The following is a 144179-nucleotide window of genomic DNA, read 5'->3' as shown; positions in this document are numbered from 1 at the left end:
ATGAATCATCACATGTCTCTACATAACCTAGACTTTGTAAAACCTGCATCTCTCTAAAGTATTCAGCATGGCTAGTCATATGATTAGATAAACTATAATCAACATACCATACATCATCACATGCCCCATTTCCTATAACACCATTCATCATATGCTACATGGCAAACAAATGCTCATTTTTATTATCATTTTGTCTTGAAGACTATGCGTAATTCCGTCGTTGCAACTTGCCATTATGAATGTCATCCTTCTTATCAAAATAATGGGTTGTGATATGGCTTGTTCTTTCACAATAACAACTTACATTACTAGAATTGTTAAAACCTCTATTCTACCATCCACCTCTTCCTCTAGAGCTCTCCCTATCTCTAGAATTACCACAACCTCTCGAAATTTATATAACACCAAACTAAGAAAGTTCATCACATGAAACTTCCATGATGTCTCCCTGCATCATGTGCCTCTCCTCAAGCAATATCTAAGAGAAAGAGAGAAAGAACGGAAGAGCTTCTTATTGATTGCTTGATTCCTTGCTCCTTCTCCTTCACTTCAACCTTCAAAAACATCCTCTCTTGATCACACAACTTTGATACCATGCCATGAATTACACGATGGCAGGACTTGCTTGAGCCACTACATCAAACACATATCATACATACACAAGGAAGCTCACTCAAGAACATAAGAAGAGATGGAGGCTAAAACTTCTTCTTGCTAGTTTTTCTTTTTTCTTCCTCACACAATACAATTTACACAAAGTATAGATACGATCCAATATAAAGGAAAGTGGCCTACTAAGTTAAACGATATATAATTGACTAATGCTATAACTATGCTAGCCATAGGTAAGTTTAACAAACCAAATATAATAAGTAATAAGTCAGTGGCCATATGAGAATCATAATGACCACCAACGTGCTAAGTGTAGATGGATGAACCCATTTAACTAAGTGGTCCATCATCAATGTCCGCATGTGTTGGCCTTGCCATCTCAACAAGTGTTGTATTCCACAGTTTTTTTAATGTCATAGCCAGTGGATTGGCTTGAAAACACATTTGGCCCCTATCTAGTAATCTTATACCACTATACGCATTAAGCAAAGTTGTGAATGTGACCGAATTTGGTTTTACTCCTCTCTTATCCTTGTTTAGAACAAGTGAACCACCTATTCAACCTTTCAAAGCAAGCTATACACTTCTTATGCTTTGGCAACAAAGCCACATGTTGCACACATAACTACCTATACTTCTTGGTCCCTATTTGTAGCACATTTGCAATAGCTCCCATGTTGGCATAAGTTTTCAAGGCATAAGATAAAGTGGCCACACTTGGACAAAGGACTTCAATGTACATAAGTTTGAAATCATAGTGATTTATTGTGCCCTTATTGAGCATTAGCTACAATTAGCACATTCCATGTATGCATTTTTGTGATGAAATTTTAATAAACTCCTATTGAGCTTTTGCAAGAAAGTTGCATTTGGCATACATATGTATTAATGAATGACCAATCACTGTATCTTTTGCCAACATTGTCTTCTTCACAATCTCAACATGTATTTGCGTAGCTCTGATCCTACTACGTACTTTCAAGATATAAGCAAATGTGACTTTATTTAGAATGAACCCCCCCAAATCATTAAGTGCTTACTCATTGTGCCTTTTTTGGAAAAATCATGCAATCAATGCATTCCATGAAACTATCCCAAATAGAAAGCTTGTAAAACACTTCATGTGCTTTGAAACAAGCTAGATTTGCAATATATATCGACCAAAATTTTACCAACTATTATATCTCTTTCAGTAATCCTTTTTGAGTGATATCTACATGCATAAGTAGGCCCTAGTCTACCATTCCTAGACTACCACAATCTTTAATATACAGGCAGAGGTGACAATATCTAGAGACAAACCCTCTCATTGTACTCATTCATCACATTTCAATGTTTGCTCACCATACCCATTTTGAGTATAGCTTTTCATTATATCATTCCATGAAACTAGATCCAAAATTATCAAATTTTCAAATACTTTTTTGTTTCTTTGACCAATCCACACTTAAAATACATATCGATTCAATGCATTCCTTACATGAATATCTTTCTCCAGGAGGGTCTCTCAGTCATAGCATGTATTTCCTCACCTTTTTCTACCACTCCTATGCTTCCACATGCTCTCAAGATGCAAGCATAGGTGACCGCATATTTAGAGAAACCATGTTGTTGCATTTGCTAAAAAGAAAGAATTAAAAAAAGTAAAATAGTGATAAAGTTGGCAAGAAAGATAAGAAATAGAAGGCCTAAGATAGAGAAGGTTAGCACCATAAGTAGTGATAATGGTGATGTACAATATACCTCTATAGTGAGGATGCATTCTTGGTTGCTATAGATGTCAACATCATGTGTCAGCTTAATGCTAGAGCATCATTTCATTGGTAGAGTGGGCGATGTTACTTGGATAATGGTTTCAATTTTGTGCTTAAGAATATATGTCGAGTACCAAACTTAGTTTGACAGCTAGATGATTGTGGTTACTATGTGATCTTTGGTGATAATGTTTGGAAGATATGCAAAGGGTCCCTTTGTAGTTTCTAGAGGGCTAAGACATTGAGAATTATAACATAGGCTAAGTCCATATTCTATGTATGAACTAAATAAAAGAGAGGCTATGTGTAAATAGACTTTACAATCAAAAGGTATCTATCACTGTACATAGATTTGAAGAGCCATTGGAGCTTGGATTTTAGATATTGGTGCTCATTTTTAATGCTTTTTAGAAGCCATGGAACGTTGCAAATCTATGTATGGCAACAAGGTCTTGATTAGTTTTGGTTTTAGATCGATCCATGTATTGGATGCCAAAAGCACTAGGGCTACTTAAGCTCAGGGCCTACTTAACCCCAGGGGGCTTGCTTGAGCCCAATAGCATAGGGGCTGCTCGTTGAAGAAGCACAGGGTCTACTTGTTAAGAAGGAGGGGGCTTAATTCTATGACAAAGAAGAGAAGACGAATCATTTTTATTTTATTGGATAGAGCTCTGAGCTTTGAGCTCTAAGCAAAATTTTTAAGGAGATGACTATATTGATGATGGAGTCAAATGCTATGAGTGCATGCCACAAGCCTGCAAACATCAAAATGGAGTGTAAATTAATGTGCTTTGAGCTTTTTTGGGGCTTCATTCTTTGCACAAAGCACATCAAAAAAACAACAAGGAAAATGGTTAATTTGGGACCCATATTTTGATGATTTTTGGGTCGTACAAGCACTATGTGAGCTTTGTTTTCACTATTTTTTGTTTGAAAGCTGATGTATGACATGTGCTCATGATGTATGGATGTATTTGATAGAAACTTGGCACATGTATGATAGCCATATCCTTGGAACTCCATTTATGTGTATTTTCTTGGGTATTTTTAATGTTTTTTAGTCTCCATTATGAGCAATTGATGCTTCGACTTGTTCGCATGCTTGAATAGCAGTTTGGCACACTACACATTGCCAATTTTTCTAAAATTACAATTTTCATAATATAAAAAATGGCATAGATTGCTTCAATTGTTGATGACAAGTTGACTAAGGACAACTATAATGTGCGGTCCTATTGTATGGAAAATTTTCTGAGGGGGAGAGGCCTATGGGACCTCAATACAAGTGAAGATGCATGCCCTAAAATTTTTGAAAAGCCCATAGAGAAACAAAAGGTCTACAAGCTATCTCCATGACCATATGAAGATCCTCTAGCTCTAGATGAGCTGCCATGGTCTCTCTGATGATATAATACAATGTCCTAAACTAGCATTTTTCCTACTACTAGATGCATTAAGGCCCAACTTAATTTCTTCCATAAGCAACAAAGCAACCAACTCCTCTAAGTCAAAAACATAGAGCCGCCTCTTTTACAAAAATGGAGGTGTCAAAGGGACTTGTATGCAAATCCAAGTCCATTTAAAGTAATAGAAACCAAATTATCATCATCCATAGGTGCATTTATCAAATCAAGGTCTTTTGCAATCTATTTTATCTCTGTAGCATAATCACTAATGATTTGATTTCCATGCCATACACCATGAAATCTTTGCTTGAGTTGTATTTTTCCTGCCTCTATGCAACTGACATATATTTTCTCAATGATCTCCCAAGCATCTTTACATGTACTAGCCTTCTTGATGTGCGAGATTGATGTCTCTGAAATGCATATAGATACCTAATGCAAAACCTTTTTGTTTTTACATGTCTAGTCTTTTTTGCACATGGTTGTAGCTCTTTTGGGCATGGTGGCTTTGTGCCTAGAGATAGGGGGGGATCCTACTATGGAGGTCGAGGATGTTCTAGTCCACAAAGAGATGGTGCATGTCATTACTATGGGTAGTTTGGTCGCTTTGAGAGGGAGTGCTATTATAAGTAGAATGATATGTCTAGAGGTCAAGGAAGGATCCAATTTGGCCACTATGTAGGTGGATATAGTGGTTTTGACTATGGTTTTAGAGGTGGTTCATCAACTAGAGGTTATCTCTTTGCTATGGAGCATATACTTGGTAGTGTGATGCATTCCTCTAGAGAGGATAAGTAGTTTTTGGGTTCAGGAGCTACAAACCATATGACACATCGTGCAAAATGGTTTGATAAAAAGTAAAAAATGCAAAGTGAAGAGTATGTGGCTATAAGAGATTATACATTCCATAAGATAAGTCACATTGTTAGTGCTTCTTTGGTGACTAGAGATGGGATAGAAAACAAGCTTGGGGATGTTTTGTATGTGCCTACTATCACTAAAAATTTGGCTTTATTTGGTCAAATGGCCAATCAAGGGCTACAACTAAGGTTCAATAAATATGGTTTCTTCATTGAAGAGTTTAGGAATGGAAAACCTAGCAGGTTGCTTGCTCGTGGTCAAAAGAAAGGCATGTTGTTTGCTTTGGATGCAAGAACTCTTGTCATACAAAGTTCTATGTATATTGAGATTAGACATGAACAAGATAAGAATGTTGAGTTATGACATAGAAGAATTTGGCATTTTTAACTTGCATACATGAGGCATGTCAATTTGGCAAGTAGTCTAGACTCCCATTTTCAAAGAGGGAGGTAGTTAGCACATATCCTTTGGAACCGGTACATTCGGATATTTAGGATCCATGTTAGAATGTTTCTTTGAGTGGGAGATGCATATTTTATATCACTTTTATTGATGATTTTATCAAGATGATATGGGTTTATTTCTTGCAACATAAAATGAGGCTTTTGAAAAGTTTCTGAAGTTAAAAGCCATGGTAGAAAAGTAATTTGGGAGTTACATAAAGTGCTTGAGATCAGATAATGGAGGTGAATATATATTAAATGAATTCTCTAGCTATTTGAGAGATCATGGAATTAAGAGATAGGTTACATACAGATATATACCACATCAAAATGATGTTGTAGAAAGAAAGAACATGATCATTGTGAAAGTTGCAAGAGCTATGATGAACCAAATACATATGCCTTTGACTTTTTAGGCTGAGGTAGTACATAGTGCAATTCATATTATAAACAAGACACCTACAACACTGACTCATCACATGTCTCCATATGAGAAGACACATAGAATAACACCTATAGCTACATACTTTAAGGTGTTTGGTTGCGTATACTATGTTCATGTCCTTGAGGATTTCAATTGAAAAATGGAACCAAAGGTTGTCAAATGTATTTTCCTTAGCTATCGAGATGACAAGAAGGATTACGCATGCTATGATTCTATCATTAGAGAGATCTACATAAGTAGAGATGTAAGGCTCAATGAATATGAGTCTTCGTATAGACCTAAAGTTGTAGTTAAGATGGATGCTTATGAGAGCAGTGATAATGATGGTTATGTGAAGAAAATTGTAGCAAACAATGGCCAAAGAAATCAACATATTGAGGACATATCTGGACCTTGTAAAAAGTGATTGGCTACAAATGGGTGTATAAGGTCAAGTGCAAGTCGAACGGCTCATTAGAAATATACAAAGCAAGATTGATTACAAAGGGTTATGCACAGACATATGGATTGGACTATAAGGAGACATTTAGTTGAATTGCAAAGATAACTACAATGAGATCAATGATTACATTAGCTTCCATTTATGGTTGGAAGCTATATCAAATGGATGTCAAGAATGCTTTCTTGAACAATACATTGAAAGAGGAAGTATATATGGAATAGGTAAAAGGGTATGTACACCCTAAGTATCAACATTATGTATGCAAGCTAAGAAAGGCATTGCGTGGGTTGAAGCAAGCACCTACAGCTTAGTGTGAGAGGATCAACATAAGATTTCAACAATACATGGCTTATTATTCACTCTATGTCAGACACATAGAGGATGGAATGGTGGTTATGATCATCTATGTTGATGATATTGTCATTATAGGTACTCTTGAAAGAGAGATTGTTGAAGTAAAGCATGGGCTAAACAAGGAATTTGACATAAAAAACCATGGATTGTTGAGGTACTTTCTCAACATTGCAGTGATTGACACTCTCCATGGAATTTGGTTGGTACAAAGGCAATATTCATTGGAAATGTTAGAGAAGTATGGGATGAAAACATCTAAGCCAATGGATACACCATTGGACCAAAACATACAAATGGTTGATGATGGATAATATGTTGAGGATATCACTATGTTTAGGAAGATGTTGGTAGCTTGATCTATCTACCATAACAAGACTAGACTTGAGCAATTTAGTGGGAGTGATAAGTCAATTCATACAAAAGCCATGCAAGTCATATTTGAATGCAATGAGGAGAGTGTTGAGATGTTAAAGAAGATAGTTAGCTACGGTTTGTTCTATTAGAAAGGGATCAAGCCAACATTGTTTGGATACATAGATACAGACTGGGCGGAAAGTATTATAGATAGGATATCCACCTGTGGTTATGTTTTTTCATTTGGTTTAACCATGGTGAGTTGGAGCATCAAGAAGCAATCCATAGTTGCTTTGTCAAGTATGAAAGCAGAGTATAGAGTCATAGCATTGGCAGCATGTGAGCAATCATGGCTAAAACTACTTTTATGTGTTATGGGGATGAGATAGATGGTGGAGTTATGATGTGTTGTTATAACATTAGCAACATCATGTTAGCAAAGAACCCAGTCTATCATGCAAGGATGAATCATATTGAAGTGCACTATTATTTTATCAAAGAGAAAGTTATGGATGGAGAGATAGACTTTGTACACGTCAAAACCAATGACCAAGTTGTAGATATCTTTACCAAAGCATTGGGTAAATATAAGTTTGAGCACTTTAGAAGTGCACTTGGGGTATTGTATCTATAAGCTCATTTTGAGCTTGAGGGGGAGTATTAAGAAATATAACATAGGCTAAGTCTATATCCTATGTATACACTAAATAAAAGAGAGGCTGTGTGTAAAGAGACTTTAGAGTCAAAAAGGTATCTATCAAAATAGTGAGATACTTTTGTGTATAGACTGTTGAATGGAAGAAAGAGAGAACAAAGATAAAGAAAAAGAAGATTGGTTGAGCCTCCATGTCATGTGCCATCTCCCTTATGTTACGCACACTACAAGGATTTGAGCTAGTAGCGATGTTTAAAGCGACGAAAATACAAACAACAAAATTTGCCCCCGTCGTCGCAAAAAGCATCGTTATTGGCGATGCTATAGAAACGTCGCTATTGGCGTCACTATATGCGACGCAAGCAAAATTTGCGACGCACATAGCGACGCCAATAGCGCCGCGAGCAGTAAATTTGCAACGCAAATAGCGACGGTAACAGGGAAAAAAAAATTGTGGCAAGGCAGCAAGCTGCCCTGCTGCATATAGCACTATGTGCTGTATGAGAGCCATACAAAATAGTTTCTGCACTACTGCATACAAAGCGCTATCTGCCATCGCTAATCGGCATCGCTACTAGCTCAAATCCTTGTAGTGGCATCTACATCAATTATTTTCATAGAATCTAACATCTTGTACTCTTTGTGTATATGTAGCATAAAATATCACATTGTAACTATCACTAAACAATTATTTATATCACTTTGATATTGCCATTTAGACAATGTGCCTATCATTGGAATGAAAGCACTTTCAAGTTTATAGTATCTTTCATCTTTTAATTTTTTGAATATTAGAATGTGTGTGAATATTTGTATTGTATGTATATGAAACAAGCTCAAGTGTCATATAAAAAGAATATTGGCACTAAAAGATCCAAACATTTGAATTTGGTATATAGTGATGTATTTGGACACGTGCCTATGATTTCTTTGGATGGAGCATAATATTTTATTACTCTCATTCATAATGCCGCTAGGAAACTATAGGAATTTTGAAAGCGTAAGAAGAGTGATATTTGATGCATTCCAAAAGTTTTTAATCTATACAAGAAATTACATAGGAAAGAACCTAAAATGCTTGAGGACTAATAATGGTGGAGAGTATACCTCTCATCCATTTCAGAACTTTGGTGATGTCCATGGCATCAAAAGGGAGTTGATCACTCCAAAAAGACTAGCTCAAAATGGGATGGAAAAAAAGATGAATAGAACCATCTAAGAAAGGTCCTAGAGTACGCTATCAAATGCTAGTCTCACTTATGGTTTTTGGGCTGAAGCTAATAAGACACCTATTCATTTTATTAAATGGTCACCTAGTAAGCCATTAGATGGCAAGACTCTAGAAGAGGGGTGGTCTAGTAAAATAAACCCTCTTATGATCACTTGTTGCAAGCATATGGTTGTAAGGCTTACATGCATATCTCTAAGGACAAGCAAAACAACCTTGATCCTAAATCCAATAAGTGCATTTTTCTTGAAGATGGATTACCAACTTTTGGGATCCTAAAGCTAAGAAGATAGTGTGCAACTATGATGCTATCTTCAATGAGGATAAGATACATAAATAGCCCATCAAGAAGGTTGAGATATGTAGGGTACTATTCTAGGAGGGATAGACAAACACCATATGGGCAACATATGTAACCTATCCCACCTGATGCAAGGCTAGGACATGTGGGTATCCTCACATTGGGCAATATAGCTAGGACATTGGGGTGGTTAGATGCTCCAATTGAGTAAGTATTGAGACAATATACGAGGGTTTCTACACCACCAAAGAGATATACATTGTCTTTTGACTATGCCATAGTTATATATTGCAGAGAATCTTCATCTTATGTTTATTCTATGCCTAGGGATGAATTCATAAGTGAAAGAAGATTTATGCAATTGTGTAAAATATACTCAATGCCTCACCCTCATAAGGTTCTACTAATGATCCATGGTGCTGTAAGTTGTAAGGTCCCCATTATGAGGAGAAGCCATGTGTTAGGCTAGTGGATATTGGTTGGGTCCTGACTTGTATGTCAAGTGAGGTCTATGTGACATTAGATAGCAAAAAAGTGACCTTTATGGATCTAGCCTTCGGGTTAGATAGAGTAATTATGCTGGCTAGCAATTTGAGGCACACTTCATCAATTTGAGGATAACACCCCTGGCTCAATGATAAAGGGAGTATTCCCTGGAATATTTATTGGCCAACTAGGGAGGGTTCATAATATGGCTAGATAGGCCAACCAAACTACCTTTGTAAGCTATAAAAGGAAGACCCCTCCAAAGCCATTATCAATCTATCTTTCACCTAGCCAAAGTTCTTCCAACAACTAGCCTTAAGCTAAAGATTTACCTATCATATGTCAGGATCTCGATTTAAGTTTCATAATGAAAGCACACAGGTGGAGAGAGCCATTTTTATATCGATTTCTTTGAAATTTTAAAACTTTTTTTTCTCATATTTGTTGTGTATTCTCTACTTCTTGTTAGATTCTATCCGTTGTGCCATGTAATTTTTACAAGTTAGCGATATACCATTTGGTCAAAGATGCTACTTGGGAGTTGGTTCATTTGCCTAATGGAGCAAGTATGCCTTACCATACAAATGGATTTAGATTATGAAAATGTCTCTATTTAATGCATTGCCTAAGTACAATGCAAGATTACTAGTTAAGGGCTTTAAGAGAAGGATAAATACTTTTACTAAGATCTTCCTATTAGTATATTTAAAAATGCTACTCTTCATACAATACTTGCATTGATATCTAAGGAAGACATGGGGTGAAGTATCTTAGTACAAGAGTGATTTTTAATATTGTCATGCAACTTGTCTAGGTAATAAGAGTTTATATTTAGAGTTTTGAGTTCTGAGTTTTTTGAGTTCCCTCAATTTCCTTCCTTCAATGCACACACAATCAATCACCCATAGCAAGCAAGATGCATCTATGATATTGATACATAGATTGTTCATGTTGAGTTTGAATTTTAGAGTTTTACATTTGAATTGAATCATTCATGAGATCTCAAGGATACACTAAGAGTCAAATTGATTATAGTTTATACATACAAAAGGCTATAAATAGTAGCTTTATGATATTAATAGTTTATGTGGATGACATGCTCATTTGTTGGGAAGTTGCACATGGATATGGATACATAGCAAAGTTGCATGAAATCATTGGTATGAAGGACTTGGCAAATGCAATTTATATTCTTAGCATGTCGATTAGATAGGATAGAGACAAGAAGAGACTCTATCTATCTCAAAAGAAGTGCATTGGAAATGTAGAGGGGAAAGACTATCAACATTTCATTGCCTCCATATTGAAACCTAGCCAAAAGGACAACCCTAATTTGGATGAGTAGAATGCTAAAATGGCCAATGTTCCTTGTGTATCTATACCCACTAGCTTAATATATACTATAGTTACTATGTGTCCAAACATTGCATATATAGTGGGAGTGGTTAGTAGGTTTATAAACAACCCCCATAAGAAGCTTTGGAAAGCAATGAAGTGAAAGGGAGCGACGGATCGAAGGTTGGACTCGAGAGCTATGGCGGGAGAGCAAGAGCAAGAAAAGAGAGAGACTAGAAATGGGAACTCCAACAGTCACAATGTGTGAGCGGGCCTTCCTTTATTCAAACTGTCACTAAAAGAATAAAGAATAAAGTGACAGTGACGGATGCCCGCCACCTACGGTGTGCAATGGTGGTGACTGTCAGTGTAGTAATACACGAGCGACTAGGCAAAGGCGCCTTTAACCCCAACAACCTCCCACTTAAAGGCGAATCTGCCCTTGTGAGGAGTGAAAAGAAAATGAAAAAAGACAGTACAACATGTACACATGTACAACAGGATGAGGAAAGATGTCATCTCATCCCATGCCCATCAACCTCCTGAGGAAGGCAAAGCGCTCTGTAGAGAGGCTTTTTGTGACAAATCTGCAAGATTCTGGTCAGTCGAGATCTTGACAAGATCAACAAACTTGTCCTCAATGACCCCACGTATGAAGTGATATCTCACCTCAATGTGTTTCGTCTTCGCATGGAAGACCGGATTCTTGGCTGGATTCTTGGCTAACTGAATAGTACTCATAAAATCCGAATGCAGTGTAGGGATAGCATCAATACCAAGGTCAGCAACTAAATGACCCAACCAAATGGCCTCCTTGCAAGCCTCAATGGCTGCAACATACTCGGCCTCTGTAGTAGAAAGGGCCGTGCATTTCTACACCCTGGACATCCAAGAAACAACACCTCCAGCATAGGTGAATACATAACTGGAAGTGGACTTCCTACTATCTGCATGTCCTGCATAATCAGAGTCAGTGTACCCCACGACTCCTGTATCCTGGCTACCATAGCATATGCACATATCTGCAGTGCCCTTCAGGTACCTCATGATACCCTTCACGACATCCCAATGCTTCTTGCGAGGTGTAGCCATATAGCGTGCCACAACACCAACTACAAAGGCAATATCTGGACGAGTGGCTATCATGGCATACATAAGACTGTCCACTGCGGATGCATAGGGAATCTTGGCCATCTCGGCCCTCTGCTCATTTGTATGTGGACAATCAGCCTATGATACCTTCACATAAAAAGGCAATGGACAGCCAATAGGCTTTACATCTTGCATGCGGAAGCGCTCAAGGACTTTATGAATGTACTCCCTCTGTGACAAGTAGAGGAGTCCCTAATGCCGGTCGCATCTAATCCGCATACCAAGTATGTGAGCAGCCTGTCCCAGATCTTTCATCTCAACGCTCTTCTTGAGTTGAGCCTTAAGAGCATCTAGCTCATCATGAGCATTCCCTGCTATCAGCATATCATCCACATAAAGTACCAAAAACAATAAAGAACCATCACGGGCTTTCTTCGTGTAAAGACACGGATCCATAGCACTCCTGCTGTAGCCATGTGACTGCATAGAGGCATCAAACTTATGATACCACTCCCTAGGTGCCTATTTCAAGCCATAAAGACTTTTCTTCAATTTCCACACTACGTGCTCCCTGCCAGGTTTTGCAAAGCCCTTAGGCTGCTCCATATAAATCTCATCATGCAAGTCCCCATGTAAGAAAGCCGTCTTGACATCCACTGGTATAAATCCAAGTCAAGTTGAGCAACCAAAGCCAAGACTAAGCGCAGGGTGGTGATCTTAACCACAGGAGAAAAGACTTCATCAAAGTCCACACCATGCTCCTGCTTAAAACCCTTTGTTACCAATCTAGCCTTGTATGCTGGCTTGGGGTGTCCAGGGGTACTTTTTAGCTTGTACACCCACTTGCATGGCAAAGCCTTCTTGCCCATAGGCAAGGAAACCAAATCCCAAGTGTCATTCTTATGCAGGGAGTCTATCTCAGACTACATAGACCTCTCCCAGGAGTGACTGTCACCCCTGCGCATAGCCTCATCATAGGTGAAAGGCTCTCCTACATCTGTAACCAAGACATAATGCATCGAGGGATGAAATCTATCAAGTGGACGTCTATCTCTAGTAGACCGTCTCATGGCAGGCTCTGCTGCCTGCCCAACTGCCTGTCCAACACCCTGACCATGAGCATTTGCTGCAGCTGTAGGTTGTCCAACTGGCTGTGCGGGAGCTCTCGACTCCTCCTGAAATATGACCCTGTGGATCTCAACAACTCTCTCAAGCTGCCTATGCATCTTGTCTTCATGGAAGACTACATCATGACTGCGGATGACTTTCCGCGCTTGCGAATCCAGAGACGGTAACCCATCTCACCTGCATCCCCATAACCAAGGAAAATGCATTCGACACTCTTGGGATCCAGCTTACTTCTCTTGTCCCTGGGCACATGGCAAAATACCTCACATCCAAAGATACGGAGATGCACAGAAGAGGGAGGTTTTCCAGTCCATACCTCCTCTGCAACTTGGAAATCCAAACCACTAGAGGGTGATCTGTTTATAACATGCACAGCTATACTAACTGCCTCAATCCAAAAGCTCTATGGTAGGCCTAATGACTAAGCATACTGCATACACACTCCTGGATGGTTCTATTCATCTTCTCAGCCAAACCATTCTGGGGGGGGTGTAGGGGGCGGTCAATTGATGCTTAATACCCCTCTCATCACATAACTGCTCAAAAGCACGTGAGACATACTCATCCCCATTTTCTGTCCTTAGGCATTTTAGCATATACCCAGACTGGTTCTCAACCAATGCATGCCATCTCTGAAACACAGCCAAGACATCGGATTTTAGCTTAATGGGATAAGCCCAAACTTTCCGTGAAAAATCATCTATGAACGTAACAAAATACTTTGCACCACCCATAGACTGACAAGGCATGGGCCCACAGACATCCGAATGTACCAATGCCAAGGGCTCACTCATGCGTGGCCTACCAGACTTCTTATGCGTAGATCTAGTCTGTCTGCCATAAAGACAATGCTCACATGAATCAAAACATGCATAATCAAGGGGCAATAAGTACTGCAAAAACCAGAAAGCATTTTCATTCTCTTCAAAGACATATGGCCCAAATGGGCATGCCAAAGAGATACATGTGGGATAGAACCCACAGACAAAATATGATCAAGGGAAGAAGCTGATACAATCAAGGGGTAGAGACTGTCAGCCTTGGCACCTCTCGCAATCACAAGTCTACCACAAGTGATCTTCCATGCAGAGTCTCCAAAACATCATGATATCCTGCATCATCAAGCTATCCAACTGACATGAGACTACGTGTCAAAGCAGGTACATGACGTACATCCTACATAACAAAACTGTTGCCAGAAGGAAACTGCAGCCTAACATCACCAATGCCCACAATATCAAGAGAGCTGTCATCACCCAAGCGCACAGAACCCGAAACAGTACGGTATGAATGAAACCACTCTCGACAAGGTGTCACATGAAAGGACGCACCCGAGTCCAAGAGCCAACACTGTTCATACATAGAGTGTATCTCTATCATCTGTGAAGCACTAAAAGAAACTGCTAGGATATAATCATCATCATCAACATTCTGAGGCTGCATAACATTGATCTCTTCAATTTTAACACTGGACTTTGCACATACTATGCTACGATCAGAAGACTTATCCTGCACTTTGTCTTTCCCCTTATTATTGCACCTTTCATTGCACAATTCATGTCATTGTGGCCTAATATGGCCCTTTTTTCCACAATGGTGACAAGTAACATCTGCATTCCTGCCACGGGATTTGCTACGTGACTTCCCACAAGACTTGGATCGAGATTTTTGAGAATCCCGTCCACGGCCACTACCACTGCCATGCTTTCTATATCCATCATTCTTGCCTCTAACTGTCATAGCATGAGACACATGAGAAGCATCCAAATTTTTACGGTTAACCTCTTCCTGCAGAAGAGCACTCTCAACATCAGATAATTTCAAGGTAGCAGTAGAGGCACATAATGCAGTGCGGAATACATCCCATGACTCATTAAGAGTACCAAACAAGAAAAGAGGAGTGACATCCTCTACAAAAGTGATGTCCTGCGAAGTCAAGTTCTTGAGTATAGCATGGAACTGGCTCAAATGAGCAGACATAGTCACATTCTCCTTCATGTGCAGATCCATAAGCTGCTTCAGCCAATACATTTGACTCGTTGGACTTTTCTTGTCATAGAGATTCTTGATTTTATGCGACAACTGCCATGCACTCTGTTCTTCCTCAAATACATTGTAGTGAACATGTTCTGTGAGAGACAATACAATGGTGGACTTGCATAACTCATCAAGCTCAAGCCATTCCTCATCTGGCGTAGTTGCAGGCAGATGCCCGCTTAACCTCAAAGGTTTGATCTACGATTTTTGCACCAACACCTATCAAATTTGGCTCTTCCAATAAAAGTAATTCGTACCATCAAGCTTAGTGATGTTGAAAATAGCATGATTAGTGGACGAACTTGCAAATAATATAGGCTGGAAGAATGTAGACAGTTCAAAACTGCTTGTTGTTTACTGTAGAAAATGACCAAAAAAATCACCAAAATCGAGGGAAAATGGCAAAGAAAGTGGAACCAAAGCTACTACCCACCACCAAGTAGTAGTGAAAGTACATCATTTCAGATTGTTTCAGCATGAAAAATCCATGTCAGTCAATACATATATGCTTGCTGTAATAAGTTTCAGATTTCAGTAAAAGAGAGCTAACAATGCCAAAATCGGATCCCAAGGCAATTAGATATTGCCAAGACCAAAGCTGGCATATGCCCGCATGTGGGCATAGCATAAGCATATGATGGTCGATAAGCATGAATCCAACACCCAAGTATGTCATACAAACATCTACCAGTGAGTAGGCACATCCCCCAGTCAACGAGGCAAAGTGTTCTTGCCACTACCAAAACTTGACACAACTAGATGTCAATTCACAAAGATACAGATACCCAAAACTGAGACTTAGCTCATAAGCATACAGTGAACCAAGACATATGATGTATCATCCCAAAAGGTAAGAAGTCCCAAAGTCTCAAGTGTCTGTAACTGCTCAATGGCATGTAACGGCTCAATGCATAAAAGTACCACCTGCTCAATGTCTAAGAAGCATTCAAGAATGCTCCCCCACTAGCACAAAAGCCATATGTATGAGCTCAAGATCTCAAGCCAAGGCAAGACCCAGTGCCAATGACATAAGTCCAAGACAATACATCAATAGTACATCCCGAACATGTAGGCGGTAGAGCATCCGTATGTAGCATCCATAAGCATGTAAGACATCAAGTACATCCCAATCCAAACTCTGACAAGTCAAGTAACATCCAAAGACTACTCTAGATAATCCAAAATGCATCCAAGGTGGAGCTTCAATGAGCACTCAAGCTCAACGTATGCATAGGATAATCAACCGTGACATGAGCATCAAGCCGTAGGCAACGGGTATGCATAAATCCAAGAAGCATCACTGTCAAAGCATATACCAATGTCAATAAGTGCGGGATGAAATAAGCTCAAGCTTCCAAAAGCATCCGGATTCAATGACAAGCTCAAAGTCATCCCTCGATGATCAATACATCATAGCATAACCCAAGACATACATCCGAAACCAATAGGCATATGTCAAAGCATGAAAGATAGCTTCAACCCAAGAGTATTCAGTATGCATTTACTATTATAAACTGTGTATTTCTAGCCCCAAAATCAGGCCAAAATCATAGCATTACATGTAGCTTCAATCCCCCAATCAATCAGGATGCAATAGGCATCAAACCGGTTATGTAGTCATGCCCAAACAAGCATAGGCATACAAATACATGTTGTCTCAGACCTGAAATCTATTGCAAAAGATTCAGTCATCAGAATTTGGCAAATCCGACATCACCATCACGTTTGGCGCATGCCAAAACCCCAACTTAGACTCTTACCTTGCCTGAATTGAGTTCCGAATGCCCGAGATATGATAAAAAGAGTGATTTTTGGGCCAAATTTTGAAACAGGCGCAAAAAAAACGTGAGCTGGCTGGGGGGTTTGTTGTCCCACGTATCAAAAATGGGGCCCAAACGGGGCACAAGTGAGGGCCAAAGAAGGCCTACACCAAGCCTCAACAAGTCTTGATAGGTTGGAAGCAAGATCTAGGTGAAGGAAGCTCCAAGAGGTGTGAGCTATGGCTGCCCACAACTTGTTTACAGCCTATGAGACTTGAGAACTGAAGTAAACCCTGAAGAAAATGATCAAGTACCTATGATGTAATGCCCTGAAGGTGCCTAACAATGTCGGGAAGGTGCTCGGGAAGCCGAGGAGTAACCGAAGCTCAAAGGAGTCGGATATGGCTGCCGAGAAGGAGACCCAATGCAAGTAGGGAGTCGATGGGATGCTGAGAATGCCATGAACCAAGCTCAAGAGTCGGAAAGCAAAGCTCTGATACTAGTTGAAAGGGAGCGACGGATCAAAGGTTGGACTCGAGAGCTATGGCGGGAGAGCAAGAGCAAGAAAAGGGAGAGACTAGAAATGGGAACTCCAACAGTCACAATGTATGACCGAGCCTTCCTTTATTCAAACTGTCACTAAAAGAATAAAGAATAAAGTGACGATGATGGGCGCCCGCCACCTACAATGTGCAGTGGCGATGATTGTCAGTGTAGTAATACACGGGCGGCTAGGCAGAGGCCCCTTTACCCCTAACATGAAGGTGGTAGCAGGAGAACTTAAATGGCACCAGAGTTATGTGCATATGCTTTGGAAGGAGGGTTACATTTGCCCTTAGATATAAAAATGTTGATAATGATTGCATGGAATATGGACTCTAAGAAGTCTTAGTTTTGTCTTCATGTTTACAAGAGGTTTACTCTTATGGTGTTGAACCCGTTCCCCATACAACCACAAATTATTAACTCAAAATTCATAAAACACAAATTACAAGAATAGAATAGAAATTGAAAAACATCCATGACATAGGATTGGGTACAATCGTCCCCATGCATGGGTAAGTACCTCACCCATGTATATATTTATAATATTCAATTAGGCTTTTGTACTCAAAATACATTAAACTCATATTTTTTGAGTTCTTGCTTTTCCTTTCCTTGCATGACTTACTTCTGTGTAAATAATTCAAACACACCTTATTGTAAATAGTTTTACAACCAAAAATAATATTTTATATTTTTAAATAAATACATCTAGAATAAATCAATTGTGCATGTAAATTCCTTTTGCTTTTGAGAGGCTATAAAATATAATATTTTTACATTAGGAGATGTATAACCTTTACACATTAAAATGTGCATCCCAAAATAATAATTTCATATAACTCTATTTAATAATCTACTCACCACAACACAAGACATATTAATATCCTTTCATCTATCTACCAAGCATAATGTGACCAATGTAACAAGTGCGCCTTATGTGATAAGTCATGGATTATGTGGCAAATAAACAAAGTCCATAATAAATAAAATCAATTTGTTTCCATAGTGAATTTTGAAAAAAAACAGTAGCACACCATGATAAATATAATTTCATAACATATGGGTCTCTTGATTGCATCCCTATACAATTTTATCACACATTAAGGCCAAGCATGTTACATCCACTACTACAGGCAAGTAAGCTATATGGCTCACTATCTAGTGAGAGATTTGAATATTGCAAGAGAGGTAACCCATTTTGCATTGTGATACTTTATCATATTGGTGCATAATCTCATCTTTTATGCAATGATAATGCACATTGAGGTAAAGTATTACTTCATTAGGGAGGTGCTCGAGGGCAAGTGGATTGAGCTTATTAAGGTTTATATAGATAATAACCATGTAAACACTACAAGGAAACTAGGCCATAGCGACGCCGATTAGCGACAATAAATAGCGGCGTCACTATTTGTGAGAGGGAGAGGGAGAGGGAGGGGGAGGAAATGAGAGAGAGAGAGAGAGAGAGAGAGAGAGGAGAGAGAGAGAGAGGGAGGGGGAGGGAGGGAGAGGGAGAGGGAGAGGGAGGAAATGGAAGAGGGAGGGGGATGAAATGAGAGAACGAGAGGGAGGGAGAGTGCATTCTCTCTCTCTTTTACTTTTTTTGTATAATTTGTGTATATTGAGAGAGGGAGAGGAAATGAGAGAGAAAGAGAGGGAGAGGGAGAGGGAGGGGGAGGAAATGAGAGAGGGAGAGGGAGGGAGAGAGAGAGAGAAAGAGAGGGGGAGGGAGAGGGAGAGGGGGAGAAAATGGGAAAGGAAGAGGGAGAGAAAGAGAGGGAGAGGGAGAGGGAGACATTAAACATAATAGGAAAATGAGAGAGGGAGAGGAAATGAGAGAGGGAGAGGGAGAGGGAGGGAGACATTAAACATAATAGGAAAATGAGAGAGAGAGAGGGAGGGAGAGAGAGAGAAAGAGAGGGGGAGGAAATGAGAGAGGGAGAGGGAGGGAGAGAGAGAGAAAGAGAGGGAGACGGAGAGAAGGAGGAAATGGGAAAGGAAGAGGGAGGGAGAGGGAGAGGGAGGGAGAGAGAAAGAGAGGGGGAGGGAGAAGAAATGAGAGAAGAAGAGAAAGAGAGCAAAAGGAAATGAGAGAGGGAGAGGAGAGAGAAAAAAAATGAGAGAATGAGAGGAGAGAGAAAAACAGAGAAAATATATTAAACATAATAAGAAAAGAGAGAAAGAGTGTGTGGGTGAGGGAGGGAGAGGAAATGAGAGAGGGAGAGGAAGAGGAAAAGGAAATGAGAGAGGAAGAGGAGAGAGAAAAAGAAATGTGAGAGAGGAGAGGAGAGAGAAAAAGAGATAAAAATCATTAAACCTAATAGGGAAAGAGAGAAAGAGAGGATCAGGGTGAGGGAGGGAGAGGAAATGAGAGAGGGAGAGAAAGAGAGAAAAGGAAATGAGAGAGGGAGTGGAGAGGAGAGAGAAAAAAATGAGAGAGGGAGAGAAAGAGAGAAAGAGAGAAAAGGAAATGAGAGAGGGAGAGGAGAAAGAAAAAAATGAGAGAGGGAGAGGAGAGAGAAAAAGAGAAAAAACTCATTAAACCTAATAGAGAAAGAGAGTAAGAGAGGGTGAGGGTGAGAGAGGGAGAGGAAATGAGAGAGGGAGAGAAAGAGAAAAAAGGAAATGAGAAAGGGAGAGGAGAGAAAAAATGAGAGAGGGAGAGGAGAGAGAAAAAGAGAGAAAAATCATTAAACCTAATAGGGAAAGAGAGAAAGAGAGGGTGAGGGTGAGGGAAGGAGAGGAAATGAGAGAGGGAGAGAAAGAGAGAAAAGTAAATAGGACCTTACAATAAGCTCATCCTAGGCTCATAAGGGTTAGGCCAATCCTCAACAAACCTAAGGGATGTATGGCTAGAGAGCCCTAGCATACTTGTACCTCCTAGCATAATGTTCTTCTTGCAAAGAGACCTCTCATACATGGGGCTTGTCCTAGCCTCTACCACGCAAGTATACAACGAAGGCAATCAACCTATCAGTATAAAAAATATTTATTTTTCATAACGTAAATCCAAAAATAACTTTGGATATTCCATAAAAATCAATCTCTTCTTAAAAAGACAAATACAAAAAACTAAAACTACATCATTCATATGCTTCACAAAACTAAAACAGCATCACCACAAGATCTCTTAGGAAACTCATCTTCAACTACCAATTTTAATTAATAAATATAATATAAAATCACTTGCAAGGAAGGACACTCTTTTATCATTAACCCTCTTTCTTCCTTAGAATAGTCTTAGGAACAAATTTCTGCTCTAACAAGCATATATTTGAGCATAATAACTATTTTAAGGTTTATTCCACGAGTAGTAGTAGTATATATGCAACCATCAAGCTAGAGATCATGCTTTGGTATCTGTGGAGATCCCAATCTCATACCCTCATAGAGATTATAGTGTGCAATAGTGTGGAGAGAAGGTGGGTGAGTTGTAAATGGTAAAGGAGAATTCTATTGATGATGGAGAGAAGATGAGGTGAATCGCCAATCCTATTCTTAGTGAGTGCAACCTACCCATAGTATTGCATCCATGACAGATTGAAATCAATAAGACTTTGAAATCCTACCTCAAGTATTATAACTATTGTTTTGTGGTGGATTTTCTTGCCATAATTCAATGTCAATTTGTGCTTGTGTTTTCCACAGTGTGTTGAGTATGGGTGTCAAATGCTCTAGTCGGATCTCTCTCTCTTTCTCCTCTCTCTGCTCTCAACTCTTGTCTCTCTCTTCATCTCTATAGTCGTAGTCGTAGTCATACTCGTAGTCGTAGTCGTAGTCGTGGTCATGGTCGTGGTCATAGTCGTGGTCGTGGTCATGGTTGTGGTTGTAGTCATAGTCGTGGTCGTAGCTGTGGTCATCATGGTCGTGGTCGTGGTTGTGGTCGTAGTCATGGTCGTCGTAGTCATAGCCGTAGTTGTGGTCATAGTCATAGTCATATTTGTAGTCGTAGTTGTGGTCATGGTCATGGTCGTGGTCGTGGTCGTGGTCGTGGTCGTGGTCGTGGTCGTGGTCGTGGTCGTGGTCGTGGTCGTGGTCGTGGTCGTGGTCGTGGTCGTGGTCGTGGTCGTGGTCGTGGTCGTGGTCGTGGTCATGGTCATGGTCGTGGTCATCGTAGTCGTAGTCGTAGTCGTAGTCGTAGTCATAGTCATAGTCGTAGTTGTGGCCGTGGTCGTAGTCGTATTCGTAATCGTGGTCATAGTCGTGGTCGTCGTGGTCGTAGTCATGGTCGTGGTCGTAGTCGTAGTTCGTGGTCATGGTCGTGGTCGTGGTCGTGGTCGTGGTCGTGGTCGTGGTTGTGGTCATGGTCGTAGTCATGGTCGTGGTCATGGTCGTAGTCGTCGTGGTCGTGATCGTGATCGTGATCGTGGTCGTGGTCATAGTCGTAGTCGTAGTCGTAGTCGTGTCGTGGTTGTAGTCGTCATGGTCGTGGTCGTAGTCGTGGTCGTGTTCGTGTTCATGTTCGTGTTCGTATTCGTGGTCGTAGTCATAATGTAGAAAAAGAGAGAGAGATGGAAGGAGAGGATAACAATTTAAGAAATGAAAAAAAAAAAGAGAGATGGAAGGAGAGGATAACAATTTAAGAAAAAAAAAAGAATGATAACAAAAACAAATTGTTTGTCGTAACGTAGACAAAATGGAAAACGATGAAGGTCCTGTTGTTCAAGATCGCAAGGCGTATCTTAATCAGCGTGTCCCATGTCCTTGCTCTCAATGCAAGCTGGCAATTAGACGAAAACGTCGATTGGCGAGTTTCAATCTGAGATCATTGATCAGGCAATTGTGGATTTTCAACAAACGGTAAGAAAAGTTAATATCAATCATGCATTGTACTCGCAAGCTAATTGAATACCATATACAAAAAGATTGGGTCTGGCTGGCAAATTTTCTATCCAGGGAGGTGACGTCTCGTCCCAAGGAGGAGTATACCCTTTGCGGCCAATTAGAAGATTTTGTGGGCGTGTGATGGATGGAATACATGAGCCAATCCACCACTTGCAAGGCCAATCTATACCCTCAATATGCCAAAGGAGACAGGTAGCCTTCCAGACCTACTTACAATCTTGGAGCCTGAGATGGAGGCAATGATCGATGCATTGATTCCCATGGATGTTGAGACTTCTGATCCGCTTAGAGAGGAAGCATCCGTACCATTATATGATGGGTGCCGAGTATCTCACCTGAAGACACTGCTTGCACTCTTAAGTGTGCAAGCAAAATACGGGTGGAGCAATGCGAATGTGACCAAGTTGTTCAGGTACCTTGTACATACGCTTCGTTGATTTTTTTTCGGCACTATCATTAAAAACATTTGTACTTTTTCAAGGTGTTTTATGATTTTTTTCAGATTATTGAAATATCATATATTACCACCTACAAATACCATGCCTGAGTCTCATGATGATGCACGACATGTTTTACGAAAGCTTGGCATGGACTACAATAACATCCATGCATGTATCAACGATTGCATACTGTTTCGAGGAGAATACGAGACTATGGAAACATGTCCAAAGTGTGGTGCTCACAGGTATCGATAGGACTTGCAAGGACAAACCATCCCTTAATAGACACTTTCCGCTTATCCCCCGCATAAACCACATGTTTCATATGTCCGGCATGGCGAGCTTGACAACATGGCATGCACTGAATAGGTCCACGGATGGAGTTCAACGAATATCAACGGATTCACGCGCATGGAGCCACATTGACTCTACCTTCCTAGGCTTTGCCCAAGAGCCAAGGAATCTTCGGCTTAGTCTTGCAATGGATGATGTGAACCCATTCGGTCTGCGCTCAACTTCTTATAGTGTGTGGTCTATAGTCCTTGTCAACTACAATATCCCTCCATGGATTTCTACGAAGAAAGGACATCTCATCCTTAGCTTACTCGTTCCCAACCACTACAAAGTCAAAAATATGGACATGTATCTTCGTCCATTAGCCGATGAGCTTAAGATTTTATGGGAGAAGGGGGTCACCGTGCAAGATATGAGCAAGTGCGATAGTCGACGATCTACTAATATTCGAGCCATTCTCATATGGACGATGGATGACTTTTCGGGATTCAGAGAGTGCTCAGGGGAGTAAGCCTCCATTCTCGTTGGTAATATCTATATTTTATCTCGTTCAAGCTTGTATTCACTGGGTCGTGGTGTTGGAACAGGTTTGGTTACCTCAGGTTATCATGTATGTCCATTGTGGAGGCCACCATTAGACTCCCGAAGGTCAGAACCATGAAGAAGATGGTATATCAAGGACACGCCACTTTCTTGCTAGAGGATCATGAACTCAGGGAAGGTTTTTTTGGACGACCGCCAACACATATGAACGTCGCAAGCTGATACAAGCTAAAAATGGTCCATGCGGAGTCACATCCAAACGGAATGCGGCGGTTCTTAGTTTTCTACGAGTTGCCATATTGGACCCACTTACAGGTCAACCACTTTGGATCCCATGCATATTTTTAAGAATGTGGGCAGCTTGCTATGGGACCACATCACAGGAAAGAGAGACGCTATAGGGGCACGAATGGATTTGAAGGAGGTAGGTAAGATGGAGGCGCTTTGGCCGCAGTCGAGTGCTGATGGTCGCGTGCAGCTACCTCGCGCTCCTTGGGTTCTGTCCACTAAAGAAGAATGCATTGTGAAGCAAGTAGTCAAGTCTATCTGCACTCCGATGGGTATGATACGTTCTCTCAAGTCTGCATTTTCTAATGATGACCAATTATCAGGGCTAAAATCCCATGACTGGCATAAGATATATCAAGTTTGTACTACGAATGGATTGTAATTGGCATGCGCATTTTGCTATTTGGAGTGTAGCCATTATTCGTAATGCTTTCTCATTTGTGGTAGTTTGTACTATCGATCGCAATCACAGGATGTCTTACTTCAGAAATATGCGGGGCCATTTACAGGTTGTCAACTTTGGTGCAATGGATCTTACAGAAGGAGATTAAGACGTCCTCTATTGAATCCGCGAGGCGAGGAGCAGTGGAGACGGTCTATCTCTTTGAGAAATACTTGCCCACCAGCATGCTTACGATACAAATCCACCTTCTTGTGCATCTTGTAGATGAAGTGGAGATTGCTGGATCTGTCCATACGCGATGGATGTTCTTCTTGGAGCGCTTCATGAAAACCCTGAAAGGCTTTGTGCGACAACAAGCTTGGCCAAAAGATAACATGGCTGAAGGTTGGTTGGTGTCTGAGGCACTAGTGCATATTTCACAATGGCTACGAACAATGGATCCAGACAACAAAATGCTATGGTCGCTGAAGGACGATGATAGACTGACTGGAGATGTGGTGATTGGAAATGGGGTAGAAAAAAGAATGGATACTACAATGGAGGAGAAGGTGAATCGCTTTTGTATGTTGCAGCATGCCTCTATGGAGACGTGGCTCGCCAAGTACGAGATCGCTAGGCAAGATCGAGAGGAAGCGCGATCTGAATTTCGACGTAGTACGCGTTATTGACCGATTCGATATCTCGAGGGCATGGAGAAGATGGCACGGTTCATGTCAACGTGATGGTTGCATGGAGCTTTGACCGCAGCGTCTCGCGAAGGGGCAGAGGTCTCAATGGAGGAGTGGGAATTCTCGAGGGGATGTAGTCCAAAGGTGATGAGGTGTTTAGAATTTGTCATATCTATATTTTATATGCGACATCTAATTTGAGTATTTCAATGTACAATACAAAATATATAGTGTAGTGTGGTCGCGTGGACGGCATTTTCACGTGGAGCGTATTGACAAAATGCGCTCCACAATGGATTGTGGTATCATGGCAAGGTTCGTGCAAGAGAGCCGGTGACGAGCAATGATCCAAACACGGTTATAGATGAGATGGAGTTTTTTTTTTTTAATTACTTGCAAAGTATTGTTATGGTGGATTACCATAGCTTCTCCATGATACTATTCGATGTGCAGTGATTCAAAGTGGTACTTAAAGGAGCTAGAGCAACATTTTGACGAGGTTCCTTTGGATTTCTCGAAATAGATTTCGAAAAAAAATGGACGGATTTGCACGACACCTTTGTGTTGCCGACCCATTGTGAACAGGTGCATGGACTCATTTGTTTGTTAATTGTATTACGACATGGTACATGTCATAATAGTTTAAACTCTCTTGTACATGTTTGTGAACAGGTAATCTTCTATCCAAACCCTCGACAACCTCGATGGTGGTATGTTATACCTTCAGCTCCTCGAAGTGCAAGAGCATATGATCAAAGTGATATTCCGAGCATAGATGAAGACAATATGCAAGAAGAGGGGTTGAGGCCACCAAAAGCTTGGAGCCAGCATCGGCTAACAATGATGGAAATACCTAAGTCCGAGAATTCTTTGAGAACGAGGTGGACTCATCCTTTTGTGGTGACATGTCTATCGACCTTCTTGTGTATGTGGAGTTATGTCAGGAGATTGACATAGGACCATAGGATACTTCATACTTGGAGCATCCACTTACTCAATTCATTGATCAATCGCTTATAAGGGTACATAAGATATGCATTTTAAGTGAGATCTTTTTTTTAGGATTTATATTACTGTGCTTTGTATGATTTAAATCGATTACTCTAACATCATTTTTTGTCTGTGCAGGTGACATTCTCAAGATGAGTCGAGGGATGAGCGATGAGGAGTTGCAGGATATCTTCACATGCATGTCTCTAGACTAGATCGCGAGATTCAGAGATATGACTGACCAAAAGCTATCTCGGACATCCTCAGGCCGCTCTACTAGATCTACTTCAGCGCGATCGGATGCTTCAGCTGCGAGCAGACGAGGTCGACGCTCCAAACTTGGGCCAAAGGGAGGGAGTGCTTCAGGGTCAGGGGAATGCTGCAGAGATACGGAGGCAGTGAGCCCGCGGTCGACACGGGATACAGGTGCGACTCCTCGCTCTCGTGGCAGTTCCAGGGAGCATGGCCCAGGCTCAGGTGGATGCTGTGGAAGCATGGACGCGATGTCTCCGTCTCGTCATTCAGCTAGAGTTGCGCCACCTCTAGGATTTATCACACCTATGGGGACGTCTACTCTAGTTACTCTAGCTTTTGCTCAGTCGTCCTGCAGGTGGCACCCCTATGGGTGCCACTCCAATAGATATTACCCCGGTTGGTACACTGGATGCACAGGGGTCTCCTGGATATGCCCAGGAGCGTGGGCGCAGATGGGAGAGGACCCATCTTAGGCATATCCCAGGGGAATATGCATATCTAGTCGATGATAGGTCAAGAGCCATCATCATGAATGATGAGGAGAGAATGGTGATGGCTCGCATGAGAGAGTTGTGCCAACAAGTTTTTCGGCACAACATCTTAAATCATTGGAAGAACATACCGGAGGGGAGCAAGGACTACATAGTAGCATCCTTGCATGAGGAGTTTCCGGTTCCAGCCTCAGTAGATAGATTTTCTACGAGCTGGATGATAGATTGCATGCGTGCATATATGTCACACAAACGATCGGACGCATGCAAGGCACTCAATAGTGGGGCTGCAAAGCCTGAGTGGTTAGACACGGACAATTGGCGCCGACTGAGGGAGGAGGCTACAGATTCTCCAGGATGTTGGAGTCAGCAGCGCGAGGCGACGAGGGCACAACTCGAGGCCAGAGTGGTCCATCATCTTAGGAGTGGCGGCCACAGGACATATTTGGAGGACTTTGTAAGTTTTTCTTTTGTTTTACTTGTTTATTTTGTTGCAATATCCTTTGTACTGACAATCATATTTCTAACATTTAGTATTTTGTTTTCTTTACAACACTCCATTACAAATCATGATCTGACCGGCCTTGAGACTCAATATGTAGAGAGGCATAGTCTCACTGCATTGATTGACTGATTGTATAGACACAGTGGCCCTGTAAGTCACTCATCTTTCTTGTCCGTAGTTATCATATTGAATTAGAATACATTATTGTATGGTGGAATGATGTGTTGTTGTTTCTTTTTTTGCAGAGTCCATTCGATGCTCCTTTGCGGTGGGCGAGCTTACGGATAGTGCGGATATGTAGCTCGCCCTTGGATCCCTAGAGCTCACACACCTTTCTTTTTTGGTCGCCTGATCTGTGTAGACATTTTCTATGTATTAGTGATAGCTTGTCATGATTATACCAATCGCTTTCACTATGCGATAATGTATTTATTTCATGTATCAGTGTTATGATTTCAGTATACTTTATTTTTGTTTGCACGAGAATTGTACACAGTGCAGAAACTATTGTGTATAGCCCAAATAAAGCACACATTGCTACAAGCTGCCCTGCCACAAAATTTTTTTCCCTTATTACCGTCACTATTAGTGTCGCAAATTTACTGCTCACGTTATTATTGGCGTCGTTATTATCATTGCAGACCATCAATATCAGCGTCATTATTGGCATCGGTATGAGCGTTGCCAATAACGATGCTGATACCGACTGTTCTATGGCGTCGGCAATAACGACGCTTTTTGCGACGATGGGGGCAAATTTTGTTATTTACATTTTCGTCACTTTTAACGTCGGTATAATGCCTATATCTTGTAGTGAAATATTCTCACAAAGACTATATCTTTCAAGCACTTTGCACACTGTAGAGTGCTGATGGGCATTGGACAATATCTTTACTTGTTATTCTCTTTTAAAGGTGCATCGGCCTTTACGTGGGAGGTGGTAAAGGCCAATGGCCACAAAGGCTGAACATGCACCCCTTGTATAGCACTACAAGATAGAGGCCTCATATTGATGTTCAAAGCGATAAAAATGTTCACAAAAAAATTTGCCCTTGTCATTGCTAAACACGTCGGTATTAGCGTCTCCATAGAACCATCACTATTGGCGTCGCTATCAATGTTGGTATTTGCATCGTTATTTGCGATGCAAATAAGAATGCAAATACTGATGGCAATAGTGATAGTTTGCGATGCCAATAGCGATGCGTGCAATAAATTTGTGATGCTACTACTGACGAATACAGAGAAAAAATTTGTGGCAAGGTAACACATGTAGCACTATGTGTTGTATTGACATTCTACAAATGGATTACATGTTAAGTATACAATGGTCATCAAAAAGAGTACAAAATTTACTTGAACCCACCAGACTAATACATAAAATAAAATATCACTGAATGAAAGCTTATGGAATCATGGCAAGATACAAAGGATGATAATAACATTGTGTATAGAAAATATCTACATAAATCACTGGACCAAAAAGGAAGAGGATGTGCGCTCCATGAATCCGAGCGTGAGCTATAGATCCTTGCCATTCGAAAGCTTGTCGTCCCGACACAAAGGAGCATACAAGAGACTCTGCAAAAAAAAAAAACTACACATCAGTCTAGCATACATAATGCATTTTAATAAAAATAGTAACTACGAACAGGAAAGATGAGTGACTTACTAGGCCGCCATGTGCAATAGTCTATCAATCAATATAGTGAGACCACGTCTCTCTGCGTATCGAGTCTCGAGGCCGGTGGAATCGTGGTTTATAATAGAGTGTTGCAAAGAAAACAAAATACAATTGTTAGAAACACGATTGTCAGTAAGAGCGATATTGCAAAAAAAATAAGCAAGAAGAATAAAAGAAAAACTTACAAAGTCCTCCATATAAGTCCTTTGGTCGCCACTTCCAAGATTATGGACCACCCTTGCCTCCAATTGTGCCCTCCCTACCTCACGCTGTTGTCTCCAACATCCTGGAGAATTTGTAGCCTCCTCTCTAAGTCTACACTAGTCATCTACATCTAGCCACTCGGATGTATATGTCACATAGATAACATATACATACGCATAAACCTATCTACCATGATGGGTACTAGAAACTCCTCATGCAAGGATGCTACTATGTAGTCCTTGCTTCCCTCGTGTATGTTCTTCCAATGGTCCAAGATGTTGTGCCGAAAAACTTGTTGGCACAACTCTCTCATACGAGCCATCACCCTTCTCCCCTCATCATTCATGATCACGACTCGTGTCCTATCATCTATAAGGTATCAAAACCTCTATGGGGTATATCTAAGATGTGTTCTCTCCCACTTGCGACCGCGCTCTTGGGCATATCCAGGAGACCCCTATACAATTGGTGTATCTCTTGGAGTATCACCCATAGGGGTGCCACCTTTGGATGGCTGAGCAAAAGCTAGAGTCATTCGAGTAGATGTTCCCACAAGTGTGACAAATCCTACAAGTGATGCAACTCCACTAGAACGACGAGACGGAGACACTGCATTGGTACCGCCACAATAACCACCTGAGCCACCCTCTCTCGAACTTGCACAAGCGAAGAGTAGCACATATATCTCGAGTCGACCTTGGGCTCACTATATTCACATATCCATAGCATCCCCCAGAACCACTTCCTCTGTCCATGACCCAAGTATGGAGTGTTGACCTCGTCTACTAGAAACCGAAGCATCAGACTGTGCCGAAGTAGATCTAACGGAATGGCCTGATGGTGTCCAAGACAACTCCTGGTCCACCACATCTCTTAATCGAGCCATTTGATCTAGAGACATACATGTGAATATCTCCTGCAGATCCTCGTCGCTCATCCCTCGACTCATCGTGCTCTCCAAATATCACCAAAGGTCACCTGCACAGACAAAAAGTAATGTTAGCATAATCAATATAAAGATTCAAGCAAAGCACGGTAATATAACTCTTAAAAAATGATTTTACTTAAAATGCATATTCTAGAGTACTCTTATAAGTGATTCATCAACAAATTGAGTAGATGGATGCTGCAAGTATGACGGAGCCTATGGTTCCATGTCAATCTCCTGACAGAACTCTACATACACTAAAAGGTCGATAGACAGGTCACCACAAAAGGATGAGTCCACCTCATTCTCAAAGAATTCTTGGCCTCCTGCTTTCTATCATCGTTACCCGATTCTGCCTCCTCTACATGCTCCAAGTCATCTTCGACCTCCACCCCTTGCAATATCGACTCTCCATCTGCATACTATTCTTATCTACAATGGGAATATTTCTTTCATCATATACTCTAGCACTTTAGAGAGTTGAAGGCACAACATACCACCATCGAGGTTGTTAAGGGTTTGAATAGAAAATTACATGTTCAAAATCACATACAAGAGAGATTCAACATTTGTGACATATACCATGTCGTGATAAAATTGTAAAAAACAGTTCATGCACATGTTCACAATGGACTGGTAAGACAAACATATCACGTAGATCCATCCATCTTTTTTCAGAATCTATTTCGAGAAATCCAGATGGACCTCGTCGAATAGTTGCCCTATCTCCTTCTAGTACCACTTTGAACCACTGCACATTGAATATTATCACGGAGAAGCTACGGTAATCCACTATGATACTACTTTACAAGTTTTCAAAATACTTCATCTAATCTATAATAGTGTTTGGATTCGTGGCTCACCGTCGTCTCTCTTACTCGAACTTTGCCATGACACCACAATTCGTTGTGGAGCACATTTTGTCGATACAGTCGATACAAAAATGTTACTCGCGTGACCATGCTGCACTGTATATTTTGTACTGTACATTGAAACGGTTAGATTAGTTGTCACATATAAATCTAGATACGACATATTATAAAACATGTGGTTACTTTTGGACTACATCCCCTCGAGAATTCCCACTCCTCAGTAGAGACCTCTACCTCTTCGCAAGAGGCTGTGATCAAAGCTCCATGTAACCATCGCATAGACATAAACCATGGCATCTCCTCCATGCCCTCAAGATATCGAATGGTTGATGGCATGTACTGCATTGAAATTTGGATCACGCTTCTTCCCAATCTTTCCTGGCTTGCCGTACCTAGCGAGCCACGTCTCCATGGATGCATTGTGCAATATACGAAAACAATTCACTTTCTCCTCCATTGTAGCATCCATTCTTTTTTCTACCCCATTTTCAACCATTACATCTCCGATCAAATCTATTATCGTCCTTCAGCGACCATAGTATATTGTTATCTGAATCCACCATTGGTAGCCACTTTGAAATATGCACTAATGCCTCAGACACCAACCAACCTTCTGCCTGAGCTTGTTGTCGTACAAAGCCTTTTAGGGTTTTTATAAAAGCGCTCCAAGAAGAACATCTATCACGTATGGACTAGTTCAACAATCTCCACTTCTTCACCTATAAGATGCACCAAGAGGTGGGTTTGTGTCGTGAGCATGCTGGTTGGCAGGTACTTCTCAAAGAGATAGACTGTCTCCACTACTCCCCGCCTTATGGATTCGATAGAGGATGTCTTGATCTCCTTCTGTGAGATCCATTGCACTAAATTTGACAACCTGTAAATCGCCCCACGTATTTCTAGAGTAAGGCATCTTGCGATCATAATCAATAGTACAAATTGCCACAAATGAAGAAGAATTACAAACAACGACTATACTACTCCAAATAGCAAAATACGTAGGTCACTTACAATCCATTCATCGTACAAACTTGTCATATCTTATGTCAATCATGGGATTTTAGCCCTGATAGTTGGTCATCTTTAAAAAATGCAAATTTGAGAGAATACCTTATACTCATCGGAGTGCAAATAGACATGATAATTTGCTTCACAATGTGCTCTTCTTTAGTGGACAAAACCCAAGAAGTGAGGTAGTTGCAAGCGACCGTCAGCACTCGACTGTGGCCAAAGCGTCTCCATCTTACCTACCTCATTTAAATCCATTTGTGTCCCTGCAATTGATGTGGTCCCATAGTAAGTTGTCCACATTCTTGAAAATATGCATGGGATCCAACAAGTGGTTGATCTGTAAGTGGGTCGAATACGACAACTTGTAGAAAACTGAGAACCATTGCATTCCGTTTGGATGCGACTCCGTGTTAACCATTTTCAACTCGTACCAGCTTTGAGCATTCATTCATGCTGGAGATCGTCCAAGAAAACCTTTCCTCAATTCATGACCCTTCAACAAGAAAGCGACATGTCCTTGATATACCATCTTCTTCACGGTTCATGACCTTCAAGAGTCTAACTATGGCCCACAAAATGGATATGCATGATAACATGAGATAAGCAGACCTGTCCCAACACCTCTATCCCGAGAATACAAATTTGAACGAGCTATGATAGATATGACAAACGAGAACGAAAGTCTACTTGCCTGAGCACTCTCTGAATCCTGGAAAGTCATGCATGGTCTATATGAGAATGGCTAGTATATTGGTGGACCATTGCGCTTGCTCATATCTTCCACGACGATCCTCTCCTCCCACAAAATCTTAAGCTCACTAATGGATGGAGATAGATGTCCATATTCCTGACTTTGTAGTGGCCAGGAACAAGCAAGCTAAGTGTTATGGACCATCAGGACCATAACACGAAATGCAGGAAATTAGCACTGCAGGGAATTTCCTGACACAATTTGCAGCCATTTCGTACATTTAATCTTCAGGAACAACATGCAAACGTGAACTATATATTATATTCATCAATGTAGAACCACTGTCCTGAAAACTATCACACAGTTTATCATTATCATATTCACTCCTGATCAAATAACTTGCAATAGACAGCGCAAATATTCAGGATGCAGATATACAGTGTTAGAACCAGACATAAGCGACTAGAATCTGGCGCTGTCCTGAAGAAGATCTCGTTTTTCATCATGTAGGAATACAAAAGATACACAACTCCTAACTGTTAGGAAGGTGCCTTCATGTCAGGTAAAAACCTGAATGCTTCATATGACATCTTAGGTCACTTTCCATATGCTGGTTCTACATGTTTGCTAGTATTAAGGTATAAAATAGTACTAATATAGTGCAATTCAAGCCTCAACACCTGGCACAACCCGGTGGATGACTGGGACAATCAAGACTCGAACCCACAAGTATGTAGCTATATAACGAAAAGCATTCAAAGTAAGAAATAACCCAGAGAATACAATTATGCCCTGCCAAAGGCCTTGCACCCCTTGACAAGCCACACTGAGCAACCATGAGTAGAGCCCCTCTAGGATACTCATAGTTCTCTTGTGCAGTTGCATAATTGATCCTAAGTGTTAATAGAGGTCATTACATTATGTCATGAGCAAAAAGAAGATACATATCAAAGTCAAGTAGTAAACAAACTAGGAGTGTACACAATAATATCTGTGCAAGTAGAAATTTGACACTCCGAACATGCAGTAGCATAGTCTTCAACAAATGCACTACTAGTAACCTTAATCTCTTCACGCACCTCATACAAAACTTGCTGCACAGTAGCATCCTTATCTTCCAACTTAAAATCCTTCTGTTGCAAAAGAGATGCTACATAGTCATCACTTTTTCTCTTCTCATCCAAAGCATGCTGCAACTTAGCAGTAAGATCCACTTTGACAGCTTGCAAATCTGCAACTTGCTGAAGCAATGCATCCTTTTCCTGAATTAACGCATCAAACTCAGCTGGAACAAAAGCATTTTTAAGCATATTATAAGGTCTAGAAACCAAAGTGTCAAATTTTCCCATCACCAGTTGCCAAGTGTTTCTAACATCACCAATCAAAGCTTGCTGCATCTCAAAAAATTCAGACTTCAATACAACCGAGGCATCCACATCTACTTCCACATTCTTCAAAATCTGCTCTTCAACATGTTTAAGAGGCTGAAACCTCTCCAACAACAATTGATGCTCCACCTGCAATTTAGCATGCATATCAACAAAACTTTGCAACTCATGCATACACTTATCTTGCAACTCTTGAGTCCATTTCTCAAACAAAGCAGTTGAAATTTTTCTATTATCCACTAACTGCTGTAAAGCTGCAATTTTGCCGAGAGATTCTGTTTGCAAAGCATCATACTCATCTTGCTTAATCTTCAACTATTTAACCAAGGCATCATACTGCTTCTGCTGAAAATCTAACTGGAACTTGACCTATTTACATTCAGCTGCAGTTTGAGCACTATTTTGGTCAGCCTGCTCAAAAAATGACATCACCTTTTTCATGACAGTCCAAACATCTGACACACTACTGACAGCAATTTCATCCACCAAGAACAATCTAGAACAAAGGGAACACTAGGCTAAACAACATCCACCCGCTCTTTAACATCCAAAGATGCTGCAGATACCAAAGGGTCTTCAGAAAAAGTCTGTTGCTGAACTTAAGGCTCCTGCATGCTTCTCAACCAAATCTTACCGATTCTAGGTTTCTTTTAAACATGCCCATGACTTGTAGACTTAAGAAAATCTTCATTACCCTGATTTTCATGAATTGCTGCATCATCCAAAGAGACAAAATTCTTTGGAACAAAATCCAAGGCAACTTTCTGAGCATAGGCTTCATCATAACCGACTTGCATCAAGTCCCTGTATATAGCCTTTTGTTGCTCATGGCCGGCAAAAACATCACTGTCAGCCTCCTTTTGATGAGAATCAGACTCTACATGTTGATCATCAAAAAGCACTGTATTATCCACTGAAGAGAATGGCTTCGAGTTAGACACATTCCCCAAAACAACATCAGGAAATTTGGACTATGCATACTCATAAAGAGCAATCAAATAGCATCCCATACGCGACTTCTAAAAAACCTTCTTGGGCTTAGAGATATTAATCTCAGCCATAAGCCTGTCAAACATCAAACATACCCAATTTGGCATACCCACATTCTCAGCATAATAAATAACACCATAAGTCTCCCTTGATATGCTGTCAGTTTTGATGAATAGCATGAAACGCTCAATAAACCATCGGAGCTGCAATTTTCGGACAACATCAACTCTCTTCAAAATGTAAACATGCCGAGGACCAGCAGGCTCCCCAAAGGCCTGATACATCTCCTCATCACTACATTTCCACAAAGTTGGATTTTCATTCATGGGTAATGCAAATACCCGTGCAACCACTACAACAGTCAATTCCAAACGGCCTGCAATCATGCCCTAACTTTGCCTCATCACGTCCAATTGGGCAGATGCATTAACATTGGCAGCCCACCGAGACCATGGCAAACATGCAAACACATATAATCCAATGCGCTGCAGTCAAGCGCTATGAATTGCATCATCCACGTCAAGGACCAGGGAAGAATCAACAAACGGTGTACTCACAGCACTCGAGCTTGACAGCTGAGAAACCGACATTGGTATTGACGTGTCCTCCTTGTGTCGACTAGGCCGATCATCTTCCGACAGCTCATACTCCTCATCGTCCTCCTCCTCTTGGCGAGCACGCTTTGGAAGAACCAGCTTCCGGGCAGAGCTTCGGCGTGTATGTGTCATGACGGCACAAACAGGGCACACAACACAAGGCGATGGAGAAAGAGGAGAATCACGAAGAATGCCTGCTTCCTTCTCCATTTGAAAAGTGAAGTCCAAGTCTTCTGCAAGTGAGTGAACTTTGTTTTGTGCCAAATGTCATGTCAGCATCATGCACAAGTAACCCTTCACACGTGTTACCTTCACAAATTGATTCCCTTGCATTAACAGGAAAAATTAAATTAACATGGGAATAATAAGGTTGCAGTAGTCTTTTAAGCCGAAAACCATTGACCGCAGGCTTCACGATATTACCCTGCAAATTTTTGAGCAGAAATGTACCTTGCCCAATATCTTTATGAATAATAAATGGTCCAGCATATCTAAGCTTCAACTTACCGGGAAATTTTCCCAACTGAGAATTATAAACAACTACCCAATCCCCCTCTTCAAAAATTTTCTTGCGAATGTGTCGATTTACCCAAGCCCGTCTCCTTTGCTGCGTAATTCCTGACACATAAGCAGCTAACACTGTCTTTCTCCAACTTCAGGAGCTGTTCCATCCGATGCTGCACTGACTATTCCGGATCCAACTTATGTTCAATAGCAACTCTTAAACTGGGAACCACATATTCCATAGGGACAACAGCTTCCAATCCATACACTAACCTGAAATGTGTTAATCCAGTTGTCACCTTGTATGCAGTCTAGAAAGCCCACAAAGCAGAATCCAACTTGACATCCCAATCCTTCCTGTTATCTTCAACGATCTTCTTCAAGATACAGAGTAGGATCTTGTTGGAACTCTCAGCTTGCCCATTAGCTTGAGGATGATATGGAGTTGACTTCTTGTGAAGAATCATATGCCTGATAGTCAGGTCCCGAATAACTTGATTCAAAAAATGTTTACCCCTGTCACTGACCAGCTCAATAGGACATCCAAACCTAGTCATAATATTAGTATACAAAAATTTGGCCACACTAACTGCTTTATTATCCTTGAGGGCTTGTGCTTCCACCCACTTTGTGGCATAGTCTATGCAAACCAAAATGTATTTGTTACCTATGCCTTTAGCTGCTGGTTTGATAGGTCCAACAAAATCAATTCCCCATTTCTGAAATGGTTCAAGTGGTAATACAGGATGATCCGGCATTCTATCCCTGTCAAGAGGTTGACCTTCCTTCAAGCATTGCAAACACTCCTTAGCATATTGATGAGCATCCTTCAACACAGTAGGCCACCATAAACCTGCTTGCAGTATTTTCCTGCCTATAATTTCTCCAGAAAAGTGACCTCCTGACAGTCCGGAATGAGCTTCATGAAGAACTGCTGGTTGCTCAAATTCAAGAACACACCTCCTCAACACATTATCAACTCCTCTTTTGTACAAAATATTCAGAATAACCTGAAAGGACCGACTCTTCAAAGCTAATCTCCTTCTCTAATCTGCTGTAAGTTGTGCAAGCATCACTCCTTCCTGTAAGAAATGCAGTAACTGATCATAATAAGAGCCAGGATCTATAGCCTGAACTTCAAAAAGTTTAGCATCAGGAAGCTGATCATGAACTCCTACTTCCATATCATCATTGTCCAATCTGCTAAGATAATCAGCTAGAGCATGCTCTTTCCCAAGAGTATGAATAACCCTGAAATCAAATTCCTGCAATAGCAACATCCATCTAGCAAGTCTGCCTGTTAACTGAGGTTTATTGATCAGGAACAACAGTGCTGCCTGATGATCCACATGAAATATAACCTGATTCCCAAGCAAGTAATGTCAAAATTTCTGAACTGAGTACACCATACCAAGTGCTTCTCTTTCCATTACTGAATAATTCTTTTCAGCAGTACTCAATCTCCGACTTGCATAATAAATAGGTCTATACCATCCATGCACCTTATCTTGCATCAAAACAGCTCCCACAGCAAGATCAGAAGCATCAACAAAAATATGGAAAGGCAAATCCCATGCACGAGGCTGCAATATAGGAGCTACAACAAGCATTTTCTTGAGAATACCAAAGGCCTTATCATGATCTTCCCTCCAGACAAACTGCATCCCCTTTTTGGTTAAATCAGTAAGAGGAGCACATATATGAGATAGATACCTCAAGTACCTGCTATGCCACTTCACTTGCCCGACAAATCTCATAACTTACTGCACATTGGATGGAGCTTTAACTTTCTGAACAACTGCAATCTTTCTTGGATCTATGCTCGTACCCTCCTCAGAGAGAATATGGCCTAACAGCACTCCTCTCTTTGCTGCAAATACTGATTTGAATGGATTTAAGGACATGCCAAATTTTTTGCATCTCTCAAAACATAACCTAAGATGTTGAAGATGATCTTTAATGCTGCCAAAAACACAGAAATCATCAATAAACACCCTCATAAAAGTTGTCAAATACGGCCCAAAGGTCTTATGAGCAGCTCCCTAAAACTCAGGAGGCCCATTCTTCAATCCAAAATTCATGACCGTACTAACATATGCTCCCCATTCAGTAATGAAGGCTGTCTTATCCATATCGTCCGAATGCATCCTTATTTGATTGTAGCCTGAAAAACATCCAGAAAACTGTACATTTCATGACCAGCCACATCATCAAGAAGAGAATCAGTAAAAGGAATAGCAAAAGGATCAGTAATAGTAGCTACATTCAATTTCCTATAATCCACACAAACCCAAATCTTTCCTTTCTTTTTAGGTACCACCACTATAGGGGATAACCAAGTGACCTCATTGACTGGTTTCATGAATCCCACCCTCAGAAGCTTGTCAATTTCTTCCTTGACCTGCTTGGCATAATTGGGATTCATCCTATATCTTTTCTAAACAATTGGCTTGGCATCTTTTTTAAGATTTATTCTATGTTGACAAACAGCTGGATCAAAACCCCTCATATCTGTGTAATCCCAAGCAAAGATATCCAGAAACTCTTTGCACAACTGAACAAGGTTTTGCTTGAACTCTTGTTCCACAAAGATACTAACCTTAATGAGTTTAACCTTCCCTTCAAGATCCAAATTGACTTCCTGCACCTCATCTTCTACCACCCTTGTAGATGTTCTCAGGGTGTGCTCATATCTCAACTCAGCCTGAATGATTGTGTTTTGTCCCTCTCCATCAAGTACCTGAGGACTGTCCCTACATTTATCCACATCCTTAGGCTGATTTCCAAGTTGCTATTGGCTGAAATTCTTCAGGATAACTACTGCCCTGATCCTGAATCCTGTTATAAGTTTCATTTCCTGAGTTCTCCTGAACATCAGGCTATGCCTGACTTTCAGGAAATGCTTCAGGTTGCTATCCTGACTGGTTTCCTCCTGCATGTTGAACCACTGAATGGTCCCAAACTTCAGAGCTCGTAGATATTGAAGAATCTTGATACTTCTGAATAAGACACTGGAACTACAGAAGGATTTGCTTGAAGAAACATTTCCTCCTCATCATCTTCCACTTCATTAGCCAAATTAATAGTCTGAGCGACCACAGGTCGAGAAGAACTCTTCAAGATTACCTTATTAATGGTTGATAATCCGATCTCTTTCAATCCCCGTGGTATACAGACATAATCATTCCCCCAATCCTGCTTCAATTTAGCCATCTTAAACCACGGTCTTCCCAAGAGCATCTTGTAAGAATCTCCAATCTCTGACATTCTTAATACCACAAAACTTACCCTGAACTTCAGACCAGCAACTTGAATTTCTTGCTTCTTGAATTCCCAGAGGTTGTAACCTCCTCTGGTCTGCCATCCTAACCTGAAATGGGGTTGGTAGCAACTCTTCTTGCTTAGTTGCTAAATACGTATGTTCAGGAAGGATATTAACTCCAGAACCCCCATCCAACATGACATCATCAAACTGCTTCCCTTGATATTCCACTTGAATAGTGGGCACTTGATAATCTACCATCTCCTTTTGAGTTGGTATAACTGCTTGACAGTCAGGAAGTACCTGATCCTGAACTGATGTACTTTCAATAACCTCCTGCTGCTTTTCCCTGATCTTCAGGAGTAACTTCTCCTTGAACCCTGGGATCAAATCCAAGATTTGCTCCAATGTTAATTGCAAGGAACACTTTGCTAGAGCCTGAAATAGCTCTGCTGAACCCCCCTCCTGAAATTTTCCTGATTTTATATCTTCAGGAGACTGATCCTGATCATCAGGAAACAGTGTTCCTGACTCTGCCTGATCCTTAGGCTCGTTAAATCTGTCTTTCTCTATAATTTTCTGCAGTCTTTTGACCTGCTTTGCCACCTTTCTCCTGGCTTCCTCTTGTTCTTGCCAATCAAGCTTCCAACGTGCTTGGCTTCTAGTAACCACTAATACCATAGCTTCATCAAGACAATCCTCAACTTTAATGCAATTAAAACAATCACACTGAATATGCATACTTGCAGCATTTAAGTTACCTGACACCCTCTCCTTACCTTCTTGAACCTCTTCTTACTGTATTTCCCTACCACTAACAGCTCCTGTATCAGCAGGGACTTGCCATTCCTCATCGTGATCAGGTAACTCTATTAGGACTGCTGCAACTGGGGCAGGTGGATGCTGTAGATGAGATGCTCCTGCAAGTCTCCCGTCATTGCAGTTCCTTGCTATTGGCATTCCTCTCTCAGTCCTATGCCTTGCCCAAAGTTCACAGTTTGGTCCCACAAAGTGTCCTTGACCTCCACAATAATGGCACACTCCCATTTGAGTAGTTTGCTGCTGTGTTCTTAGATTTCCCCAAGGTTGTCTTGCTTGTATTCTTCCAGATCCCCTGAAAGGTCTTTGAGGCATTGTGTCAGTCATAACCTGATTTACTACAACTGGCTGCAAAGGCCTCAGCCTAGGCTGCCCCATTGGCATCTGCTGTGGCATCCTAACATTAGGATTGTACTAGCATGTCCTTGTTTCATGGTCATTTCTTTGGCATATCTCACAATACTTTTGTTTCCTCTTAGTGTCTGAAAGACCTAAATCCTTCAGCTTCAACTTGATCTTTCTATCTAGTTTAGTCTCCTCTGCTTTTCTTTCATTCCTGTCTTTGGTTTTCTTCCTTTTGGACTTGATTGATCCTGACTTTTTCTTCCTCTTCTTGTGTTCCTTTCTCCGAGAAGTCTCACTATCAGAATCACTGGCATCATTTTCTGAATCTGAACTATTTTCATTGTCATCATCACTAGTATCACTTTCAGATTCTGAATCTGAATCTGTGTCAGACTCTGATCTTGAAGAATCATCCTCTTTATGTCTTTTTGAACGAGAAGTACCCAGCCTTCTCTCCACTCTTATAGCAGCCCTAATCATGGTATCCAGTGTACCATTCTGTCCCAATTCTACATTAGCAATTGGATTCCTGATCTTGCTTTGCAAACCCTTTATGAAATAAGTAATTTGCATTTCCACTGATGGTGCATCAACATTATTCAACCTATTCAATAGGTTCCTGAACTTTTGAGCATAATCTTCCACCAACATCCTCTTTTGCTTAGTTCTCTTTATCTTCCTCAGAATATCTCCTGGTGTTTTATCTTTCCGGAACCTGCCCAAAAATGCATTCTTCAATTCATCATAGGTGTTAAATGCGGCCATGCCATAACTGGAAAACCAGTCCATGGCTTTTCCCTGCAAAGTGGCTGCAAACTGCTACTCCTTAACCTGATCTCCATACAATTGATTAAATCCACTTGCTATCCACCTTGTTTCAAACTGAGCTACATGACAATCTGGATCTTCCTTCTTCCTGCCTGAAAATTTAGATGCCCTCACCTTTGGGTTGAACAATTGATTTGGATTCATATTGTGTTTCTTCTTAGGTTTCCTTTGAGATGGTAAAGGATTAAAATTCAAATATTTATTAACTAAAACCCCTGCATTCCTTAACAGGAATGCTCTCCCTAGAACTGCATGTTGCAGTCTTTCAAGTGCTTGTTTTGGGGGAGTACCCTGATAGTCAGGAGGTAATACTAGTTCTTCATTCTCTGATACATCTGGTATACTGGAAGGGGTTGGAGGTGTAGGGATGGACTCTGTAGAGGTGGTAGGAGAATGATATACTATTGAAGTGCACTCAGCAAAATCCACCCCCAAAAGATTATGTCCAACATCTGTGAACTCCTCTTCATCCAACCTACCTAATTGTAATTGCACCACTTCATCTATATTATCAGACCTTACAGATTGTTGTTGCTGTCTTGACAATGCCTCCCTCAATTCTCGAGATCTGCTCCTCGTGAAAATAAGATTGGAGGAATGAGGATAATTCTCTGACATAAAGACTCCCCATCCAAGGCACCTTGTACATCTTCAATGCCATTAGCATCCTAAATTCCTACAGCCAAATTGTGTAAGTATTTCTTCCAAGCCGTATACCTAAATCATGAGAAATATTCTCATGAAACTGGGCAGGATCGCCAAAGTGTTATGGACCATCAAGATCATAATAGGAAATGCAGGAAATTAGCACTGCAGGGAATTTCCTGACACAATTTGCAGCCATTTCATACATTTAATCTTTAGGAACAATATGCAAACATGAACTATATATTATATTCATCAATGTAGAACCATTGTCCTGAAAACTATCACACAGTTTATTATTATCATATTCACTCCTGATCAAATAACTTGCAATAGACAGCGCAAATATTCAGGATGCAGATATACAGTGTTAGAACCAGACATAAGCGACCAGAATCTGGCGCTGTCCTGAAGAAGATCTCGTTTTTCATCATGTAGGAATACAAAAGACACACAACTCCTGACTGTCAGGAAGGCGCCTGCATGTCAGGTAAAAACCTGAATGCTTCATATGACATCTTAGGTCACTTTCCATATGCTGGTTCTACATGTATGCTAGTACTAAGGTATAAAATAGTACTAATATAGTGCAATTCGAGCCTCAACACTAAGGATCAAGTGTCCTTTCTTCCGAGAAAGCCATGGTGGGATGTTGTAGTTAATAAGGACTACATACCATACACTGTAAGAAGTTGAATGGATTCATGCCATTCATAACAAGATCAAGCCAAAGATTCCTTTGCTCTCCTACAAAGCCTAGAAAGGTAGAGTCAATGTGGTTTCATGCACGTGAATTCGGTGATATTCGTTGGACTCCATCTGTAAATCTATTCTGCGCATGCCACATTGTCAAGGTCGCCATACCCGACGTACAAAACATGTGATGTGTACAGGGGATAAGTGGAAAGTGTCTAAGAACTTTCTGAGAGATGGTTTGCCTTGGCAAGTCTTGTCGATACCTATGAGCACCACGCTTTGGACATGTCTCCATAGTCTCGTACTCTTCTCGAAATAGCACGCAATCATTGACACATGCATGGATGTTGTTGTAGTCCATGTCAAGCTTTCGTAAAACATGTCGTGTATCATCACGAGACTTAGGCATGGTATTTCCAAGTGGTAATACATGATACTTCAGCAACCTGAAAAGAAATCATTAACACCTTGAAAAAGCACAATTGTTTTTTATAATGGTGCTAAAAAGAAATCAATGAAGCATACGTAGAAGATACTTGAACAACTCAGTCACACTCACATCGCTCCACCTGTATTTTGCTTACACTCTTAAGAGTGCAAACAACATATTTAGGTCTTCAGACGAGATACTTGGCACCCATCATATAATGGTATGGATGCTTTCTCTCTGAGCGGATAGCATCCATGGGCATCAGTGCATCAATCATTGCCTCCATCTTAGGCTCCAAGATCGTAGAAAAGTCCAAAAGGATGTCTGTCTCTTTTGGTATTGATAGTATAGACTAGGTAGTGTCTTCCAAGTGGTGGATTGGCTCAAGAACTTCCTCCATCGTACGCCCATGAACTCTTCTAACTAGCTGCAATAGGTGCATTCCTCCTTGGGATGAGACTTCACCTCCCTGTATAAAATTTATGGCCATGTTTAATATTTTTGTATATGATATTCAATTAGTTTGCGAATATAATGCATGATTGATACACACTTTTCTTACCGTTTGCTCAAAGTCTGAGATTTCATGATCAATGATCTCCAATTGAAACTTGCCGAAGTGTTGTACATGTTCTATAGACAAGCGACACTTTTGTCTGATTGCTAGCTTGCATTGAGAGTAAGGACACCAAACATGCTGATTAAGATATGCCTCGCGATCTTGAACATCACGACCATCATTGTTTTCCATTTTTTAACTCAACAAAATTAACGTCAACTAAAGTCTTAGTTTTCTTCCCATTTCTTTACACCTTTCTTTGTACTATTTCCCTTCTCTTTCTTTCTCTCTCTCTCTCTTTCTTTGTTGCCCCTCTCTTTGTTTCTCTCCACCCGCTTATGTTTTCTCACTCATTCTCCTCTCTCTCTTCCTCCCTCTCTCTTTCCCAATTTCTTTGTTATTTTTCTTGTTTATTGTCTCTCTCTCTCTCTCTCTCTCTCTCTCTCTCTCGTTCTCTCTTCCTTTTCCTTTCTTATTCTCTCTCTCTCTCTCTCTCTCTCTCTCTCTCTCTCTCATTTCCTCTGTTTCTCCTTCAATGCATCTCATTCTCAAGAAAAAAAAAAAACAAAGAGGAGGATGGATTGTTCGTCTCCTCTTCGCGACAAAGCCTCTCTTTGTTTCTCTCTACTCCCTCGTGTTTTCTTACTTATTCTTCTCTTTTCTCTCTCCCTCCCTCCCTCCCTCCCTCTCTCTCTCTCTCTCTCTTTGTTATCTTTTATGTTTATTCTCTCTCTCGTTCTCTCTTCATTTTTCTTTCTTCTTCTCCCTCTCTCATTTCCTCTCTTTCTCCCTCAATACACATTATTCTCAAGAAAAAAAAGGAAAAAAAAAACAAGAACAAACCCTCTCTTTGTTTCTCTCCACCCCCTCGTGTTTTCTCATTCATTCTCCTCTCTCTCTCTCTCTCTCTCTCTCTCTCTCCCTTTTCCTTTCTTATTCTCCCTCTCTTTCTCCCTCAATGCACATTATTCTCAAGAAAAAAAGAAAAGAAAAAAGAACAAGAACAAACCCTCTCTTTGTTTCTCTCCACCCCCTAGTGTTTTCTCATTCATTCTTCTCTCTCCCTCACTCTCTCTTTCTCTCTTTCTTTATTATCTTTCATGTTCATTCTCTCTCTCTCTCTCTCTTGTTCTCTCTTCCTTTTCCTTTCTTATTCTCCCTCTCTCATTTCCTCTCTTTCTCCCTCAATGCACCTCATTCTCAACAAAAACAAACAAAAGAAAAGAACAAACAAGAACAAACCAAGAGAGAGCAATATACTCACCACAAAGGCCAGAGGATTGATTCTTCGTCTCCTCTTTGCGCCACGGCCCCTCTTCTTCCTTCATGCACTTCCTCCTTTTCTTGCTAGAGCTCTAACTCAACCTTATGTCTCTAAACTACAAGTAAAGGTGATTATGTTTGTTGATAGACCCTCATTTTGTCTTTGTTTGAAACATTGCAATGCTTACTCACCATGTCCATGTGGAGCATATCTTGCAACAACAAACACGGTCCATGTAACCACATTCTAAACTATCATCTTATTAAACACTTCTTGTGGTCTCTTAAGAAAACCAAATTTGTTGTACATGTGTACAAATGTAGTGGAAAATATAACATTTCTCTGTAACAACCCTCTTGTGGCAATGTAGGCATTTATTTCTTAATCCTTGCCACTAGCCCTTAAACTTAATGTTTGATCGCCTAAACCATGCTCAGCATATCCTTAGATCAATGTGTTCATGTGACACCATTTTGCACTAAAAGCTTGTGAAATACGGTTTGTGCTTTTGCAATGGAATCACACTTGGCATACATACATCCTTATTAAAGTGCTGCGAACAAGACCATCTATTTCCAATTCGAGCATGCATTTTGCTGCCTTGCTAAAATCTATTTGCGTGACACAAGTCTACAGAAAGGCTAGAGGCGTGTGCTGCCGACCAGTGTCTTGGTCTATAGCTAGAAGTGTGTATTGCCGAGTATCCTGTTGCACTATAGAACGGGGGTTTTCGCCTCCTCCTGCTTTTGCTCGGAATGCCCGACAATTCAAATTCCATAAATGTCAAAAAGTATATCAATTGTAATTTAAACTAAAAAACCACAAAATTGCAAATTGCAATCCAAAAAGAGACATCGAGCTGCACGTGTAATGATGTAATGATGTAAAACACTTTATGTGATTTCAAGTAAATGCAAGAGAAGGCTTTTCCCCCGAGAGTTAGTCGTCAAATCAGAACTCAAAGCTTGCACGCTTCTCGCCTGCGACGATGGTCGTCAGGCTGCTCTCTCTTGAGTGATTCTTTCGATACAACAAGAGATATTTTCGACACAGGAAGAGAGAATGGGAGAAGGGAAAAGCCTCTTGCCATGGAAATCCAGGCCTAAAGCAGTTCTCGACGGCTTGCAAGGTATCTGCATCGTCCATCACCACAGTAGCAATGGCAGCGACAGCAGCAATGGCGGCAATAGCAACAGTAGTCGCACTTGGAGCCAAGTGGCAGGCTTCGAAGACTCACAAAAGCTTCTTCTACAGTAAGTCCACGGCCCTTCTGAAGGGAGAAAGGAGTCTGTTTCTCTCTCTTTGTTTTGCCCCGGGAGGGGGATCTGCATGTAACTCTCTCTCTGCATTAGCTGCCGATCGCCTACAGGGAATGTGTGCTCGTCCTCCTGTGAGGGCTGCATGACGCCGAAAAAGCTGTTTTCAATTGTAAACGTTGCTTGTCTCTTGTGATGGATACTTATTATTTCCTGTGCTTATGATCAAACTGGAGTGCTATATAGAACCAGCGATTTCACACATTCAATAAGTATCTCCGGTGCTTATGATCAAACTGGAGTGCTATATAGGGCCAGTGATTTCGCTCACTCAGTTGCAGATCATGGAAGTATCTCACTGAACACCTTTTCTTTTGCCTTGTCACTTTGTCTTCTCGAGTTGCATTAATTCTTTCAGGCGTTTCACATTGCAGTATCATCTCTCTGTTATTTCTTATTTAGACTTGCCATCATTATGCATGTTCAGACCGTAATGAACTAGAAAGTTCAGTTTCAAAGTGTCAGGTTTTCTCTTGTTCATCATCCAGAGTACTTGTATTTTGTGGTTGCTGCACATGCATTGCTTTACTTGAGAAACGGAAAGTTGTATTCTGTAATGAGAAGACAAAGGAGATGATAGACTGGAGTCCTCGAGAGGCCAAGAGGCATAGCAGGAACTTTGTTGGGGCATCAAAGGGTTTGTCAAGTTCTTTTGTTCACAAAAGTCCCCTGAACCTTCCAAATGTTGCACATCATAAATCCTACTAGCATAGAACCTGAGCCTCCCTAGATATCAATCACCTCTACCACTTTATTGGTGTAAACAGCAAGAAGCATAGGTGAGAGAGGGATCCCTTGCTTCATCCCAATGGTGCTGCTGATCCCATTTGACGAAGCCCATAGCTGTGAAAAATCCCCTTGCCTTGGTGAAGCTTTGATATGCACACAATTCATAGTATGATTGTAAAAGTTACACAAACATTGAGGCACATCTCTAGAAACCTTTGATATGCCTCACCATGGAGCATGGAGATTACATGTAGAGTGCACTACTACCTCCATATTCTTTCATTTGGACACAATGGAGGGGCATACATACAAGCTCCATATTCCTAATTGTTGGCTAATGTGGTCAAGGCACGATGAAGAAATTGCCATGTTCTACCACGCCTTGAGGGAGGTAGTCCATTGGGTTGCTGCTTGTGTAGTTCTCCCTTTGCCTTCAACTTATTGACTTGCACTCTTTTTTGATAATGTTTTCATGGCTTGGTTGTGAAGATACATTAGGTTTTGCAAACTCAACAAACAAGTTGAGTATACAAGGTGTGATGCAATGAATGGCCAAGGAGCAGATGCTGTCAAACAACTACTATATCTATGAGGAGCTGGCCGAGGGATGAAGTATGACATATGCTCTCTTGATGGATCCCTATTGAGCTAAAAAATGCATTAGAAACTTAAAGCATTCAATTAGCTCTTTAAAACAGTCCCAAAACATGTTATTACCAAACTTTCATTGAAATTACCAAACTTTCCTAGAGAGTGGTTTGTGTCCCATAAGCCAAACCCTAATTTGGGAGAATCCACACATCTATAAATAGAAGGCTTCCCTTCCACTCAGCCCATTTTGTTTTTGCAGATTCTCCATTAGCTGGTGCCATTGTCCCATTGCTGTCTACACCCCATCATTGGTGGATATCTCAGTTCATGGTGCTCCAAGCTGGTGTCCAGCTCCTGGTGATCAGTCTATTCAGCCCAAATTGCTGCATTTACTGCTGGTGTCCAGCTCCTGGTGATCAGTCTTTTCAGCCCAAATTGCTGCATTTACTGCTGGCAACTCCTCTATGGCCTGTCCATGGAGAGTTCAAGCAGTCATCATCATCCTTTATGCCTCTGGATAGCTGCGCTTGCTGCAGACAGCTTTTCCTCACCTGTGTGTGCAGATTGTGCAGCGGCCAGCCTTCCCAGGGGCAGCAGAAGGCTGTATTTTGCAGTCCCAGCTGTTGTCTACATCATCCTCTTCATTCTCAGCACACTGCCCACACTTTGTGCCACCATTGCCTGTTTCAGCCTGACCTAGACACACAGATCTGTGTTTGCAGCTGCTGATCATGCACACAGACTGCCTGTTGCAATTCGGGATCGTTTTAGAGTACAACACACTCTTCAGCTTCTCTCGCTGCCTTGGTCCTTTGGAGACATGGGAGTTCAAGGTTTTGTGTTCACTCTTGCATAGTGTGTTTACTGCATTGAGCATTCTATTCATTCATAGTGTGTTCACTCTTGCATAGTGTGTTTACTGCATTGAGCATTCTATTCATTCATTGTTTACACTTCTTTCATCTTCATTGTCTTTGAGTTACTCTTCACCTTTGTATTCTTTCACCATCACTTTGCGTACACTTGTGTTCATCTTTGGTGCTTGAGTATTTCTTGGTGTTGGAGCGTCTATCTACAATCCCAAGCGTAGCAGTCCACCAATACTCGATGCTGAAACTTGATGAAGAAGCCAAGGCACTAGTGACAATGGGAAGGGATGACAAATATTGTAGTTCTTAGGCAAGTGAGAGATGCAAAGGCTAGCCACAATGAAGTGATGATGCAAGGCAATAGGGAGAGAATGTTGAATGCAAACATGCTTATGGCATGAGGTTGGAGATGCAAACCAAGTAGCATGTGAAGAGATGCCAAAAAGAATTGTGGACAGCTTGGGTGATAGTATTGCAAGTTGGCGATGAAAGCATACAGGATGGGTGACAGCATTGGATGCAAATGCAAGAGGGAGAGGTAGGGTTGCAACATGTGACGATGACAATGAGTGTTGAAGAGCTAGCATTGAATGCAGAATCACAAGGATGAGAGTGGCAATATCCATGATTCCCTATTATAGAATTGTGAATGCTTTGAGCTAATTGTCTTATCAAAGTTTAGAATTTGTATTAATCCAATATAATGTAGAATGTTTTTTGGAGCTATACTAGAGTCGAATGAATTTAGCAAATAAAATGATGTTTAAGTTTAAGGTTAATTTTTAGTAGCTTGACATTGGCTACCATGTCTCTTTGCCTATGTATCTAAGTCATTTACTTTGATGCCTTTCTTATGCATGATGTTTGGTAAGTCTCTCATGCCAAATATATGTGGGTTTGCATGTTTGCCCTTTATGCAAGAACTTTTGATTTTTTGCTTTAGTGTCCATGCCGCTAGACCATACGGTCATTGTGTCAATTACCCTTTTTCTATTCTCCAATTGCATACTATTGTGTATCCATATGCCCAAAAATAGGTGTTGTCATCTTTGAATCAATGTCTATATGGACGTGTGTTTATTTGTTTACTGGCTATTTGTAATATCTCGATTGCTTATGTATGCCAGTGAACATAAACATATTTAGTGGAGTGTGTATGCCAAGGCCTAAATACCCCATGTCATTTGTAACTTATAAGTATGTCCTTAATATTTGTGATTTTGTTGGAGTATGCAATGGAATTGGAGGGATGGAAAAAGAAAGAAAAGAAATAATGTTGAACACAAGAATAGAGAACTTAGGGATGCGCATGAATGAGCAATGAATTCCATAGATGAGATGAGAACAAAATACAACCTCAAGGGGCACAACTCTCAATGACCATTGATCTCTCTAGCATATCCAGTCCCTCTCTTAGTAGATGCAAAACGACATTGAGATGATAAGATGGAGGAGGATATTAATGCAAAGAAGATTCATTACACATTAGACCTTAACTAGCTCATTAAAACAGCCCCAGAACTCAAAAATTACCAAAGTTTGTGTGCCTCACAAGCAAACACCCAAAGTTTGGGAGGATCCATATCTATAAATAGGAGGTTGCCCAACCACTTGCTCCATCCTTGTCCTAGTTCTTCCATCCATCAAGCACCCTCCATCCATTAGATACTTCATCCAGCTATTGCCATAGTAATCCTCAATTGGTGCTTATCAGTTTGGCGACTCCACCAGTCCATGTTTCACTCTAGTTTGCGGCCACTATCACCTCTAGCTCCTGACTGGCCATCCATAGCTGTTGCCTTCATCTTGGTGACTTCTTTAGGCCGTGTTTTACTTGATTTGCTGTCATCTCCATTCAGTATGTTGTTATGGTCATCTCTAGCTGTTGCCTTCATCTTGGTGACTTCTTTAGGCTATGTATGAGCACGACGGAATCTCAGAGGATTGGAGTACGCATACAACTATTGGTGCATTATCTTCTTTGGCAGCTTCTTTTGGCAAGCCCGTGCTTGTTTGATTTTTGACAATAAGAAGATCATGGCTTAATCGTGTAAAGTCTGGACGGCCATTAGAAATTCTAGGCTGTCTTTTCATCATCAACTTCTGAATATTTATTTGCCATCACGCTATCTTCTTCTCAGAAAATCCTTCCAAAATTATATTGGAACGAGTAACATCTTCCATAAGATATGATTGATACTCATTTCTTGCTGTGGTTTGTATTCTTATATCAAAATAACTGGGATTTTTGTCATATCTAAAGAGTGCAAAAGTGCCCCGCAATGTGTACGAGTTCCCAGCAAACAAGATTGTGGAAAAGCTGATTAAAGACTATCATCTTCATCAATAAGTCATATTTCAAGGCGGTGACATCGTGAGCCTTATCTCTGAAGAAGGTGTTCTAAATAAATGTTGTGATCAAATTGTCTACAAGGAAAATGATTTTTCTCATCCTTTGGGACCTTATTATTTGGCAGTTCCATCACTTCAATTTGCCTCGCTTTCATGCTTAACCATGGCAAATTACCCTCTCTTGTAAGCGAGAAGCTTTGAAAATATCTGTTGTGAAAGATACATGAAACTTATACTTTGAATGCATCAAATCAAGAATTTGGTGAATTGGATCTTGTGTTCTGAAAAATTGTGAAGATGGAAATTCTTGTTTCCCATTTCACCTTATCATGTCCTCATCTGTATTCGATCGAATGTGAATTCTAGCTATTCTTTAAATATTTGTCTTGAATTGAGTACTCTTCATCAGTCATTATTTCCATCTCAAAGCGTCCCTGTGGTGAGCAACTTTCTTGAACCCCTGCACAAATTCCATGCGACATCGTCATAGCACTCAGGATCCATATTTGATGCATGACACACGTGTTAGGGTGAAGCAATGCGGAAGCGAATGACCATGACAAAGAGTGAACGGAGAGAGAAGAGAGAAAGAAAGAGAGTAAAATGCAGAAAATCTGCAGTGAAGAACGCTGTATAAGAATGAAGAATTATACACGGGTGCAGAGAGAATATCTGCGTATGTCTCCGCCTTGAGGACCTCGATCTTCGTCAGTCCGAGTGCTGTCTTTGTCACTAGCAGGCTGAAATCTGTCAGATACAAGTGATCAAAACTGTTGGAAACTCAGTCTTTAGAATGCCTCGTAAAAATGCCAAAATAGGTAGGTCGGTTGCATTTAATGCTGCCGACTGCAGTTGGATAGTCCGACTGTTGCCACGTGGCAAAATTGCCACGTGGCAGGGAGCTGAGTGCTAACAACATGGACACCTCCCTTAACCAGCTCTTATGAGAGCCACTGGCTATTGTGGATAGCTCTCTTCTTCAACAATTTGTACATTTTCATTCATCTATTCGTTCATTACTCAACTATCTTTATTTTGCATTTTTACATTTTTTTCGTGTATGCATTAGTGTTTGAGTTCACTATGTCTTAGTTGTGCTCATACACTATGTTTTGCTTTTGCAAAACTTAGCATATCTCCACATGCTATTAGAGCGCCACTTCCAAAGGGTTACTTGTGGCTATTGTGTGTGAAGAAATACCCTAATACATAAACACAAATAACACTGCACGACAAAGCACAAACTGATAGAAGAACATAGTTAGGGTTAGGGTAACTCAAAGACAATGAATACAGAGAATGAATGAAGTGACATGACTATTGAATATACAATGCTCATGCAGCAAACACACTATGCAGTGAATGAATATTGAACCTTGAACTTCTATATCTCAAGGATCAGGGCAAGGGTGGTGAGCTGGAGAGTGTGTCGTACTCGGAATGGATCCTGAATCACAACAAGGTAGCCTCCGAGTGTTGAACAACAGTAAACATAGCTTGTGTGTGGCTGGACTTGATGTAGATGGCAGTCTAGAGAGAGTGTGCGCTGTAAACGTAGGCTGAGGAGAGAATTTGCAAATGTGGTAGGGAGGAGAGAAAACAATAGTGACAGCTAAGAGGAGAGAGAAAACTGGTAGGGCGGTAGCTGGGGTTGCAAATGTAGCAGTATGCTAACGTGGTAGGCTGTACAACAGCTGGATAGGTGGATAGTAGTAGTCACTTGGTTGAAAATAGTAGGAAAATGATGATGGAGGGCTAGAAACAGGTGCCAGATGAGTGAAGATTGCAATGGACAGCTTGGACTACGATGTCCTCCATGAACGGGGTGTGGACAGCAGGCAGAAAACACCCGAAACTTGCAAAAAAGAGATTAAGATGGAATATAGAGTAGCATACCTATTTATAGAAAGTTTGGGCCCTCCCAAATGGGTTTGTGCTTATGGGATACATCCACTATCTAGGAACACATTTCTTTTAAATAAACAAGGTTTATTTCTTAATTAAGCATGCTTTGGTGTTTAAGTGAAGCTAATGCTAATGCATTTTTAGCTCAACAGCCTCTCTCAGGCCCAACAACGGTGCCACAAGAAGTAGGCTAGCTAAGCCCTTTTGGTCTTAAAAAAAAAAAAAACCAAGGCATCCCATCCCAGAGCAGCTCGAGCATTGGACAGAGGGTGTGCGTCAGCTGCCTAGTGGCCTACTAATACTATAGAGGTGATGGTTATCTTACGAAGGGAGCCCAAGTGATCACCCCAGAGAGAATAGGGTATCGGATAAAGGGTGCATGGCGACTATCCAGTGGCCTACCAAGTCTTGTAAAGGCGGATGGAATCAGGTATGGATTTTTTTGTTGAGGCCTTTGTAGTTTTGATAGATTTAACATTAAGTGAGGGTTTCAAATAAGTTTTTATCCTATTGAGTATCCGTGCCCGAAAGGAAGAGTGATAAGGGATGGCCAAACCCAAGACCTTCACAAAACAAGCATACTATTCCTACCATTATTGGGTGTTGAAGAAGGAGAATGGCTAAGATGTGGGTGACACAAATATAGTAAAGATGTGAAGCAAGCAAGACAAGCAAAGCAAGTACGCAAGCTAGGGAGAACTGCCTTGGAGTTTGCCATGTGCAATGCCACGAATATGGTGGATCCAAAATCGACCACTCCAAAAGACTGAAAAGGGATAAATGCACACAGATGTATGTTTACATGAGCAAAATGCCAATGTATGGGGTAATGCAAAGGGAGATGCAAGATGTGATGCTCACGCAAAATGCAATGCAATGGTGCCACCTGGACAGTGTCCTTGTAGGGGAATTATTCATTTGCCCAAGTGTCCTTTTACAATCATATCATTGTGACAGTGCAGATGAAGTTACAAATGTCCATAAGTACAATGTAAAAGAATAAATGAATGGAAAAATTATAAGCATCATCACTGTCATATCAAGAGAAGTAGTTGTCCCCTCTCAAACTGGAAGGGAGAGCAAGAGGGAAGTATCCTCTCAAGAAGTAGGGGAGGGTATACCCAAGCCGATCTTGGGTAGAAGGTACTGAAGAACTGACCGATTAACTCCTTTGGTCAAAATGTCTACAAAATTGTTTGATGAAGGCACAAACTCTGGGCAGATAGTGCATAGCTCCATAGCTCAACCTGCTCTTTGGAAAAGTGAAAGTGGACTCCCATATGTTGTATCCATAGTGTGATGATCGGATTGTTCACAAGGGCAGTGGCACATTGGTTGTCGTAGTAGACAATAGTGGGAGAGTCACAAGGGAAGTGAAGCATCGCTAGTAAGCCTCGGTGGTGCCATCGAAGAGAGCCCTATACTCAGCCTCGGCCTTGGAAGCGCCACCGTCTCTTGCTTATGGCTCAACCAAGAAATGGAAGCTGTGCCCAAGATGAAGAGGATCTCCTGCCTAATGAGAATTAGTGTACCCTTGCAAACATAAATCAAAACCATAAGTGAGGCCATGAGAATAAGTACACTGTAAATAACGCAACACACGAAGACATATAAACCAATGTGACATCCTAGGTGCTGCGAAATACTGATCGAGAATGTTGACTGAGTAAGCTAAGTCTGGCCTAGTATGAATTAACCAAAGAAGTTTTCCTACAATAGACCTATAGGTATGCATCTCAAAGGACTGACTTAGGATATCCCTCGACAAGTGGACAATGGGATTGAGAGGTGTGGCCATTGGTCGTGTTTGGTCCGTAGTGAACTATTTCATGAGTTGAAGTGCGTACTTCTGCTATGACACAAAAATACAACCCCTAGATTGAACCACCTCATGAATGTTTCCATAAGGTGCCGGTGGAGATGGAGGCACTGGGAGACGTAAGCCTTGTCCAAATGTCGGTTGGGATAGAGCATAATGGCTAGAGGGTCCATTAGGTAATGCCATGGAGGAAAATTGTTTCACCAATTGATCCATAGTCGGGAGAGATTGGGAGGAATACCCAAGCTGCAATGATCCCGAGAGTGTGTAAGGAAAAGTTGGAACACCACCCGGTTGAGGAAGAGATGAGGTCCTAATGGCTGTGCCTAAGTTTGAAGAACCTCTCGGTGTGGTGAATGAAAACACTTGTGATCCTACATGAGATGCAACATGCGGTGCACTTGATGTGATGGAGGCCGAAAGTATGTGGCAGCAGAATAAGAGGATGGATTGGGAGGGAGATTAAATGGATTTGTGATAGGTGTAGGTGTGGGAAATAATGTGGTTTCCTTTCGTTCATTAAATGCGTTAAATTGAAATGATGATGATGAAGATGTATCTACTTCATTTTGACCTTTGAAAAAAAGGAAAAGAAGGGGAAGGAGTACTCATAGTTTCTTGTTTCAACTGCTTACCTAGACTTGAGTTTATAAAGACACATCTGTCTTCCTCATTACTCGTAAACCAGAAATTGTTTTACATATGTTCTTCATCATGAAAATCATCCATACCAATAGGAGAAGGGGAATCATCATTAACAAAGTCTGAAATGGTAGATATACATGGCATTGGAGAGAATAAGTATGAAGGCAATGGAGTGTACTCTGTGTCAGTTTCCACTTGTGGATGGCTAGTCCTAAGTGGAGATTCCGCCCTTATGCATGGTCAATAGATTGGTACATCAAATCTAAAGGGTGAAATTCAGACTTACCTTCTATTTGCTGTTGGGCTCTATGCATCAAAATGAGATCGTACTTAGCTGTAGTGATCTTGTAAGGTCATGGAACTCCATGGTAGTTCAATGTCTGTTTGGCTATGTCGGGAGCTTGTAAAGCAAGCTGTGAGGCCCACTCTGACTCGTCCCTTGATGGATTTAGCTTGGATCTGAGAAGTGGTGCGGAAGTAGTGTTCGAAGTCATCTGCCCTTTTGTTGTTCTTGCTTCTTGTGTAGAGCTTTCAGATTAAGGCCTAGGTTTCTCTGAGAGAACTCGGCTTTGATACCATGTGAAGAAATACCCTAACATAGAAACACAAATAACACCGTATGTCAAAGCACAGACTAATAGAAGAACACAGTTAGGATTAGGGTAACTCAGAGACAATGAACACAAAGAATGAATTTGAATGATATGACTACTGAATATACAATACTCATGCAGCAAACACACTATGTAGTGAATGAATATTGAACCTTGAACTCCTGTATCTGAAGGGTTAGGGCAAGGTTAATGAGTTGGAGAGTGTGTCATACTTCGAACGGATTCCGAATTGCAGCAAGGCAGTCTCGGAGTGTCGAACATCATTAAATGTAGCTTGTGTGTGGCTAGACCTGATGCAGATGATAATCTAGAGAGAGAGTGTGCTGTAAATGTAGGTTGAGGAGAGATAAAATCTGTAAACGCAGCAAGGAGAGAGAAAACAGCAGCGACAGCTTAGAGGAGAGAGAAAATTGACAAAGCGGCAGTTGGGACCTGCAAACGCAGCAGTATGCTGACGTGGCAGGCTGTATGACAGCTAGATGGGTGGATAGCAGCAGTTGTCTGGTTGGAATGATGGAGGGTTAGAAACAGGTGCTAGATAGGTGAAGATTGCAATGGACAGCTTGGATTGCGATGTCATCCACGAATTGGGTGTGGGCAGCAAACTAAAAACACCTTAAACTTGCAAAAACGAGATTAATACTGAATGGAGGATAGCATATCTATTTATAAAAAGTTTGGGCCCTCCCAAGTGGATTTGTGCTTATGGGATATAGACAATCTTTGGGAACACATTTCTTTTAAATAAACAATGTTTCTTTTATAATTAAGCATGTTTTGGGGCTGTTAAAGTGAAGCTAATGCATTTTGAGCTCAACATTAGGGAATTTACTTGGTTTGCTCTTGATTGCACTATATGTCACGTGTTGATTCACAATGACTCAAATCACTTCATCTTGGGATCCTTTGGTGCTTTTCAAATTTCAACCTATTCCTTCAATGGAGGCTTTGTTGAGGCATTATGATGTTAATTTGGGGGACAACACTCCATATTTGGGGGACAACACTCCATCTACTAACCATTATTTTGTTGTCCCCCCATCTACTAACCATTATTTTGGGGATCATTCACCAAGGCCCAACTCTTCTTCTCGTCTCATATTCCTTCACAAAATGCATCTTGGTGGAACATTGTGTTGACAAGACGGTTAATTTCTCAGTTGAGGAAAGACTATCCACTTCAGTCATAATCAAAAGTTCAAATTCTTCATGATAAATTCGGATGGCAGTTTATGCAATCCATCTTTGAATGAGCTGATTATGTCTATACCACTCCCTTAGTTATGTAGGAACCGATTGTTAATCATTGTGGAGATTTAGATCGGGACTTCTATGGATTTGAACTTTGAAGAAAATTGTGTGATTAGAGATGTACCACAAGGTAATCCTTTATCTTCTGTTTCATTTGAGTATGAGTTCGGTGCTTCACATTCAACTTCACATTTTTTGTCCTTCCCTCCGACTATCACTTCACATTTAGGATCATCTACATTTAATCTAGAATCCTACTTTATATCCACCATAGGTTATCTTGTCTTAGCTCACACAGTCTTTGACACACATTTAGGTCTTAGGCCATCATTAGGCATTTAGAGGTGTATCACTTTGCACCTTCTTGTTTTGTTGTCAGGAATGCCACCCGTACACTATATACCTCCTGCATATTAGCATGTGCTTCACTTTTTGTTCTCTAGTCTTTTCATGTGGGGAGCCCCCCTCCTGCACATTGGATTACCCTTGGTGGTTGCTCAAACATACAAATCCCATTCTTATCGTGATGAGTCATCTCCTTCATTGATGGAAACAAGAAGTGGAAAGGAATTACACACGCATTTAGACCCAATCCCGCCCTCCCTGCTTGATCCCAAACATGGACCACATTTTGATAGTGTTGCTTAATAATCACAAAGACCCTTTTAACATTACTTGCCTAAAAAGAACAAGTTTTGTACCTTTTGCCAAAAGCCTCTTTTAGTCTCTGTAGTGCAGCTTCAATATCTTTCGGTCTTCTCTCTAGTTGTTGGATCCTAAGAGCTAAGGGCTCTTTTCTGGTTAAACCTTCTTTCCATATATATATATATATATATATATATATATATAGAGAGAGAGAGAGAGAGAGAGAGAGAGAGAGAGAGAGAGAGAGAGAGAGAGAGAGAGAGAGAGAGAGGCTTGGGAGGAAGAGAGAATTGAGATAGAGAGAGAGAGACTTCAAAGTTCACAAATCATGATCATTAAATTATAATTTATAATACTAAACTCAAAATTATAAATAATGAAAGAAACAAATTTAAAAGACAATGTATTCCTCAATGATAGCTTGCCGAATGTGGTGATAAATAAATGAATGCTCAGTTGTGTTCCTTGCCCTTTTGCCAATGTTTATAGCCTGCAAAAAGTAAGTATTGAGTGGCCATGAGACAAGTATGTTGATGATACTTTGTTTCTTATGATTAGTCCATCGATTGGCAAGAATGGAGCAACCATATTTGCCTTTCTCTAAGAAAGACAACCAATCCATGCATATGACGAGGAGCTTGAGAGAGAGAGGATTGCTTGGCAAGCATAGGAGTTGGTGCCAATACATCTCTTTCTCCTCCTTTAGTGGATTCCCCTCTGAGAATCTCGGTTTGCAATGTTTTGAGAGATTTTTTTGCATGGAGTAGCTTGTCCCTCCATTTTGGAAAGATGTTAGAGAAGTCGGGTCGCACGACTTGTGTAGCACTTCTTGCAATACGTGCACGTCCAATGGTGGAAGTTGGACTTCTTTGTGCCCCTCTTTACATGGATGGCATGCAACTTGAAGGTCTCGTGCTTCTCATGAGTCATGATATCAATGTCGGATAGAGAGGCTGGAGGGAGAGTGAGGGAGAGAGAGAGGGAGAGTGAGATACTTGACTCTTAAAAGTTGAAAGAGGGAGAGTTTGGGTAAACTTGAAAGTGCAAGAGTGAGAGAGAGGGGATGGAAGAGGCTTGAGCCTTGAGCCTTGATAGATTGATGCTTGAAGAGGAAGGGGTTGTGGGAAAGAGGAGAGAGTGAGAGCTTCAAGAATCACCACCAAGAATCAAGATTCAAGAGAGGGAGATGAGAATGGCAAATGCTTGTTGAATTGGTGTGGAAGCATGGAGGAGAGGAGCACCTTTTGTTGTTGAGAGAAGAGTGTGAGAGAAAAGAGGGAGGGCTAAACAATCAAAGGAGGGTCAAATAGTCAAAGAGAGCTGGATGGAATCCGAGGAGGCTAGGGAGGAGTACATAGCTGGAAATGGGGGCGGGTTGAAGTATCCAAGTCTTGCTACCATAGTATCGCGAAACACCGTTTCGGTAGCTCTGAAACGGATCGGCTGTTTCGGACTGGAACAAAAACAGCAGACTGCCGTTTCGTGATCTTGCGGTCCGTTTCGGTGTTGGTTATCCATCGCACCGGATCGCAATTTGAGTCCGGTTTCAAGCTTCCCAACTCCCGACTCGCGCAGCACACTCGTCCTCCTCCTCCTCTTCTTCTTCTTCTTTTTCTTCTTCTTTTTCTTCTTCTTTTGAAGGTCGTTATTAAGTTCCATGGAGTGGCTTTTGAGTTGAGCTATGAGCTGCTGCTGATGCTACTGCTGCTGCTGCTGCTGCTGCTCCTCCTCCTTCTCCTCCTCCTCCTCCTCTTCTTTTGAAGGTCGTCATTAAGTTCCATGGAGTGGCTTTTAAGTCGAGCTATGAGCTTCTTGCTCTCTTCGAAGTTCTCGTCGTCAAATTCTACGAGAGTAGCTTGAATTCGAGCTTAATGCTCCTCGCCTTTCTTGAAGTTCTTTCCTTAAAACCTGACATTCCACCTTCTTCTCTTCTTTTTCAATTCGAGATTTCGACCTTGTCTTCCTCGAGATCTTTTGATCATATTCGAGAATCTTTTGATCTTGTATCTTGTCTATATCTCAAATCAAAGAATTGGTTTTCTCATTCATCTTGAATCTAAAATTCATCTGGATAATTATTTTACGTTGAGTTTTCCCATCGCAAAGTGTCCCTGTGGCGAGCAACTTTCACGAATTCCGGTGCAAATTCCATGCTCCTCCTTCTCCTCCTTCTCCTCTTCCTTTTTCTCTTCTTATTATTTTTATTCTTCTTTTATTCTTCTTCCTCTTCCCATAATCCATTATCTAAAGGCTAATGATCATATCATGGTGCCGGACCCATATTGGAGGCATGTTACTCCAATCAAGGGATACGAGGGGTCCGGCGGATCAAAGAAGTCGTGGTGCAACTATTGTGGATTGGAGAAATCAGGAAGTATAACGCGCGTGAAAGACCACTTGGCATGCGTTTTCAACAAAGACATCGGGCCTTGCGCAAATGTGTCGGCAGAAGTAATAGTAAGTCTCCATCTTTGGTGTCGAAAGCGCATGGGTATTGAGCTAGAAGAGGACGAATTCGCTCATCCAATACCACATCGGGCTAATGAAGCGCAAGTGGAGCAAAGAGAGGCTAGTGGGTCTAGTGGCACTAGCCAAATTGGAGGTGCGAGTGGCCTACAAAAAAAAAGTGCATCCATATCCGTATCGGGTTCAAGTGCAAAAAGAATCCCATTGCCATCTTTTAGTGGCGGTGGGCAAAAGGGCTCCTTGCATGGTGCAAATGTCCATGCAGAACTTTAAAGGCCGGCAATTGTGGAGGCAACTAGGAAACTCGCGCTTATTTATTCGGTGTGCTATTCCTTTCAATGTGGCTACTATATATCAATGGAAGAAGACAATTAGGGCAGTAAGTCGTATAGGGTGTGAGTGGAAAGGCCCATTTGTAGATGCATTACTCACATGGGAGCTTCAAAAGGAGAAGTATCCATAGAGGCTCAATTGGAGCCCTTGAAGGAGACATGGGTGAAAGATGGATGCACAATATTATGCAATGGATGGTCAGATATGCGCCGAAGGAATGTTTACAATGTTTTGGTGTCTTCATGTAAAGGCACCATGTTCATTAAGGCCAGTGATGCCTTTGCCTGAGGTCTTATCATCACAGGAGCTTTCATTTGGGAGCACATGCGACAGGTCATCATGGACATAGGAGTCCAAAATGTGATGCAGGTGGTGTAGATAATGGAAGCAATTGTGTGTCTATGGGACGTATACTTGAGCAGGAGTTTCCTAGCATAGTATGGACTCCATGTGCATCCCATTGCCTTGACTTGCTTATTGAAGATGTTGGGCGAATATCTTGGGTGGATGACATTTCCAAGACGGCGGCAAGCATGGTAAGATTTGTGAAGAAAAGGCCATCCGTCACAAGCATGTTTTGAGCCAATAGTACACTTGTGCTATTGAAGCCCTCTACCACTAGATTTGTTTATATGTTTATTGTATTAGAGAGGTTGATATGGGTCCATTTAAATTTGATACGGACCATTGTGTGCCAGGAATGGCTCACAAGGATTGAGAAAGAGCCTCCAAAGGCTCTTGCTTTTAGACGCAATATTTTAAATGAGAGTTGGTGGATTGAGGCAAAGACATTGGTCAAAAGTCTCACTCCTATTCATATTGTATTGCGCATTATTAATATGGAGGGAGTACTTTGAGGCTTCTATATGAGTATATGGATAAATTTAGCAAGGCCTTGCTTCGTAATAGCTTTTTGCCTCGAGACAATTAAGTTTTTGTTTAACTTTTACACATGTAATTATTTGGTATTAATGAATCCTTGATGATTGATCATTATTCTAACTTCTAAGTTTTTAATTTTAATCTATGATTCATTATCCTTTGCTCTGAAGGGTTAATGAGATTCGTGCAGTGTGGAATGTACGATGGCATTGGTTCCATAAACCAATCCATGGTGTCGCACATATTTTACATCCCCTTTGGCGTAGCGAGGAGCAGTACACTAGCAAGGAGTTAGAGGAGGGCTTTGTGGAGTACGTGAGGCGTCTCACAAGGGATGATATAGATATGATGAGGAGAGTAGAGGATGATTTGTTGGCATTCCGCAATCATTCTCTTCATTTTGGCCAACCCACAGCTAGGCTTCGAGAGACACAACTTCAACTTGTCTCTTGGTGGGAGAAATACAACAATTGTGCTCCTACTTTGGTATGTGATTGATGATTTTTATATTTTGAATCTTGATTATCTAATACATTATGCAACCTAGGTAACAGGTTTTAAAATCTATTATCCACTCAAATGTTGATTTTGTGGGTTTCTGTCAAGATGAGGACATCATGATTTCTCTAAGGAAAAGAGGATATAATGGACCCATCTCTTTGACAATATACAATACATTCACCCCCTCCCCCCCAATGCCTCAACAAACACTTATTCTCTTTGACAATATACAATACTTTCACCCCCTCCCCCCAAATGCCTCAACAAACATTTATTCTCCCCCTTCCCTGGCTATGCATATTGGGACTTCTTTCTAGATCATGCATCGACTTTACAATTATGACTCCCCCCATAGTGCATAATCATGAATAGAAAAATACTTGTAATAAAATCATGTGGAATCAACTAGTGAGGACTACACAAGAATCGAAAAGCTACGCAAAAAAAAAGGCCAAATCACAAGGTTTTTATACCTTATAAAGAGGTGGAGAGTAAAGGCTATCGCTTGTAGAACCTATGCACAAAGAAAGTTTTTGTCAGTAGGGATGTTATATTTGCTGAGAATGCTGCATTTTTGCATGATTAGTTTCAGATGTCAGCCATGCATGATATTGGTGATGTCTTTGAGGGTCTTTTGCTACTATCTTTGGAGTTTGTGCATGTTGTAAATGTCGTGATAGACATAATATAGCAAGTTGTTGCTATGTGATGCATAGAAACAGGGAATGGCCATTCCGGCCTGTAGGAACGGTTTAACGCGTTGCAGATCCTTGGAGGAGGTGAAACGGCTAGGGAACGTTCCCTGCCGTTCCCTGTTTGGAACGGCCATTCCAAGCCTGTTGACAAAAAATTTACATTTTTCCACGTTTTTTCTTTTTGCTTGTATCACACTCCTACCACATGTTCACCTATCTTCATTGCCTAATGTGCAGACACTAATCTCTCTCTCTCTCTCTCTCTCTCATTGAATATTCAAAGTGTCAAGACAACCCACAAGCCAATTAGGAGTCCATGCAAAGCTCAAATTCGATGCATTATGAACTCTTGCAAATCATAATCAAATTTCAGCCTATTCTCAATTCCAAGGTAATCATCCATTTATATTGTCTAATTTCAAGGGAAACTGGAATAATTGGGGCAATTTGGAGCTGTGGGGGTAATCGAGTCAATTTTGGGACATTCGGGTCAATTTGGAGCATTGAGAGGTATTGGGATAATTAGAGGGACATTCTTTGGGGCAACTTGGTCTTGCAAGGCATATTTGGGGCACTTAAGACATGTGCTGTTCCCCCCCGTTCCCGTTCCCCCACCTTGGATGTTTCCCCCATTCCAGAGGGTCCCGTTCCCGTTCCCCGTTCCCCGTTCCAGGTAACTATGATGTGATGGTTTGCCTTATGTAGTGGAAGATGCAATATAGCACGTAAGGGTTGCTGTAAATGTAGCCAAAACAGTCCCTAGATGGCTGTTACACACTCTTCAAGAGAGTATAATGGATGCTCCCTTACCTTAGTGCACTAGAAGTGCTGCTAGGCATGTAGCACATGATGCAAGGGGGTGACATTTGGCTGATTTTATGGAAATAGATGATTGTGATAAGCATGTGTTTATGAGCTCATTGCTAGATGATGATTAGGCTACTTCCTTGGATGAAGCTCAATAAGATATACATTGGATGCAGGCCATGCAGGAAGAGCTAGACTTTATTGCCACTAACTCTACATGGGATCTTATGGGTTTACTACCTAGTAAGAAGGCCATTGGTATAAAATGGATTTTTAAACTCAAATGCAAGGCTGATGGCACTATTGACAGGTACAAAGCATGGTTGGTAGCAAAAGGCTATGTGGAGAAGAAGGGCATAGATTATGAGGAAACCTTTTCTTCTACATCTTGTATGAATACGGTGAGATGTGTTGTTGCTATGGCTGCAAATTATAGCTGGAAAGTACTTTAGTTGGACATTAAGATTGCATTTCTAAATGGGGATCTACATGAGGATGTTTATGTGTTACAACCTGCAAGGTTTGTGATTAAGGGAAAAGAGCATATGATTTGGAAGTTGCATAAGGCTTTATGGTCTTAAATAGGCTCCTCATGCATGGTACTCTAAAATTGATGCATGTTTGGCCAGCAAATTCAAAAATAGTCCAATTGCTCGCACTCTCTACATTAAGAATGAAGGGGAGTACTTGTTGATTATCATTCTTTATGTGGATGACATGTTACTCATTGAATCTAAAGAGGATAAAATTGCAGATTTCAAGGTTGAATTGAAACATGCATTTCCTATGTCAGATATGGGCTACCTACACTACTATTTGGGAATTCAGTTTACCCAAAATCATCATGGCATCATCGTGTCACAATCACACTATGTGGATAAGCTTTTACATAGGTTTAACATGCAAGATTGTAAACCTATGTGCACTCCCATGGAGCCAAGCTTAAAGCTTTCCATGCATGATGGTGAAGAGATGTCCGATGTTGCAATTTACAGCTAAACTGTTGGTTGTCTTATTTATCTTTGTAATACATACCTTGACATTCAATATGTACTATCTCAGGTGAGTAGGTATATGTATAGCCCGTGGATCATATATTAGCAAACTGTTAAGTAGATCTTTAGGTATTTGCAAGGTACTTAGCCACATGTATTGTTTCCCAACGGGGAGACTTGCATCTACAAGCTTACAATGATTTAAATTGGGCTGGTGATGTAGACACTAGGTAGTCTACTAGTGGACATTGTTTCTTTTTGGGCTGCTCATGCATTTTATGGCTAAGTAAGAAACAACCTATAATGGCTACCTCATCTTGTGAGGTTGAGTATAAGGCAATCTTCATTGCAACAATGGAATGTGTATGGTTGCGTGGATTGTTGGCTGATCTATGGATTTCTTTGGAGGGTCCTATATCTATTCTTTGTAATAGTTAGAGTTCTAGGATATTAGAATTTGTCAATTCTATATGCAATGCTCAATGTTTTAGTTAGGTTGTTTATAGTGTGAACACAACTACATTAATAAGTTGTATCACCACTTCTAGAGTTGGTTATAGAATTAAATTAACTCTAGTTGAGTTAGAGATAGATCTAACTTACTTAAGACCTATTGTACCTTCATTCTAGCACTTGCATCTTTGGAGTGTGGAATTGCTACCTACTCTTGCCCATTGTCTTGTATTCACTCTTTCTTTCTCCATTTCACAATAGGTAGAAGCATCATCCAGGTGTTTAGTCTCCATTCGTGCTAGAGTAATAAATGGTTGGCCTAAGATCAGTGGGTATGATGAAGAATCTTGCACAAAGAAATGGTGATCATCTTATACATCTCCTATGGTAATCTTCATGTTTGGACATGCACCATATAGATCTTCTGGAGAGTTGGTTGATCGCATGCTCTATCCATGGTCGACATCCACAGGCCATATTCCATTCTCATAAATACTCTTCACCATAACATTTATCTTTGAACCATGGTCTATCAGTGCAACACATGGAGTTTTCAGCTCTCCAACCTTCACACTAGTCTCTATGGTAGCACAAGCCCAATGGTTCCTAGTAGAATGCCTCTTGGATATCACCCCTAAAGCCACTACATCCTCTATATAGTGTATAGTACGTATATCTCTTGTGTTTCTATTGCATATCATAGTCTTTGTTGCAACACTATTCACTTTAGCACTGTCTACAATAAGCTCTTTTGCTTCTTCATAGGCAGTCTTTGCATTTACATCTATAGTGATCGGGAGGCACAAAGATCGAGGCAGTCAGTGTTCGTTACGCGGAGCGAGACAGAGTGAGAGAGAGCAGAGTTGAGAGTGTGCACGATTTGTGGGTACAATGACGAGTGTACCACTTTAAGTTTTTAGATAGATATATATGTGTAAGTACAAGTGCTAAGGGTGTGTTCACACCCGAGCGCATTAAAAGACACGAGGGCCTTTATTTCCAACAATCTCCCACCTAAAGACAATGTGCCTTAACAGGAGAAAAGAATTAGCTAAGTCTAGGTATGGACAAAGGTGAAATACATATATCTATCCAACTCCCATCATCTATCGGCAATGAGCAAATCGCTCTGTTGGAAGACCTTTTGTGAGAAGGTCTGTAGGATTATCATCTGTATGCACTTTGACAAGCTCAATGCTTTTGTTGTCAAGTACATCTCTAATGAAGTGGTACTTTAATCTAAAGACAATGTGCCTTAACAGGAGAAAATAATCAGCTAAGTCTAGGTATGGACAAAGGTGAAATACATATATCTATCCAACTCCCATCATCTATCGGCAATGAGCAAATCACTCTGTTGGAAGACCTTTTGTGAGAAGGTCTGCAGGATTATCATCTGTATGCACTTTGACAAGCTCAATGCTTTTGTTGTCAAGTACATCTCTAATGAAGTGGTACTTTACTTGTATGTGCTTCGTCTTCGCATGAAAGATGGGATTCCGTGCTAGCATGATACCACTTTGACTGTCACAATGGAGAACATGTAACTCTATAATGCCAAGTTCTCCCACCAGACGTGAAAGTCATAAAGCTTTCTTGCATGCCTTAGTGGCAGCCACATACTTTGCCTTTGTAGTAGACAATGCAACACACTTTTGTAGCTTGGAGATCCAAGAGACTGCTCCTCCTGTGAAAGTAAACACATAACCAGAAGTGGACTTCGTGCAATCCGCATGACCAGCATAGTCTGCATCCGTAAAGCCAACAACAGATGCCTTCTGCTTTCCAAAGCAGATGCACAACTCCTTTGTGCATTTGAGGTATCTCATAATACCTTTCACTGCTTCCCAATGCTTTTTACCAAGATTTGCTATGTATCTGCTAACCACTCCCATTGCAAAGGCAATGTCAGGACATGTAGCCACCATAGCATACATCAAACTGCCAACAATTGAAGCATATGGTATCTTGGCCATTTCAACCTTCTCATCATCAGATGTAGGGCTGTCCTCTGCACTGAGTTTCATATATGGAGGCAATGGAACCCCAATTGTTTTCCCCCCCTCCATATTGAAATGCTGCAAAACTTTGGAGATATACTCTTGCTGAGATAGATAGAGCAATCGTGTTGACCTATCTCTAAGTATTCGCATACCAAGAATGTGATTTGCATCACCAAGATCCTTCATGTCAAAGCTGCCATGAAGACTTTGCGTTTCATTGAGTCCAAGGCATGAGTATCCCTGCCAGCAATCAGCATGTCATCAACAAACAAAACCAAGATAATCAGACTGCCATCCGTTGCCTTCTTAGTGTACAAGCAATGATCCACTTGACTTTTATGAAAACCTTGAGATTGCATAAATGTATCAAATTTATGATACCATTCTCTTGGTGCTTGTTTCAGCCCGTACAAACTCCTTTTGAGTTTACATACCATCTTTTCTTTCCCTTTTTCAACAAACCCTTTAGGTTGCTCCATATATATGTCTTCATGCAGATCACCATGTAAGAATGCAGTCTTTACATCCATCTGTATGAGCTCCATATCTTTAGCTGCAACCAAGCCTAAAATGGTTCTCAAGGTAGTCATCTTGACTACAGGAGAGAAGATCTCATCAAAGTCAATTCCATGTTCATGCTTGTACCCCTTCGCAACCAATCTTGCTTTGTACTTTGGTGAGGAACCAGAAGTGACCTTCATATTGTAAACCCATTTGCATGGAAGTGTTTTTTGCCCTTTAGGCAATTGTATCAAGTCCTAAGTGCCATTTTTCTCAAGAGATTCCATCTCTGACAACATGGCTTTATACCATTTCTTGTTGTCCTGTCTGTCCATTGCTTCCTTAAAGCAAGACAGTTTACTATAGTTTGCCAACATGACATAATCGGCCACATTGTTTGCACCAGGAACAAATCTATCTGGTTGTCTAGTAGCCCTAGACGATCTCGTAACCCAATGATCATTGTTTGCTGGCCGTTCTTGCAAAGGAAGTGCCTGAATCGAGAATCTAGGTATGCATGTCATCATCTGTATCTGTAAGTAAAGTATGTACACCAAAGTGTGAAGAGACCAAAAGGACATCATTCCCACTGTCACTGTCATGAGTGACTACATTCACCTCTTCAATTTTGACATTGCTATTCTTTGGTTGATCCTCTTTCTTCTCTTTCTTGCTATCATCTGTCTTCTTGCCCTTTCCTTTCTCTTTCTTCCATTTGTAGTAGTCACATTTAAAGTGACCCTTCTTGTTACAATGATGGCATTTATCATCTTTGCCACGTGATTTACTGCGTCCCTTGCTATCAGATTTACTTTTTTGTTGTGATCTATCCCTAGTATGCAAAGCACTAGAAGACTTATTGGATGCATTGTTTTGTCGATTCATTTCTTCCATGAGTAGAGCACTCTCTACATCAGCATACAAATGAATCGCATTGGAATTGCTCATAGTAGTCCTGAATGTATCCTAACTCTCTGGAAGAGTGCAAAGCAAGAACGTAGCCTTAGATTCTTCATCAATCAAGAACTTCAAGGCAACCAGCTGGCTGAAAATGGAGTTAAACTCACTCAAGTGAGTAGACATTGCTGTACCCTCTTTCATACGCAAATCCATAAGCTTTTTCAGCCAATACACTTTGCTTGTAGCACTCTTCTGTGGATACAGTTCTTCCAGTTGAGTCCATATAGCATATGCAGAATCCAAACCTTCAATGTTAAATAGTAAGACATCTGAAATCGATAGGTCAATGGTTGAGCGTGCAAGATCATTTAACTCATCCCAATCGTTCTGTTCCATGTCTGCGGGCTTTGCCCCTTTGGTTTTGATCGGCTTTGCCTGCTTCTTTTGCAACATGATATTGTAGCACTGTTTTTGCCAAACTGCAAAGTTATGTGCTCCTTCAAGCTTCTTTATGTGCATGAGATTACTACTGTCACTGCTACCAGCCATGATAATCAGCCCAAATGTGACAAAAAAATTCAGCAAATGCAGGCCTAAATTGTCACACAAGTGAACAAGGTACAAATAAGTACCAACCAGCAATAAATGACCACGTAGAAGTAGAGATTTCAGATCTGTAATTCAATTTTCAGAAGCACCAAACCATGTGCTACAACATTCCACAACTGATCATAGCTGTTCCAAGGGCATATACATCACATTACATGAGAAATCCCAAATTTTAGCTGCAATTTCTGTTGTACATGTATCCACGGGCATAAAATTTGACACGCACGGTCAAAAGCCCCAAAATTTTTGTGCTCAAAGCATTAACCACACATTTGCATTTTCTCTCTGATGCATAGAATAGGCCAATTTTGCCAAAATAGAGCAATTTCAGCAAAACCCCCAAATTTTTCCAAGTGTCAGATGTCCAAATTGCATGGAATTAAACCTGCATGTACCTAAAATGACCAAATGGCGCACAAATTTTGCCCAAACAGCAAAAGTCCCAAATTGCACGGGGTCCAATGTGTTAGCAGATTAGTCAGCTCATGGTTGAGTCTGGACTTGTGGTTCAGCAGGCTGGGCACATAGATTATTTAGGCATTTTATTTGTCATTATTTATTGAGGTTTGGGCATTATTTGCAGCTAGTCGGCCAGCATCTAATGCTGGCTGACTTGTCATATTGTAGGCATTTATTTTGGCCAATATATTGTCTGGCTCCCCCCTCCACTTTTTCATTCATCACTGGATAGTCCTTGGAGAGAGGGAGCAGGTACCAGTGCCTCCACAGCCGGTGACTCACATTGTATCTGTACTGTCTCATGTCCTGATATATGGATTCCATTTCCCGAGTATACATCTGAGTTCTCATCTGTATTGTGTTATGTCTTTCTTTTCTTTTGTCTTGTGTTCAGCAGTTTATTTCAGCACATGTTTATGCTTCCATTGCTGCACCACTTCTGACATGGTATCAAATTTCGGGATTTGTGTTTCTGCTGTGTTTTATTGCTGATTTTAGGACTGTTTTCCCTCTTGCTGATCAGGCAGCTGTTGCTCCCATTAGGCGACTAGTTTTACCTGCGTTTTTTGCTGATATCAGTATCCGTACAGCCTGTGCATCTGTTTCAGCGTGCGTTTTCATCATCAGGCTGCTGGCGACAGTTCCCTAAACTTGTGTATGCAGTGTGCAGCCTGTGTTTTGCTGTTTTCAGCATTCTTTTGGGCTGGGCGATTGGCAGAACAGGCCGTTTTCGCTGTTTTTGGCAGTTTTGAACCAATTTTTTGTGTTCAGCAGTTTATTTCAGCACATGTTTATGCTTCCATTGCTGCACCACTTCTGACACAATGTGCATCAATGTCAAGAAATTGGATAAATTTCAGCCCAATTATTGCATGTACATAAAAAGCCCCAAATGTTGGAGGCAAAATGTCACAAATTCTTGCAAATTTTGAGACAAATTTGCTTGTCCTGCATCACAATCCTCAAATCTGGGAAAAGCCCAAAACTTATGGGCCTAAATCTGCCCAAAATTCTGACTGTGCTTACACGCATGAATGCCCGTTAGTGAGCAAAGGGCTTGTTTGCAAGGAACCTTTGAAAAATTAAAAATTTTGCAAAGGAAAATGACGACCAGTTGCCTGCCGTTGTAACCTGTCGCCTTGCAAAAAACTGCCGCCTGATGCCACGGGAGCTGTCGCCTGTCAGTCGCTTGTTGTCGGAAGTTGTCGCCAGCCAGTTGTTGACCTGTCACGTGCCTGAAAACTGTCGCGTGGTGTCGCCTAGTTTACACCTGCTTGCAAGGCTGTTGTCTGTCTAGAAATGACATTTTTAAACCTGTGTGTGCACCTTGGAATTGTCACTTGATAGAAACGTGAATTGTTGACCTGTACGAACTCCGAGAAGTGCGAACGCCTTAACCGCAGCTGTGATACCAGTTTGTAGTGACCGGGAGACACGAAGATCGAGGCAGTCAGTGTTCGTTACATGCAGCGAGACAGAGTGAGAGAGAGCAGGGTTGAGAGTGTGCACGATTTGTGGGTATAATGACGAGTGTACCACTTTAGGTTTTTAGATAGATATATATGTGTAAGTATAAGTGCTAAGGGTGTGTTCACACCCGAGCACATTAAAAGGCACGAGGGCCTTTATTCCCAACAACATCATCTTCAAAAACCAGTTGTATGCCTTATAAACCCATTTCTTCTTCACTTTGTATCATAACTTAAGTGGACTCACCTACGAACTATCTTTTTCTCTTTATAATATCTATAATTTTGTCATGAAACTCTCTTTTTGCTATTTCAAGGATTTTACCCAATGTAAACTCGACTTTACTGTTTAGAATCCAAGATCTATGGTTGTCTTTATGCTAGAGAGCAGCTTGTATCGTGGTTGCTTTTCCTTTTTTTTTTGACTCTTTTTTCTTTTGTACATCTTTCATGTTCTACTCTGGATCGAGTCTAGCAGGAGGCGTAGACTAATCAGGCTCTATCTTGCCAGCCCCTCTAGTAACCCTCTTTGAGGTCCTTGGGTTTCTGTAATCCCTTTTTCTTTTATCTTCCACTATTATATCTATGTTTTATTGGTTTACCAAATAAGTATAGACAGAATAAGAATCCATAGGGGGAATCCCACCTAGTCTCCTCTCTAATACTTTGACTTGCATCATTTAGCTTTGTTGGTCCTTTAGTCTTACTTGTAGTTTGCATGGTATGTGTCCATAACTTTGTCAGAAGTGGATGCAATGATGGAAGCGTGCGAAAAAATGCTATAACAGACTGCTATACACAAGAGACAGAAAAGAGAAAGAGAAGCGCTACAAAAGAAAAGAACAATGCACAAGGAACTCAGAAACAAAGAGATGCTCGGGAAATGGAATCTATATACCAAGATATGAGCCAGTACAGAACCAATGTGAGTCACTAGTTGTGAAGGCATTGGCACCTGCTCCTCTCCCTCCACCAAAATTAGTCAAATGATGAATGATTAATGAATGCGAAGGAAAATTGGCTGGTTGGCCTCTTGAATCTCCCTGAAATTCTTCAATTTCAGTTGTTGGAATTCAAGTCTTAGGCTTCAATTCTGAGCATGCATCTTGAGGTAGCTGTCAAAGCCCTAATTTTTGTTGTAAATTAGGGTTTATAGTAGAGATTCACCGAAGTCTCTTCCTTTGATGACTCAAATTGTTGGAAGATGCTGAGAGGAGGTGAGAAATGGCTAGAGAATGAGAGAGGCTGTTGAAAAGAGAGAAAATTTAGACTCCCATCGCGAGAAAATGGAAGAAATCAGTTGCTGACCTGTCTAGACAGCCATGAAATCTGTCTCCACTAATGTAATACCTCGAATACGATGTTGCTTGTCTAAAACAACCCTCAAACTGTTGTCACTATTGTTGTTGTCTCTTTTGGGCATGTCACCATTTCTTGGAGGGTCTCTTGTTGGCTGGAAATGGTCTATCAATTGTTGCAGCAGGAACGACAACCCTCTCCCTCTCCATATGTGGCTTTGGATGAGGATATTTGGGAGTTCTTGAAGGAGGAAGAGGTTATCTTACTAGGAGATTTAATGCCAGGATAGCCTCCCATCAGGTGTCTTTCTTTGATGCATTTGAGGAGATACTATAGGAGCAGGATGTGTTAGAGCTATAGCTGGAGAGGACATCTCAGGATATGGGGGAAGTCACCGAATATGGGAGATACCTTGTGGAGATGGGCACAGCACACAGGTTGGCCATTCTCAATGGCCTGGCTAGATACCCCCTATCCGACGCCTTCACATGTTATCCTCATTGACACAGTGCCAACATAGTAGACTATATTCTTGCCCCACCGACGCTGATATCTCACATCCAGGACCTCTCAGTATCCCCACGCCTTCTTAGAGTTGCAGTGGATCATGCCTACCTATCATTCACTATTGACCTTCAATTCACTGATACACAGACCCATCATGCAGCTCACCGACACCCGAGATACCTCTTTTCCAGGGAGACAAAGGATACCTATGAGGCGGAGATCCTTAGATTGTTACATGATGCAGACCTCGATGTTCCATTACAAGAGTTGACTCAGCAGTTCAGTGAGGCCCTACACATCGTTGCAGGTGTAGCCTTTCCACACTCACGACCCACACATAGAGCCTCCACCGAGGGGACACCTCGGAACAGCTGGTATGATGATTAGTGCCGTGAGACCAAATCACGGCTACAGAGAGAGATAGCACTGGGGTCCACTGCCCACAGACAAGCAGAGATACTCTTTAGATGCCTCACACGGTGGAAGAAGAGAACATTCTTGGCCCAGCTAGAGCGAGACCTATATCAGTTTTTCTTAAGCCAGGACTCTAGAGAGGCTTGGAGGCTTTTCAGAGAGCATTGCTCGACCACACCTATCACGTCCATCGCTGTATGGGAAGAGTATGCAGCTAGTCTCGATACTGTAGAGGGTCAGCCACCTCTTCCTGACCCACTTGAGCCTTGTGCAGAGACCACTTTCTTTAGAGAAAGTAGGGTCGGAGAGGCCATTGATAGACTTAATAGAGGAAAGGCACAAGATCATGATGTACTAGTAGCCGAGCAGTTGATCCATGCTAGAGATTTGGTGGCAAGATTCCTAGCTTACATGTTTAACAGAGCCATGTGTGAAGGCCTACTAGAAAGCTGAGCATGAACACTATTGTGCCAATCCTCAAGTCGGGGGACGCTACTCTACCCAGTAACTATCAGACTATCATGGTTGGGCATACATTGGCTAAGTTATATGCTTCCATCCTTGAGCATGAGTTAAGCAGGTGGGCAGAGATATGGGGTCTTAGAGCACAGGGATAGGCTGGCTTTAGGAGAGGCTTCTCCACATTGGATCACATCCTCACACTCAGAGCGATCGTTGAGGAGGGAAGGGCTCATGGCCGACGGACCTACTATTGCTTTGTGGACTTCCGCAAAGCCTTTGACACAGTACCGTACCGAAAGAGCTCAGTTGGGGTATTTTGGCATTGTATGAGAGAGTTGTGGGCAGAGTCCGGACACCTGAGGGCCTTTTGGCACCTATTTACTCAACCATTGGGTAAGCAGGGATGCCTCCTCTCTCCGACATTATTTGGCTTGTACATTGATGGGATTGCTGATTACATTTCACATGAAGGAGATAGAGGAGCTCCACTAGCTGGCACTTGGATACCTCTCCTATTGTATGCAGATGACATTGTATTGATAGTTGACTCTCCAGAGGGTTTACAGAGACACTTGGATGCATTACACTCCTATACTTTGGACAATGGGCTTTTAGTGAACCTTGGTAAAACCAAGGTGATGGTATTTAATACTACACCACAGTGGGTCAAGAGATCAACACCTAAATTCACATTTGGATTTGAGGAGCTGGAGTATGTGGATTCTTATACATACTTGGGAGTCTTATTCACAAGGCCCACTTTTTCTATGCGAGAGGCAGCAGACACTAGACCGACTCGCGGATACACAACACTAGGTGGTTTGGAGAGGATGTGCTCACAGGTGCAATTCCAAGAACCCTGCACCAAGCTATGGCTCTTCGATACATTGGTCACATCCACACTACTTTATGGAATACAGATATGGGGGCCTAGTCTTGACCACCGTAGCAGATCAGGGCGCACTTATGACGGATGGAGGTCGATGGAGAAACCCCTAGTGTCCATGATATCTAGGATGATCAGATGTAAGGCCTCAGTGCCACATGAGATCATTAGAGCCGAGCTAGTAGCTACACCGATTGTGGTAGAAGCCCTCATCCGATTGATCACATACATACATAGCCTATGGGACTTAACCAGACACAGGTATGCACTGTTGGCCCTTGAGTCCTCCAGGCAGCTTGCCAAAGAGAGTGATACTTCATGTTGGTATGCACAAATGTTGGCCTGGTTTGAGCTGCATGGCTTTAGCATGGACAAGTTACCTCCCTTTCAGTACTCCCTTGATGCACCATCTCTTGATTTGAGTAGGTTAGAGATTCGCAAGATCATCAGAATGGATCTTACCCAGTTGGATATTAGGCAGACATGGTTGATGCCAGGGCAGGAGCTAGGGATAAAGATGGCTTTCCACTGCGAGCATTTCCTTCATACTACAGATGATGGATTTATTGCTCGCTCGAGATACATGGACACCCACCTTTTCCATGGGATCAGATGTACTGTTGGCCAATTGTGCACCTCCTCACATCGGCTAGAGATTGAGACTGGCAGATATAGATCCATCCCATTAGAGGAGCGCCTATTCCAGATATGCCAATTAGAGCCAGAGAGACAGAGGAGCATTATATCTGCCGCTGCCCAGCGTATTATGAGGTCTATGGTCGTTTCCACTGTCCCTTTAGAGACGGATTTGGACCACTATCCAGAATCATGGATTTTACCGATCAGCGATGCCTTGGCCTCTTTCTTCTTGAGATACGACAGCTTTGTGACATGCGTCTTAGGAGTACAGCTGCTCCAGGACACCGAGACTCTCCACAGAGGCAGCTCACAAACTTCTTTGCAAAGGAGACTCTCTCACTGCCACAGTCCACACGAGAGCCTCTCTCACTGCCACAGTCCACACATAGATAAGGAGTATTGATCAATCGAGCCGTTTAGCTTAGCTGATGCAGATGTCCTAGGCCTCGACACAGACACTGACGACACCTTCATAGGCGGATATAGGGAATTATTGCTCGGGCTAGAGCTAGGCCCTCCATACCCACATGAGATTGTACAATTTGGAGCTCATGGTTACTAGTATTGATTGATCGAGCCATTCAGCTTAGTCGATTCAAACGTCCTAGGCCTCGACACAGACATTGACGACACCTTCATAGGCGGATACAGGGGATTATTGCTCGGGCTAGAGCTAGGCTCTCTATACTTACATGAGATTGTACCATTTGGAGCTCATGGTTACTAGATAGAGCTCTATGTTTTACACATAGCCATAGTTAGTTTCCTTTCTTCTTTTACTTTGTGCTACATATTTTTCCCAGACAGTTGTACCATCATACACATGATTGTAACTCATGGTCTCATAGGTCATTTTGGCCTTTTGTAGACGTTAATGTCATTTCATTTCATTTCTCTCTCTCTCTCTCTCTCTCTCTCTCTCTCTCTCTCATAGCCCCAAAAAAGTTCTTTCCACTTGCATGGGTAAGTTTTGCTTAGTGCAACCTTCTAATTCCATTTTCTAGCATGATCTAGCTTCATTAAAATTTAGAATATTAATTTATTTTTTTAAAAATAATTATTGTAGTGCTCAGAAAGCTAATTTCACAAGCTACACTAACATTGGGTACCACTTAGGACCTATTAGACATAACTTATTACAACTTTTGGCTTTGACACCAACTAATATCTTAGGGTTCTAGGTCTTACATTGTGAAATAATTGACTTGCACCTCACATGTGCAATTTGATTAATTTTCAATCAAATGGTAAGCAAAGAAATAAAATTTCACACCCTTGTGACACAGAATGTATAAACATGACTAAGACACAATAAGTCAAAAAGTAACGCAACAAACACAGAACTCTAAACCCTAAATGCAAAACACAAAAACACAAACACAAATAGAGAAAGAAAGAGAACTCTAAAGTGAATGAATCAATGCTGTAAATGAAGGAAAGAGTATAAAGAGAATGCTCATAGGTAGAGCAATGGATGTACTTAGAATTTGACCTCCACCAAAGGTGGATTCTGAGTGCTATAACCACTAGTTGGAGTTGAGGGAGTGCTGAATCTGGAAAGGCAGCAGGCTGGTCATGAAAACGCTGCAGTTTGAAGGCTGGAAATTGGTAAACACAATAGTGTACCATCCGAATGAGCTGAAAACTAATCATCTGAGGTTGAGGACAGTCCAGTGATAATAGAAGGAGAGTGTGCTGATGTTGGTGTTAGCATTTGAGTCATCCCTTGGACAGGCTGCAGACTGTGCAGGTGCCATGTGGCAGCCTGCTGTGCAGTTGGACTGTTTTTAGGCATTATTTTATTGCAGTCGGCTGCATTTAATGCAGCCGACCTGTTTATTTTATGCCTTTTATTTTTGCTTTATATAGCAATCCTCCAGCACATTGTTTACACATTATTCAATAATTTCAGATTCTGATCTTGAGATCTGTTGGTTGAGACAGATTGTGCTCAGGCTGACGGAGATCGAGGTCATCAAGTCGGAGACATACGCAGATATTTCCTCTGCCCTCTTGTGTATTTCTGCACTCTTATACAGCATGCTACACTGTAGATTTTCTGCGTTTACACTATCTCCTTTTCTCTCTCTCTCTCTTTCTTCTCTTTGTGTTCACTCTCTCTTAGTCTTTGTCCTATGCTTCCGCATCGTTGCACTCTGACATGGTATCAAAGCGGTGAAAATGGATTGACTAAGGGTTGAACCCATCTGAAGAGGAGATTTCAGCGCGACACAAGGCTGTGTTTCCAGGATTCGAGGGCGAGTGGGAGGGCTGCGCATCGGATCAAGGCTGAAGCGAGCATGGGTGTGTGGGAAAGGAGTCTAATTGGTGAATTTATTATAGGTTATTGTTGTTCGAAGGGGAGGAAGGCTGCATTTGAGGCCTTCCATTACAGATTTTACCTTTTCATCGCCTCCGGCGGGTGAAGAAGGTTTGGGCAGCGGAGAAATCAGTCCTAGAAGGCTGTGTTTTCATAGCCAGAGGGGGCTGCTTTTGCGTTTGTGCAGGTATCGCAGGTTAACATGTCTACAGAGACTGATTTGGAGTTCCAAGCGATCATGGATAGGAAGGTGCCTGTCCTACCGGCTCTTCCAATGGATCAAAAGCTTGATGGTGACAATTACCGCATCTGGCGGGTGATGATGTTGGCCATTTTAGAGTCTTATGATTTGGCGGAACTGGTGATGGAGGAGATTAATAGGCCCTCAGTGAGGGATAAGTTCAAACTCTCTTCCAATGCTTGTGCGGAGTTGACCAAGGCTCAGTCTCATTGGGACAAATTGAATGCCAGGATTCGATCTTTTCTGTTTTTGTCTTGTACCACAACTGTGATAGATCACATCGAGCACTTGACGGTGGCTCATGAGATATGGCTGGAGCTCGATCAGATGTACAACCCGATGACCTTGATGAAGAGGGTTTCTTTGGAGGTGCAGATGCGGACTTTGTCTGTGAATAAGCCTTCTTCGCTTCGGGAACACATCAACAAGCTTCGGTAGTTTCAAATGTAGGTTCAAAATCGGGGAAGCCTACTTCCTCCGAAGACATGGCGATCACTTTACTATCCCAGTTGCTGCCACGATTCGGTACTTTTTATTCCGCTCTTATTACTTCAGGGCGGGAGTCGACTCTTCAGTGGGAAGAGTTGGTTCCTATGGCCTTGGACTAGGAGGAACAATTGAAGGGACAGAATGCTTTCAAATTGGAGGCATTGTTGGTCAAGCCTCTTAGAAGAAGGGGAAGGACCAAAAGAAGAAGGAGGAGGACAACAAATCCAAGAAAGGCAAGGAGAAGGAATCGACTTGCCATATTTGTGAAAAGACCGGTCACTGGAAGAAGGATTGCCTCGACAAAGACAAGAAGGATACCAAGAAGAAGGACACGAAGGACTCTAGAGCGGTGGCTGCACCCTCATCAGCTGCTTTTCTACACTTAGCAGTCATTGAGGACTCTACACCGACAACTTCTGATGCTGCGATGACAGCTCCCGAGGCTCGAGAGTGGATTGTGGACAGTGGTGCCTCACGGTACATGACTCCTCCTTCCGTTGGTGTTGCCCATTTGCGACCTTCGCGTGGGCAGATTCTCATTGGAGACAGCTCTTCTGTGTCTATTGCTGCGCGGGGTGAGATGCAACTTATTCTAGATGGACGTGGTAGTACCCATACCTCTGAGGTGTTGCATGTGCCAGGATTGGGGTATCATTACCTTCGGTTCATAAGATTTGTGCCCTTGGCCTCTTGGTGGAGTTTGACAGTGATACTGTTTGAGTCCTTGATCGTGGATCGAGGAAGGTTCTCTTTGCATGGTATGAGGAGAATGTGTTAGCAGATATTAGTCAGCTCATGGTGTGAGTCTGTGTGCAGAGGCTAGGCATTTTATGTAGCATTTTATGCAGTATTTTATGGCGCATTTTTGTGGCCATTTATGATGTACTTTTAGCATTTATTGCTGGCCGACCAGCATTAAATGCTGGCCGACCTGCATTTTATGCTCCCCACTTTTGTGGCTATTTATAGGGCTCCTCCTCCACAGTCTGTGGTACTTCAGCCATCAGTGGAGATCCTTCTGGGAGAGAGGAGCCGGTGCTGAGGAGCCCACGCAGCCAGTGACTCACCGTTGTATGCTGCTGTCTCGTGTTCGATATGGATTCTATTTCCCGAGCATACATCTGAGTTCTCATCTGTCTACTGTGTTCATTCTTTCTTCTGTCTTGTGTTTCAGCATTTATTTCAGCATATTCTTTACGCTTCCATTGCTGCACCACTTCTGGCATGGTATCAGATTTCAGGCTGCAACCTATTTGTGCTGTGTTTTCTTGTTGATTTCAGGATTTACACCCTTCTTGCTGATCAGCCAGCTGTCCTTCCTGCTGGCGACTGCTGATTTGCTGCTGGCGACAGTGTTTCAGCATTTGCGTTTTGCGTTTTTCTGGACAGATTTGCGTTTACTGCTGTTCCACTCTTTGCTGCCCGTGTTTCCTTCATCAAACTGCTGGCAACAGTCTTTAGCCCCTGTTTCTTCAGTTTGCAACCTGCGTTTTGCTGTTTACAGCATTATTTTTGCCTGTTTTTTTGATTATTCAGGCCGTTTTTGCTGTTTTTGGCAGTTTTAAACTGATTTTTTCACTTTGTGCAGCAGCTTTTGGCTTATTTTGGTCAGCCTTTGGATTATATTGCATGTGAACTCACTATTTTTGGTGTTTTTGGTTGCGTTTTGGCTGTGCTCACTCTCCAAACGACCTTCTTTTCTTCTACTTCTCTTCTTATCCTCTCCATATGGCTCCTCCGTGCACTTCCTACAAGCTCCCCCCGGAGTTTGATGGAGTGGCCAATGCTTTGCAGGCGCAGACATCATCGTCTCCTGTCAGTTTTACACATATGACCTCGATGCTTCTTGAGCATGAGGCATCCTTGAGATTACAGGGGCGGCTTCCGGCACATTATGGAGGTGAGGCTTATGTAGCTTCAGAGAGGGGTGACGGGAAGAAGAAGTCGAAGACCCAGTGTTACCACTGTGGCAAGAAGGGACATTTGCGGAAGGACTGCAAGAAGTTAGCGGCTTCCAGGAAGAAGGAACAGAAGACGAAGCGGGATGCTGACTCTACCGATGAGTCCTCTCCTTCATCAGACTCCGACTCCGATCCTCCGACCAAGGAGAAGTCCAAGGCGCGGAAGGGATCCTCTTCTTCGGATCGCGGGAAGGGCTTGGTGGCCCCTTCCTCGGCTGCTTTCTAGTGGTGGTGATGCGGTCATCCCTCACGACTCTCTTGTGCCAGAGAGGGAGTGTGAGCGGGTGTTGGTGGGGCTGCAGTGCCTCATCTATATTTTGATACAGGTGCACAGGTTCGAGAGAGGGACGTCCCTGACGCATCGACGGTATCTGGCAGTGAAATCCTAGAGACTGGTGTTGATTTCTGGATTCATGATGAGCTGTTCTTCTTGACAGAGAGCGAGAGGCTTTCGTCTGGAGCTCACATGAGGGGACACTTTGGTGGTTTGGCCAAAGGCCGGGAATCCATGGTCACATGTTCAGAGACATGTTTGGCAGATTGGCTTTGTCTGTCCTGAGTGACATAGGTGACATTACACAGAGAGCTGCTATGAGTCTTCTCTATTTTCAAGTGTTGTTGGTATGATCGACATCGACATCAGATACTCTCCGAGGCATCTTGGTGGTGGGCTGGCCACTCACCGCTTGGACATCCATGGTCCTTCTGGTGTTTCTTTGTTGTGTAGTTTATGATTCTCCATCATTGTACTATTTTATTGTATCAGATCACACATGATCTGAGAGAGGGTGTTAGCAGATATTAGTCAGCTCATGGTGTGAGTCTGTGTGCAGAGGCTGGGCATTTTATGTAGCATTTTATGTAGTATTTTATGGCGCATTTTTGTGGCCATTTATGATGTACTTTTAGCATTTATTGCTGGCCGACCAGCATTAAATGTTGGCCGACCTGCATTTTATGCTCCCCACTTTTGTGGCTATTTATAGGGCTCCTCCTCCACAGTTTGTGGTACTTCAGCCATCAGTGGAGATCCTTCTGGGAGAGAGGAGCCGGTGCTGAGGAGCCCACGCAGCCAGTGACTCACCGTTGTATGCTGCTGTCTCGTGTTCGATATGGATTCTATTTCCCGAGCATACATCTGAGTTCTCATCTGTCTACTGTGTTCATTCTTTCTTCTGTCTTGTGTTTCAGCATTTATTTCAGCATATTCTTTACGCTTCCATTGCTGCACCACTTCTGACAGAATGGAGTCTACAAATTGAAGTCTTCTTTAGCTCTTACTTCTCTTCTTCTTGCTTCTCAGACACAGTCCGAGCTATGGCATGCTCGGTTTGGCCACTTGAACTAGGAGTACCTTCGGAAGGCGTTTTGAGGGTCGTTTGTCCAAGGCTTGCTAGACATAGTGGTGAGCCATCAGCCATGTGTCTCTTGCATTCGTGGGAAATTGCATCGGGATGCGATTCCCAACAATGCTTCTAGGAGGTCTACTTCACCCATGGAGCTTGTATTTATGGATCTTTGTGGCCCGATGAGGACTGAGTCCCTGAAGGGGAGCTTGTACTTCATGTTGATCGTAGATGACTACATCAGGATGACTTGGGCCTATTTCTTGACTTTGAAGTCAGAGGCTTTCTCTCATTTCAAGGATTGGCTTCTCTTTGAGGAGAACCGTTCTGGTCGGCGACTGAAGACCTTGCGTTCAAACAAGGGAGGTGAATTTATATCTAATGAGTTTGCTCATTTTTGTGCAGATAGGGGCTAACACCAACACTCCAAGAGAATGGCATTTTGGAGCGGAAGAACCGAAGTGTAATTGAGATGGCATGCACCATGATAAAGCACTGACAGACACCTCAGTTTTTGTGGGCCGAGGCAGTGGCTATTGTAGTTCACATCCTTAATCGATCTCCCACTTCGGCCGTTGACAGGATGACACCTTTTGAGGGTTACTTCGGGACTAAGCCCAATGTCTCTTACTTCAGGATCTTTGGGTGTGACGCTTATGTGCACATTCCGAAGACGCAGCATGATAAGTTCGAGGCGACTTTTCGATGACAGGTTTTTGTTGGCTATAGCTCCCAATCCCAAGGTTATCGTTTGTTTGATCCCGTTAAGTGGGATGTCTACACGAGCTGAGATGTGCGGTTCGCGGAAGTACTGGCGCCAGAGGGGGGTGAGGAGCACCCCGTCCTTGGAGATCTAGGGGAGAGTTGGGCTCCCGAGATAGTTTCCTTGGAGCCAGAGCCGCTTGATGGAGATTCTTCTTCGGATTCAGAGTCTTCTCTTCCATTGGCCACCCCCGAGGAGCTTCCACCGGTGGATGTTCCTGAGTCTTCAGTAGATGGAGAGTGACGGGGAGAGGTTCGTCCTCCTCCTCGTTGGGCCTGTGACACCCTCCGAGATTCCGGGATCGAGGGGGTCCCTGAGGAGTGGGAACCGCAAGATGGACCGCGGAGGTTACGAAAGAATCACACATTCTTCGGAGCTTGTCTGCTCCAACTATTGTTTGCTGACCCGTGTTATGCAGGATTGAGAGTCCACTTCAATGAAGGAGGCTTTGCAGTCAGATCATTGGCGGAAGGGTATGGAAGCCGAGTTGGAGGCTATTGAGAGGAATGTCACTTGGTCTCGCTTTGTTGCTAAAGGTTTTACTCAGCGTAGAGGCATTGATTTCCATGACACTTTTGTCCCCACTGCTCGTATGGCGACTATTCAAGCTGTTCTTGTCTTGGTTGGCCATAAGAGATAGCCTGTTTATCAATTGGATGTGAAGTCGGCCTTTCTGAATGGTGACTTGCAAGAGGAGATCCATGTTGAGCAGCCTCCTAGCTTTGGATCCTCAGATGGGAAAGTTTACAGGTTGAAGAAGGCCTTTTATGGCCTCAAGCAGGCTCCGCGTGTATGGAATGAGAAGATTGACTCGTTTCTTTAGTCGAAGTTGGGATATCGATGCTCCAAGGCCGATCCGCAGCTTTATGTGCACACTTCCGAGGTTGGTCGTGTGTTGTTTGTGTTGTATGTTGATGATTTGATTTTGATAGGGAATCATGTACAGAAGGTCCGAGACACCAAGACATCTTTACATTAGACATTCGAGATGATGGATTTGGGGCTTCTTCATTTCTTCTTGGGTCAAGAGATTTATTAGTCTCAGAGGGGGATTTTCATCTCTCAGCAGAGGTACATTCAGGAGCTCTTGGTGACTTTTGAGATGGAGACTTGTCGGCACATTACTACTCCTATGGATCCGAATTGGAAGGCTACTTCACACTTAGATTCTCCCGTGATGGATGCTTCACGCTACCGTCAGTTGATTGGATCCCTGATTTGGCTTCTCAACACTCGTGTTGATCTTTGTTTTGCTGTCGGTCTTTTGGCAAGGTTCATGACGGAACCCAAACAGGTGCATTGGCAGGTTGCTCCGAGGATTCTTCGGTATTTGAGGGGGACCTCTGACTTAGGGATTTCTTATCCCGGAGGTACAGATACTTCAGATTTGGTTCTTGCAGGCTGCAGTGACTCAGATTGGGCTGGCGATGTGGACCATTGATGGTCTACTACAGGCTATTGTTTTATCTTGGGTATAGGTGTTATCTCTTGGAGTAGCAAGAAGCAGCCCACGGTAGCCCTTTCTTCTATTGAGGCGGAGTATTGGGCTGCATCTTCCACCACATGTGAGGTTGTGTGGCTTCGGAGATTGTTGGAGGAGCTTGGCTGCCCCCACACTCATCCTACTCTTCTGTGGTGCGACAATGAGAGTTGCATTGCCTTGGTACGGAATCCCGTATTCCATGCCCGGACGAAGCACATCGAGATCCAATATCATTTCATTCGGGAGAAGCTTCTGGATGGGACCATTGATGTGGAGTATTGCAAGATGGAGGATAATCTTGCAGATTTGTTTACAAAGGTGCTTCCCGAGACTCTTCTTCGACAGCATTCCCGATCCCTCAGTCTGATGCCTCGTCCAAGATTTGAGAGGGGGTGTTAGCATTTGAGTCATCCCTTGGATAGGCTGCAAACTACGCAGGTGCCATGTGGTAGCATGTAGTGCAGTCGGACTGTTTTTAGGCATTATTTTAATGCAGTCGGTTGCATTTAATGCAGCCGATCTGTTTATTTTATGCCTTTTATTTCTGCTTTATATAGCAGTCCTCTAGCACATTGTTTACACATTATTCAGCGATTTCAGATTCTGATCTTGAGATCTGTTGACTGAGACAGACTGTGCTCGGGCTGATGGAGATCGAGGTCATCAAGTCGGAGACATACACAGATATTTCCTCTGCCCCCTTGTGTATTTTTGCACTCTTATACAGCATACTACACCGCAAATTTTTTGCGTTTACACTCCTTTTCTCTCTCTCTCTCTCTCGTCTGTATTCACTCTCTCTCAGTCTTTGTCCTACGCTTCCGCATCGCTGCACTCTGACAATTGGGTGGCCTGATTAGTTGCTAAACATAGGCATGAAAACATACAACAACTGAGAATCAGGCTTGCGCTGTCAAAATGTTAGCTGTTTGATGTCGTGCAGAGTGCTGATTAGCAAGGTGGCAGCTATAGATTGACAATGCAAGTTGTCTGGGGCAGGAGAAGATGTTGCCAACAGATGGAAGCAGTCTCCAGGCAGTAGTGGTTAGGTTGATGATGTAGCGGCAATCATGTGGGCTGGACAGCCATTGATTAAGGTTGATGGCTGAAAATTTGCAAGACAGGGATAGGTTGAATGGTGGGCAGCGTGTCTATTTATAGATATAGAAAGAGCCTCCCAAATTAGGGTTTTGCTTATGGGACACAAACTTTGTAGGGCCATGCACCTTTTAATGAAACTTTTGGTAATGTATATGTTTTTGTGAGAGTGTGCAACGGAAGAAGGCACGCACACGCACACACGCACACGCACACGCACACGCACACGCACACGCACACAGAGCAATGGCGACCCTTCGTGACCCTGCACAACGATTTGATCTCAGCCCCTTGCCCTTGCCTTCTCGTGCAGCCAACATTAAGTCTACAAGCCGGCACAACTCTGCTCGGTCCCTTGTGAGCAGGGCTACGACACAGAGAGAGAGAGAGAGAGAGAGAGAGAGAGAGAGAGAGAGAGAGAGAGAGAGAGAGAGAGAGAGAGAGAGAGAGAGAGAGAGAGAGAGAGAGAGAGAGAGAGAGAGTCGGACGCCAGGCCCGTCATGTCACTCCAGGCCTGCCCCGTCACGCACGCCAGTGTCACGCCAGAGTGACGATTGCCACGTCACGTCACGCCACTCTAGGCCCGTCCCGTCACACACGCCAGTGTCACAGGGCAGTAACATCTGTCAAGAACCATACTCGTAGGGTTTTAGCTATCATGTATTGGTCGCCCTGTGCCCTCTCGACTGCCCACCTTGTGCCTAAGCCCTGTCGCCCAACTGACCTGTGCCCGATAGCCCTTATCCCTGTCCTCTTCAAGTTGTTGTGGGTATTTGTGCCTTTTGCACAGGGAACTGGCGTGTGACCCTGCGACTGGCGGCCTGCTTCAGAGAGAGAGAGAGAGAGTAGAGCTCACTGCACACACACACACACACACACACACACATACACACACACACACAAACACACACTTACACTAGTGGTCTTCAAGCTTGCAATAAGGGAGACAAAGCAGTTTAGGCTCAACATCTAGATTAATGATGGAGAATCTACAGGACACAAATGGTATCGATGTGGCCTTTGTTGACCAGCATCTAGGGAATGGAAATGACCAACTTTTGTCGGATTCAGACAATGATTCATTGGCGGAGGATTCCGGTCAGTTGGCAGAAGGGGATGAGACAGGTAAACGTCAGAAGATGTCGGTTGAAGATCCGCTATTATGCCCCCTAAATTCGCCTCAGCCAGAGGTCGAGGCTGATGGGTCTCTGCAGTTCATGCTGGCCACTGCCAATCATCTTATGTCTGATTATGTTCATGCTAATGAGAGTAAAGCTAACTCTTTTCTGAAAGGGGATCATGTAGATGTAGTTATGGGAACGGAACTGGTTTTGCAGTAGATTACTACCTTCCATGAGAGGCCAGCCATCTTTTATTTTACAGGAAGGACTCCCTTACAAGGATTCGTACCTGGCTATTGTCTATGCTTGTAAATGTTCAACAGTGCCATGAAGATGCTCCAGGGCATGTGCATGCCCCTCTTGTTGAAGAGATTTATGATGGTCCCAAGGGGTTTTTTGAGGTGCTTTTTCACTCCTCGGAAGTGCGGTCATTCATCATGCAGCGCATCCCTTTGTTTTTGGATGGGCAACTGGTTCACATGGTCCCTTGGAGGCCCATGGCCGAGTTTTAGGAGGTGTTGAGGCATGCATGCCCTATTTGGGTGGAGGTGGTTGATTTCCCTACACATCTTTGGAGACTCCTCTCTTGGTTTTGAGAACCTTAGGCGACGTGTTGGTAGAGCCTCGCCTGGCTTTCTGCAATCGGAACAGGGCATGCATGCTTTGGGACACAAGAAAACCTCGCACGATGAAAATTCATTTTCAGATTCCAGGACTGCAAACCTTGGTTAATGAGTTGAAATGGAGTACTTTTGCAGGATATTGTTTCCGATGTGGCCAGTTGAGCCATTTTATTTCGGAATGTTACAAAAATCCGGAGGTGTTGCAGCGATCTATATATTCAGACATGGATATGCAAGACCACCAGCCTTCCCACATATATCAACAGCTTCGAGCTGATCCTAAGATGCCTCCCCAACATGGTTGTGATGAAGGTAAAAAAGGAGGTTCCTCAAGTGGGCCCTGAGCATACTTCCCTTTTGGTCGATCGGAATGTGTCTTCTTGGGAAGATTCTGGGTATCGGTGGTTAGACGTAATGCAAGACAAGCATCTTGTTCGGCTCCTGCCTACCCATTGCCACACTCTATCACTTAGACCTTTCAATGCAGAGGTAGGGGATTTTATATGAATCCTCAATCTTCATGTGTACCGACCGGAGATGATAAAAGGAATTCCAATTCTGCTTTGCCCTTTGATATGCAAGGGAGGCTTGTGCCTCCTAGGGATGTTTTTTGTTCACAGCAACAACAATTTTCTTCTCGTGCTTCGATTGTTGGTTTGCAAAGGGCGGACCTTGTAGATGTAATTCAAAGCGAGATGGAAAGATTCCAGGCAGCCAAAGCTATAGATGTAAAAGGGAAAGGAAAAGCAGTGGTTCAATAGTTTTCTCATTTCTGATTTATTATGAGAATTGCTTTGTGGAATGTGAAAGGTATCTCTTCGCGTAGTAAGCAGTATCGGTTCTGGAAAGTTGTGTTTGTTGGAAAGTGGGATGTATTTTGTGCAGTGGAGCATAAACAACATGCTTTGGCTGGATCCTAATATGTTTATAAGAATTATGTTGTTTTTTAAAGTGGTCGAGCTCCATATAAATCTGGAGTTATGTTGGCTGTGAAATCTTGCCTGCAGCCATCGCTGGTTTCTCAAGACCCTCGAGGTTGATTTGTAATTCTAGAGATACTTTATGAGGGAGAGGTTTTGTGGTTGGTGGGTGTGTATTCTCCTTCCACGGTAAGGGAGCGTTGTCAACTTTGGGATGACCTGCGCTGCCTTTCCATGGCTCGCCAAGGTTGTCATGGGCGACTTTAATGCATGTCTATTTGGGGATCAAGCTACTTCTCTGCACTCTATTATGGATGGTCCTGAGCGACAGGCTTGGGATGTCCTTGCAGCTGGATCTTTAAAGCAGGACATGTGGTTTTGGATGTATCCATTACAATTTGGTTATACCTATCGATCTTTGCAACATCCTAACACCTGGGCCAGACTGGATAGGATATATATTTGTCAGAGTGATTCCTTTCTTCCTACAGTTATTGACATGTGGGTGGAACGATGGCATGTCTTATCAGATCACTACCCTTTGGTCTTGGAAATGACCCATAGACCTGTTCATGTATTTAAGGCTCTTCTTACTCGGTTGCCTCTTCGTTTTAATCAATCTTTTCTGCAGCAGAATCAGTTTTAAGAATATGTTCAACAACTGATTGCTTCCTTTAGCTTGAAGGTCCTATTCGGAGAGAGGGATGCATGGGTTGTTTTTAGGGACAATGCCCGACAATTATCCTTTCAGTATGGTATTTATCAGGCTTCTTCTTTACGAGCTGAATTGCAGAATGCCCAATCTTTATTGGCCCACTCCTTGTCTTTATGTCAATTGGGGGATTCTAATGATGAATTGATCACATGCATTAAATGGTTGAAAGGTAGGGTTCATTCTCTTCAAGAACAGGAATATGCAAAATACAAACTGTTGGCCAGAGCAGAAGCTTTATATGATAATAATTGCCAATCCCATCAATTCTTTGCTCGCCTTCACCAGAAATATGCTAGTGAAAATATTGTGCGCTTAATTGATGAAGAGGGTGTTATGGTGACGGATCCGGCCTCCATCATTCGTATGTGTGTCGACTTTCATCAATCCTTGTTAGGTCCGCAAGAGAATTCTTCTGATGCTGTCCTCTCTACTCACCGCTATATTTGCGAGTTGATAAGCAACCAGGTCAAACCAGAATGGGTGGACTTAATGGAGGCGGATATTTCAGAAGATGAAGCGGAAGAAGTGCTATCCCATCTACCCCGAAGGAAAAGCCTTGGTTGGGATGGGCTTCCTAATGAGCTGTTTTCAGCTAATGTGCAACAGCTTAAAGACCCATTGACTTGCCTGTGTCAACAAGTGTGGAACTCTGGTACCATGCCATTCGATTGGAAGATTGCTGTCATTTGGTTGTTGCCCAAGGTTCCCTTCCCTACCTCTTTGAAACAATGGAGACCTATTTCCGTTATGGGTTCGTTATATAAAATCTTCTCCAAAATCATTGCGAACAGATTGCAGAAAGTTTTTCCGTACCTGCTTCATCCACGTCAATATGGTTTCATTAAAGGTCGGAATATCATGCATAATATCTTGAGACTTGAATGTACAATTGGGAAGCTTTAGGACAATAAGTAGTAATGCTTCAACTCGATATTGAGAAGGCATTTGATCATGTTAGCTGGCCTTTTTATGGTAATTATTGTTTACAATGGGATTTGGCCCTCGCATGGTTTCTCTTGTTGACACTATTGGTCACTTAATGGAGGGATCATAGAAGAAATTGCCTTATCTCGATCTCTTAGGCAAGGCTGCCCTCTCAGCCCTTTGCTGTTTGCTTTGGTCACTCACCCAATGCTCTCATTGTTGGACAAGTTGGTTGATCAAGGCGAGATAGTTGGCTTGACTCTTCCCAGTGGTACTCAACTTGTGGGTCAATCTTTGGCAGATGATTCTTTTATATTCCTTAAGGCTGATTGTACTAATGTTAATCGGGCAATGGTGGCATGGAATCTTTTTGCTTTGGCATCTGGTCTTCATATTAATACACAGAAATCTACATTTCTCTCCTACGGAGACCGATATGCAGGCCTTGCGTTGGCATGGAATTGTGATCCCAAAGGGAAATATAACTTGATACTTGGGATATCCTATTGGGGTGGAGGTAGCACCCTGGGCCTTACTGGATTGGATGGCCTCTCGGATTCATGACAAGTTCATGTACGAGAAATCTCAAGGCTGGCCTTCACATGTCAGACTGAAAGTTACTCAAAGTATTATGATCAGTATGATATCGTTCTTTTTGCCACTCCTTCCTTGGACTAAGAAGTCCCTTTTGGAACTTGTTCAGCTTATCAGGTTTATGTTGTGGAAAAAGAAGGGGAATCGGTTGGGTCAGGTTTGGATTTCGTGGCAGCATGTGACTACGCCTAAACGAATGGGGGGAAGCAGCTCTGTTGGATGTTAATTTGCATATGAAAGCCTTGAGGTTGGCCCTTTTGCAGGCATTATGTGTACAGAGTCATCCTTGGGTTGGACATTGCAAAATTTTTCATTGAAAAGACTGGTATCTCTCATGATAATACGGTTATTTGTGCCTCTTGGTAGCATGTGCTTAACTCCTCGAGACCAATTAAGACCACCCAGTCTTTTCTCCTTTCTCATTTGATTGCATCCTGGGAGGAGATCTTACGTTTTTCAGTTTGGCGCCCTCGTGAGATTCACAAGGAGGCGTATTCACTGCAAGGAGAGGTCTTAGCCTCCTCTAGGTTGTTGGATTGGCCGGACAAAGATATGCATAGACTCTAAACTAAATTTAATCGGATGGCTCATTTGGGGTTGCAGACAGTTTTTGATGGTGTTATTCCTGGGCAGTCCTGTCTTTACTCTTTTCGGTGTATTCGTCAACACTTTCAAGTACCTCGTGGATATTGTGATATTTGGTCATCCATACAGGTCACACTTCAGAGATTCTCTCCTTTACCAGTGCTACAGCCATTGTATCCATGGCGTGACTGGAAGTTTGTGATTCCAGATGATTTTGACAAGAGGTCTGCTAACCAAATATACCATCAGATGGTGGAGGCCAAGAGATGGGTCACTACAAAGGTGAATAAATTATGGCATATTAGGGACGGCAAAAAGAAGTGGTAGGAAAGATTCCTTCAGCTTTGGAAGTCTAAGGTTCCCTATCAGGGAAAAGTCTTATTGTGGAGATTGCTGATTAGTGGTCTTCCAACTGGAGAGGTGCTGCGTGCCCGAAAGATCTCTGCTGGTCGTTGTGTATTTTGCACTACATGTGATGAAACATTGCTTCATCTTTTTGCCTCGTCTAGTAGCGCGACAGATCTGGTGTTTTATTTCTCATGTCTAGCTCTTGGCGACTCAGCTCCGGATAACAGCCCGGTCATGGATTATGGGAAAGCTGCCCTCTGTGCCTTCTTTGCATTTTGATTATTCCTATCTGTTCCAGTTCCTTAGATGGATTGCCTTGTGGCATATTTGGCGTACTCGGAATGCTTTTCTTTTTAATTCGGTCTCGGACATCCATGGTCATGTGGCCCGTATTCAAGGTTTAGTGCTATAGCAGATTTCTTCTATGATATCAGCTGACTTGGTTCTTCTTGACATTTCTGCCCACTGGCTGGCCATTTTTCGTTCTACACCAGCAATGTGATTTTCTCTTTGTGTCATAGTCCTAACAGTCTTTCGTCACTTTCTTTGAGGACCTGATGGTCTGATGTAATAGAATGTAAACACAGAGAGAGAGAGAGAGAGAGAGAGAGAGAGAGAGAGAGAGAGAGAGAGAGAGAGAGAGAGAGAGAGAGAGAGAGAGAGAGAGAGAGATTCTTGGATGACCTGATGGTCTGATGTAATAGAAAGTAAGAGATACACAGAGAGAATGTTGACCTGATGGTCTGATGTAAATATTTACTACTTAATTCAATTATCTTCACGAAAAAAAAAGAGAGTAAGAGAGAGCAGAAAATGAAGGAAGAAATACTACACTAACTGAAATGAATGTTGAATACAGAGGTGTGGACTGATTAGTCCCTACACACAGCTCAGAGCGTTAGTGAGGGCACCAGATCAGGCTGAAATGTGTGGCAGCACCAATATTGGCGAGGAGCGGGAGTAGTGTGTGTTGAATTTGCAAGAAAGAGAGTGAGTGAGAGTGACCAAGAGGGCTGCTATTAATAGCCCTCTCCTCCTAAATCTAGCTTACAACATGAAGCAAAGAAGCTTGAGGCAAAGGCTTTGTGAAGAGATCAGCTGCATTGTCCTATGTGGGATAGTAGGCCACCGCCAACTCCGAATCTACGATCCGCTCTTGAACATAGTGGTATTGAACCTCAATGTGCTTTGTGCGAGAATGAAACACCCAAGTTCTTGGCTAGAGCAAGGGCACTCTCGTTATTCACGTGTAGCTCCGTAGGTCGTGGTTGTGAAAAGCCAATCTTGCCAACATACGGCAAAGCCAAACTGCCTCCAAAGCGTTCGAACATAAGGCTGCTTCTTGCTGCTCCAAGAGATAGCTTTCGATCCAAGGGAGAAAGCATATCCTGTAGTGGATCGGCATGAATCCATATCACCTGCCCAATCAGAATCACTCCATCCAGAGAGAGTGACCTCCTCTCTACACACGATTCCGTAGGATTGAGTCCCCTGCAAATACCAAAGAACACGCAAGGTTGCCTTCTAGTGATTTTGGGTAGGAGTCTTCATGAAAGAAGACAACAAAGCCACCACAAAAGAAATATCCGAGTGAGTATGAATAAGTCAGATAAGAGAGCCAACAAGGCACCTGTAATGGGTGGGATTAGGAAGGGGAACTCCATCGGCCACAAACTTGGACTCTGGGTCCAGGGGGCAAGAAATAGGCCGATATTCGGCCATATGAAACTCCGAAAGAAGCTCGGAGATTTACTTGTGTTGCGAAATAAAAATGCATTGTGCCATCTGATAGATCTTCAATCCAAGAAAGAAGTGAAGGAGCCCAAGATTCGTCATGTCGAACTTCGGTCGTAGAATAGTCTAAGTGTGATCCACCTCCTGAGTGTCGCTCCCTGTAATGATAAGATTATCAACATACAAAATCAGTAAAACACAGCGGCTACCCTCAACCTGAAAGTATAGGTTGGGGTCATGAGCGGAGTGATGGAAACCACTGTGCACAAAGAAATGATCAATCCTTTGGTACTAAGCACGAGGAGCTTGCTTCAGGCCGTAAAGGGCATTCCGGAACCTGTAGACATGATCCTCCTTCCCTTGCACAAGAAAACTTGGAGGCTATGAAACATGAATCTCCTCCTCAAGGACACCATTCAAGAAGGTCGACTTGATATCCATCTGATAGACATGCCAACGATGGTGGGCTACAAGAGCCAAAATAACTCGAATAGTAGACATTTAAGCCGTAGGAGCAAAGGTCTCAAAATAATCCAATCCTGCCCATTGTGCAAAACCCTTGGCGGCAAGCCTAGCTTTGTGCTTGTCCAAGGAACCATTGGCAAGGTACTTGGTCTTAAAGACCCGCTTCACACCTATCATCTTTCCACTTCTTAGGACGCGGTATGAGCTCCCAATTCTGATTTCGCTCGATGGAATCGAGCTCAGCTTGCATAGCCTATCTCCAAGCATCCTATGCAAGAGCCTCCGTGATTGTAGAAGGCTTGGAATCTTGAAGAATCTATGACATAAAAGCATAGTTCACATCGTTGGGCCTATAATTGGGCTGATCTATGTGGACCAGGAGGAGTAGCATGAAAGTAAGTAACACCGGAATCCTGCATAAGCTAACTGTACCACCGAGGAATCCTAAGAGACTCTTGCTACTGCGAGAGAGATCGAGTAGTCTTTGGAACTTGCAAAGCACCTACTTGTGGAAGGGACTCCCTCTTACCAAGGGAAGGTAGATCCTCCTCAATGGAAGAAGGCTCCTCCTCTGACGGCCAAGTATCCCTAGAAGACTCTTGAGGGGAGGTTGAAGGGGTGGAAGAACTCGACGAAGAAGTAGTCACGTCTATCAAAGATGGAAGGGAAGCCGGAGTAGAGGGTAAAGGAGGAGGAGGGTTAGGAGGGGAAAGAGCCGAAGGAGGAGGAGGGGTGCTAAGAGGCAACTTGGAAGGAAGAAGAGGAATAGAAGGCGGAGGAGGGTTAGTCGATGATGAACTATCACCTGTAAGAGAACCATCAATCGGATCCTTGGAAGCTGCAGCCTCATCGAAGATGACATCCTTGCTCACCTCAATCTTCAGTGTCATCGGGTCGTAGAGCCGATATCCCTTCGTGGCTGTGCTATAGACTATGAAGATAAGCTTCCTTGACTTCTAGTTGAGCTTCATTTTTCTCTTCTTCTTGTCCACATGGACATAGGCATCATATCCGAAGATGCGAAAGTTAGACACGAAAGGCTGCTCCCCAAAGAAAGCCTCATAGGGAGTCGTCTCTTGTAATACCGAAGTTGGAGAGCGGTTGCGGATGTGAACCATAGTAGCCATTGCCTCACCCCAAAGGGAATGAGGAAGACTCCTATGTTCCATCATCGATTGGGCCATCTCCACCATGGTCCGATTTGCATGCTCCACCACACCATTCTCCGATGGTGTGTTCGGATGGGAATACTCCATCCAAATGCTGTGATCCTTGTGAAATTGAGAAAAGAGGCGAGAAGTAAACTTGCCACCATGATCAGCTCAAATACTACGAACTTTGGAAGTAGTTTGTGTCTCCGCAAATACCTTCCACTTGCAGAATCGAGAGTATGTCTCGCTCTTGTACTCTAGAAAGTAAGGCCATACATAACGATTGAAGTCATCAACAATCAACATCAGATACTTGGCCTTCCCAAGGGAGGCTGTGCCCAAAGGTCCACAAAGATCGGTATGAACCGACTCCAGTGGTAAAGACGCCCTCCTAGAAGCAACCTGGGGATGTGGCTGCCTATGCTACTTGCCCCGCAAGCAGCTAGGGCACAAAGTGTGAATAGGAGGGAAATCTGAAAGTCCCTCCACCACCTTTTTTTGAGAAGCTCGCCATATTGCATCAAGGTTTAGATGCCCATAACGAGCATGCCAAAGCAGCCCAAGCTCGTGAGAAGACCGCGCAACTAAGACTGTGAGCGTATAAAGCCCACCCTCCTCTGTACCAATCCAAAGAGTGGCACCTGAGGAAGCATCCTCCACGGTAACTTCATCCTACGTAATTACAACGCGGGTACCTAACTTGGTCAAACCATAAACAAACAAGAGGTTAAAACCCAAGTCTGGTACATAGAGGACCCTCGCATAAGGGAATAGTCCCCACTCCTCAAACACAAACGGAAGAATTGTCACCAATGGTGACTGTGCCCCCTCGGGAACACGTCCTGAAGCCAATCCTAGTTGATAGGTCATGAAGCCCTATTGTTCACAAGCCAAGGCTTTACTAATGTAGAAGAGGCAAGAGCTGTACCCTCCACCTCAAACAAATGTACAAAGACGGATTCTGTGGTAGCAGGGATAGCCTTTGAATCCTTCAAATCCTTCTTCGTCTTCAAATGGGGGTACTTCTATGAATACTTTTCTTCGGGGTGAATGCCCTTCCCATAGTGTGGGCACTTGGGGCTTCCTCTCCTTTGAATCCTTCTTGTCCTTGGCCTTCTCTTGCTGCTGCTGCTGCTTCTTCTTCCCGGCACTTGTACCTGCAATAAAAGCATTGGTGGAGCTAGAACCATTGGCCCCCACCTCTCTGAGTCGCTCGTCGTGCTCCAAGACAAGCGGTAAAAGCTTCTCCCATAAGAGTTTCTTGCAGGTCCTTGAAGTGATAAGACTAGTGTAGAAGACATCGAACCGAAGAGATGGCAACTGAGTCAAAAGAATCATAGCCATGTCTTTAGAGGATATCTTCCGTCCAAGAGAGGCAAGCTCACCCCTCATATCCTCCATGTTCGTGATGTGCTCCTTCATAGAAGGAGAATCATCAAGATTGAGCAGCTGCAACTTCTTCTCAAGGGAGATCTTGTGGGCAAACGTCTTGTGCTAATACAAAGATGCAAGCTTCTTCCACATTTCCACCGCAATTGGCAACTTGCGAACATGCACAAGAACATAATTATGTAGACTCATAAAGAGAAAGGAACGGGCTCGAGAGTTGAGCCGATCCAATAAGGCTGCATGGTCCATGGAGACCTCATCATCAGGGTCCTCGAGATGAGTAATAGGTGAATAAACAATCGTCCATAGATCGAAAGTGTTGAGGATACACTCCACCTTGCACGACCATAGGGAATAGTTGGAACCATCCAACTTATCTTCCTTGGGAAAGGAAGGGAGGATGGACACCTGTATTGAGGGAATCAGGGAAGCCATGCGAACATCCTATGGAGGCTTCTTTGACAAGGCCTTCATAGTAGAGGGAACCCTTTGAGATACATAGATAGAAGAGGGATGGGTTCAAGGAGATTCCTCCTGTCGTCGATCACGAAACTCTTGATAGTCCTGTCTCTACGTAGAATAGCGTCGGGAAAGAAGCTCCTCCTTTGAGTCATCAAAGCTCAAAAATTGGTCAGACATCTTCCAAATTTGCAATCACCAAACAATCAACACCAGACAATAGGGACGTTTGCCGCCTGCATAAGATACTGTGGTACACCACCAGATATGCTGCCGCCAAGAGCTAGAAGCTCTCGCTAGATGCAAACGCACTGTTAGAAGATGTCGCCTCCACTAAATGTGGCCGCCTGATGCAAAACACATTGGCTGATGGGATCGCCTCCTCCAGAAACAGCAAAACGCAGAGTTCAAGGTAGGCAACCCTTTCCTGCCTTGGCTGTGGATCGCCCTTGGCAGGACTGGGACCTTGCAGGCCGCCTGAGTCTAGAAAAGGCCTCTACTAATCAGGTGTATCATCTTCTTGTTCAAGATCACCAATGGCTGGGAGAGAAAGCTAATACTGTTTGGGGACTGCGGAAATCGCTGTCATGGTGGCAGAAAACGCTGATGGAGGGCTGGCTAAATAAGACACCTTTCAAATGCAAGGTTTTTCTTTGGCGGGTCATGATTGGTGGTCTTCCTCTGGCCTCCGCCCTTGCCAAGCGTCGCATCTCGAATGGCAATTGTTTCTTCTGTACCACACCGGCGGAATCGGCTCGACATTGTTTTCTCTCTTGCCCGCTCGCCAAGAATATCTGGTCACTCTTGTCGCACATTTGGCGCGCGGTGGTGGGGTCCTCTCTAACTCCTTTCGACTGGGTTTTTGTGCGCTCGAAGTATCCCACACCGCCACAGTTGCATGAGAAGATCTTATTTCACTTTTTCAGATATTGGGGATGTTGGCACATTTGGACCACGCGCAATGCTTTTCTCTTTGATTCGGCCTCTAATGTACCGCGACATATTGCCAGGCTTAAAGGGCTCTTGCATTGGCAACTAGATCTCATCTGACACTCCGACTTGCTCCCTCGGGAGGATTTGCATCCGTGGCATATGGCAGTTGTCTCTGGGTCGTTGCCATGATTGGTGTAACCTTTTCAGTGCATTACTACGGGGCTTCCCCACACGTTGGCCTAGGGCCCTTGTGTATCTTGTAATCAGAAAAAAGAGAAAGAGAAAGAAAGAGAAAACCTCTTCACATGATGGCTTTGTGTCATCATGTATCTTGTAATCCAGTAATCTTGTATTTTTTTCGTAATTAATACAATTACTTTTTACGAAAAAAAAAAGAGAGCAGAAAATGAAGGAAAAAATACTGCACTGACTGAAATGAATGCTGAATACAGAGGTGTGGACTGATCAGTCCCTGCATGCAGCTCGGAGCGTTAGTGAGGGCACCAGATCAGGCTGAAATGTTTGGCAGCACCAATGTCGGAGAGGAGCAGGAGCAGTGTGTGCTGAATCTGCAGGAAAGAGAGTGAGTGAGAGTGACCAAGAGGGCTGCTATTAATAGTCCTTTCCTCCTAAATCTGGCCGACTAGCTGGCGGCCTGCCAAAAAACTGGCCAACTGCCCTAAAATGGGCCGAATGGGGAAAATGCGCCCTAAAATGGGCCAGCAGCCACTCAAAAGTGAAATGCACAAACACATAAATGCTGAGCAAACTGACAAAGCTCCTTTGTCTCTTGCCAGACTTTGACAGGAGCTCATACAACCAGGAGATGATAGAATGACACACAAAATAGGGCAGCAGCCACTCAAAAGTGAAATGCACAAACACATAAATGCTGAGCAAACTGACAGAGCTCCTTTGTCTCTTGCCAGACTCCGACAGGAGCTCACACAACCAGGAGATGATAGAATGACATACAAAATAGGGCAGGCTAACAGTTTTGGGGTTGTTTTAAAGAGCTAAACAGTTTGTAATGCATTTTTAGGTAAATACCCAATAGTATCAATCCGAACATTTTCAAGGAAAACATAAGCACACGATGGGTTGCTTCTAGTCAGATAGCACATATGCAATCTAAAAATACATTTGCAAACACATATCCTTCAAAGAAGTTCCCTCTTGGTACAAGTAAACCATTTTGGTGCCTTGGGCTAAAGACAAGTATTGTTTAGCAACAAGACCCAAGTTCCAATAGCATAATGTCCTTCATTTGTCACCAGCCATTCAATCAAAGAGCCACAAGAAACCCTAAAGCTTATGTCCTAGTTTCCTTACACATTTACCTTGGAGAGCATTGAGAGTCCATGCCAAAGATGACTTGCCCCAAACAATCATTGAGCTTTGTACTAGGTTCAAAGGACTTGCGATAGTACAAAATTGTAAACTGTAAAGTGAGAAACCATCAAACAAGTCCTAGCCAATGCAAAAGTAACTAGATAAGGGGGTTTGGGGCTTGGCAAAAAGGCCTCATAATGTGTATGAGAGGGAGAGGAAGGCAGAGGTTCTATCTCTTAGATATCTAATCAGTAGATGTTTGTAGTATACTCTTTATGCTTGATCCAACAAACTCATCTGTGGTCTTTTCAGAACTGAGGGCTCCCAAAGTTTCCAGCTCTGGAATGTTTTTCCAATGAGAAGATTGTGGGAGCAAAGACCAGCTTGGCTAAGAATGTCAGTTCCACACTGTCATGGTTAGTACACTACACTTAATGCATGGACTGTAAAAATTGTGGATAGCTTCTATCAGATGTTTGTTGTGTAACTATGTTTAATATGTGATTAGGAAGCATTTTTCTTGGTTGCATTGCTTTGTGGATAAGCTGTGTTTACCGTTTTACAATCTGGTTGTCCCTTATCTGCAGGACCTGGCTCAGGTAACAGGTACTAGACTTGGAATGAAATTGTAAACCTGGAAAGTATGCATAAGCAGTTGAACATGTCAAGGCTGTTACCTGAATCAATGGAATTAATCACTTACTATGTTGATTTTATGCAGTGTCTTTTGCCCAATGACACTATAAAATTTCAGACTTTAAAACTAGTACATTAATTCCTACCCAGCACCACCTATTTAAATCTGTAACTGTTTGCCCCCCTCATTAATTGTAAACTATTGAACTTGTGACAACCTTTTACCTGCTTTTGTGTAATAAGACAGATATTCCAACAATTTTCTGTAAGCTTTTCATAAGTCTTTCCCTCAGAAGTATCAAGGTGTTGTAGCCTTTAGGTGCACAATTCCACACATTGACACACAAAAACACCTGAAGTATTGTACAGGCTCGGCAACAATTCATTACATCATGTTGCTCTTTTATGCAGTGTCCATTGCCCAATGCAAGTCTGGAATTTCTTTTTTTGCTTGACCGTTTTAGTAAGAAACTCCTAACCAGCACCAATGGTTCAAATTTGTAGCCATTTAGCCCATCAACCATTGAAATTGGTAGCTGTCAACCCTGCATTCATTTTGTGCCAATGAACTTGTGACGTCTTTTTACCCAAACTCTCATTTCATAACCCTTTCTGTTTGGTTTTCATGATGGCTTTACCTGAGAAGTATACAGGTGTGTAGATGCGCACTTTCATATGTTAACCCACAAATGCCCAAAATGTTGTACACCTGTGGTTTGGGGAATGCCACTTATGGAAATCTGAACCAGCAAATAGGTTGATGTGCATCATTAAGTAGCTCTGCATTGCTCCAAAATTTCTAATACATCGAACGCTTTGCATATCATGTCAATATTTAATCACTTCTAATATGTTTCTTTTGGGTGGCTGTATGGCAACTATTGAAGCAAAGCATCTGACCCAACAAAGTGCAACTTCTTTTTTGCTATACAAGTAATGCTTCTAGAGGCATGCAAGCTGACGCACTGCTGCAGGCACATTCAGAAGAGCCAACGGAAGCCAATAGTACAGCTATGGGAAGCTTAAGACAAATCTGTTTCCAAGTTTGCACATATTTTTTGATTGTCAGTCCTTCCATTATGTTTCCTTTGGGTGGCTGTATTGTGACTATTGAAGCAAGCATCTTACCAATGAAGTTAAGCCTTCTTTTCACTGTCCAAATGATCCTTGTACAGGCATGTAAGCTAATGTGCTACCACAGGCACATTTGAAAGAATTAACGAAAGCAGACAGTACAGCTATGTGAAGCCAGATAGAAATCTGTTTCAAAATTGACACACTTTCATGCCCAACAGCTTCAAAAACATTCCAACATTTTCAATTGGAAATGCAAAGATTCTCAAACTATTTGAAGTTTATATATGTTATATTGGCATTGTTTCCAATTCATTTTATCTCAGTTTCAGATTTGATATGAGATTGAAGCTGATGACCTGGCTCTGAGCATCAAAATGCATAGTACTAACAGAAGCATGTAGATGGTTGAAATTGGCCAATATAGTGACTACCATTGGGTTTCGGGTGCATTTAAAATACTGAACATATTGATATTATTGGTCTCAATTTTTGACTTTACTGGCTACAAGTTACTTCTGCTATACCTGGCAGTTGCTTGTTAGAAGTAGCATCTTATTTGGAAGCACATCTACCATCTGAACATCCTTCAGTTTTCAAGATCCTATGTTGATGCAGGTGATCGGCACATTGTGGAGAGAGTTGCAAATGTGATGACTTCTGTCCCTTTTATTCTCATCGGGATTCAGGCTCCCAGGTACAGAGCCCAAGATTGTGATATTCAAAAAATAATGGACAAGAAAAGAGTTCTATTGTGAGATGACACATGGCAGTTATAATGTGTATGAATGGACAGGAAAAGCCTTTCGGCTAAAATGTATGCAAACTCTGTTGTTGGTGTGGGACTTGCTTCGGGATTTTATCATTCTTCGAAAGGGGAAGCTCGTCAACTTTTTAGATGGGGAGACTATGCAATGATTGCAGCATCTACTTTGGTAGAGTGACCAATACAACTTGACATCTTTGGTTTTGTAGATCCTCTAATTTCAAGGCAATGGAAATTTGATGTATTAAAGGTCCTCTTTGGTTTTATATTTGGTGCAATTTTTTGATCAAAATTATTTTGCAGTTTGGCTGTGAAAACTATGTTTATATGATTAGTTGTCCTGCGTTGCTCTGAGCAATGCAAAGACTGGTTTCCATGTGCCTGAGTACAAATGCATTGTGTGCATGGAAGAGGTACATTTTGGTAGTGTAGAGGATGCATTACAGGCATATATATATAAGGGACATTTTATGCATCTTGGCATGAACCAGCGGGACAGTAGGATTCAAGGAGGCAGTCAAGTGCAATCAGTTTGGTGATAGTGCCGTAATCTGTCAGATAAGGTTTCAAGAAAGTGAACAATTGTGTGGATGGCTTGGCAGAAATTGATTGAACAGGGCCAAAATCGATACCTAAGTCAGCCAACTGCAGTAAATGAAGCTGCATGGTTTTGGTTGTGCTGAGAAATATGAGCTTCATAGTTCTAGCAGCAAAAGTAGCTTTGAAGCGGTTAGTGTGTTTCTGAATCAATTTGTTCATGATTTTTAATTTTCATGATATTCAATTGTTTAAGGATAGCATCCTCCAAAATGTCCACTTGCCATCCAATTTGGGAAATATGGGAGATATCCTCAAATTGGTCGTCAAATTCCATCTCAACAAGTTGGCCAAAGTTTAATCCATCACACTGCATTCTAGTCTCTTTTGCTTTATCCAGCCATGACTAAAGCCTTATCAGACCCCTATATTCTCATCCTCAATTCCATGTTGAGAAACTGACCAAAATCTAATCTGTCACACTGCTTTCTGTTCCTCCCTTTATTGAGCCATGACTATAGCCTCATCAAAACCTTGTAATTCAATTACCAAAATCCATCTCTACTTTCCAAACCATCACTATGACATTACAGCCTCATCAGAACCCTGTACTCCAATTAGCTCTATATCATGATGTCTTTCAGATCTGGCCATTATTGGCTCTGGGTTTTTGCTGAACCAAAGTGCAGAGCAGAAACTATGATAACCCAGAGCCAAAGTGCATAGCAGAATGTATTGTTAGCTGAAAAGACATGGTTGGAAGGTACCTCATGTGCACTGCAGCTGCTGCTTTCAATTACCAAAATCTATCTCTACTTTCCAAACCATCACTATGACATTACAGCCTCATTCAAACCGTGTACTTCAATTAGCTCTATATCATGATGTCTTTCAGATCTGGCCATTATTGGCTCTGGGTTTTTGCTGAACCAAAGTGCAGAGCAGAAACTTTGATAACCCAGAGCCAAAGTGCATAGCAGAAAGTATTGTTAGCTGAAAGGGGAGTACTACTTTTCTACTTTGTGTGTTAGTGAATAATGTACAGCAGTCTGAGCACCCTGTGCTTTAATCAGCTCTATATTATGATGTCTTTGAGATCTGACTGTTATTGGCTCTGGGTTATTGATGAGCCAAAGTGCACAGCAGAGACTAAAGGGGAGTACTGCTTTTCTACTTTGCACGTAAGAGAATAATGTACAGCAGTCTGAGAACCCTGTGCTTTAATCAGCTTTATATTATTGAGATCTGACCATTATAGGCTCTGGGTTTTTGCTGAGTCAAAGTGCACAGCAGAGACTAGAGTTAGCTGAAAAGACACAGTTGGAAGGTAGCTAGGGTGTTAGTCACTGGGTGCATGTTGATTGCCCAAGAACCTACTAAAACTACAGAGACGATTATCTTGCTTCAAGAGCTCAAAGGGCTGCCTCAGAGAGGCCAAGACATTGGACAAAGGGTGCGTGTCAACTGCTCAAATGGCCTACGAGGGCATACAAAGGCGATGTAATAATCACTTTGAATTTTTTGTGTTTTTATTTGGGGGGAGTTTATGCCCATTGGGGAAGGGGACGGTTCGCTTACAAGTCACAAAATAGAGAGTGTGCACACAACCACCTGCAAGGGTGATCGCACAGCCAGGAGGCTTTTCAGGATCCCTCGTGGATACAGGCATTTATGGGAACAGCTTTTGATGGTGCTCCAAAGCAGACAAGCCTTTCCTGACCTCGCTTCGGATCGTCCCTGGCAGGATTGGGACTTTGAAGGCCGGCTGAATTTAGGCAAAGCTTCAGCTAACCAGGTGTATCATCTTCTGATTAAAGATCATCAATGGCTGGTTACTAAAGCTAATACTCTATGGGGATTGCGTAAATCCTGGTCATGGTGGAGGGAAACTGTGATGGAGGGCTGGTTGAACAAGACACCCTTCAAATATAAGGTCTTTCTTTGGAGGGTGATGATTGGTGGTCTTCCGCTTGCTTCAGCTCTTTCCAAGCGACGAATCTCCAATGGCAACTGTTTCTTTTGCACCACCAGTGTGGAATCCGCCCGTCACCGATTTATTTCTTGCCCCATCGCTAAGAAAATCTGGTTATTCTTGTCAGCCGTTTGGCAAGCGGTGGTTGGTTTCTCGCTACTCCCCTTTGATTGGGTTTTTGTGCAGCCCAAATATCCCACACCGACACAACCACATATGAAGATCGTGTTTCACTTTCTTCGATATTGGGGCTGCTGGCATAACTGGACCATTCGGAATGCTTTTTTTTTTGATTCCACCTATAATGTTTAGCGGCATATTGCTAGGCTTAAGGGTCTCTTGTATTGGCAGATAGATCTTCTCCAGCATTCTGACATGCTCTCTCGGGAGGACTTACGTTCTTGGAATATGGCAATTTCCTCTGCGTTTCTGCCATGATTTTGTAACTCTTTGGTCGTCTAGTTCTTGTAGAGAGACAGTGTGTGCTTTACACATGATGGGGTAGAGCCATTGTGTATCTTGTAATCATGTAAACTTGTATCCGTTTTCGTAATTAATACAATTACCTTTTACGAGAGAGAGAGAGAGAGAGAGAGAGAGAGAGAGAGAGAGAGAGAGAGAGAGAGAGAGAGAGAGAGAGAGAGAGAGAGAGAGAGAGAGAGAGAGAGAGAGAGAGAGAGAGAGAGAGAGAGGGTTTATCTCTTCTTTGCCCTGGCGACTCACCCGGTCCTTTCAATGTTATCCTCCATGGCAGCCTCTGCCCAGCTGGCCGGTCTGTCTCTTCCGTTGGGTCAGCACTTCGTTAGCCAATCTTTGGCGGATGACACCTTTATGATTTTGCAGGCGGACAGGGACAACATTCGAAGGGCATTAGATGTTTGGACACTCTTTGGTCAGGCCTCTGGGCTTCGCATCAATGCCCTTAAGTCAGCCCTTCTCAGTTGTACGGAGCCTGATTTGCAGTCCTTAGGCTGGCAAGGCCAGGTGGTTTCCCGTGGCTCCATTGTCAGGCATCTTGGATACCCATTGGGGGTGGATGTACGGCCAAAAGCCCTGCTGGAGTGGATTTCACAAAAATTGGCAGCAAAGTTTATGTATTGGAAGTCGCAAGCGTGGCCATTCCATGTCCGCCTCAAAGTGGCCCAGACAATCATGCTTCCAATGCTAACGTATTTCCTGCCATTGTTGCCATGGACTCCTACTACTTTGAAGGCCCTCACTCATCCCATCCGTTTCATGCTATGGAAGAAGGACTCACTGCAGGCTGGCATTTCCTGGATTTCTTGGTCACACGCATGTACCCCTAAGCGCATGGGTGGCGGAGCGATTTTGGATGCACACACTCATATGTTAGCTCTCCGTTGGTCCCTTTTTCGTGCCATGTGTGTGGACCACCACCCTTGGTCCATCATAGCCCGTTATTTTCTTGAGGACAGCGGGCTCTGCCATGGCAACACACGGCTTCGGGCCTCCTGGTGGCATGTCCTTAATGCTGACTCTTGTGTTTCCAGTCCCTCTTCCTCTTTGTTACTGCACTTGGTCGGCTCTTGGAAAGTGGTGCTCCAAAAGGCCCGCTGGCACCCAGTGGGGGACCGCTTGCAGACTAACTCCTTTCAGCTGGAATTGTTGGCAGTATCGAGACTCCTTTCATGGGAAGATAAACATCAACTTAGACCAAGATTTAATCGCATGGCCCGTCTAGGTGTGATGTTGGTTGCGGATGCTACCCTTGCTACTCGCAATGTCCTCGTCTCATTTCGGACTGCTCGGCGACTCTTTAAGATCCCGCGTGGATACCGTGATTTGTGGGAGCAGCTTTCGTCGAAGCTTCAGGGTCGGCAACCCTTTCCTGCCTTGACAGTGGATCGCCCTTGGCAGGACTGGGATCTTGCAGGCCGCCTGAGTCTGGAAAAGGCCTCCACTAATCAAGTGTATCATCTTCTTGTTCAAGATCACCAATGGCTGGGAGAGAAAGCTAACACTGTTTGGGGACTGCGGAAATCGCTGTCATGGTGGCACAAAACGCTGATGGAGGGCTGGCAAAATAAGACACCTTTCAAATGCAAGGTTTTTCTTTGGCGGGTAATGATTGGTGGTCTTCCTCTGGCCTCGGCCCTTGCCAAGCGTCGCATCTCGAATGGCAATTGTTTCTTCTGTACCACACCGGCGGAATCGGCCCGACATCGTTTTCTCTCTTGCCCGCTCGCCAAGAATATCTGGTCACTCTTGTCGCACATTTGGCGCGCGGTGGTGGGATCCTCGCTAACTCCTTTCGATTGGGTTTTTGTGCGCCCGAAGTATTCCGCACCGCCACAGTTGCATGAGAAGATCTTATTTCACTTTTTCAGATATTGGGGATGCTGGCACATTTGGACCACGCGCAATGCTTTTCTCTTTGATTCGGCCTCTAATGTACCCCGACATATTGCCAGGCTTAAAGGGCTCTTGCATTGGCAGTTGGATATCATCCGACACTCCGACTTGCTCCCTCGAGAGGATTTGCATCCGTGGCATATGGCAATTGCCTCTGGGTCGTTGCCATGATTGGTGTAACTTTTTCAGTGCATTACTACGGGGCTTCCCCACACGTTGGCCTAGGGCCCTCGTGTATCTTGTAATCAGAAAACAGAGAGAGAGAGAGAAAGAGAAAACCTCTTCACATGATGGCTTTGTGTCATCATGTATCTTGTAATCCAGTAATCTTGTATTTTTTTCGTAATTAATATAATTACCTTTTACGAAAAAAAAGAGAGAGAGGGTTTACGAAAAAAAGAGAGAGAGAGAGGGGTGGCCATTTGTGGATTACCTTCTCTCTTTCATTTTATGTGATAGAATGGTCTTTGGCACGTTTGGCGAACTCGTAATGCTTTCATTTTTGACTCTTCTTGGATATCTAAGGTCAGGAAGGTTGTATGTGAGGATTGCTTTTATGGCAGATTACTTCCATGGTTTCAGCTAGTTTAATACTTCGAGAGGTGGCTACTCCATGTTTGGATTCCCTTCTCATGTCTTGTATTTTGTCACCTTTTGGCTTCATCAACATTTGCTGCCTGTTTCGGATTATGCTTGGCTGGCCAAAGGGCCCGTTGTAAATACGTCACTTTCTTAATTCAAGCAGCTTCATGGAGAGAGAGAGAGAGAGAGAGAGAGAGAGAGAGAGAGAGAGAGAGAGAGAGAGAGAGAGAGAGAGAGAGAGAGAGAGAGAGAGAGAGAGAGAGAGAGAGAGAGAGAGAGAGAGAGAGAGAGAGAGAGAGAGAGAGAGAGAGAGAGAGAGAGAGAGAGAGAGAGAGAGAGCGGCTGACTGTTGACCCTGCTCGCCATCGCTCCTGCTCGCTGTCGATTGTCACACCAGCGGGTCTTGCTCGTCGTCGGTGCCCGTCCGTCCTATTCGCCATCTGACCTGCTCGCCATCAGGCCTGCGCGTCGGTCCTGTTCGCCGTCAGACACGCCCGTCGCCTGCCCCGTCGCCTGTCCTGTTGTCTGCCTCTGACGACTGCCTGCCCTGTCGCCTGTCAGACGCCATCGCCTGCCAGACCTGTTTGCCCTCCCCTGTCGGACGCCGCCCTCGCCTGTCAGACGCTGCCCTCGACAGTCAGCCGTCGTGGTGGTCGCCCCAGGTAACACATCGTTTGTGGCAACGTCTCGTAGGGCGCGCTGATCTTTTTTTCCTCTCAGCGAGAGGCAGCATCCTCTGTTCGTGCCTGAGCCTGTGCCTCTGGGTTCTGCGGCCTACACACGGAGACAGTGCAGCCTTGCCTTTCCATAGACACCGAGAGAGAGAGAGAGAGAGAGAGAGAGAGAGAGAGAGAGAGAGAGAGAGAGAGAGAGAGAGAGAGAGAGCAGTATGGCTGGCCTGGATATGGATTTTCTCGACCGGACGGTGGCAGCCCTTGGCCCTGATTCCGATACAGAGGAGCCGGAGGATATGGTGCCGTGCACGGAGGAGATGCCTCCGGGTTCTGAACTGCCGCCTGCGGGCAAACGCTCCAAGCATACTTCTGACGAGCCAATGGGTCCTCAGGAACGTTCCTATGTGCAGGTTGCCTCTGATCCTGTGGATTCGCAGGAGATTGACTGGGAGCATTTGCTGGACTTTGCCAATACTCTACTTGGCGATTATGTCCAGCATAATAATGAAACTTTTTCTGACGCGGGAACTGATGATGTACTGGAAGCCACGGTGGACCCGAAATCAGTCTTGCGGTCCTTCTCGGTGTTTTATGACCGTGCAGTTATACTTTTCTTCACTGGCAGGATCCCAGTGCTTTCACATATTCGCCAGTGGATGCACCATTTATTGCAAGGGGAGTGTGTTGAGGAGATCTTCCTTGGACCTCGCGACTTTTATGAGGTGCTATTGAAATCGGAAACACATGGAGCTGAGCTCCTGTCCAAGTTGCCATTATTCTTTGATCGCCGCTTGGTCCATGTTGTACCACGGCGCCCTATGGGCGACTTCTAGCGTCTGTTTCAACGAGAATGCCCGGTGTGGGTGGAAGTGGAAAATTGTCCGGCGGTCTATTGGCCATTGTTGAAGGATGCGATGGCAGTTGTGGGAACAGTGCTGGTTCCCCCAAGCCTCAGGGCTATGAATCGAAACCGTTTATTCATGTTATGGGACACAGCCAGGAAAAGGCCTGCGTGGCTTCGCCTCAATTGTTCTGGCATGCATCCTTTGCATTTTCGCTTGAAATGGGGCAACTTTGCAGGACACTGCTTTTCATGTGGTAAATTGGGGCATTTTATGGCCGAATGCCCTGAAAGGCAACTGTCTTCCGAGGATGCGCAGGTTGTGCTGCCTAAGGATGACATGGTGCTTGATGCCCCGACACAGGAGGCCCTTCAGCCACCTAATGTAGTGGATAAAGGCAAACAACAGTCCTGGGTTTGGATTCCCGTAGCACTGATTGGATTGAGGCACGTAAAAAAAAAGGTAAAAAGTTGGATGCAAGCCTAGTGGATCCTGGGCCTAATGCTTCACAGGATTCCGTGCGCACGTATATGCGCAGGAAAGAAATGTTCACTTCACAGCAGGCTGCGTGTACTATGGCCCCGTCTACCCCCCGTAATAAGTCTACAAGGAAAGTCTATACAGATGGCCCCAAGGGCCCACCTGCTAAGCTGGCATTTGATACAAAAGGTAATGTGATTACACCCTGGGATCGACGTTATCCCCGCCCCACTCCCAAGGCAGTGGGTTTTCCTTCTACCTCTAAAGCAGGTCGCTAGAATTCGTTTGCAGTATTGGCTGATTTTCTGGATGAGGGTGTCCTGGATGCTCTCGCGGAAAAGGTGAGATCGAGGCAACAGGCGCCTTGTTCCTGACTTCCTTTTTTTGAAGATAGCCACGTGGAATGTGCGAGGCATTTGCTCTCGCCATAAGCAACATGCCATATGGACTGTCTTGTATGAGAACCAGTGGGATGTATTGTGTGCAGTTGAGCACAAAAGTCACGGTGAAGCAGGAAAAGTTGTGGATTGTCATGGATTCCGTCTGTTTTATGCAGGGACACATGCTACGCACTATTCGGGCGTGCTGATGATTGTCCATGAGAAATACCAGCCTGTTCTTGTTAAAAATGATGTGCAGGGCCGCTTTCTGGTAATCGAAGTCTTATTTGAAGGAGAGATTTTATGGTTGCTGGGCCTCTATGCTCCGAATGATCCCTCATCCCGACGGGATCTTTGGTCGACTTTGCAGGACTCCATGTCACTTGGCCGAAGGGGGTTTTTGATGGGAGATTTCAATATGTGTGTTGACTCTTCTCAGTCCACTTCAGGGCATTCGATAAGGGATACGCCGGAAAGCCAGGTGTGGAATTCCTTTGCTTTGCGCGTACTTAAGCAAGATCTTTGGTCGTGGCTTCACCCTTCTTTTTCACGGTTTACTTTTCATTCCGCACAATATGCAACTACTTGGTCACGGTTGGACCGAATGTATATCATGCAGGGGGATGATTTTCTTCCCGAGATGCTGGAAATGAAGGTCTTGCAGCAATATGCATTGTCGGACCATTTCCCCCTCCAGCTTGAGATGCGGGCACAATCTATTGCACCTTTTATGCAGTTGCTGGAGAGGCTCCGTTTACGTTTCAACTCCTCTTATTTGAAGCATCCAATTTTTCAGGGCTATATACAGCAATTGATTGAGAGGTTCTTATTGGACTTCGCCTTTGAGGGCTTGGCTTCATTTGCACGACTGCTCTCTAATGTGCAGTGGGTTGCTCGGCAGTATGGGATTCATCATACCTCTCTTTGTCGCCGACGTCGACATGCAGCAGAGGACTTACTGGCTTTGGTCCGTTCCTTGCTCGTGGATTCCCCAGATGATGATTTTCTGCTGTCACTGGAGAGGCGTTTGGCCCATCTTATTCAAGTGTTTCAATTGAAATCTTATCAGCAGGCCAAGCTGCATAACTTGACTGACACATTGCAAGATAGTGCCTGCCAGTCTCATAAGTTCTTTCGCGCCTTGCATGCTTCTCCGGCTCGCGAAAATATGACTAGACTCCAGGATTCGGAAGGTCGCATGGTCACTGATCCGCAGACCATTGTCAATATGTGCAGAAATTATTTTATGGAACTTCTTGGTTCTTCTCCCTCGCCTTCTAGCCAGGTTACGCATGCCCGCTCGGTCTTCTATCATCTGGTCCGCCAGCAGGTTCCACTTAATATGCAAGCCACTTTGGAGGCGGATATTTGCGAGGAGGAGGTTATGGATGTTTTGTTGCACTTGCCTAAGGATAAAAGTCCTGGTTGGGATGGTCTCACTAATGAATTCTTTGAGACCTCGGCCACGCAGTTGGTGAAGCCATTGGTGGTCATGTTTCAGCAGGTTTGGGAAACAGGGGTCATGCCTTTCTCGTGGAAAGAAGGCCTTATCAAACTGATTCCAAAGATCCCTTCACCGTCAAAGCTGCAACATTGGAGACCAATTTCTTTGATGGGCTCGATGTATAAAATCTTCTCCAAAGTGCTGGCGAATCGGCTTCACAAGCACCTTCCAGCTATTGTGCATCCTCTCCAATATGGTTTCATTAAGGGCCGCAACATTCTGCATAATATCCTAAATGTGCAAATGGCTATTGACTATGCGCAGCACTCCAGTCAGGAAGTGGTATTGATTCAATTGGACTTGGAAAAGGCGTTTGACTATGTGGACTGGTCTTTCATTGCAGACCTCATGTTTGCTATGGGCTTTGGTACCCGGATGTCCCGATTGATCTACACCATTAGTGCTGCGGCTTCTTCAAGAGTTATGCTCAATGGTGGGGTTACAGAGCCATTTGTCCTTGCACGCTCGGTCAGACAGGGTTGCCCTTTGAGTCCTCTCTTCTTTGCCTTGGCGACTCACCTGGTCCTTTCAATGTTATCCTCAATGGCGGCTTCTGCTCAGCTGGCAGGATTGTCTCTTCCTTTGGGGCAGCACTTCATTAGCCAATCTTTGGCTGATGACACCTTTATGATTTTGTGGGCGGACAGGGACAACATTCGAAAGGCATTAGATGTTTGGATGCTCTTTGGTCAGGCCTCTGGTCTTCGCATCAATGCCTTTAAGTCAGCCATTCTCAGTTGCACGGAGCCTGATTTACAGTCATTAGGCTGGCAGGGCCAGGTGGTTTCCCGTGGCTCCATTGTTAGGCATCTTGGATACCCATTGGGGGTGGATGTACGGCCAAAGGACCTACTGGAGTGGATTTCACAAAAACTGGCGGCGAAGTTTATGTATTGGAAGTCGCAAGCGTGGCCATTCCATGTCCGCCTCAAAGTGGCTCAGACAATTATGCTACCAATGCTAACGTATTTCCTGCCATTGCTGCCGTGGACGCCTACTACTTTGAAGGCTCTCACTCATCCCATTCGTTTCATGCTATGGAAGAAGGATTCACTGCAGGCAGGCATTTGGTGGATTTCATGGTCACATACATGTACCCCTAAACGCATGGGTGGTGGAGCTATTTTGGATGCAGAAACTCATATGCTGGCTCTTTGTTGGTCTCTTTTTCGTGCCATGTGTGTGGATCATCACCCGTGGACCATCATAGCCCGTTATTTTCTTGAGGACAGCAGGCTACGCCATGGTAACACACGGCTTTGGGCCTCCTGGTGGCATGTCCTTAATGCTGACTCTCGATTTTCCAGTCCCTCTTTCTCTTTGTTATTGCACTTGGTCGGCTCTTGGAAAGTGGTGCTCCAAAAGGCCCGTTGGCATCCAGTATGGGACCGCTTGCAGACTAACTCCTTTCAGCTGGAATTGTTGGCAGTATCGAGATTACTTTCATGGGAAGACAAACATCAGCTCAGACCGAGATTTAACCGCATGGCCCGTTTAGGTGTGACTTCGATTGCAGATGCTATCCTTGCCACTCGCAATGTCCTCGCATCGTTTCGGACTGCTAGGAGACTTTTCAGGATCTCGCGCGGATACCGTGGTTTATGGGGAAAGCTTTTGTCGGAGCTTTAGGGTAGGCAACCCTTTCCTGCCCTGGCTGTGGATCGTCCTTGGCAGGACTGGGACCTTGTAGGCCGGTTGAGCCTGGAAAAGGCCTCTACTAATCAGGTGTATCATCTTCTCATTCAAGATCACCAATGGCTGGGTGTGAAAGCTAATATTGTTTGGGGACTGCGGAAATCGCTGTCATGGTGGCAGGCAACACTGATGGAGGGCTGGCTGAATAAGGCACCTTTCAAATGCAAGGTCTTTCTTTGGCGGGTAATGATTGGTGGTCTTCCTCTTGCCTCGGCCCTTTCCAAGCGGCGAATCTCGAATGGCAATTGTTTCTTCTGTACCACTACTGCGGAATCGGCCCGACATCGTTTTCTTTCTTGCCCGCTCGCCAAGAATATCTGGTCACTCTTGTCGCAAATCTGGCGCGTAGTGGTGGGGTCCTCACTAACCCCTTTCGATTGGGTTTTTGTGTGCCCAAAGTACCCCACACCGCCACAGTTACATATGAAGATCTTATTTCACTTTTTCAGATACTGGGGATGTTGGCACATTTGGACCACGCGCAATGCTTTTCTCTTTGATTCGGCCTCTAATGTACCAAGACATATTGCCAGGCTTAAAGGGCTCTTGCATTGGCAGCTAGATCTCATCCGGCACTCCGACTTGCTCCCTCGGGAGGATTTGCATCCTTGGCATATGGCAATTGCCTCTGGGTCGTTGCCATGATTGATGTAACCTTTTTAGTGCATTTGTACGGGGATTTCCCACACGTTGGCCTAGGGCCCTTGTGTCTCTTGTAATCATGTAATCATGTAATCTTGTACCTTTTTTCCGTAATTAATACAATTACCTTTTACGAAAAAGCGAGAGAGAGAGAGAGAGAGAGAGAGAGAGAGAGAGATTAACGTCTCTAGAGGGCCAGAATGGCCTATGAGACCATAACTAATACAACTGGTATCATCATCTCTCATTAGAGAAGAAAACAAAATTATGTCCAAGTCTACATGATAAATTGAAATGGAAAATGAAGAATATGAAAAAGTGAGAAACTAAAAAGAGTATAGAATATCTCCCTCTCAATGCATGGAATCCACCAAGACTTTGCAAGCTATCCCCGCCTGACTTGACATGGTAATCTTCATCTATAATAAGCAATCATGACATGAATGTGTCGCATATGAGCATGTTTGCATTGCCAAGCAAGAGCCCTAGGCCGTCGTATTCTGCATAACGTTGTATCTTTGTCTACTGTGATGCCACCTGATGACGTCCCTCGATGGCTCTTGTTAGTAGGAGATGTAGTGTCTAAGGTGGCAGTGGCCGGGGGGTCAGCTATAGTGAAAAAGTCTGTAACTACTCTCTGGAGGGGTGGATGTGATTAGGGTTGCCTCCGATCCTGTAGCAATGCTGCTCTGCGCTGTCGGAGGTAAATTAAGAAAAGGCCTAGACATCTCTGGCCCTCATAGTCCATCATGCGTCTCAATGGTCCAAAGCCCTCCTTAAAGAGGCAATGGTAGCAGCCTCGGATATCATAGTATACAATGCATCTACAAATGTAGTGTTCCTTCGTCTCTGCCTCCCATCCACAAAGTTGGCATATTCTCTCATTTGCTGCAACACGGCTCCATCGTAGTCTTCAACTAATGTGATGAGGTGCGGATTTGTCCAATAACAACTTGAAGCCCGTGAGAAAGTTGAGCATCCATATATCTCGGCCTCACTATGAAACCGTCATGGGAAAGCTGCAAGAAGTAACATTGGTATTGTGCCATCTTTGTGCCTAATGGGAAAGGGGGCTTGGACCAAGTCCTCTCTGTCTCCACTTTAGTGATAATCACTCTATTCAACTCTGAACGGCTTATCACCATGACCAGCAATCTCTCCATATGTTCCCAGCCATCATAATGTTGTGCTTCAGGTCCGTTATAGTCCATGAGAGGTGCCCGTCTAGTATGATCAAGGCTTGGGCCCCAAATGGCTGCTCCATAGAGTAGTGTGGGCATAACTAAAGTGTCAAAGGGCCACAATTTGGTATGGGGCTCCTAGAACTATATGTGTGCACACTGTCGCTCTAGAGTGCCCAAAACTACATATGCCTATGCAGGCCTAGCCTTTGAAGTCTCCTTCCATGAAAACTATGGCCCTTTGAAAGTGATCCCAAGGTATACATATTGTCTAACCATTTCCATAGATTGACTGTCATACATAAAGTGATGTTCTAAGCGTGTCACCCAAGCTGCTGAGATGTATAACAAAATTGGTATCAATACCCTAGCCAAGCTAGCTCCCATACCACCCCATCTTTGTATGCAATTTGAAATCTTGTCAATGTATAATCCAAACAGCAAAGGATAGAGCAGACAGCCTCAACTGTGCCAAACACCGAGTCTGTTATGCCTCTAGGCACTTGTACTCTACTTGCCACTGTCTCATACAATGTATAAATACACCACTGCATATCCTCTCAGACCCCAATGATTCACAACCTCTACATGAGTCTTGCACGTGGTACCATATCAAAAGCTTTGTGGAAATCCAAGAAACAACAATAGATTTTTTTGCCTACTTGATCGTCGCTCCTCAATCAAGGCCCTCAGTGTGTATATATGGTCTAATGTATTGTATCCTTGGCGGAAGCCAGCTTGTCCTATAGACCGTATCCCCTTTATTTCAGACCACCAACTCACCTCATGCTCCACAATAGAGGCATATATCTTCGCTAGCATATGACTTTCTAGAGCAAACTTCGCATATCTACAGTGATGCAGTACGAGATGGCTTAAGCCAGCTAGACCAGCATGAACCACTAGAGGATGTCACTAAATCTCTAGTAAAGGTTTTACATACAGTAGCTACAAAGGCATTTCCATGTAAGATGGGCTCTACTGCACCATGTAGATGCAGTGCCCCTCAAAATGCTTGGTATGATGATGAGTGTAGACAAACCAGAACCCACCTACAGGGGATATTATACTGGGGACATGCACACACAAGCATTCATGGAATGCCTTCCATCTTCTTATGCGAAAAAAGAAGAGGGATTATCTAGCCAAACTAGAGCCTGAGATGTATCGGTTCTTTTTAAGCAGGGACAAAACCCCCTATTCAATTGACATCCCCTATAGTATGGAAAGAACATGCTTGTATGTTCTATCACAAGAGCAGATTTCCTGTCCATCAAACTCTAGGCCAACACAGTGTAAATTCTTTACGGAAAAAATGGTAAGGTATGCCATTTGGAGGTTAAAGAATGGGAGAGCACATGATCAAGATGGCCTTGTGGCAGAACATTTTGCACATGCACGTTATGCATTGGCCCCTATCTTGTCAAATATCTTCAACAGAGCTATATGTGAGGGGTTGAAATATGAGACATATGGTTTCTTACCAATGTAAGCCTCATGAGGTGTTTTTCCCTTGAGAGCCTTTGTGTAGCTCCGATTTAGAATATAGACTGCAATATTAATAGCTTCAGCTTTAGCCCAAAAATGGTTAGGTAATCCCCCTCTCAACTAACTGAAACCACTAATCGAGACCACCCTGCCATAGGACTAGATTCGTTGGGAATCCATCCACCCGCTTCCCTCTATGGAAGTTCTTAGTTATCTAATTACCTACCATATTACATGAAATATATAAAAATAGCTTCATTAATTAAAAAATCATTTTATGCACAGTTGTTTGTTTGTGTAATTTACTCACGAACATACTCAGAATAAAACAAATTCATTGATTATGTTCCATAATGTGTGTTCTCGTGTCCATACAAGAGAAAAATTACAATTTCACATGCTGCCTCATTCGGCGCATCTACATGTCACCAAGATCAAATCCACCTATTGCTAGCATGTTTAGGTGTCCCAAGTAGAACTTGGGCCATACAGGGGACCAAGTAGTTCCTAGGTGCGTAAAGGATTTACTAGCCAGAGCCCCCTTTGGCACCCTATCCACCTCCCACTTTAATACGATCCTTATTGGGAGACCTCTCGCCGTTGGAGCCAGTCCATGCTTCTGCGGCAGTAAAAAAATCCCCACTTGGTATGGGGATTCAGCACTTATCCTTGGGGGAGGTACAGGGCTCCTCAATTTATATATGTTCCAATACTTAATTTAACCAGGATCTAATCTAGAAAATCACAAACAAGATTGATGTCTTCAAGCAGTTATGACTTCAATCAATCATGCAACTTTCAAGTGATGATTAATCTAGTAGCAATCGACACTTGAATTTCACATAATGAACTCTTTCCCTTGGAATTTAACTAAGGGTATCTAGATTTGGGGTCTCTAACTTCCTAGTTTAAGGTTTATTCTTATAACCAAGTTTCTTTGCCTTAAGTTAGTTTCTTTAACTTAAGAGTTATTTCTGGTTTTTAAAATCTTCTATCAGAGCTTCTAGATTAAAACTATATCTTTGGCTAGTTTCTTCAGGGTTTTATTCTTAGTAAATTCATATTGAATTCACTAATCTTCTTTTCTATGGGATTAAAATTAAAATTCCTCATGATTTCTCTTGAGTTCTAGGTTTTCATAGTTTCCCTAACAGTTTCTAGCCTATAAGAAGTTTTAATAATTTACTAAGTGAATACTCTAAGATCGCAATATTTCTTAAGAGACTTATCTTATTTCTTTTGAAATTGGATAGAAATTTTTAGAAAATCTTGTGGTATCGTGATTGGTAAAGGGTTGTTATCCGCACCCGTGACTTCGTTACTGACTCCCATACTCGCAACTCCAAATGTTGCTTCCACGTTAGTAGGGTCATTCACGATTTTCGCTTTTGAATTCTTTTTCTTTGGGGCCATGATAGAAATATGATTCGTAGAAGAAGAAAAACATGACAATAATATCGGCTAGCAAAGGTGTAAGACTCACGATGATGATGATGGTTATTGCGAGACTTGATGATGTAGGCCTCGTAGATGGTTCTTCTTGCTTAGTGAAGAGCAATATTTCTTTCTCTCTTGCCTTGGCAAGCAATGTAAGAATAAATGTAGCTCTTTCTCTAGTATAGAGCAAGAGCAAGAGAATAGATATGATCTCTCTCTCTCTCTCTAGTAGACAAAATATGGACGAGAGTAGAGGTATGACTTCTAATCGGATTGATAGAATAGGATAAATTTCTTCAGTGTTTTCTCTTTTTGGATTAGAGTAGAAGAGGATGAGAGACCTTCAGCGTATTTCCTTCGTTGGGTTGAATGGAATGATGCCGCTTCGTCTCACGGAATAGAGTCTCCTCCTTCTCGATTAGCATCTCGTCCTCATCAAGATTGCTCTTGTCCTTTTCCTTGGTCATCTCCAAACCCTCAATTTATAGTTTTGCAGGGGGTAAAAGAGAGGACACTTACTTTTTTAGCTTTTTTTGATGATATAATCAATGACAAAGAGAGAACACTTTCTTTTGGTACTTTTAATGACATCATTGATAACGTTAGAGAGGGAGTTCCATTTTTGTAGCACGAAGATAAAATTTACGAATGTATGGGGGAGCACCGTGTGGCATATCATTGGGCAAGCCATCACTCCAAGGCTTACGACCAAGGGGGCCACCAAGGCATAAACCTTGGCATCTTGGCCTTGGCATACTTGGCAATGGGCTACGAAGGCTTCATTGGCACCATTGGTTGCGTGTGAGAAGCTCCCACTAAGAGATATATTGGTGGAGATTGCTGGGGATCCATAGTTAGTATGATGCTCCATGGGTGCTCTATGCAATGAGTGCATAGAGTATGCTATATGATGAGAATGTGCATGCACCTAAGTGCCACTTGGACAATATTCCTCATCAGGAAATTGTTCATGTGCCCAAGTGACTTTTTACAAGGATGATAATCATGCGGTGCAAAGGGTAGGGACAATAGGGAAGGCATGCCAATATTGAGGACAAGAAGACAATGCCAAGAGCTGAAGATGCCAAATGAAGGGTAGAAACCCCCTCTCAACCATGAACATCAATGTCAAAGGAGTGTTGAGAACCAAAGTCCTTTGGTTTACTATATCACAAAAAGGCTTTATTTGTATCATTTACAAGTCTCTAGACGGTCCCCAAGAGAGTCAGGGCACCACCCTAGACAGTTCAGTCACTCATGTGCCTATAAATAGGGCATGAGCATTCATCCATCTTCACTCCACACTTACTTTCTCATTCATCCTTCATCATTCCCCACTTACTTTCTCATTCATCCTTCATCATTCCCCCATCACACCTTTAGCCTCAGCCCTCTACCATTGCTGTCCACACCCCTATCTTGGTGAATATCTCAGTTCGTAGTGCTGTCTAGCTGATCCATGATGGTAGACTAGCAGATGAAATTTTATTCTGGAGGTCTTTTTCACATTGCCATCAGCTCTAGGCACTCCAAATTGCTATGTTTTGAGTCCACATAGTGTGGCGACTTGCTCTTCATCATTTCCATTGCTGGGTTTGCTGGTTTCACTCCTCCCTAGATTTGTATAGTAGATTATATTTATCACTTTTGTGCGTTTTCAGCTCTTGCTGCCACCTTAGCATCCAAGCGATAGTTACCAGTCATCTGCCGCTTTATGGAGGCGTTGTTCGCAGTAGATTCAAGCTATCAACAGGTTACACCCTCTTTGTTAACTGCACATTAGATACCTGCATTTTTGTGTCTTCTTCACTCTTGAAGGGCTGCCCAAAAGTTGCCTGTTTGCAGCCATCCTAGAACCTAGGTGATAGTTCCCAGATATCTGCCACTTTATGGAGGTTTCATTTGCAGCAAATTCAAGCTATCAGCCATCTTCATTTGATATTCTTGTGTTTTCTTCTCTAGTTGTTGCCCAACAATCACCTTGATAGCAGCCATCATCCTAGAGACATTTCAGCATATCTTTCATCTCTGACAGCTTTTGAAGATTGTGTTTTGCTCCTCCTATTGCTATCCTTCATATTCCAATGTCTACTCTAACATTCCATTGAATGGAGTATGGAGAACTGTGCTTTGCTCTCTCCATAGAGCAGCTCCTTTTCTCGGCATCGACACCTCTGCTCGAAGGATTGTGTTTTATTCCCTTCATAGTGCAAACTCTATCTAGGTGCTATCACTAGCTTGGATAGTGCAATTATCTCCAAGCTCTGCTCCATTGTATTAGCATGGTTCAATGTTCATCATTCTTTATTCATCATGGTCTTCAGTGTTTCTGAGTTTCTCTATCTCAATGTTTGTTGTACACTCTATGTTTCACCACAGAAACCCTACCATTTCTTGGCATGGTATTACAGTATACTGTTCTGTCTCTTGACAAAGAGGAGCTTTATGCGGGTCTTTTAATGGTGTTGTGAACCATAATGAAGTTATGAAGGCAAATGTAGCTTGGTGATGAAGGTAGTCCTAATACCCCTTTGTTGGAAGAGTTGGGAGGAGAATCATTGATATGGGCACGTGATACATGCTCATGCTTGATCTTTGGAGAGGACTCTTGTGTTGACCAAGTGGTGGAGGCAAGCTTGAATCTCAACCTTGGAAGATGGCTTCAATGTGAATCAAGAATCACCAAGATAGCATCCGCCATATGAATGTACCTGGTGGACATAGAAGGAAGTCTTTACACTCCCTAGGTGGTAGAGTGGGAGGAAGAATGAGCCACCTAATAGTCAAGATGTGGCCATATTCAATCTCGGGAGATGGTTTCGATGTTGACCAAGTATCATAGGTGTGCTTGACACTTCACCCCGAAAGATGGTTCTTGTGTCAATCAAGAATGTGAAGGCACAATGGCCCTATTGGAGCAGGTTGGCTAGATTTGGCATGTAACTTTCAGCTATTTATAGCTGTCCTCCACACTTGGCTAGTCATTCATAGGTTCTTCCTTTGTAGGTTTAGCACACTCCAATATATAGGGACTCTTCTCCGTCTTTCAGTGTTGCATTCCATCATTAGCTTGATCCGATGCCCTAATTGACACCTTGGGTTGCATGAAGGGATTGATCAATCTTGTATTGTATTCAGCTTTCATTCAGTTTAGTGTAGATTTTCTCCTTCCATTCTCTTCTCCCTTTGGAGTCTTTCTTTTCCTTCTCTCTTCGTGTTCATGCTTCCTCTTCCGTTGCATACTCTTACATGCTATCATCACCAAAGTGAGGACTCCGACATTCTATAGAGCGAAGATCACACTTAGCTTGCTATTTGGAGCAGATTTGTCATGAAGAATGTAGGTGTTTGGCCTTGTTCAAGCCTTCTATGTAGTATGCGGGGCAACTACAACTTCCTTTTGCATGAAGTAGCTGATTTACCCTTTGTTTGGGCATCTTGACACCAAAACACAATTTTTCTAGTGTGCTCAATAGTTATTTTGAAGGGTTATGGACTACTGGTTTAACAAGTTTGATGATTTAGATGCAGAGGCCATTTAGTCTTCCATTGATAAGTTGATCGACCGCCGCAAAGAGTTGATGTAGAGATTGACATGCAGAGCCTCGTTCTTGCTTTGATAGATCAAGAAGATCAGAGCTCCCTTTTTCCCCCTCGCTTCTCTAAATCTTTCTCACATGGTTGGTATTATAGGTCCTTGTATAGTCATGATGGCTCCTTCTATTTGGGTGCTAGTGCTTCCTTTTCTTTCCAAAGAAGATCAACTTGATCATGCAAACTACTCCACTTTGGTTTTGCAAAGTGGAGTATATCCTTGACACCTTCGACTTGTGGGAATTTGTTACTACCCCAATCCCCTTTCCAATGATGCCCTATCATCTATAGAAGTGGAGTATTGAGCGATGTCTTCCACCACATTTGAGATAGTGTGGCTTCGGCGATTGTTAGGAGAGCTTGGTTGTCCTTTGACATGTCCTACTACATTGTATTGCGACAATGAGAGTTGCATTGCTTTGGCATGGAATTTGTGTATTCCACGCTAGGTTGAAGCACATTGAGATACAATACCATTTCATTCGGGAGAAGATCTTGGATGAGACCATTGATGTGGTCTACTGTAAGATGGAAGATAACTTGGCAGATTTGTTTACGAAGGCTCTTCCTTGGACCGTTCTTCGACAACACTCTAGATCCTTGGGCCTTATCCCCTGTCCAAGATTTGAGAAGGGGGTGTTAGAGATTTATTCATCCCTTGGACATGCATTAGCAATTTATTGTTGTACAATCAATACACTTGGACACAGTTACATTTCCTATTTTCACGTCAGACAACTCTGCAGTCTAGAGGTCATTTCCAGCATCTTTGGGCAGTTGGGAAGGCCAAATAGGCTGTGTAGGTCATGTGGCAGGCACATTTATTGCACATCATTCTATGCATTATTTTATTCAGTGATTGCTTTTTGGGCAGCAGTCAGCCAGTTTTTAATTGACTGACCTGATTATCTTATGCGTATTATTCTTGCCTATTTATAGGCAGCTTGCCCTAGTCATCTTTCACTTGGTTTTTAGGTGCAGAGCAAGATGCGGCTCGCGGAGATACATTCGATAGCCCAATGTATACATCTGCCTTCTTCATTTCAGCATTCATCTACTGCAGATTTCTGCATTCTACTCTCTCTTTTCTCGTTCCCTGTTCTCTCATTTTCATTTTCATTTTCATTCAGTCCAGTCATACGCTTCCGCATTCGCTGCACTTTGACATTAATTGCATTAGTGTGCAGCTATCCAACATTGACATAACCTTTATTGAACCTTCACTATGCAATGATTGGTCCTTAATAGAGGATAGTGAGTCATCATCACTTGCATCTCGTTCCTTGTGAGACATCTTTGCTGAATGTCCACAAATTCACTGCTATGGACTGAATCATAGCAAGCCGAAACTTATATGTGCACCTCAAGATAACTAGAGCTCACCCCTTAGGAAAGATGGTGATGCCTCGAGGATGGAACCATGAAACCGGGCCGTAGATGTGATTTATAGGGCAATGAAAATATATTACAGCACACACGCTACTCAATTAAACAAAGAAAATAAACGACACAAAGAACTTGAGAGCTAGAGTGCTCTTGCACAGTAGACGACACCAAATTGGCCCTCTAGGTCAGTTCCCCTTACAATATTTTTTTAATATTGAAAATGAGAGCCTTCACACGAACCACTTGTGTCCAGCTCGTGCGATCAATGCGGCTGTGATAGACCAACATTCTTTTTGCTAATGATTTCTTGCATGCGTGGCTCTTCAATGGATTAGATTCACTCCAACCGCTATGTCCTCAGTTGCTGTCACTAACCTTGACCCAAGAGCTTTGAATCTGTCTCAATTACACACTCAAACTAGTGTGTCTTCCAACATACAGAGTTGCAATCACTCCAATGTTGACCAACATGATATTGAGAAATGCATCCATAGTCCCTCATTGTTGCCGCATTGCAATCAATGAGGAATTCACACAAATCAATCCCAGACCGATCTGATTCATCAAATGAGGCTTTAATCTTGATTGTCCAACAATCTTAGAGCTTTACACTAACTAATGCACCTTTAGTTCACTGTCAAATTGAAGTAATTCAGACTTGTAAACTTGCTGTCCGTAAATCCTAATCTCTTGCATACATTTGCCTTGCGATTGGATGCTGAATTTAATGCTTTCAATGGCTGGAAAATCAGGCCTGCATGTGAGAATATGTTTTCCCTTATGTCTACCCCAAATCGTGAATAATTTGGTGACCCAAAACAAGGGAGGAATCGGGGGTCTTTGTTGAAATATCTTCAACAAACCATTCCACACCCCAAAAGGCTGATTTTTGCAAACCCTAGCCACTCATCTACTATTAATAGAAAACTCTAATTCAGATTTGTTGTAAAACAGAACTTGCACAGCCCAAGAGCGAGAAAGGAGAAGAAAAAGACTGATTCTTGAACATCTAGCACCTCGGAATGGCTACAAAACACTCTCATCTTGTTGTTCATCATGAAAAATTAGCAAGTGTGCATCTCCTTTTTTTGCTACTATGGAGAAATGCCCTAACACACAAACTAAAACACAATCATATGACAATAGCACAAATTGATAAAAAAACACAATTAGGGCTAGGATAACTTAGAGACATGAACATAGTGAATAAGAAATTGATGAATATGAATAATACAATGCTCATGCAACAAACACACTATGCAATGACAGAATGCCAACGCTCGAACTCCCTGTATTGAGGACTGGAGCAAAGAGTATGAGTTGGAGAGTGTGTTGTACTCCAACGGAACTCGAAACACAACAAGGCAACCTCTGATGGCAGGAAACACAATAGTGTAGAGCTGGATCATGCAGATGGGTAGTAGATAGGTGGAAATCAGCAAATGCAGCCTGGCGAAGAGCAACAGCAGCAAAACACAGATCTCCTGCATTGTCAAGGATGGGTGGAAGCTGATTAGGGTCCATTGGTAGTAGCGAAGGTTAAACACAGCCTGAGGAGCAGCCACCTGATGCTAATGCCAGCAGCTGACTGCAAGCGCAGCCTATACAGCACCTCAAAAGTGAATGACGGTAGTCACTTGGTGGATAATAGCTATTGCCTGGCAAACAACAGCAGGATCTGGGCTGGAAACAGTAGAAAACAGTGAGGGATAGCTGGGCAGCAGGCGCCATTAGGTGGTCAATAGTCTCAAATAGCTTTGATTGACATATCCTTTGCATACGGGGTGTGGACAACGAAGCTCTGGCACTTGCATGTTGTAAAAACGAGATTGATTGAGTGAGAGGGAAGCTTGTCGATTTATAGAAAGTTTGGGGCCTCCCAAATTAGTGTTTGCATGTGGGACATTGAAACTCTCTAGGATCATGCTTCTTTTTAAATAAAAGGTTAAATTCATTAATTAGCTTGAGTTTTGGGGCTGTTTAGTTAAGATAATGCATTTTTATCTCAAAAATCCCTCTTAGGTTCAAAACTGGAACCAGAAAGGGATTGAAAACAAGCTCAAGCCCTTTTTCAAGGCATTTCACCCCAAAGTAGTTGGGGCATGGGGCAAAGGGTGCACATTAGTTGCCTAGTGATGTATGAAGACCACAGGGGTGATGATAATCTTACCAAGAAAGCCTAATTGTTCACGCTGTTTAGCGAGCGGTGTGCGAAGATAAGGCTCTCACACAACCCGAAAACAAAGCGTCAAGGAGTGCCGGTTAGGGAATTGACTTTGTCGAAGTACCACACAAAACGAAAAATTTCAAAATTTGACAACACAATAGAATCACCACACCAGCACATACAATCTATTATGCCTCTTGTAGCCTCAAATACTCCAAAATCAAACACAAAGTAGAGCATTGACAAACTTCAAAATATTAACTTTTGAGTCCAGAAAAACAATCACTTCGTACCTCTTTGGGATTGCTACAACACTTTGACCCTTCAGCATCCGTGTTTTTGAAAGCTCGATCAACTCACAGAAATATCCATACACTTATATGGGACCCTCATCTCTCTTCTCTCGTAAGAAAAGTCTGATTAAGATGGGAAGGGCCAATACCACTTAACTCTCCTCCCTTATATAGGTCTTTTGTCCTCAAAACACACATCGTGTTTTTTAAAAAAGCTTAATGTCTTCGATTGTTAAAAGCTTAATGCCTTCAATCGTTAAAAGCTTTTTATAAAGCCTTAAAAGATTTTATTGATTTAAAATACGAAAAGCCTTATATCTTTGTAAACTCGTAAGCTTTTCGTTTTTATTGCCACCCTTCACGTTCATAATCTGATGCCTTCAAATTAAGCCAAAAAAACATATGCTCTGCGATAAGGATTTTATTATCACATTCGTGTGACCGGAGATGAAGAGCATTGTAGAAATGCCTACCATTGATCTAATGTTGGCCACCTTGAAAGACCACGTCTCAAATAAAGCACTTGCTTCTTCTTGATTACACTTGCTTAATCACAGGTGTAACAACAAGCAGAGTATTATACTATGTTGCAAATTTCAATTGTCCTTTCTCTCGATGAATCATTGGCTCATTCATCTGTTGACTTTTTTATGAGACTTGTCTGATAATCATTTTGCATTTACTCAAAGCATTGCCTTCTTTTGACAGGATTCCATAGTTGACAACTGCTAGAGCTAAATGCTCTTTCATTATCTTTCCTTCTACTTTTGTTGTCATCACAATCATATATACGTACATTCGGAACTAGCTCAGCCTTTAAAGTACAACTCTTCCACAATTCATATCTTCTCCACACAAGTCCATGCATGGCAAGCAACCCTAGAGAACACAGTCTCATAATCGCAGACCAGTAGGCACCTAAATCCATGATCATGATGATCAACATGTCAAGCTCCTCTTCATTAAAGCTCTTATAATCTTTTCCATATTCTCAAGCTCTTGTAACGATCAATCAATAGAGTCACCAACATTATCTTGAGTATTCTGATCATATTACCTGTTATATACTTGTTCCAAATTAGGAGATTGAGACTCTTTCACTTGTTATAGTTACACCATTCAAATTGCATCCTTGATGCACCCCCACCTTGTCCTCTCTTTGATAGACTAAAGTCTACATAAAACTCTCTCTTTCTTGCCAATGTAGAGTATCTTTGAAAAACTTAGCATTTTGTCATTGCTTCTTTCTTTCTAAAAGATTACTTCTTTGATGACTATTTCCCACTTAACTCCTGAACCAGTATCTCTTTCTTTTCAGTACACCCATTGTCTTTAGTCTTCGACAAGTGCAAATTTTTCAAATATACTTGCTTTGATACCATGCAATATGTTCGTGCGTCATGCAAAAAAATGCAAACACAATTCCTTGATTAGATTAAATTCTTAACCTCACCTCTCATCATTCAACAAGAAAATGTTATACTCCACTTCACCCACCCAAAATCTTACAATCACTCTCAACAAAAATATGGTCCTCTAAATGTTGACCAAGAAAAACAATCCATCTCACAACTGATTGTGTACCTCATGACCCTCAAACTCACCCAACCACCTTTTCCGCTCATACAACGGTTCCTATTTGAAGTGATGAATATCCCAACTCTTGTGCATGCAAAAACAATGTGCACTCAATGAAGGTGCTCTCTCAAGTATGCGTGCATCTAAAATTTAGTACAACGTGAAGTGCTCGTGAACCCATGATTCCCCGTGATGTGTAAGAGTATCGACAAGAAATTATACCTGTTCCAAAATACTCCACAACTTCCAATAAACTCTAGCTCCAACATGACAAAAAACTCCAATCTCAACCAAGGCTATCAAATTTCCACACTCAAAGAATTCAAACATATTGACAAAAACAATTTCTGAACTCGACAAACCCAAAAAATGCAACTACAGAACAATAACTCAAACAATCGCACAAACAACTAAGCAATAAAAAGCCTACAAAACTGATGTTTTCCTTGGGGATTTTCAGTTTACGCGAAAATGCTTGACAATGCTAGAGAGGCCAGAGCATTGAATAAAGGGTGTGCGTGGATTACCTACTGGCCTATTATGTCTTGCAAATGTGGAGAGAAACACAATGGACTTTTTTTTGGAGGGCTTTTGTTTTGTTTCTCAAAAGATTTAACATTAAATGAGGGTTTTCCATAAGTTTTTAGCCGATTGAGTAACAATGGATGTGGATGACAAAAAATAGGAAGTGTGGGTTTTATGGGATAGAGGCAAATAAGATAGGTGGAGGCTAGCTAGACAAGTTGAGCAAGCAAAGCAAGGGCGACTACCTCAGAGACTGCCATGTGTAATGTTGCAAATATGGTGAATCCAGAGTCGATCACTCCAAAGACTAAAAAGGGATAAATGTGCGCGAACACATGTTTACAAGAACAGAATACTGATGCATTGGAGTTATATAGAAGCAATGTTGTGTGATTATGCTCATGCAAAATGCTATGCACATGTGTCACTTGGACAATGCCCTTACAAGGGAATTATTTACTTGCTCAATGCGTCCATTTTACAACTATGGTCATCCTGATGATGTGGATGAAGATACAATGTACTAAATAAATATATAATGTTTGAATCAATGTGCAAGCAATATCATATCATCGTCAAGAGAAAAGACGCCACTTCCTCTCAAACTAGAAGGAAAAGTTGGAGGAAGTCATTCTCTCCCTATCAATCTGAAGTAGTTGTGGAGGGTGTATCCAAGCCGATCTTGAGAAGTAGATAGTGGAGAACTGGCCGATTGACCGTCTTGGTCAATATATATGCAGAATTATCATTGGAAGGCACAAGCTCCAAGCGAATAGTACCTAGCTCAACCTGCTCTTTGGTGAAGTGGAAGTATACTTCAATGTTTCTTGTCCATGGGGTGATGATGGGTTTACTAGCTAGTGCAATCGCACTCTGATTGTCACTGCAGATGACAGTCGGAGTAGGATATGGGAACTGAAGTATTGCTAGTAAGCTCCTTAGATAGAAGGTTTCTATGGTACCATCGTAGAGAGCCCTATATCCAATCTCACTCATGGAAGCCACCATTGTCTCTTGCTTATAGAGATAGCCGTTGTGGGAATGATGGGTGTCGGGATCTCTTGACTAGTCAGAATCTGTATAGCCTTGGAAGCACAAACCATGACCAAAAGTTAAGCCATAAGAATATGTACATCTAAGATATCTCAAAACATGCAAACATGTAATCAAATGTGATATTCTAGGTGCAGTGAACTATTGACTAAGGTAGTTAACTGAGTACACTAAATGTGGCCTAGTGTGAATCAACCGAAGAAGCTTAACTACAACAGACCTATACATATGCTCATTGAAGGGTTGATTGAGAAGAATATCCTTACATAAATGGATAGTGGGATCAAAAGGCGTGGCCACATGTCGTGTCTGATCGATGCAATATTGGTCCACCATTGAAGAGCGTACTTTTGTTGTGACACAACAATACGACCCTTAGATTGAGCAACCTTCATCTCCAAAAATAAGACAATTGATTGAGATTGGTCATCTCAAATATGGAACTAAGTTGGGCTTTAATTTTCCCTATGACAGTAGAGCCTAAGCTAGTGAGAAGTAAGTTGTGTATATATAACAAGATATAGCTGATCCCCTTTGAAGTGATATAGACATATAGGTTTAGATCATAAGTGGTAGAATGGTATCCATGAGTTTGAGGAACTCATCCATCTTGTGGAACCAAGATTGCAGTGCGTGTTTTAGCCCATAAAGAGCTTTCCGTAAGCGAAGACCTTATCTTTCCTATTAGCAAAAGAAAATCTAGGTGGCTGCTCTACATTATCTTCCTTCTTGAGATAACCGTTTAGAAATACACTTTTGATGTCCATTTGATAGATTGGCCAACAACGGTGAGGAGCAAGCACAACCATCAGATAGAAAGATGTCAATGGCATAGTAGGAGGAAAGGTCTTGTCATATCAATGCCTTGCTTTTGTCGAAACCCTTGCACTACAAGGCAAGCCTTGCATTTGTCTAAAGTCCCGTTAGCCTTTAGCTTGGTCCTAAATATCCACTTCGTTCCGATGACTTTCTTGTGGCTCGGACAATCCACTAAAGTCCAACTCTCATTTCGGTTAAGACTCTCTAGTTTCTTTTGCATGGCCTCTTGTTGTTATGGGTACGATAAGTGCTCTTCGAGAGTGAGGGGATTGCTCACATAACTTACAAGAGAAGATTTAGAAGAGAAATTGGACTAGAACTTGATTGTGAGATAACTTGATTACAAGAGAATGCTCATAAGAGCATAGCTTGATTATAAGACAAGACTCAATACAAGACAAGACAAGAACTGGAAGAGGACTTACCTTGTAGGAGTCTCACAATTGGTGTTGGCAAGATTGAAGGGCTTGTTGCCCAAGACCTCTATTTATACTAGAATTGAGGAGGTTAGGGGGAAGCTTTTAGATGATGACATCATTGATGACATAAGCATAATTGACATAAGTGATGACATGAGCAATGTTGATGTAAACGTTGATGCAAGACTTTTCTAGAACTTTCTAAGAATTATGTAGAACCTTCTTACAATCGTCTAGTACTTTCTCAAATCTTCTAGAATGTTTTAGAGTCTCTTAGAAACTTCATGGGACCAGGGGCTATACCAACTTGCACACGAACCAAGGATTGTCCTTGCAAGTGTTCGTTACATTACACCCCCTTCTAGCACCAAGTTCCACGTGGGGCGGTGGTGTGCTTTTGAATAGGCCTTGGCTTGGTTGGGTGTTAAAGATGAAATTCATGTTTAACAGGAGCTCTTTGAAGATGTGAAGTTGGTTCCCACGTTCGTTTACTTGCATCATAGCCCTTTCAATGGACACACTATATTATGATGGCTCAGATTTGTCACCTGGGTGCTGGGGTAGGAGCAGGAGCTGGAAGCACACAATAGTGATGAAGATGTTCTTCTGTACCAGTTCAGGGAGGAGTGAAACCAGCAAAGGCAGAAGTGAAAATGATGAAGAATAGGCCATCAGGCTGAAAACACTGGTTGGGCAGCTCCTCTAACGGGGTGGCAGGCTGGGCAGCAGTCAGCTGAATCAAGGCTGCGGGAGATCAGCTCCGGAAGGCAGCACACTAGCCACTCCTGTTGGAAGAATCCATGAAGCTTTGGAGAAGTGAAGGTGATCAGTAGTCAGGGAAGAGGAAGACAGACTGAAGGATGCAAGTGTGAAGTGTGTAAAGTGATGATGCCCATGCCCTATTTATGGGCACACGAGTCACTGATGCCCAGGCCCTAATAAATAATACAAATAAAGCTATTTTGGGGCTGCAAATGGAAACGAAAATAGGAATCAATCTAATACAATGAACTTCATGACTTTGGTATCTCATCATGGTGGACTCTGCTGCCTCAAGCACTAATGAGTAGCTTATTGAATTAGCTGGTTCGGTATATATGTTCATGCTTTGTAGCTCAAAATATGTAGAGGAAGGCATAGTTTAATTAGCGGATTTATACCAAATGCTTCTAGAGAAAAGGGCTGAATGGTGAATTTTTTATCAGAAAGCCACAGTATTACTGAGCAAGTAACATTCTTTCTTTCTTTGGAAAACCACAGTATTACTGAGCAATTAACATTCTTTCTTTCTTCAAAGAAGGTTATTTTGTCACCTCAACACTATTGAGTTACTGAGCAGTTATCATGCTTTTATTCTTTACCTTAACGCTGATGAGCTGTATACATTAACCAGCTTCTTACCAGAGCTTTAAGAAAGGATGACTCCAAAATGCTGCATGTAGCATCGGCCGTGTGTCTGCCATTTCAGCCTGTGCTGGTATCAGCCCTTCATGTTGGATTAATGCAGGTACTTCTTGTAACTGTTTCTGTTGAAAACAAATTCCATGCATTGTAATGAAAATCTAAAGGGGTTTTAAGGGCTGCATACAGTTTTATAGTAGTTGTGGCCTTCTAGGCACACAATTTTCTGAGAGAGAGCACAACACTTCTTTATGTATACTAGCTTATGCAAACACGAACCTTTTTCCATTATGCTCATGAGTTCTGAGGTTAAGCATGCTTAGAACTTCTGAGGTACAGCCCATAAACAAGTCGTTTTTACATATTTTAGCTTCTGCAAACATGAGCCGTCTTCTATTATCCTTTTTCCTGCTTGTGTTATTGAGTACACGTGGGTTCAAAGCTATATGAAATCTGGTGTTGACAATATCACTCAGCAGCAGTCGAGGAATTTAGTCAACCAATGCGAAATGTTCAACAGCAAAGACCAAATCATTGTGCCTTTTTTCTTTCTTTTGAGAGTTTGGATTGTGGCTCTCTGTTGTAAATTTGTCTCTGACAAGAGTCAACAATTGATGCACCACATAGAAAAGAGACGTGAACATGAAATGATTTGGAATACAGAGAGGGGAAAAAACACATTTTTCTTCTTTCTTCAAGACAAGTCCAACTGCTGAGTCATGTGCTTATGGTGTTATTCATAGCCCGAGCCACTGTTTGTTTTCCGGAATGGTAGCTTTTAAGTACTTTGCTTTTCAAATCAGTGGAGTAAACATACAGCTGTGTTGTGCTGGGCTTGATCTAACTTTTTGAAATCATCTTTGTTTTTCTGATGCTTTCCAGATGACTTTTGCACAGAGAGCACAGATGGAGCCACATTTGAGGAAAGCCTTTGCTTTGCACGCCACCTCTTCACTCGTTGGATGTGGGTTATTTGTTGCTGATGACGTTTTTCCGGACACCCCTTTCCTTCACGCTGCATGGCATATTGCTGCTGCAGTTGGCGTGGCAACATGCACAAAACTTTTAGAATAGCAGTCTGTACCAAGGACTTGCTGCAGTTACGTCTATTCTTTGGATCATGTCATAAACCCATTTCAGGTCAAGCTTTGCTCATCTTTTGATCTTCAGAAGACCATCCACACTTACCATTCTTTGAAGGCTCTTGTTTCATTTTGGGTCTGACCTTACCAGGATATTCTTGTATTTATGTATGCTCACTCGAGTTAATGGAGAGGAATTTGCCGACACATCTTCCTGAAGGCCTATGTCTTCACAGCTGTAATATGCCATTTGTAAAGAACTGTAGAATACAATGTGTATGAGTCTATCGACTTTGAAACACTGTTTACTTATATTCTACATTTGTCTTGATATCAGTGTGTCTTGTGCTTATATTCCCAAGCCAAAACCTCTTGATTGAAAACGAGTTTTCTAACACAGTTTGGTAACAGGAGATGTTTATATCAATTTATGTCTCTATGCTCGAGCTGGTTCAGGCTTGCCAATTGCCAGTATGGAATCCTGGTTACAAGTTGCTTGCAATGGACAAAGATACACTTAAAAATTCTAACGTAAGTCTTCCTCTGGGTATCGTTAAGACCTAATTATTTATCATTAACCACCATAAAGTTCTACCGATAGAGAGAATTTTTCTGACCAGCTCTCAAATTTGAAGGGTAGCCTAGAATTTATTTTTAAGGGAAATTTTAGAGTAGTACTTTCAATTACTTGTAATCTATAATTTTTGGAAGGAGTAATACATTTTTGAAGGCCAGTATTTGCTTTATCCCTATGGAAGGTGAAAACCCCATCCAAAGGGTGGTGCACTCCTGTGCTATTTCATGAAACCAGCAATGATGGTGGTTGTAGAAACATGCACGGTGTTATCAACTGTAGCAATACTCTTGTTTCATTGTTTGTCGTGGCTTGCAAATGCAAGCTGGGTATAAACTGGGTTGAAGATATGACTTGTGATCAAATACAAACATAGACGGTGGACTGAAAGGAGGATTGGGTCACACAACTAAAAGCTGTTCGGCAAGGTCAGATGTTTTGCCAGCAGCCCGGTTTCAATAAAGGTCTCTCTTGGAACAAGCAACTGCTAATGAAATAGGGTTTGGGCCCCAATGCAATCTTGGCTCTTCCTCTATTGTTCAACTTGGTCATTCAAGTAATAGCCTTGTATGGACTGTAAATTTAAATAGTAGTTCATGAATTATTTACAGTTGCACCATTGTCTCTTCTTTCTATAAACATCAGGCCGCCAAAAGGAAAAGAAAAGATGGATGCAGTAACCCCACCCCAATCTTCTCCGAAGATCAAGAAAGGGGGCAAGCGGTAAAGAACCAAGGAAAACTTCCAGGCACTTCTATTCCGATCTTCGTTCCTACAATGCGGTCGAAACAATGCGAACATGACATGCCAATCTAGAGCTCTGATTGCATCATGTCATGGCGCTCGACTCCCAGTACATTTCTTAAGAAACTGGGTCAGAACAGACTAGGGAGGCATTAGAATGCAAATTGCGGACCATGCAATATCTACCCAACGATTTCTTTTTGTTGTTGGTCAAATATGAAGAAACGCCTTTGAATCTGCTCAATTATGGGCAGTGGACTTCAGGGAGCTCAACTCTATCCGGATATTCTTCAAATGGCCGGTAGATTTCGACCCAACTGTATTAAACCTGCATCAGTCCCCCGAGAATCAAGAAATCCCCAATGTAAACGCACACCCACCCTCATACAATGAGTTTCAGTTTGCTAACAGAAGGGGAAATAGCAAATACAAAAAAAATTCAGTCAATCTAAACACTAACAAAGGAAAGAATTCGAATAGATATGCATACCCTTCTTATGGACTTAATTGATGATTTTGGGACTACTAGTAATCGAGAACCTAGCAAACCTACAAGTTCATTTGACTTGAATGAGAACGAAGCAGCAGTTATAGAGGAAATACAACTAAACAGAGAAGGCAGAAAAACACAAATCGATGCAGAAAAATTTAACCCAGACTCAAATAAAAACATAAGAGAGGCACATAACTTTAGTTGAGGAGGAAGGGCTACCAATATGGCAGAACGAGCCTAGCAGTCCTCTTCTTTCTGAAAGCCCAATCAAGGAGATAAGTGATGCCCAAAACTTTAAAAGAAGGTACTCAAGGGTGGGATTGAGCAAGAGTAACCTCGTTTTAACCAAGGGGCGTATCCCAGAAGGAATGCAAATTCATTAAAAAGATTTGATGTAATGATTAATAACCTTAATGTATCATTCTTAAAGATGCAGGGGTGCATTTATAGTGAGCACATGACAACATCAAATATAAGACACATAAGATTTCAGTAGCTGCAACTCACTTTAAAACAACATAAAAGTTTGCAGTTGCATCATTATATCCCCTAGTAGCTCTCTTGTAAGGAGCAAAGTTCTGCGAGAGATTACTTGCCCCATTGTGTTGACATGCAACTTTTAACATGGTTCAAACTTGAGAACAAGTATCCACGTAAATGGTAGGTAGTCTCAAGTAAAGAAAGGGAAGTTTGGTATAAAGTTAAGGGCTTTTCATGGTTTGTTTAGATGTTTGTCAAGATATTGGCTTTAGATGGTCTAATAACCAAACAACAGGTAATCTAACAAAAGCTAGGTCAGACACATTGTTTGTTTCTTCTTCCAAGTTGCTCTCTACCTTTGTCGATTTCAAGTGCAAGACTAGTAAAAGCATAGTTCTATGTGACCACTATCCTCTCCAGCCCAAATGTGTCTAATGAAACTAATGTGGTCAAAGTCAGGTGGTTTTATGTTGACCTAACCATGTTTAAACTCAAACATGTCAGAGAGGGATTAAGGAAAAATGGGCTTATAAATTTGAAACAAATGCTCCCTAGCCCAAGGTTGGACTAGGGAAATTGGGGAAATGTGAGAATTCTTGAGAAAAGTCAAAACTAACATAGTGAAGTTAAAAAGGGAGACAAGGGTGAAAAAAATACTAATTAAGTATCCACATGGGGCAAAGAACAGATTCAAGGGCAAATCGTTGATGATATGAAGAAAGACCTCAGGCTAGTTGAGGGGTTGGAATTTGAAAACCTAAAGTTGTTCACTAGGACATCGTGGGCACATAAGGTAGATAGACCCAATAAGGAAACATTTAGTATCCTTAAGAGAAAGCAATAAAAAGATTCCATTCCCTACTCATTAGAGAGAATGGCTCAATAGCTTAGAATAATTCAAAACTTTTAATAATCACAAAAGATTTTTTTGCAAAAGCTTTTAGTTCCCCTACAATTAGCAAATTTGAAGGCACCAAAACCAGGGCCACAATAACTAGGATAAGACAAAAGGTCAAGCAACATGACTAACTTTCTAGATGGGGAGATAATTGAAATTGATATCTTGAGTCTTTGCATGATTTGGGGTTTGGCTAGGATTTTGTTTAGTATCTATGCATATTGTTGGAAAATACCTCAACCAAGATTGCAATCAATGGGGACATGACTAACTGTTGCCTCCTAATAAGGAGGTCAATAAGGCAAGGATCCCCACTTGCTCCTTTACTATTTGCTATTGCAATAGGCTTATTAGGCTGGCTAATCTAGGCTGAAGGAGAAAAAGGCAACATGAAAAGTATAAAACTATTGATAAGGACATGTTTTTGTACTAATTTGCATGCAAATGACACAAATGGAAAAGTAAATACCCCCTGTCTCATTGGTTACTTTTTGCAGTTGTCTTCAAACATTTTGCAAAGCATGAGGTCTAGTAATCAATCTAGCAAAGACAAGGATCAATGCATTAATAAGTGACCCACCAAGATGGCTATTAGAACTAGGTTGTAAATAGATTCTAAATGGAAGAGTCTTGAGACTTCTAAATATTCGAATGGCATTTGTAATGACCCTAAAACAGAGATGGGACAGGATGCTAGAAGGAAAAATCTAGAACATTGGAAGGGTATGTAGCTCAATTTGGTAGATAAGACTTTAGTACTAAAAAACATATCCATAATCTACTTTTTAGCTCGCTAGAAACTAGCTAAAATAGGCTTCATCAATTGGAAGACCTAGTTAGGAAATTTTGGAGTGGAGTGGATATGGGGACAAATTTAAACTTCCAAAGGTCTCATGGGTAGATTGTACTATACCTAAAAACATGGGAGGACGTGGTCTGCTCGACTTAACAATGATAGCAAAATGGATAGCCAAAAGATTAAGGTGTAAAGAGAAAGACTAGACTTGTCCACTTTTTGAAGCAACCAAAACTTTTCAGGTTCAAGGATGCACCACCTAGAAGAAATTAGATCCTCTCATTATAGCTATTCATTGAGTCAATGTTAAGGCTAAAATTATTTGGTACTAGCCAAAGGAATAAGGAAGGCTAGGTTCAAATGCAAACATTTGCTTGTCCTCTCCCCCAATCCAAATCTAACCCTTTCACGATGTTCTAATGACTATATAGTTCAAACTTTTGCTTAATGGTATTAGAAATTTGGAGCTAACTAAAGCCTCCAAAATTTTCAAGGAGGAGTAGAAGTAGAGGTGAAATTTTCAGTGACCATCTCTAGACTACCATAAACATTAATGGATGAGCTTTACAAGAATAATTGTAATCTATATAGTGCATTAAATAAAAGACGACAACTAAATTAGAACCAAGAACAATGAAATGATAAATCCAGTATGTGGAATCAAATAATCCAACCTAAAATGTCATGCTTAATTTGGTTGATCATCCTTAAATCCTTATGGAATGATGAAAGAGCATGATAAGCATAGGCAATGGCTTGTGCCCTAGATGCAAAAGTCATGTAAAATCTATCCCTCATCTATTTATCAACTATAGCCATAATTTTAATATTCTTTCTTTGCTGTAGGAGACATTGTTACAATATGGTTCATCTAGGTTGACTTGGAAAGACACACTATCGAAAAATCTATGAAAATTGCTCTCTTATTTGAAATTGGTTAAGAGGTTTAATTATCTAGAACATTTGGGTTTGTCAAGATGTATTAATCTTTTAGTGTGTTTGATTGATCCTTCATAAGGGTTTCTAAGTGACATTTTATGGTAGCTAGAAGTTGATGTAATCAAAATGCAACAACCACACGATAAAAAGACAAAAATCGTGAGCAATGCTAAAGATAAAGAGGTTGACATTGTTGCTATTTTGCTAGATATTAAGAATAAAGCGACATAGAATAGAGATTGTAACACATTTTATATTAGATTGATGCTGTGATGGGTCCCACCCTTTGCATGCCATAAGAAAGTCCAAAAGTTGGTTGTGGAAAAGGAGGTTGGTTCGGTGAGTCATCTATTTAACTAACCACCCTAACTACTGACCACTTCTTGGTTGTTAGTAAACACCTCATGTATTTAAGCATGATTGCTTAAAGAAGAGGCAGATTGTATTGTAAGACGAGAGTTGTTGAAGCTCTATATGATATACTTTTCTCTTAACAACTCACTTCTTCCCTTTCTTGGCCTACAACTATGTGTTGTTGAAATCTCATTGGTGGATAGGAATTTTACATATAGTTATTGGTGGAGACAACGGTCATAGTTCATCATGTTTGCTTTAGGAGACGATAATAGGACTTATGCATCTTCTTCTGTTCAACCTTCTACTCTAGATTCTTTGTCACAATCTTTTAGTGTAGCTTTGCAATAGCTAACCACCACCAACCAACAAAAAACCTCTAGTAATCAAGCTGTTCTATCTTTTTATTAGCCAATTAAGCTATTTCTTCAATAACCCAAGCTAGGAAGGTTCACTCAAAAACTTTTTTAGGTCTACAAACTGAAGGCATATTATCTCGGTTAGATCACTTTGAAAATGTTGAAGAAGGTGCTTTTTATTAAGGGTATTCACAAAAAGCTTACATCTCAAGGAGGTCTACTTCAATGATTATTTCTAGGTCAAGTTTCTTGAAGTGGTAATGTCATCATATGTGGTTACTATCTCTGAATCAAGAGCCATTGAAGTCAAACGGGCAGGCTAGCAACTTGCCATTGCCTCTCTGCCTAGACACCCAATGTCGGCAGTACTCATTGACCAAACCTAGGTGGTCTCTACCTGTCCCTACACCAGTACACGTCCAAGCCTGATTGACTAGCAATATCCACACCTCTTCATGTTTGGGGCCCTCTCAACACGCTAAAGCACACCATCACTGCCGTTTTGTTGGTAATATAGACGTGGAGTAGCTGCAGTGGGGACAAGCACCATTTCCACCTAATCATGCAGCAACAATCGGTGCCACTGTTTTCAGATCTGTCATAGTGCTAGTTTTGCATCAACCATTTCACTGCAGCTGGTCTTATCTTGCTATCTGTCCTACTTCAACGACCCAACTCTCTCGAGCATTAGGAGGTAACGACCTCTCGTTGTAGCCCTTTTGCGATATCCAGCCACACAGTCTCAGTGCATATTCTGTCCACGTAATAGCCAACCAACATCCCCTCGAGGACCTTCCACCACCTGTGAGACACGCCCCGACGTCTTCGCGCTCCAAAAGTCCAGCACCTTCACCGTCAAACAGCACCTCGCATCATCAGCTATCAGCGTTGCAAGCAGTGCTTCTAGTCCGCTAATCAGAGGTGGCTTGATAGCAGTTGCTACCTGTGCCTTTCCTTTTTCAACAATGCCTTCAGCACGTGCCACTCTGCTGCTTGCCCTTGTCCCCGTCTACACCTGCCTCGGACCTTACTGCAACAGCGATAGTGGTGAATCTTTCAACTGGGCGATAGCTGAGCCCGCAACTGTGAATCTGGCATTCGTCGCCACTGAGGCCAATCCAAGTCCCAAGTGGAGCTACTTGCAAATCAACCTACATGGCGCTTCATCCAGCTCCGATATGCTGCCCCGGACCATAGAGATTGTCCATTCCGCTGCCGCTCGTTCTGCCAAGCACCACCTAACTCTGCCACCTGGACCTACTGAAGTAGTCAGCACTCTCGGCTCAGCCTGACACAACTAGCGTTTGTGCCCTGCAGAGCTCCACAGAAAATTTATGCGCGTGGTATCTTAGCCTTCCAAAGGAGGGGAAAGAAATGGATAGAGCACAAAGAAACACATGAGCACATTTGCACAAACTAGTTTGTATGGAGGATAACGAAGCACACTAATACTAAGTATGCTAGCACTGAAGATGTTATGCTCAAATCTCGGAGTCATCTCAAAAGACAATATACTTGGAATTCCTTATCAATCACTTGCTATTCACAAGCAACCTTCCCAAAGATCACATTACAAGCACCTTATCAATCTCTATCTTACTATGGTATCTAGTGACATTGGGATCATATTTCCATCTACAAACCAACTTTCCCCATCGTTTCACTCCATCACAATCAAGTTTCAATTGCAATACATCATTTGTCTACATAATGAGCTTCGTCTCTTATCAAGTTTATCATGAAACAAACTTTGGTGATCAACTCTTCATCAAGGTATCCATCAATCAAAGCCCAAAGATCTTCATCATCAACTTAGTAACATCCCTTAAACCATTGCAAAGATTGATGTATATCTTCTACAACAAGAACAATGTCTCATGCTGTACTCATCATTGTCGTTTTACTACTCTTGTAGCTAAGATGATTGGCAAAAAGTCTTTGTACTGCAAAAGGAAATCTTATTTCCTTTTGAGAAGGAAGAAAGAATGCTAGAAGGCATTGTTAACATTTTCTGGAGAGGGGGAATGTTAGAATGATGACATGTACTCATATGAATATGTACTTAGATAATATCTAGAAAGAAAAGATCTAGATACTTAGGAGAACTAGCTAAGATAGATCTAGAACATGTGGAGGATACTTCAGTAAGAGGACCTACCATATCCACAACTTTCTTGTATATATATGTGTACTCTTAGCTATTGCAATGTAAGTGAGAAATACAAGTGTGTGATTCATTCTCCATGTCATTGTCTCATTCTCTCTCTCTCTCTCTCTCTCTCTCTCTCTCTCTCTCTCTCTCTCACCCACTTTCACTACAATGACATCTTATGAAAGGAATTATTCAATATTCTAAGAGCCCTTGGATATGAAAACCTCATTTGGTGAAGAAAGACAACAAAGAATACATATTGTGTAGATTTTGGACACCTAAATAAGATCACTACACATCATTTGTAGCCACTTCCTAGATTAAATGACCTTTTAAAACAACTTGGGGGTCCTAGTATTTCACTTCTTTGGATTTAGCTTTAGGATAGTGGCAAAGACCTACTGAGGAGAAGGATAGACCTAAAGCAACTTTTAGGATAAAAAGGGGTCTATTTGAGTTTGTGGTTATGCTTTCCGGTTATTAGATGCTACTAGTACTTTTCAGAGACTAGTAAATTTAATCTTTGTAGATCTAATTGATGAAGGTGTTTTAATAGTCTATGTTGACGACATTTTAATTCCTACCAAAACATGGGAAGAACATGTTGTAGTTTTACAAAGAGTCCTCAAGTGCTCGAGTAACGTCAATATGAATCTATATATAGTTGCAAAAATGCAAGTGGCCACACAAAGAAATGAGACTTTTACGGTTTCGAATATCAAGCAAAGGAATTTCAACGGATGAAGAAAAGATATTAGCTTTATAAGCTTTTCCCATCCCACAAGATGTGAATCAACTTCAACTGTTTTTTGGAATGCTAAAAATTTTAGGATATTTTATTTCAATCCTGCTTGAGGTAACTACTCCTTTATGGAACTTGTTAAAGAAAGGGGTCAAGTTTCATGAACAAAATAATGTGACGATGTGTTTAAAAGCTTAAAGAATCTTGTATAACAAATTTTGATGTTACACTACCCAAATTTTTGAAGACCATTCCTATTACAAACAGATGCATGAAATTGAGAGTGCTTGTACTACACTCATAATTTCCTCCTTCAATTTTCCTAGGGATTTCGCAATAATATCTGCTACTTTTGCTTCATCAAGAGGAGATTGAGGTTGCGGCATAGAAGGCATTCCTGTCTACATCATATAGGCTGGAATCGAAGTGTACGGATTTAAAGGTACACTTGACACATTTGAACTTCTAGGCAAGATTTTGCCATGGGTTTTGTCACTACATGATTATGATTTTGAGCTCAGATATGTCAAAGGCAAAGATAATGGCATAGTAGATTTCCTATCAAGGACATGTGGAGATCCTGAATGTGGAAGTTAATTTCATCGATCATCATAAATTGGCTCAACTACAAGAAGTAGATAACACAATCTCTCACCTAAAAGCTCAAATAAAAACAAATAGCACTGAGGAAGTAACAAAAATATTTATCATTAAAGATATTCTCCTTTGTTTTGTGTCATGTGAACACATGCGACCATATGTTATAGTAAGTTTGCAAAAACAATATGTTGAATATTGTCATGCTCATCCTTTGTTTGGACACTTGGGTTTTCATAAATATTTGGGACTCCTTAGACAAGGATACTATTGGACAATGTCTTACAATATTGTACAAGATGCTTAATACCAAAGGATCCCTATAGGAAACCATAAGGATTGCTAGAGCCAATTATAGTTACTCATTCATTTAAACTCAAGGATACTATTGGACAAATTTAAGAGGCATGTGCATAATGTCTTACAATATTGTACAAGATGCTTAGTACCAAAGGATCCCTATAGGAAACCATAAGGATTGCTAGAGCCAATTATTGCTTGGGACATAGTGGGGCCACTACTAGAATCACATAACATGAATATATTCATCCTAGTTGCTATATTATTTAATCAAATGGTGTGAGACAAGATTTGTGTCAGAAGCAATGACTAATGTGACATCAATATTTTTATTGGAAGAGATAGTTAGAAGACATGGATGCGTAGATGTAATATTATCTAATCAATACATTTTTATAGGAAGAGATAGTTAGAATAAATTTTGTTTCAAAAGTAATGTAAATAGTTTGTGCTATCCTAGGCATTAAGTGAAAGTTTGCTTCACCATATCACCCACGGACTAATGGTGTAAAATATTGACTAAACTAGTCAAAGAAATGCACTCTATGTATGTCAATCCTCTCCGAGATGATTGGGATTTGTTTCTCCCATATGTGTTGCATGCTTATAGGAGCACGATTCAAATGTCAACACATATTAGTTCATTTCAAGCTTTGTATAAAGGAAGCCTAAACTACCATGGAATATTTTGAAGATACTGATTGAGCCTCACTTTGAAGATGCTATAGAATGTTTTTGGCATTTGTAGCGATGTCAATCTCTAAGAAGGTTAGCCATAGCAAAGAATGTGGCTACATCTTAGACCAGATTCAAAAGGAGTTCTGACCAAGGACATATCCATGCAAAATATGACATAGGTGATGAAGTTTTTCTTTAGTACTTGAATAAAAGGCATGAAAATTTAGAGAGCCTATTACATAGATGGATGGACCCATAGATAGTGAAAAAGAGATCGAGAAAGACAACTTATCTCTTATGGCACCAAACCAAGGGGACCAAAATGACTGCACATGTCCAACAAATCAAAATACTCCTAAGTTCACGAAACACAAATATTGACATTTTATCAATTATGGAGTAGGAGGATTAGTCCAAGATTGGCTTTCCAATGCAAAGAACTAGATTGACATCAACCATGAACCAGAAGTGCTAGAATCCCCAATGACTTCTTGGGATACCACCAAGTATTATAATGAAGAAACTTAGGATATTGACTACTTATTAGAAGCAAATGGCAACTTTCTACATCACGGATGCCCCATTGTGTTGGGGGTAAAGGCGCCTCCGCCTAACCGCTCGTGTATTACTACACTGACAGTACCCGCCACTGCACACTGCAGGTAGCAGGCACCCGCCGTCATAGTCACTTATTCTTTATTCTTTTAGTGACAGTTTGAATAAAGGAAGGCTCGGCCACACATTATGGTTGTTGGAGTTTCCACTTTTGAGTCTCTCTCTCTCTCTCTCTCTCTCTCTCTCTCTCTCTCTCTCTCTCTCTCTCTCTCTCTCTCTCTCTCTCTCTCTTGGCTCTTGCTCTCCATCCGCCATAGCTCCCTGGCTAGGTTGATCTGCTCCCTGGCATTTCCCTGCTCCTCCTCGGCTTCTTGGCACTGTTGGCAACCTTCTCGAGCATTGCTTGACTCCCCGGCATTGGTGCTTGACTCCCGGTGATCAATTGGAGTGCTTCCCCCTTCAGCCCTTTGCTATATACACAGTCCCATGACTGTCAAAATAGGGTAGCACTTGACATTTACTATTTAATGCTTCTTGGCATTGCCCGTTTGATGCCTATTGATGCCCGGATGTTATGGAATGCTATGCCTATGCTTTGGGACTGATTTGGAGCAGATTTGAGCACCGTATGAGCTTCATATAATAGTAAATTGCTTGCTATAATATAGTGGGCTAAAGCTCATTTACTTGGTGTATGCATTGGTTCATGGATACAGGGTGCTTCCTGGAGGTTTGAATGATCATACCGATGTATTTGGAGGTTATCAAATGCTTCTTCTTGAATGCTTTTGAGCTTGGATTAAGCTCCGACTTGGTCGTTGTTCATGCTTTGGACCAGTTTATGCCTATTGTCACTGCTTGACATTTAGGTTGCTTGCATTTATGCTTTGGTCAGATATGGATGCCAGTTGGTTTGCCCATGCTTGACAGTTACTTGGAGCTTCGTCTTTAGATGTATTTGAGCATTTTGGACCTACTGGGCATTACATTTGTGAATGCTTTCAAGCTTATGCTTTACGGGTCGGAGATAGCTTGGGATTTATGCTCCGGATGTACCCTACTGGGATTTGGCATGTCTTGTTGGGGATAAAGGCACCTCCGACTAGCCGCCTGTGTATTACTACACTAACAGTACCCACCACTGCACATTGCAGGTGGTGAGCGCCCCCTTCACAGTCACTTATTCTATATTCTTTTAGTGACAATTTGAATAAAGGAAGGCCCAACCACACATTGTAGTTGTTGGAGTTTCCATTTGTGTGTCTCTCTCTTTTTGCTTTTGCTCTCCACCATAGCTCACTTCCAAGCAATCTTCGATCCTTCTCACCTTTCAATTGGCATTAGAGTGAGGCTTCCCAACTTTCCGAGCTTGGTTCGTGGCATTCTTAGCTTCCATTCAAATACCTACAGCATTGGGTCTCCTTCTCGGCAGCCATAGCCGACCTTCCCGAGCTCCCGTCATTCCACGACTTCCCGAGCACCTTCTCAGCCTATTGAGGAATCCTTAGGGCATTGTTGCAGAGGTATCGAAGTGTTCTTGTTTTCTTTCGTTCTCAGATTGTAGTCAAACAGGGTAGCCATAGCTCAAACCCTTGGAGCTTGGATCTTGCTTCCTCTTACATTTGGACACTTGAGGCTTGTTGTGGGCCTCCCTGGGCATCCCTCAGAGCCTCCAACCACTTCCATTGAGGCCATGTGGATGCATAGGAGCATAAGAAAGGATCATCAAATTTGCGCCATTTTTTTGACTGTTGCAGACAACACACTACAACAGCTCACCTACTCCTCATTGATGGCTATGTCATGCTTCTTCGTGCTTGGCAATGCACTTGGCAAATGATCTCTAGCTTCAGTTGAAGCCTCCTTGATCATTGTCATCAGTTTTGGGTCTGATCTGTACATTCCTAGGACTATTTACAGTAGTCCCACAGTCATGTTATGTAGAAGTAACATTGGCATCTAATGCTATGCTTGCTTGGGCATTTCTACTTAACTGGTTTGGTACCTATTGATGCTCGATTGTTTGGGGGATGCAAGGCACATGTTATGCCATCATTTTGGATTAATTTTCTTGCTGAAAATACTGAGTTTTGAATAATAAATCACTGTTGTACCACAGTGGGCTGAAGCCTATTATCTCATGTTTGGTTATACCTATTGGTTTTGGGCTATGTCTTTGGGATATGCAATGAAGTATTGACCTTCGGGATATGACATCAAGCTTGTCTTTGGTTCCGGAATGCTATTGAGCTTGTATTAAGCTTCAACTTGGTTGTTCTTCAGTGGCATTTGGCTTCAATTGGCATGCTTTGGACCGGTCTATGCCTATTGTCACTACTTGACATTTAGGCCTCTTGCATTTATGCTTTGGTCAGATATGGATGCCACTTGGTTTGCCCATGCTTGACAGTTACTTGGAGCTTGATCTTCAGATGTATTTGAATATTTTTGATCTACTGGGCATCACATTTGGTTGTCAGTTACATGCTCTTTGAATGCTTTCAGGCTTATGCTTTACGGGTTTGAGATGGGCATTAGGGGAGTTTTGAGGTCTCGAAAATGCCCTGTAAGAGATCCTAGAGAGAGAAAACAATTTACGAAATAAAATCATTTTATAGAATTTTTAAAAGGTTTATATTTTGGTAAGTTAAAATATCAAAATTCGTTAATAAATCATTGTCGTGATATTCTCGTGGTCACATCAAACCTAGAAATCTAGGTCGCCATAAAGTTGGTAGGGTTGTCATAATGAAGATCTTACCTCTCCTCATTAAAGTGAAAAGTAATATTCAATTTGAATTTTGGTGGATACTCGATTGCCTCCCTCCATCGTTTCTCCATCGTTTCTCTCTTCTTTTTTTCTTCTCCTTATTAGTCTCTTCTTTGTTTTCGTTCTTGCTTCTAATCATATCCTTAGCTATAGATCAATCACCCAATGATCTCTGTAACTCAGCTATGGATCAATCATCTAATGATCTCTGTAGCTCTCATAAAAGACCTCTCTATCATCTTCATATTGAGTTGGACAGTGAGTATGAACCGATAAGAAAGAGAACAAAATCTATCATGGTTACAGAGTCTATGAAACATATACTGAGGTTTGAAGGAAAGAAGAATATTGATCTTTGGTTAGATGGAAAGCTATATCCCAAAGATCCTAGCAGAAATAGCACTCCTCCTTTCTATAATAGCTCGTCATTAATGAGGTTTATTGGTGATGGCTACAATGGATTTTTAGGTTATACACTTAA

At 42.2% G+C, this 144179-nt stretch overlaps 1 protein-coding gene and 1 pseudogene across 2 annotated transcripts; both read left to right on the top strand.

Moving 5' to 3' along the window:
* The first annotated feature begins 45578 nt into the window (after nucleotides 1–45578).
* LOC148031138 (uncharacterized) lies at nucleotides 45579–130601 on the top strand. 2 transcript variants are annotated; one of them, XM_087684676.1, is made up of 6 exons: nucleotides 45579–45930; nucleotides 98000–98103; nucleotides 100016–100094; nucleotides 100194–100332; nucleotides 129178–129291; nucleotides 130083–130601. In XM_087684676.1, the coding sequence occupies exons 1-6, from the start codon at nucleotides 45740–45742 to the stop codon at nucleotides 130257–130259; spliced, it is 804 nt and encodes a 267-aa protein (XP_087540802.1). In that variant the 5' UTR covers nucleotides 45579–45739; the 3' UTR covers nucleotides 130260–130601. The 2 variants fall into 2 exon arrangements, with proteins under 2 accessions (XP_087540802.1, XP_087540801.1); XM_087684675.1 differs by having other exon boundaries at nucleotides 45581–45930; nucleotides 130068–130597.
* LOC148031139 (uncharacterized) lies at nucleotides 60487–75086 on the top strand (annotated as a pseudogene).
* Nucleotides 130602–144179: the final 13578 nt, after the last annotated feature.

Source organism: Lygodium microphyllum, chromosome 9, assembly GCF_053477565.2.
Source record: "Lygodium microphyllum isolate KBCC chromosome 9, Lygodium_microphyllum_v1.1.10, whole genome shotgun sequence".
Taxonomy (NCBI): Eukaryota; Viridiplantae; Streptophyta; class Polypodiopsida; order Schizaeales; family Lygodiaceae; genus Lygodium; species Lygodium microphyllum.
This window is presented reverse-complemented; position numbering and strand designations above follow the sequence as displayed.

What these genes read in the sequence shown, in the direction of transcription:
- LOC148031138 (XM_087684675.1), top strand. Translation starts at nt 45,740, where the DNA reads ATGGGAGAAGGGAAAAGCCTCTTGCCATGGAAATCCAGGCCTAAAGCA. An exon ending in TCACAAAAGCTTCTTCTACA is followed by an intron (nt 45,931 to 97,999) that starts GTAAGTCCACGG and finishes TGGTCTTTTCAG; the next exon opens with AACTGAGGGCTCCCAAAGTT. An exon ending in TGATTGCAGCATCTACTTTG is followed by an intron (nt 100,333 to 129,177) that starts GTAGAGTGACCA and finishes TACATTAACCAG; the next exon opens with CTTCTTACCAGAGCTTTAAG.